The sequence below is a fragment of the Eubalaena glacialis genome, chromosome 15 (genome assembly GCF_028564815.1).
Source record: "Eubalaena glacialis isolate mEubGla1 chromosome 15, mEubGla1.1.hap2.+ XY, whole genome shotgun sequence".
In the NCBI taxonomy this organism is placed as follows: Eukaryota; Metazoa; Chordata; class Mammalia; order Artiodactyla; family Balaenidae; genus Eubalaena; species Eubalaena glacialis.
Window position 1 is genome coordinate 93961772 of NC_083730.1, and position 112347 is coordinate 94074118.

The following is a 112347-nucleotide window of genomic DNA, read 5'->3' on the forward strand; positions in this document are numbered from 1 at the left end:
GGTGGAGTAGTTCTGAAAGGACTTTGTGAGAAGATAATTTGAGTGGAGACCCTACAGAGTGCTGTAGGCAGAGGAAAGAGTAATCGGTGAGAATTTTTAGTATGTTTGTGAAAGAGAAGGAAAAACAGCAAAAAAATATATAGTATCACATCTAAATAGGTGTGTGTACTGTTTTTGTACATAAACATACGTTGGGACTTTTAACATTTTTTGTTCCCCGTTTCTCATACCTCTTTTCCATTTTCTTGCTTTTCTGTGGGTTACTTGAACATTTTTTAGAATTCTTTTTTTTTTTTAATTATTTATTTATTTTTGGCTGAGTTGGGTCTTTGTTGCTGCGTGCGGGCTTTCTCCAGTTGCAGCGAGGGGGGGCCACTCCTCATTGCGGTGCGCAGGCTTCTCACTGCGGCGGACTCTCCCGCTGCGGAGCGTGGGCTCCAGGCGTGTGGGCTTCAGCAGTTGTGGCTCACAGGCTCCAGAGTGCAGGCTCAGCAGTTGTGGCACACAGGCCCAGCCGCCCCGCAGCATGTGGGATCCTCCCGGACCAGGGCTTGAACCCGTGTCCCCTGCATTGGCAGGCAGACTTCCAACCACTGTGCCACCAGGGAAGCCCGAATTCTATTTTTAATCGTTGAAAGTATTTTTGAGTGTGTCTCTTTATGTATTTTGTGTGTGTGTGTGTGTGTGTGTGTGTGGTTTCACTAGGTATTACAATATATACACCCTACTTAACACAGTCTACGGGTATTGACATTTTACCATTTTGACTGACGTGCAGAAACCTTACCTCCATTTAAGTCCCTTTACCCTCCCCATGCATTAATACAACTGTCTTAAGTTCCACATCAGATGGTATTATAATTTTTTGTTTCAACCGTCAAATGTGATTTTGAAGACTCATGAGGACAGTCCATTATGTTTACCCTTATTTCCACTGTTGTTTTTTCTTTTGTTACCAGTTCCTTTATAATTGTAGAACCTCTTTAGCCAGTCTTTTACAGTTAGGCCTTTTGGTGACAAATTCCTAGCTTTCCTTCATCTGAAAGTCTTCATCATCTGGAGGTCTTTATTTTCCCTTCATTTCTGAAGAGCATTTTTGCTAGATAGAGAATTAGGGGTTTACAGTTTTGTTTTTTTTTCAGCACTTGAAAAATGTTGTGCCGTCTCTTTCTGGCCACCATGGTTTCAGATGAGAAATCCACCGTCATTCAATTGTCCCCTTATAGGGAATGCATTGTTTCTGTCTTCAGATTGAATAGTCACAACTGAATTTCTAGTGAATTTGCATAGGGAATTAGGCAAGATGATTCTAAAATTTATCCAGAGAGGCAAACTCATAACACTATCCTAGAAAAATTAAAAAAGAGAAAAAGCGGGTACATGCCCTCCCAGAAAGCTATAGTAATTAAAACCGTATGATATGTACAGGAATAGAAGAACAGATCAGTGGGACAAAACAGAGGAAAGAGATGCAGATATAAGGGGATTTAGTATTAGAAGAGTATAGGGTATATTTTAAAATTTGGTATGTGGTTACCCTTTCTAAATGAGAGAAATTCAAAAGTCAGAAGGGAAAAGACTGATAGATTTGACTGCATAAAAATTTCAAAGTACAGCATGTACACACACACACACACACAACCCCAAAGGGAAAATACAAGTAATGACTTTTGAGAATATGCTGTATCTGAAACATACATATGAAAGTTATAAAATCCCACCACACTAAGAACTCCTACAAATCAATAATAAAAACACAGGGATCCTAATGGAAAAATAGGCAAAGGACATGAACAGGTATTTCACACAAGATAAATAAGACCTAGTCAATAAACACAGTTGTTTAGTCTCGCAAAAAGTACATTAAAGCAAGATATTTTCACTCACCATGCGACAATATTAAATTTTGATGCTGTCCATTTGTCGTTCATTGAGCCCTCACTCTGTGGCAAGCAATGTGCTAGTTATGGGCATATCTCATAGTGCTTATAGACTAGTGAGGAAGATAATTACTAACAAATAATCACAAATACACATACATAATTACAAATACAATTGCAAATTATTGTAAATGATAAAGAGAATAAGTATAGGATTCAAGGAGAGTTTACAATCAAAGGAACCTTATTTGGAGATCACACTGGGACCAGAGAACACTTCTCTGAGTAAGAGTTGCTTGAGGACTTCCCTGGTGGCACAGTGGTTGAGAATCTGCCTGCTAATGCAGGGGACACGGGTTCGAGCCCTGGTCTGGGAGGATCCCACATGCCGCGGAGCAACTAGGCCCGTGAGCCACAGTTACTGAGCCTGCGCGTCTGGAGCCTGTGCTCCGCAACAAGAGAGGCCACGATAGTGAGAGGCCCGCGCACCGCGATGAAGAGTGGCCCCCGCTCGCCGCAACTAGAGAAAGCCCTCGCACAGAAACGAAGACCCAACACAGCCAAAAATAAATTAATTAATTAATTTAAAAAAAAGAGTTGCTTGAGCTGAAATATGAAGGAAAAATTGAAATGTACTAATTATGTTATTGTATGAAGGGATAGATAACCTTTTCAGGGGTAGAGAAAATAAACATGCTCAAAGGTCCTGCGATGTATGGTATATAGGGAAAGAAGGTTAGCACAGTCAGAGAGGAGGGTAATACCATAAGAAGAGCTTGAAAAGACAGGGGTAAGATCATGCAGAGTATTGAGGACCATGTTAAGGACTTTTGCCTTTACTTCAGAGCAATCAAAAGCCATCAAATTATATTAAGCAGAGGAATATATTTGGAATTGCTTTTATAAACATGAGGCTGACTTCTGTATAAAGAAAAGATTTGGAGGAAATTGATGTGAAGTTATAGCAAGATTGCAGGTGAGAAATAATAGTTTGGACAAGATTAGTAGTTAAGATTAAACACGGACATGCCAATCTCAACATGTCCCAAACGAATCCATTTCTTCTATCCTAAATTTGTCTTTTCCTGTGTTTTATCGTCTTAGTGAAATATGATGATTAACCAAAATATCTGGGCAAGTTGTATAAGTGGAAGTTGAAGTCATGAGAGTGGATAACAGTGGTAGAACCGTTTTTAAAGAATGTACTTCTGGAAGCATTTCACCCAAGCAGGAAACCTAGTTCCTCCATCTATCCAGTTCATTACCAGGTCCTTTACAGTCTTCTTTTAAATTGTTTCCTGAATCAGTCTTCCTTAGCCCCAGCTCCCGGGCCACAGGATACAGAAACACTGCCTTCAGTGGCCTTCCTGGCTCAAGTCCTTCTTCCTGTTGGTTCACCCTTACCACTCTGCACCACACTGCACATGAGACGTCACAGCCTCTTTAAAACTATTCATTATCTTGTCACTTCACAGCATGCACGTTCCTTCGCAAGGATGCTTACTTTTTCAGTCTCTTCTCTTTTCAAGCCACCTCTCCTTTGACCTCTTTTCACCAGGCCAGTGAATTTCTTTCTTCCTTTTTTCTCTTGCAGTTTTTATAGTGGACTGTAACCAAGCAGGACCCCATGGGGCCTTCCCAGGACAGACTCTCCCCCAACCTCGTTCTCCACCTGCCTCTTGTGGAAAAACTTTAGCCTCCTAGGTCTTCCCCAAGTTCCAAAGAACAAATTTAATCAGAGAAGTGAGAAAATGCAGAAAGAAAGGAAAATAGTCAAACACGACAAAATAATAATAGTTTAGCCATTAAACAAAGTCAAGGACCTTTCGTTCCTCCTCAAGGGCTGTAGATACTATTCTGAGCCGTGTCCTTTGAGCTGTTTTGCAGCTCTGAAACTCCTACCAGGTGGGAGAAGTAAACTGTAGGCTGCCCACAAGCACGTAGACCCCAGACCAGCTGGAACCAGAAGGTTGATGATGCCGACTCCCGATTACCTCACCACCAACCAATCAGAAGGTCCACGAGCTGATCACTTTGTCTTTAAAAACCTTTCCCTGAAAGCCTTCGGTGAGTTCAGGCCTTTTAAGCACTAGTTCCCTGGACTCCTTCTTGGCGCCTGCAATAAACGCTGCGCTTTCCTTCATCACAACCCAGTGTCAGTAGATCGGCTTTACTGCGGGCAGGTAAGTGGACCCAAGTTTTGTTTGATAACACACCATTTTCCTTTGTTGTCTCTAATCTTTTTTCATAAACTCATAAACTGTTGGCTCCACTTAGAACAATGTTCCCTGATTCAGCGGGCCCACTCTCTCTCCTAACCCTCCCATTTCAATACAAAACTTGCACCCGGCCTCCCATCCCCTGGGCTTGGAGCTCTGTAGGTGCTTAGTCCCCAGACCTCCCCACGTGCTCGGGACCGAGCCACCAGCTCAGGGAGAAAGAAGCCCCCAGGAATCGCGGGCTCCCACGGCAGGGCTGCAGGGGGAGCCCGACTGCCTCCTCTGCTCACGCAGACAGGTCGCCAGTCCAGGCTCAGCGTGCGGGCGGTCGCCGTCCAGGCCGCCATGGCTGGGCCGCCCCGCGGGGCTCCAGCCTCTGGGAGTAGTGACCCCGCGGGGCTGCGGGTCCTACTACTGCCGTGGTCAGGGCTGGAGGTCCTGGATGGAAAGGCTGGGACCGCAGTCGGTTCTGGGAGTTGTAGTCCGAGCGTGTAGGGCTAGGCCTCAGGCTGAGGCCGCGGTGGACCCTGGGTAGTGTAGTTGTCTGAGACCCCCGTTCTCCCTGTCACGGGCGCGGGGCGTCCTGGGAGTTGTAGGGGGGTGGGACGGGCACTCTGCCCGCGACGCGCCGAGGCCGCGGTGGGTCCTGGGAAGGAGCTGTCTGAGGTCCGCGGCCTGGTCGCGGTCGGTCTCTGAGGCTCCGGAAGGCGCAGTTTGCGGGACGCTGGCGCGGGGTCCCCGTCGCAGAGCCGAGAGCGTTGCTTGCGCGGGCCGAGGTAGGGGAAGGGCCCGCCCTGCCCGAGCCTGTCTCCGCCGGGGCCCGGGGGGCCGGGGGCGGTGGCCCTGCCCCGAGCTCGGGAAGCTTTGGTTGCCCGGCCAGCAGCGCGGAGGAGACGCCCCAGCTGCGGCTCCGTTAAAGGCGGCGGCACTGGGGGCGCGGGTCGCGCCCAGGCTCGGAGCCCCCGCCGCGGCGGGGAGGGAGCTGTCGCGGGCGTCCCTGACCCTCGTGACGAGGGCGGTGGATGCGGAGCCCGGGCGCCGGCCCGCGCGTCAGCTCGTCGCTCTCCCCGCCAGCTCCGCCTTCCACGCTCGGTTCTCCGCGGGCCCTGCCGTGAGCCATGTCTCAGGTGAGCTGCTGTTTCCTTTCTTCCTCAGCGCGGCTGTGTTTTCCGGACTGGGGACACAGGCTTTCCTCCCCCTGCCGGCTTTCTGGCGCCTAAGAGAACGTGGGAGGGCTGGCGGGGCGGGCGCTGACCGGGCGGCCGGGTCTTAGAGCGGGCTGTCCTGCGCCTCCTTTCCCCGGAATTGGAACGAGGAGGGCTTCACTCTCTGCCTCTCGTCCCCGCTGCCGTTCATTCGCTGACTCATGCTTCCGTTGGGCGTCTGCTTCCACGCCTGCATCAGTGGTCTCAGTGCGTGATCCTGGATCAGCTCTGTTGGCATCATCTGGTAACTTGCTGGACTTGGGTATTCGCGAGCCCCACCCCAGCCTTGTGAACCCGAACCTGTGCGTGTGCGGGTTGGCAGTCTGCATGTTAACAGTCCCTCCACGTGATTCTCCTGCACGGCGCTTCCTACGTCCTGGGGATCAGCGGGGAGCAAAACAAAATCTCCGAACTCACGGAGCTCATCTTTCAGGCAAGACGTGAAGTTTCTCTAGCAAGGAACACTGATTATTGTTGTTTTGGTGGAGGCTAAATGCGTGGCTGGCAATTGTGCTTCACAGAGGTCGGGGATAAGAAGGCCAGCCCTTCCAAATTAGTCCGTCTGGTTTTAGTGTCACTTCTCTGTCCTACTTTGTGTCATACTTGTCTGCAAAGCCAGAGGCGCTCCAGCTTTTGCTGGAAGTCCAGTTACCTTCCGTTCTGTAGAGCCCACTGTTTACATTAGGAAACAGCTTTCTTTATTAGTCAATAATCTATAACAGATTATAGACACTTAAAAATTTTTTTTAAACTGTAAAATATAACTCTGTCATACCTCTGGGGCTGTTACTAGTTTGGGACTTTTAAAAATCCCTCTTCATGCCTAACAGCTATGTGGGTCACTCAAGTGCTGCAAAACCAGGCTGCAAAGCAGGGGCTTATTACTCCTCCTAACCCTGAGGGAAGAAGCTGCAGGTTCCATCCTGGGAGGCCCTTGTACTGTAGCCTTCATCGTCTTGTTCGGCGACATTGCTAAGTATCACAGCTATTTCTTCAGAAACGGGGTTAGCTGTGGTAAACTTGAGTGTGTGCCCCTTAATCGGGAGCTGCTGCTCTCTGCTACAGCCAGTTGTGCCTACGAAGAAATTCTTGCCAGATCATATTAAAATAGGTTGGTATTAAGGAAAATATACTTTCCCTATTAGACATAAAGGGATTGTCTTCATTATTCATAAAGTATGGTGAAATCTTAAGAATTTTTACAACCAAAGCCAGAAATCCATGTTGTTCACATGTATAGTCCTTTATCTTTCACAAAATTGTAAATTATCTCAGGACAAAGCATGTATATTTTTTCGTCTTTTCTCCAATTATATAATAAAACAAAACAGCTAGTCTCTTACTTATACTCTTAATAATTATTCAGAATCCTGAAAACTGTCATTGCGCTACTGGTATACGCTGTCCACCCTCCACAGTGGGACTCATTTCACTCCTTGATCAGGGCCTTTGGGAGCATGGGTGCTGGTTGTGCAGATGTCTGTGTGTCATTTCAGGGGTCAGTGACATTCAGAGATGTGGCCGTAGACTTCTCCCGGGAGGAGTGGGAATGGCTCCAGCCTGCTCAAAGAGATTTGTACAGACATGTAATGTTGGAGAACTATGGCCACCTGGTCTCACTGGGTAGGTATTTCTTCTCATCTCCCCTCAGTCAGAATTTGACCTTTAGGATGGCTGTTGCGAATCTTGATTACCTGGCTGAACATTCCCAAGGGAGGTAAGTTGTTTTTTTTTCTTATTAGCTTTTCTTTTTTTTGGCTGCACTGCATGGCATGGGAACTTCCCTGACCAGGGGATCGAACCTGAGCCCCCTGCAGTGGAAGTGCAGAGGCTTAACCACTGGACAGCCAGGGAAGTCCTTTATTAGCTTTTAAGAGGGGGATTAGAACTTCACCTCATCTTTAGAAATCTTTCATACTTACATCTGGCATTTCTAATAATGGCCCCTCTTTCGTAAGGATTCAGGGACTAATTGTGAATTTATTTCATTTCCGCAAGCAGGTCTTAACATTTCTAAGCCAGATGTGGTTTCCTTACTGGAGCAAGGGAAAGAGCCCTGGCTGGGGAAAGATGCGAGCAGAGGTCTGTTTTCAGGTGAGTGAGTTAGAAGCTGGTGGGGAAGTTTTTTAAAACAACAACCCACCCAGTCAATGAGAAAGCAGTACTTTGTTATATGCTGGATGGAAAGTTTTCCTTTAAAGGTACCAGAGATACAGGGACTGTGAAGTCTTGCCCACAGCAAGGGGACCACTCACACCCACTTACCTGTCTGCGTTCAGTTCTCATCCTTTCCTCACTTTCTTACAGATAGCTGTGTCCCTTCTTTTCATTATTAGCTCTGTCTGGGCTCTGAATTTTATTTCTCTTTGGTTTCTCTTCCCTTTCTTTTTAAAAATTGACATATATATTTCCATTGTCCAAGTTAAAAGGTATATATATTTTTCTTTATACTGCTGTTCTAACCTTCTTGAAAGAGTGATTCATTACACTTTGGTTAATTGATGGGCTTATTCCTTCAGTCATATGTTATTTTAACAATTTTTTAAAAAGGTTTATTTATTTATTTATTTATTTATTTATTTATTTATTTTTGGCTGTGTCGGGTCTTAGTTTCGGCACGCGGGATCTTCGTTGAGGCATGTGAGATCTTTCATTGCAGCGCATGGGATCTTCATTGTGGTGCGCGGGTTCCAGAGCGCGTGGGCTCCGTAGTTTGCGGCAGGTGGGCTCTAGTTGAGGCGCGTGAGCTCAGTAGCTGTGGCACGCAGGCTTAGTTGCCCCGCGGCATGTGGGATCTTGGTTCCCTGACCAGGGATTGAACCTCACGTCCCCTGCATTGTAAGGCGGATTCTTTACCACTGGATCACCAGGGAAGTCCCTATTTTAATGATATTTATTGAAGTTTTAATCTTGTTAAGACTTTCTCTTAGGTGGTATGCCTCAGAGAGTAGAAGGCATGGCATAGTGAGATAAATTGGGTCTGTAAATAACTTTGTTAGAGGTCCTCAAGTTGGCAGTTCAACGATGAGAAGAAAGGAATTTCCAGTTGGTGTTATAGACCTGGGTAATTTGGATAGGGATAGTAGTAACAGAAATATAAAAGACAGGAAAAGGGTCAGTTTTAAAGAAAACGTGGTGAATTAGTTTGAGATATGCATGGTGTGAGTAGAGGATGGTATTTCCAAGTGAAGAGGTGCAACAAACTATTGGAATATATCTTAGAAAAAAATTCAAGATAGGGATGTAGATGTGGGAATCTTATATTAAGAAAGAAAAACAGAAGCAATGAGGTTGATTGAGAAGGGCTCTGAAAGCCTTCTTCACCTTAGGTTGAAATAAAATTGCTGGTGAAGCTCTTTAAAAATAAATATGGCCATGCACCGCCCTTGAAGATTCTGACATAGAAGATCTTTGGAGCCTAAATTATATGTGTTTATGACAATTTCCATAAGTTCTATAGTTGATTCTGAAGCAAACCTCTAATGGAAGTATACTGGACTTTAGGGAGTGGTCCTCTTGAGATAACAGGGAGATACTTAAGTTTATGGAGAAGCAGCTAATGGAAGGACTAGTGAGGGAACAGAGGATGCCTTGAAAACCAAGCTCTGGCTGTGAGACCGAGACCTTCAGGAGGAAGGACGTGGAAAGAGCCCTGTGTGAGCTGAAGTCACGAGGTGGGACAAGTGCCCAGAGACTTCCTCGTGAAAGGATGAGTTGAAGAAAAATGTTCTTTTCTAAATGTTTTGAAAGTAATAAAACCCATGGAACTATGTTCAAGGGAAGTGAGGTAAAGGGGAAACATGGAAAAATTGCCTCTAATTCCACTACTTTAATATAGCTCTTAGAATTTTTGTGTGTTTCTTCTAGTACCTTTTTTGAAAAGGGAAATAGCTCACAGACAATGCATAAAACATAAACGTGCAGCTTAAATGATTATAAGACGCCCATGTAACCACCACTCAGGTCAGTAAACACAGCACTGCCAGGTCCCTAAGAGCTCTTTGGGTGCTCGTCCCAGTCACCCCCCCCCCCACCTCACCCCCTGCAAAGGTAATCTTCTTTAATGGTAGTAACTTCCTTGGTTTTCTTTAGAGCTTTATCAACTGTTGGTGTCTCTAATCACTAGTTTAGGTTTGTACGTTTGTGAACTTTATATAGAGGGGGTCATAATGTATATATTATATTGTAATTTGCTTCTCTCAAAATTATTTTTAATATTCATGCATTTTGCATACTCGTCTAATAGTTTGTATCCATTCTGTTATTGATGGCTTCTTGGGTTGTTTGCAGTTTAGGGCTATTGCAAGCAATGTTGCTCTTGTCCTTGGGTCCTGGTACCTCCTGGCACAGGGTTCCTGTGGTTTATATCTAGGACTGGAATTGCTGAGTCAGAGGATAATGTATCTCTTTCACACATTAGATGATGCCAAAATGTTTTCCAAAGTGCTTTTACTGACTTACACTCCCACAGACACAGTAAGTGGGTTCCTCTTGCTCCCCATGTTTACCAGATGCCCTGTACTGCCAGGCATCATACTCTTCACCCATCAGGAGAGTGTGCAGTGGTAGCTTATTCTGGTTTAAACGTGCATTTCTCCAATTACTAATGAGGTTGGCCACCTTTTCATATGTTTATTGAGTATTTAGATACCCTCATTTATGAAGTGCTTCTTGAAGGTTTTTGTTCATTTATCTATTGGATTCTCTGTCTTTTTCTTGTTTTGCAGGAGTTGTATATTTTGGATACAAATCATTGTAATTATATTCACTACAAATGTCTCCTCTTACATGTGGCTTACTTTTCCCCTTTAAAACCTTTTAATGAACAGAGATTCTTAATTCTAGTATAGTCAGATTTGTCAGTCTTTTCCTTTATGATTAGTATTCCTTTTTTGCGGCTGCACTGTGCGGCATGCGGTATCTTGGTTCCCTGATCAGGGATCAAACCCTTGCCCGCTCCAGTGGAAGTGCGGAGTCTTAACCACTGGACTGCCAGGGAAGTCCCAGTATTTTTTTTTTTTTTTTTTTTTGATGTGTTTAAGAAATCTTGCCCTACCATGAGGTCATGATGACATTTTCCTAGATTTTCTTTTTAAAAAGTCACTTTGCGGGCTTCCCTGGTGGCGCAGTGGTTGAGAGTCTGCCTGCCAATGCAGGGAACACGGGTTCGAGCCCTGGTCTGGGAAGATCCCACATGCCACGGAGCAACTAGGCCCGTGAGCCACAATTACTGAGCCTGCGCGTCTGGAGCTTGTGCTCCGCAACAAGAGAGGCCGCGATAGTGAGAGGCCGGCGCACCGCGATGAAGAGTGGCCCCCACTTGCTGTAACTAGAGAAAGCCCTCGCACAGAAACGAAGACCCAACACAGCCATAAATAAATAAATGGATCATCACATTTAAAAAAAAAAAAAAAAGTCACTTTGCACTCACATTTAGATCCATGGTCCACTTTGGATTTATTTTTGTATGTCATGTGACTTAGTGGTCAATTTTGGTCTCTTCTGCATGGACATCCAGTTCTCGAGGCACCACTTATTGACATGTCTGTCCTTTCCTTCACTGGTTTGTCATAAGTTAAGTGTCAGTTTTTGCGTATGTTTCTGGGTTCTCTATTTTTTGTTTTTCTATTTTTCTATCTTTGCATAAATCTATACAGTCTTAGTTATGGGTTTAATAGTGGATAACATTTTACTGTATTTGCCTCACCTCATCCCTTTTTTTGCTGAATAATGTAATTTACAGATATCTTGATATTTCACTACACAGTACTTCACTATCATGTATAAAGTATAGGAATATTTTCTACATCATTGACATATTTTCACATCAAAGTTTCACTTAATTTCATTTTAATGCACTGTCCATGTATAAATACTCCGTAAATGTGTTTTATAATTGGATTGTCTTTTCCCTGTGGGATGATGAAATTCCTGTTTCTCTGTATGTCCTATGGCTTTGACTTGTAACTTTTTTCTTTATTTTAAATATTAAGACTTTGGGTCTTATTTAAATCCTGTTGAGATGTTAACTTTATTTAAGCAGGCTGTCGATATGCGTAAGTTGAAGCCACAGTTCTAACCTGTCTTCTATGCATATGGTTCCAATGACAGTCCAGTTTTCAAAGCCTTCTCAGGTCTCTTATTTGTCCCCATATGCACCTCCTAGTGGTGTTAGGAACTGGGTTCCCCTTAGGCAGCGAGTTCCCCTTTGTTTCAGTTCTCACAGCTTTAGGTGTGCTATTTAGGGTCAGATCTATGCATGCACAGCTCAGGGAGGAGCCCAGGATTTCATACACAACTTTATGGGATCACCTTCTTGCGCTCCCTTTTTCACCATCTCCCCTTTCCTTTTTGGCTCCCTGGACCCCCACTTTCAGGTCTTCTGGATAGAAAGGCAGGCCTGTAGGTTCCCCTCTGCACTTCCTGCAAGTTTGTCTGCCTCTGCAGCCATGCAGCGAGGGGATGGAGAGAAAAAGAAAAAAAGGGGGATATTACCCCTCTGCTCTTGGGACCATAGATCTTTCTGCTGAGGGAGGAAGGTTACCCTGCCTTAGAGGTTTAATTGCCTGTATGGCCACAGCTGCTGCAACATGCTTTGGGTTTGGGCAGAAGAGAATGGGAAATGAACAAACAATACGATTTCTCTGACCAGTATGGACTCCCCTTTCCCATTCCTAAGACCAGAAATAGAGGCTTCTCATGGAGCTCTTTCTCCTCACACCTGCTGCCCAGTTCTTGCTTTCAGGCTGCATTTGAGTTTAGGCCTGGAGAGACTGGAGCGGGGGAAAAAAACCAAGAAACTCACCACCAGTTCAGTGTTACTTTGTGTTCTGGCTTCCTTCCTCAAGCAGCTTGCTACTGTTTACTTTTTTTTTAAATAGATTTTTTAAATTTTAAAATTTTATTTATTTATTTATTTATGGCTGCATTGGGTCTTCACTGCTGCGCGCAGGCTTTCTCTAGTTGTGGCGAGCAGGGGCTACTCTTCGATGTGGTGCGCGGGCTTCTCATTGCAGTGGCTTCTCTTGTTACAGAGCACGGGCTCTAGGCACGCAGGCTCAGTAGTTGTGGCACACGGGCCCTAGAGTGCGCTGGCTTCAGTAGTTGCAGTGCGCGGGCTCAGTAGTTGTGGCTCATGGGCTTAGTTGCTCCACGGCATGTGGGATCTTCCTGGACCAGGGCTCGAACCCATGTCCCCTGCATTGGCAGGCGGATTCTTAACCACTGCGCCACCAGGGAAGTTCCCCATTTACTTTTTAGAGTTCTCAGCTAGCTGCTTTATGCATTCTGTTCATGGTTTTCACTTGTATTCAGTGGGAGAGCCAGGTTGGAGTGTACTTACTCCATCTTTACAGGACTGGAGCCATTCATATTTTATAACAAACAAAACCCAAAGTTACAGCATGTATAAAGATCATACTAATAAAACGAGAGTATGAGGTTCAGTCTAGATTGAGCAAAAGTATAAAGTGTAAGGAGGAAAATGGTGGGAATTAAGGATGGTTAGGGAAAGCACTGGTCAGATCATGCAGGTGTTTTATAGGTCATATTAACGAACTTAGAGTTCATCCGTAGGCTAATCAGGAGTCATCCAAAGACTTTAGGCAGGCAGGCGAGCATTTTAGGAAGGTCATTCTAGCTGCAGTTTGGAAAACAGATTTATTGGAAGCAAGACTAGGAAACAGCACAGCCATTTAAGAGTTGTTGCCATAACCTAGGCTAGATGTAATCATCACCTGAACCATGGAGGTGTCCAGGGAATGGAAGAAGGTATACAGATGGTAACAAAGTAAGCAAGTGGACTCAGAAAGACGTGGTGATTGACTAGATAAAAGACATTAAAGAAGATTGAGGAATTGTGGTTGACACCACTCTTTTTGCTGGTATAATTATCTCCTTAAAAAAAAAAAAAAGGGAAGGATGAGCAAGTTTGAAGGGGAGGGAAAGATTATATCAATTTGTGACTTACTGAGTTTTGGGTCTCTGGGATAGTCGAGTATATAAATTCAGTAGGCAATTGAGTATCATATTCTGGTGCTTAAGAGAGATATCACAGTGCTTCTCAAAGTTTAGTCCTTTGGATCGTTTTAAAATACATATTCCCAGGCCCCACTCCAGAAATTCTAAGTCATTAGGTTTGGGGTGGAACTCAAGAATTTACATTTTAACAAGCTCCCAGGTGATGCTGATGCTGAGCTAAAGTAGGAGTTAGGAGTTATCTGCACAGCTTCTTAAGATTTTGAAATTTTTTTTGTAAAATCCCTGTACATCTGTTGTTGAATTTATTCTTAAGCAACTTTCTTTAGTTTCTTTTCTAAGAAGTTATATTGCTTTTCTATAGGAATGCTAGTGAATTTGTATATTTATATCTCTGTCTTTACTGTAGCAATGAAAATACTCTAAACCTTCTCTGCAAATACTGTAATGATTTTTTTAAATTAATAAACTTTATTTTCTTTCAAGCAGTTTTGGGTTCACAGCAAAATTAAGTGGAAAGTACAGAGAGTTCCTATATATCCCCCTGCCCACCTCCACCCCTGCCCAGTCTTCCCCACTGTCAACATCCCACACCACAGTGGTACATTTTTTTTTTTTTTTTTTAATTTTATTTATTTATTTATTTATTTATTTATTTTATGGCTGTGTTGGGTCTTCGTTTCTGTGCTAGGGCTTTCTCTAGTTGCGGCAAGCGGGGGCCACTCCTCATCGCGGTGCGCGGGCCTCTCACTATCGCGGCCTCTCTTGTTGCGGGGCACAGGCTCCAGACGCGCAGGCTCAGTAGTTGTGGCTCACGGGCCCAGTCGCTCCACGGCATGTGGGATCCTCCCAGACCGGGGCTAGAACCCGTGTCCCCTGCATTGGCAGGCAGATTCTCAACCACTGCGCCACCAGGGAAGCCCCACAGTGGTACATTTTTCACAATTGATGAACCTACCTTGACACATCATTATCACCCAAAGTCCAGAGTTGACCTTAAGTTTCATTCTTAGTGTCGTACATTCTATGGGTTTTGACAAATGTGCAATGACATGTATCCATATGTTAGTATGATACAGGATAGTTTTACTGCCCTAAAAGTTCTCTGTGCTCTGCCTATTCATCCCCCTCTCCCCACTAACCCCTGGTAACCACTGATCTTTTTACTGTTTCCATAGTTTTTCCTTTTCCAGAATGTCATATAGTTGAATTCATAGGGTATTTACCTTTTTCACATTGGCTTCTTTCACTTCATATTATGCATTTGAGGCTCATTCCTTTATATCTTTTCATGGCTTGATAATTCATTTTTTTTTTTAGTGCTGAGTAATAGCCCATGGTCTGGATGTACCACAGTTTACTTTTCCATTCTCCTACTGAAGGACATCTTGTTGCTTCTAAGTTTTGGCAGTTATGAATAAAGCTGCTATAAACTTCCATGTTCAGGTTTTTGTGTGGATGTAAGTTTTAATTCACTTGGGTAAATATCAAGGAATGTGATTGCTGAATTGTATGGTAAGAGGATGTTCAGTTTTATAAGAAACTGACACACTGTTTTCCAAAGTGGCTGCACTATTCTGCGTCCCCACCAGCAATGATGAGAGCTCCTGCTGCTCCACATCCTCACCAGCATGTGTTGTTGTCAGTGAACTGGATTTTGGCCATTTTGATAGGTGTGAAGTGGTGTCTCATTTTAATTTACAGTTCCCTAATGACATGATGTTGAAGGTCTTTTCATATTCTTACTTGGATCTGTATATCTTCTTTGGTGAGGTGTCTGTTCATGTCTTTTGCCTGTTTTTAAGTTGAATTGTTCATTTTCTTATTGTTGTTTTAAGAGTTCTTTGTATATTTTGGGTAATAACTCTTGTCAGATGTGTCTTTTGCAAATATTTTCTCTCAGTCTTCTCATCCTGTCTTCTCATTCTCTTGACATTGGCTTTTTTTTAAAAAAATTAATTAATTAATTAATTTTATTTATTTTTGGCTATGTTGGGTCTTTGTTGCTGCGTGCGGGCTTTCTCTAGTTGTGGCGAGCAGGGGCTACTCTTCGTTGCAGTGTGTGGGCCTCTCGCCGCGGCAGCCTCTCCTGTTGCGGAGCACGGGCTCCAGGCACTCAGGCTTCAGTAGTTGTGGCACACGGGCTTAGTTGCTCCATGGCATGTGGGATCTTCCCTGACCAGGGCTTGAACCCGTGTGCCCTGCATTGGCAGGTGGATTCTCAACTACTGTGCCACCAGGGAGGCCCTTGACATTGGCTTTTGCAGAGCAGAGATTTTTAATTTTAATGAAGTCCAGCTTATCAATTATTTCTTTCATGGATTGTGCCTTTGGTGTTATACCCAAAAAGTCATCACTCCCTAACATCATCTAGGTTCTCTCCTTTGTTATCTTCTAGGAGTTTTATAGTTTTGTGTTTTACATTTTTGTCTGTGATCCATTTTGAGTTAATTTTTGTTAAGAGTGTAAATCTGTAACTAGATTCACTTTTACGCATGTGGATGTCTAGTTGTTCCAGTACCATTTGTTGAGAAGACTGTATTTGCTCCCTGGTGTTGTCCTTGCTCCTTTGTCAAAGATGAGTTGACTATAATTATGCAGGTCTGTTCTGAGCTCTGTACTCTGTTCCATTGATCTACTTGTCTAGTCTTTCACCAGTGCTGCACTGTCTTGATTACTGTAGTGCTACAGAAGTCTTGAAGTCAAGTGTCAGTCCTCTGACTGTTCTTCTCCTTCAGTGTTGTGTTAGGTATTCTAGGTCATTTTCTGTTTTGTATAAACTTTAGAATCGGTTTGTTGAGATCTGTGAAATAACTTGCTGGAATTTTGATTGGGATTTTGTTGAATCTATATACCAAGTTGGAAATAATTTTAAACTTCCAGAAAAGTTGTAAGAATAGTGCAAAAATACCCATATGCCCTTTACTCACATTCACCCATGGCTAATATTTTGCCCTGTTTTGTCATTTGGTATATGACTTGTTTTCCTGAAACATTTGGGAATAAATTGTATATACATCATAGCCTTTAACTCCACATATTTCCTAAGAATAAAGATATGTGAGAATATATGTTTTTTAAATCTTTGTATTATTATAAAACTCTGTTCTCCCAAAATGATAAAATCCCTTACTAAAATTTAGCCTGGAGAAAATCCTGTGTTTGTCTGTCAAAAGCATCTGATGGAAAGACACTGTTATCCCTAAATTGAGCTTCACATGTCCGTTTAGAAGGTAGAGGTAGAGTGAGGATGCTAGAAGATATTCAGAGAAACCTTTTTATTCATTCATTCAGAATAAGTTACTGTAAGATGTTCCAAAGGCACTAAGTGAACACAATCTCATTTCTTTGTGGGACCTGAGGAACGCTTGTAGTCTATTAGGAGCACTATGAAATTGTCATTTTCAAGTCATTCTGGCAGCAAATAAAGTTTAAATGGAGGTGAGGAAGATTAACCACCTATCCTTTACAATTACTTATCTTTCTGATAGTTCTGTTTTTCCCTCACCTTCAGTTACTTAATTTTAATCTCCTTATTCACCTACAGCTCTCCTCTGTTTGATGTCTTCTGAATTTCTGGATCTACTGCTCAGATTTCAGAGTCATATATGATAACTGTAAAAGCAATGCAATGCTAAGATTTTTGTTTTCAATGTAATTCTCATTAAAAAATGTAGGAGTGGCTTTTATTTTACTCAACACAGAAAATAAGAAACATTTGCTTTGTTTTTTCAGCTTCAGAGTCAAATGGTGAGATCAAAGAGTTTTCTCCAAAAAATGTCATATACGAAGATGATTCATCCGAGTATTTGATAATGGAAAGATTTCTAAGCCAAGGCCTTGAGTATTCCAGTTTTAAAGAAGGCTGGAAATGTGAGGGTGATACTGAGATGCTGCAGGGAAATCAGGGATATATCAGGCAAGTGACAGTTTCCCATCAAGAAGCCCTGTCTCAACATACGAATGTTAGTACTGTGGAGAGACCCTATGGATGCCATGAATGTGGAAAAACTTTCAGTCGGCGCTTTTCCCTTGTGTTACATCAGAGAACTCATACTGGAGAGAAACCATATGTATGTAAGGAATGTGGGAAAACCTTTAGCCAGATCTCGAACCTTGTAAAACATCAGATGATACATACGGGAAAGAAACCCCATGAGTGTAAAGACTGTAATAAAACATTCAGTTACCTTTCATTCCTCATTGAACATCAGAGAACACATACTGGGGAGAAACCCTATGAATGTACCGAATGTGGAAAGGCCTTTAGCCGTGCCTCAAACCTCACTCGACATCAGAGAATTCACATAGGAAAGAAACAGTATGTATGTAGGAGATGTGGGAAGGCCTTTAGCAGTGGCTCTGAACTCATTCGCCATCAGATTACACATACTGGAGAGAAACCTTATGAATGCGTTGAGTGTGGGAAGGCATTTCGCCGTTCTTCACACCTTACCCGGCATCAGAGTGTCCATACCTCCAAAACCCCCTATGAATGTAACGAATGCAGTAAAGCCTTCCGTTGCCACTCATTCCTTATTAAACATCAGAGAATTCATGCTGGAGAAAAGCTCTATGAATGTGATGAATGTGGTAAAGTTTTCACGTGGCACGCATCCCTTGCACAACATATGAAAATTCATAGTGGAGAAAAGCCCTATGCATGTACTGAATGTGACAAAACCTTTAGTCGGAGCTTTTCCCTCATTCTACATCAGATAACTCATACTGGGGAGAAGCCCTATGTATGTAAGGTATGCAATAAATCCTTCAGCTGGAGCTCAAACCTTGCTAAACATCAGAGAACACACACTCTAGAGAACCCCTATGAATATGAAAATTCTTTTAACTACCACTCATTCCTTGCTGAACACCAGGGAATTCGCACTGTAGAGAAAACCTAAGAATGTATGGATTTAAAAAAAAAAAGCAGCTAATGCCTTACTTTGACTTCAGAGAACTCTTGGAAAGAAGCCTTATGTGAATGTGTTGATTGTGATGAAATGTGGTCTCTGCTCTATTCAGTATCCTGGAGAAAAACCCAAGGAATGTATAGGAAAGCCATTAACACCTGCTCATTCTTTTTGTAATACCAGAAGATGAAATCAAACAATACTGAGAAGACTCTTCACCTGGTAGGATTCCCTTAATCTACATTTGTAAATTCCTGCCAGGAAAGGATACATGTCCAATAAATGTGAGAAAACTTTTAGAGATTAGGTCTCATTCTGCATCTGTCAGCTCAGGACAGAACGCATGGGTAAGGGTGTACTTTTTCCTGGACACCAGAAAATTCATAATGAAGGAAAGTCATACAAACAGTGATTTGGGAATGCCTTCATGTACCATGCAATATTTATTAAATTTTTAAATACTCTTCTAAGGAGAAAAAGCAACCCTATAAATGAACTTAACGTAGGGTGACTTTCTGCAGTATTTCAAACCTACAGAATTATCCTGGGGAAAAACTACCATTGTAATGAGCGTGGCAAAAATCATAAGAGTTCTGAGAAGTTATACTGGAGAGAATCGGTGTGGGAGGATTTTTTTACAGGGGGATGTTTGTTTGGGTTTTGTTTTTTGTTGTTTTGTTTTGAAGCAAATTCAGAAAAGCTACGAATAAATCTTTTGATTCATAGTAAATTAATGTAGTACTGGCTGAATTTTTTTCCTACAGCATGTGTGATTCTGAATATGCAGCTATCACAATATTGACATCAACAATGAGGAGCATGCTCTTGTAAAAACATACAGACATTATTATAGAAACATCTTTAGATATATTATGGTTTTAATTTTGAGACAGAGTTTGGACTTAAGGTTATGCTAACTCATGTTTACCCTTGAATCTGACTAGATGTCTTAGTCTGAAATAAATGTAAATAAGGTACATCACAGGAAAATGTCAAGGTTGTTTTCCTCTTTTGTTCCATTTTCAGTAAGAACATTTCTTTTGTAAGCACATATTTGTCCAAATAAATCATTGTTTTCATCTCCACGTACACCTGCCCATCCTTTATTTTCCCATTGTAAAGGTTATCTTTAAAGCATCTGATTGCCTCCTTTCAAGAACTTCTCTTGCATTTAGTACATGAAATAATTTAGAACTTGAATGAGTGCCTCATTTAAGCATATTTTTTCACGCATATATAATTGTACTTTCACAAAGTGAGAGGCTGGCATATTTCTTTTCCATTCAATGTAACAACAAAACACACAGCTGTTGCCTAATATTTACTTTCCTAGAACCATTCAAAGCCTCAAACTGTCACAACAACTCCACTGTATAAATCCCCTTTCCTATAGTGGTGGCCAGTATTATTAATTTCCCTCACACCCTGTGGCAGTCTTTGGTGAACAAGAATGTATCTGTCATCTCAGAGGTGTGTAACATTCAGAGGTGTGGCCATAGACTTCTCCCAGGAGGAATGGGGCTGATCAGACCCTGCCCCCAATTTTTTATATGGGAATGTAATGATGGAGAACTATGGGAATCTGGCCTAAGGAGTTTACCATTCCTCCAAATTCAGAATCTGAATTTAGGTATCTGCCTTCTCCATAGGAAGTATCAGGGGGTGGGCTGTAAGTTGCCTGGCTGAATTTGTACTCCATGTTCTTGAGGGAATGTTTTAAAATTGGTACAAGTAGGAAATGGCATGCATTCTTCTGCTTTGGTTCTTCTTGTAATAGCTTCTCTTCCCTAGGGTCTAGGAAAACCATAATATTTTGAATTATCTATTTTCTTCTAGTAAGCAGGACTTTTATTTCTAAAGCAAATGTGACCTCCTTAATGGAGCAAGAGAGAGTGAAGAATGATGGAGAAAAAAGTGGGAAGAGGCCTATGATCAGGTGAGTGAGGGGCACGCAGGAAAGGGAGTGCCTTTGCAGGTAGCTCACCAAATATGTTGCTTGAATCATTTTTATCAAAAATAAGAAATTTCCCCTAAAATTCATGCAACATCATTCTGAACTACGTAACTCACCCAAAAAGTCCTCTTGTTCATTTGTGGTAAAATATTTCACAAAATAAGAACTATGCTGCTATTTTTGATTTAATTAAAATACAGATAATGTATTAAATACATTAAAATACAGTTAATTCCTAGGCTATACAGTAAAAGATATGTCAAAACACTGTTGCCACTGAAAAAACAAAGTGAATAGTTTGTGGATGTTTTCATTTATACAGTATGCTTTCTTTGTCATAGCAAGTCAGTGCTGGCAAGGTTCATAGTTGCTTTCAGTCAATTTTAGCACACAAGTCTGTGTTATCTCTTTCTGTATTTAACATTTATAAGGTGTGGCACTTTTCAAAGGCAGCAGAAGGCCAAAAGAAAAGCTTCCTGTTTTTCAAGGTGAAATTCAGTAGCAATAGCCAGCCAGACACATTAAGGTATAAAAGCAAACAGTGGGAATAAAGTATATGATGTACTTTTAATTACTTGTATAATACATTATTTCAGTTCCAATTTGTTTGACAGAGATAATGGCGATACATAGTGTGACCATCTCAATACATGTGAAGGGGTAAACGTCCAATTTGAACATTTTGACCTAGGAGTTTATAATATAATAAACTTATAAGGAGTTTGTATTACAGACACACAATTGTCTTAGGTTTGCATATTCAAGTTGTGAAAAGTTTGTGTGAAACATAGGCAGGAAACCATTATAGCTCTGAAAGTTATAATATTTTTATTACCCTGTTGTCATGATTATCTAATTATCCATACTAAAACAGAGAAGGGAGAAGGGAAAAAAGATGAGTGTAAGACATAGACATTTAGGACAAACTCAAAAGTTCTAATGTGTGTAGTTAGTCTTTTAAGAAGAGGATGACACAAGAAATATTTGAGGAGTTAGTCAAGAACCTTGCAAAGAGATGCAAGATATCAGCCCTCAGATTCAGGAAGCTCAGCAAGTTCCAAGCAGGCTAAAGAGGGACATCACTGCAACTATGCACATTTTAACAAAAGATAAAGCCTGGTTATCAGAAGCTGGTACAGAGTAGGGGAGAGACTACTTTCACAGCAGCAACAGGAAGACTGAAAGTTTCCATCTCAAGTGAAACGATGGAAGTCAGAAGATAATGAAACAACACCTTTAAAGTGTTGACAAGGAAAAAAACAACTCGACCAATCTAGATTTCTATACCAAGCTAAAAGTCCTTTAGAGATAAAGCTGAAATAAAGATGTTTCAGATAAACAAAAATGGAGGGAACTTGTGTAGCATTCCTGTGCTAAAAGAAACATTTAAGATGAGTTCTTCAGGCAGTATGAACTGGTCCTAGATGGAAACCTGGCAGTGCAGAAGGCAGTAAAGAACACAAGGGGTAAATATAAGTCAAGTATTGGGAAACTAAGGCCCATGGGCTATATCAGGGCCTGAAAGCTAAGAATGGTTTTCACATTTTAAATGGCTGTTAAAAAGATGACTCCACAAGAAATATAAATGAATATTGTCAACACAACAATTATTATAATATCAGCTGGAGTTTAAAATATACATGAAACTAAAGAAGCATGACAGTAACACCTGATAGGAGGGGATGAATGGAGTTGAGTGTAAGATTCTAGTAGCATCAGTGAAAGTACTCATTTGGTTCTCTCGATCTAGGGGCCGACTAAATAGGTGTATTCTATTTGGGGAAATTCATTAAGCTGTACACATTTCTCTGTATTATGCTTCAATAAAAAAAAGTTTTTACAAGTTTCCCGAAAGATTATTACGCTTCAACATTAAAACAAGAAGTTACTATAAATGCAGAAGGATAAGGAGATGGAGCAACAGGTACATTCAGTACTAGTGATGTAAATATTAGTTGTTGCAAGAAGAATCAGAATTCTATATTTTCTTAGAAAGCAACAACCGGTGCTTCAGGGGACTTAAAATAGGATACCCACATAGAGTTAAGGCTGGGTCAAGTTTTGTTACTGAGAAATGACCCCAAAGAATTTTCTATTGAATATTATACAATGCATCTCAGGACAGGAAACTTTGTTAAATCCTTCTGAAGAGATGGAAGAAATTTCAAAGCAGAGAGGCAGCAAACCTTGCAGATTGGGTGTGAATGACTTGGAAGAAGAGGCCAAGTTCTCAGTAACACTTTCAAAAAGTCTGCCTTTAAAGGCTGGGAGAGAGAAAAGGTAGTAAAGAAAAGGGTAAACAAATTAGTTACCTGATATTTAAAAAAATTTTTTAAGAAATGAATTTTAAGTATATTTTTTAAGTATTAAGAAATTCTGCATCACCAGTACTCTCAATATCACAGAGAACAATATTATGTAGGAAAATGGAAATTGATCAGAAAATAGAAATTTCAGATTCAATGTGAAACTTTGCTGACAGGTAAAAAATATAATTTTATCTGTTTGCTATGCCTTTCTTAAATTACAGGTGAGTTTATGTTGTGACATTTTATTAGTCTGTGAATTTCCTGTTCATGTTAAGTAAAAATTTTATTTGTTGTCTTAAAAGAACTCTGTATGCTAAGGAAATGACAGTTTTCTGTAATCCAAATTTCATACATGAATTGCTACAGTAGCCTCCTAAACTGGTCTCCGAAGATTTTTCTATACAGTAGTGTAATTTAAAAAAAAGAATAATTTTAATCTCTTATGAAAGATTCTTAAAGAGCTTCTGATGGCTCTTCAAATAAAATATAAACTCGTGCCGGAGCTGGTAAGGTGTTTTCTAAATCCGGCCTACTCTCCAGCCTGGTTTCATATATTCTTCTCTTTACCACCTTGCCTGCCCACGTTCCAGCCACTGGCCTAGGACTTTTTTTTTTTTTTTTTAAACAAACATGTCAAGATCTCAATGAGGACTTTTGTTCTTGCTGTTCTACTTATAAAGCTCTGTGTCCCTCCACCTCTCCAGTCCTCTGTGGATGACTCCTTCAGATTTCAGCTTGAATGTCACCTTCTCATGGAGGCCTTTCCTGACTGCCTTATCAAACATATGTTCCTCTAATCATAGCACCTTATTTGTTTCCCTCATATTTTGAATTTTGCCTAGAGGTCAATTTCGATGAAGTCTAAAAAGAGCTCAGGGCCTTTAGCAACCTTTTCAAAAAGTGCCTTTAAAAAGCTGTAGATAGAAAAGTTGGCTTAAAAAGTAAAAAAAAATTATCTGATTTTTAAAAATGGCTAGAATCTATATATCCAACAATAGCCTGAGCAAATCTATATATAACTTTGAAGATATTAAAATCATGCTTTTGAAAATTATTTAGTTCATGATGGAATTGTTTACTATTTAAAAAACTAGACAACTTAGATCTATTTACTATGTAAACTAGAAAATTTAGCAACAAGTCAAAAAATTACGACTCAGAAATGACCACTGATAACATTTTGGTATATAATCTTCCAAGATATTTCAATGCACACACATACACACATATTTACAATATATATTTTAATAAAAACATGGTTATACTCTGATATTTTATAATTGTATTTAAAAATCACAGTACAGTAAGTCCCCTACGTACAAATGAGTTCCATTCCGAGAGCGCGTTCCTAAGTCCAATTTGTTCGTTAAGTCCAACAAAGTTAGCCTAGGTACCCAACTAACACAGTTGTCTATATAGTACTGTACTGTAATACTTTTCACACAAATACATAAAAAACAAACACAAAAAGTAGAAGTTTTTAATATGATAGTACAGTACCTTGAAAAATACAGTAGTACAAGCTACATCACCGCTGCTTTTATGCTTGCTTCCAGACATCCTGGGCTTGAAATAAAGACACTGTTACTGTATTCTATACAGTACTGTACAGTAAAGTACACAAAAGCACAACCACTTGTAGAGGATGCATGCACGTGACAATGTACACTAGACACATGAACTAACGTGACAGGACATGCGAACATAGGTTCGCATCTTTGAAAGTTCGCAACTGGAAGGTTCGTATGTAGGGGACTTACTGTATATTAGATACATCCCCACTTGTCAATAAATACATAATAACATTTTAATGATCACATTATATTCCATTTTATGGTCATACATAATTTTTAAAAACCAATTAGCTATTATTGGGAATTTAGGAATTTTAGTTTTTCACTAGAGTATGAAACTCAGATGACTATTGTTACTTATACATGTTTGAATGAAGGGTTCTTTTATAAAAGCTAAGAAAAAATTGCTAGGTTAAAGGTTTAGAATATTCTCGCTTTGGACACATACTGCTTACCTGTCCCCCAGAAAGGTTGTGTGAATTTATGCTTCCATCAGTAGCCTAAAGAACATGGCACCCTCACCAGTACTGGGTCATTTCACTCCTTTTAATGTAATACACACGGTAGCAGCATATGAACAGTGGCCAAACAAGGTATATGAACTTGAGGGTGGTAGAGGCAGGGCAGGGTATATGAATAATTAAACCTCACTTAACAGTCTCAGTTTCTGCGTGCCTGTCAATTATTAGAATATCTTGCTATGCTGAGTGTGACTCCAGCGCTTAGAAAAAAGGAATTTTGATTTTATGCAATTTTTGCCTTATACAATCACTTAAAACCCAATTCTTATTTTAAGTTCAGCCTCCACTGAAATACTAAGCAAACAAAAGGCACAAAATTTTGGAAAAAAAACATAGATGTTTAAATAAGTACCTATTATGGGCCAAGTACTAGGAATAAAACAATGAACAATTTAGAGTTCCCACCTTACCAAAGCTTAAAGTTTAGAGGGCAAGACACATAATTAACCAGGCAATACTGTGAAGGTATGAAAAGCATGTTAAAGCAGATGTGGGATACAATACCTAAAGGATGAACAGGCCAGGTTAAGGTCCAGAGAGAGTGAAGAGATGGAGCAGCAAGGGCTGTGGCCTGAAAAGACAGGTAAGAGTTTAGCATGAAGGGTCTTGTAGAACATTTAAGGTAAAAGGAGGGAAGTCCAGTTGAGGATTTAAAAGTGAGATGTAATATAACCAGATTAGTACTTGAGACGAATCACCCTGGGAGCAGTATGGAGAACAGATGAAAGGAAAGCAAAATATATTAACAATATTGCTCATGCAGTGTTGGTTGTTATTATGAAACATCTGGAGGGGAAAATGGATTAAATGTACATTATAGTCCATCCACATAATCAAATACTAAACTATTTCAATGAAATGAATGAAAGAATGAAACAGAACGACATATACTGACATAGATATGATTAAAAAAAGATATGGAATGAAAGTTATGACTCAATTTCTGTACAAAGAAATCTATATTTGTATGTACATGGAATGTACAGAAAGTGCACTCATCCACAATATTAAATTTCTAAGGCAGGAGGATCTGTGAAGGAGGAGGACTTTCTCTTGTGTAGGGCTGATGTTGTTTACATTTTTTCTCATATGCATGTATTACTTTTATAATAAAAAACCACCGTGAGTAATAAATAATAAAAAATAATAGAAGGATACTGGGCTAGCTGCACAGGAAACATACTGGAACAAAGTAAGGTTTGAGTCAGAGAAACCCATAACGAGGCTGCTGCAGTAAAATCCAGGTGAGACGCCGGGTGAGACTGCCTGAGCCCACAGCTGCTGGTGTGCCAAGTCACTGGTGAGCCAAAACTAGTGCATAAATGCCAGCGCCCAACCAAGCAGAGCACGCCCCGTTCCTGAATGCCACTCAAGATGATCTCGTGGAAACGCCACACGCATTTGGGATCCGTCTCTAACTGCTGCCTGCTACTGCTGTACCCTGGAGGGCCGCAAACACCTAATGAACAACGGGAATATTTGGTGCCATAGCATGACTGCAGGTGTTCCTTTCCAAGCTACGTGTGAATCTTACTAGACTAAGAATCTATCATCTTAGAACCTCCTGGGATTTAATCTAGGCTCCCTCTAAATTTTGTTTTCACTGGTCACAGCCTAGTCTCAGCCCACCCTCAGCTCTGATCTTATGTTCTCTGTCAGTACTGCCATCATAACAATGTTCTGTATTCCTCATGCCCCAGCCACAAACCCCAAATTCCTACCCTTGTGGAAACTGTTTCCATGGTGCCCTCTGAGATTTCGCTGAGTGACAAACTCCTTCATGTCCTCAACAACTTCCCTAAAAATTCCCTTCATTTCTTTGCACTAACTTAAACTTGGCTACCCCTGGAAAAAACCTACTCGACAATAGTCACATCAAACAAGGGCTGTCTATTCGCATGCACTCCATATCTATAGGTTGACATGTAGGATCAATGTCCCCCTTGCTTACCAATATTGCCTCTAACCAATTGCAGCCTCTTGTAAAAACAAGCAAACAAACAAAAACCTTCTTTGAGGCTCATACCAGCTAGTTTCGACTTTCCAACTCTCTTCTTTGTTGCTATCTTCTATTCCACTGGACTCTCCTTATTCACTTAGACTATGCTATTTGCTTTGCTGTCTTCACAGGAGGCCCTACCGGTAACGTGGGGGGACTTTCACATGCATAGAGTCTTCTCCAGTAAAACCTCTGACCAGTCTTTCATCCATCTTACTCTTGGCAGATAATCTTAGCATGAAACCTATAGTCTCATGTCTATATTCTGTTGGCCAAGAACAGGGGGGATGACTAATCTTGGCCATGGAGCCTGCCTGGGATAAAGAGTTTTGTAACTGGACACACTGCTACTCTAAGCAAAACTGAGGTACTATTAGTAAAAGAGAAGGAGGGAACATGTATTAGGTTAGCAACTAGCAGTATCTGCCACACTGGGCCAGAAAGTAGCTCTTAAGAAACCAAACAGGGACTTCCCTAGTGGCTCAGCGGTTAAGAATCCGCCTGCCAATGCAGGGTACACGGGTTCGAGCCCTGGTCCAGGAAGATCCCACATGCCGTGGAGCAACTAAGCCCGTGCACCACAACTACTGAGCCTGCACTCTAGAGCCTGCGAGCCACAACTACTGAAGCCTGCGCACCTACAGCCTGTGCGCTGCAATAAGAGAAGCCACTGCAATGAGAAGCTCTTGCATCGCAACGGAGAGTGGCCCCTGCTCGCCGCAACTAGAGAAAGCCCGCGCGCAGCAACAGAAGACCCAACGCAGCCAAAAATAAATAAATAATTTATATTTTAAAAAAAAAGAAACCAAACAATCAGTACTGTATAGCTCAGATACTCCTAGCTCAAGTAACTTAGATATAAGTAAATAAAGAGGTAATTAAAACCAACCCACACAGTCCTCCTTTCCTTCTGAGAGAATCGTGGAAGCAAACATCAGTCCTTCTATTTGTGCTCCAGATACCTCCATCCCCTTCTCAGGAACTTTATGGTACTGACTGTCCCTCTTCTTATGCCTGCACATTTAATCTCTCCATACTGGATACATCACGTTAGGATTTAAACATGTTCTAGTTTCTCATTATTTAAAAAATATTTTCCCTTGACCAAATCTTTCTCCAGCTACTTCCCCATCTTTCTCCTACTATTCAAGCTTGTCTATATTCACTCTTTACTTCCTCGTCCTTTATTATGAAACTCATCCCAACCTACCACCAATCCTCAACATACCATTATCTCCACCTAAGGTCAACAATAACCTTCACGTTGCCATGTTTGCTTTTGAAGACTTCATCTAATTTGACCTCATAGTAGCATTTAAAACAACCGATTTTACCTTCCTTCTTCAAACACTAGTTTGTCTTGGTTTAGTAAAACTCCATTTTTACTTACTTTAAATATAGGAGGTCTCCATGGTCAGTGGTAGACATTCTCTTTTCACACCATCCATTTTCCCTATACAATCTTACCTCCACAAAACCCAGTACAGTCTATCTCCTGATGTTGCTAAAAATTATATCTCTGTCCTAGACACCTCTTCAGGTTCAAAACTACACATCAACCCGTTCATCTAGATATCTCACAACTCTATAAACTTGACTAAAACTGCGACTGTTGCCTCTTTCTTCCATCATAGTTTCCTCCTTCCATATTTTGTTTCTTAATAAATTAGAGCTAATCTGCTCAGTATCTGTAAAACCAAGTAGCAAAATCTCAAGGGCTTCATTCAGCATTTAAAATTGGTAACTTCCCCTCTACCTGAAGACTCTGGTTTTCTCATGCTGAAATGTTGGGATTTCCCTCCTGCTTCTCTGACACCTGCTTTCAATGACCTCAGCTCCATCCTCTCTAGCCTAAGCACAAAAGTTCTATCAATATTTCTCTTCCATTCCTCCCTTTTCTATGTTCTTATCCAAATTTGTACGTCCAACGTAAAATATTTAAGTCTACATACCTTGTGATCTTTTTCTTTTTTAAAACGAGGTTACTGTATTGACTATTTACATACTGTTTTTAAAAAATCAAGAAGCTTATTTTTCTCACGTAAAAAGATGCACAGATATAAGCAGTGCAGTGCTGGTACAGTTATTTGAAGATATCTTTGGGAAACCAGGATCTCTTTGACACCATCCTTGTCATCCTCATGGTCACAAGATGGCTCATTCAGCTCTATGAATGCAAAATCCAAAGGGAGAAGACTGGGGAAGGCAGAAAGACAAAGTGCAAAAGGCAAAGAGAAAACACTAGATAGGTCTGTTCCCAGTGATACTGTCCGTTCCCTACAGGGAGGGATGAACTGGACGTTCGATTGGCTACTAACAATACCTGTCACACCAGACCAGAAAGCAACTCTCAAGAAAATAATAAAGTAGTATCATATTGTCCAGATACTTTGAAGATAATGCAATTAACTTAGAAATCAATAAGGTAACTGAAAACGTATTTAAAATAACTCTAAACAGCTATGGATCTGAAAGTCATAAAGTCATAATAAATATTAGACAACACTTAGAGTTAAAACAAAATAAATTATCATACACCAAATGTGTTATATAACTAAAGGGGTGTTTATAGGACTATTTATAGCCTTAAATGCTTATTTTAGAGAACACAGACTGAAATAATGAGCTTGGAATCCACCTTAAGACAATGAAAAAGGCAACTCCACGTTCTTAAAATTACAAGGTTTCTCTCCCAGTATGAATTCTCTTGTGTATAGTAAGTGAAGAACTCTGACTGAAGGTTTTTCCACATTGAATACAGCCATAGGGTTTCTCTCCAGTGTGAGTTCTCACATGTCTCCTAAGGGAAGAGGAGACACTGAAGGTTTTCCTGCATTCCTTACATTCGTAGGGTTTCTCCCCGGTATGAGTTCTCACATGCATTCTAAGAGATGAGAGACCACTAAAAACCTTCCCACAGTCAGTGCATTCATAAAGGTTCTCTCCAGTGTGTGTTTTCTTGTGAACTTTAAGGTGAGAGCTTGTGTTGAAGGCTTTTCCACAGTCACTGCATTCATAGAGTTTCTCCCCACTGTGTATTCTCTTGTGCACTGTAAGGTAAGAACTTGTGCCAAAGGATTTTCCACAATGATTACACTCATAAGGTTTCTCTCCAGTGTGAGTTCTCACGTGAACCTTAAGAGATGTTTTTTGACTGAAAGCTTTTCCACATTGATTACATTCATAGGGTTTCTCACCAGTGTGAGTTCTTACATGTCTCCTTAGGGTTGAGGAATCATTGAAGACTTTCCTACATTCTTTACATTCATATTGTTTCTCACCCATGTGACTTCTCTTGTGCAAAATAAGATTAGAAATCCTTTTGAAGGCTTTTCCACGTTGATTACGTTCATGCTTCTCTTCAGTAGGAGTTTGCTCCTGTTGCTTAAGGGATGAATGATGACAAAAGGTTTTGTTTTTATTACACTCATAGGAATTCTCCCCCATATGATAATTGTTGCATATAGGAAGCATATTATTATGTTTAAAGTGTATGCCATGTTTGGAGCATGTATACTCTTTTTGTGCTGTTTGAGTTCTTTCAAGATGCCACAGAGCTCTGTCATATTCATGACTTTCACAGACCCTCTCACTTACAGAGTTTTTTTCATAATTGTTTAGGATTGAATTATGCTTCAAACACTCAATATCTAAGTAACACTTATGGCAATGTTTACTGATGGAAACTCTCTTTGAAAAAAGTTTTGATCTGAGTTTAGAGTCCTCCTCTAATTCATGATAGTCATACAATCTCTCCTGAGATGCTCCCTTCTTTTGAGTAAATGTCACTTGCCTCAAAATCCCCTCTGGGATCTTGTGCTGTTTTCTGATTTTATGGCATTCCCAGTCTGCTCTTAATGTGGGAGACCAATCATCCATTGTGAATCTTATCATTTTCTTGCCACTAGATGATTTTCCCCCAAAAATATTCTGGTTAGAAGTTGATTCTTTGGTTTTCAGTTGAATCTCCCAGTCTGGACAGGTGCCTTGGGGAATTCTCCTTTTCACAGTTCTTATGTCTTCTTGACCCGACAGGGAGATCACAGGCTTGCATAATTGATATTCCACTAAGGTGAAATTTACATAGTTTTCCAACATTACATCTCTGTACATACTTCTCTGAGCAGAGTCCAACATCATCCACTCCTCCTGGGTGAACTCCACAGCCACATCCTTAAAGGACACTGGTCCCTGTAACCAGGTTGCTGGGAATCCAGGCACTATCCTTTCCCCCTCAGTATTTCTCACATAGAAACAGGCAGAGTCCTGTGTAGGCAGAGCCCATATTGGGCACAGGTCAATGGCTGCCATCTTGAGAGCCTGAACGTGACATCCGCCTGCACAATAGGGCTGAGAGAGCTGGATACTTCTTTTCTTGTTTTTCTGATCCAATCAAGTCAGGGATGCATTTCACTGGGTGTCCTTCCTGTAGCCAAAGAGGCAGGTTCAGGTAAAAGAAGAAAGGTGAAAATAGGGTCCCTTTGGAGGCAAGGTTAAAAAAAAAATTGTAGACCCTCTCTTGTACCTTCCAGCAAGGTCTCACCTGCTTAAAATATTTATTGGGATTTTTACTGACATGCAATATAGTCATCCTTGGCCCTCTACTGTTATCTTGGTTATTTATACTGGCTTCTCCTGTAGACTACTACTCAGCCCTGGGTAGAAAAAGCATGCATTATTTTAAAAAATTAAAGTCAAAGAACCAGTTTAAAAAGGCATAGTTGTTTGAATTTCATGTGTACTTTGCTTTTTTAGTTTACTTTTTAGAATAAAAAATTTTTTTCTGGTAATTACAACTGTTTTAGGTAAATTTATTTATTGTATATGTAACTTGGTATTTACCCAAATAACCTCACATATAATTAACAGGACTGATGATTTGCCTGCTACCCTACTTAGGAATTTTATTGGAGTTGTTAAAGGTAAATATGTGACTTTGAAACAAACGTTCATTTGATTACCTCCAATTTAATCTCTATCCTCAAAGTCTGTATTTCCTTATGATGATTCATTCTATCTAAAACTTGAATGGGATCAACAAAGAGGCATGAGCTAAGTTCTAAGCTTTGAGACTGAGGCCTTTACAATTTTAGATGGTATAATACTTTCCTGAATAATTTTCATAATGGCTTTAATATAAATATCAAAACAATTGACACAGTGTGAAACAAAAGAGGAATGCTTGGAGACTTTAAGGACTACAACAAATCACGCAATAATGTATTACGCTAATATTTTTACAGATCTCAATTTTTTAAGATTAGTTGATAACCTTCAAATATAAGACTTCTATCTCAGTATTATACTTCAATAGAGTTCAGGTTTAATGGACAAAATTAGAGAATTGGCTTTTTTTTTTTTTTTAAATTTCTGGCCTATTTACACATAGCCTTTTTTTTTTTTTTTTTAATAAATTGATTGATTGATTGATTGATTGATTGCTATGTTGGGTCTTCGTTTCTGTGCTAGGGCTTTCTCTAGTTGCGGCAAGCGGGGGCCACTCTTCATCGCGGTGCGCAGGCCTCTATCGTGGCCTCTCTTGTTGCAGAGCACAGGCTCCAGACGCGCAGGCTCAGCAGTTGTGGCTCACGGGCCTAATTGCTCCGCGGCATGTGGGATCTTCCCAGACCAGGGCTTGAACCCGTGTCCCCTGCATTAGCAGGCAGATTCTCAACCACTGCGCCACCAGGGAAGCCCCGAGAATTGGCATTTTTATTTAGAGAAAGATCTTCAACAGGTAGATTTTATGCCCCTAATGCAGAAGTGTATATAAGCCTGCCACTTAGTGTAAATCAGATGGAAATATTTGTCTGATTTGTCCATTGCATGTATTCTGAATACCTAGAACACTCCCCAGCACATGGCAGACACCCAAAAAATGTTTATTGAATAAATTGAATGAATCTATGGCAATTAAGGTTTTGTGGAAGAAGTATTTTTTTCACATCTATACTCTTCTTATAGAAAACAAACCCCCACAAAATCAGAAAGTTAGGCTTCCTCTTCAAAAAAGAACATTAGTTTGCCTTCTGGTTAAAACTGTTAAGCTGAGAATTGTACTCTGGGTTCATTTCTTCATTCCTCATAGTTTTATTTCTTTCCTAGTTACAGAACTAATAAAAAAACTAAACAACTTTACCAAACAACAGGAAAAAATATCTGAATAAATGGAGAGATTCACTATTTTAATACCATTCAGTATTAAAAGATTTAAATTTTTCTCAAACTAGAATTGCACTGGGATTTTCATTAAATTCATTCCTACATGTTCAATAGGAACTTCTTGAAACATGACAATTTGTTTTATAAGTTTTATAGAAAAATTAAGACATGAGTAACAAGGCAGTTATTAAAGTAATGCTTTGCTCTACTATATTATTTCAAAATGCATTATAAATCTCTATTAACTTAAACAGAATGATAATAGGGCAAAAAGAGAAAATAAAACAGAATAACTTCAGGGACTTCCCTGGTGGCGCAGTGGTTAAGACTCCACGCTCCCAATGCAGGGGGCCTGGATTCGATCCCTGGTCAGGGAGCCAGATCCCACATGCATGCCACAACTAAGAGTTCACATGTTACAACTAAAGAGCCCGCATGCCACAACGAAGGAGTCAGCAAGCCACAACTAAGACCCACCGCAAACAAACAAAAAAAACAGAATAACTTCAGAAACAGATTCATGTGTAGCTAGACATTTAGTGCATGATAAAGGCAGCACTATTAATCAGTGGGGGAAAGGATAAACTAGTCATTAAATGGCATCAGGACAAATGGCTGTTAGGGAAAAGCATAAACCCTACTTCACATATTCACATTCCCAGATGGATGAAAGACATAAATATGTACCTGACAGGAATTCTAGAAGAGGAAGATAGAGAGAATACAAAAAAAAAAAAAAAAAAAAAAAAAAACAATATTAGAGAAAATGGTTGTTTTTATCCAAAGCTGAAAGATAGAAGTCCTTGATCTGCAAGTGTATACACCACATGCCACACTGAATAAATGTTTTAAATCCACCAGATACACGAGCAAAAGCTGCAGAATACCAGGGATAATGAGTAAATATTTAAAGTTACTGGAAAGAAAAGGCAAATTACCTACAAAGGAATACCAATTATACTGACTACAGACTTCTAAGCTGAAAAGATAGAGGCCAGAAGACCACACAGTAATATATTCAAAGTACTAAAGGAAAACAATATAAACCCAGAATTCAATAGTGTGCTAAAGAGTGAGAACAATAAAAAGACACTGACATATTTCAAAGTAACAATAGCATCCTCAAAAGATGCTCATAATAAGAGAAATGCAAACTGAAACACTGAGACATAATCTAAGGCACACTTTAAATTAAAAGAGGTCTAAACTTGCATAAGCCTTATTTGGACCATGATTCAAAGAAATTGTTTTAAAAAAAAGCTTTGTTGAAATAATAGAAAAATTTGAACACTATCTATATATTTGATATTAAGGAATTAATCCTAATTTTGTAGGTGTGATAATGATATCCTGGTTATGATTTTTAAAGGAGTACTTATCATTCAGAAATAAATTCTGAAATATTTACAAATAATGAATCATGTCCTAGATTTACTTCAACATACAGTGACAGGTACAAATGTGGTCATTATACTATTCTGATTTTCTATGTTTTGAAACTTTCATAACATAAATTTTAAAATCACCAGAGAGATATTTCATTTGTAAAACATGATGTTTTAAGATGTTACAGTTTTTTAAATCACAAAATGAGAGGTCTTAGGAAATTATAGAAAATTTAAAAAATTATTTATTTATTTTTTTTGGCTGCATTGGGTCTCCGGCTGCTGCGTGCAAGCTTTCTCTAGTTGCAGTGAGCGGGGGCTACTCTTCGTTGCGGTGCGCGGGCTTCTCATTGCGGTGGCTTTTCTTGTTGTGGAGCATGAGCTCTAGGTGCGTGGGCTCCAGTCGTTGTGACGCACGGGCTTAGTTGCTCCACGGCACGTGGGATTTTCCCGGACTAGGGATTGAACCCGTGCCCCATGCATTGGCAGGCGGATTCTTAACTACTGTGCCACCAGGGAAGTCCCAGAAATTTAAAATTTTAATAACAAAAACCAAAAAAGGTTGAAGGTTTAAGGATAAAGTTGAAGAACTTTTCCAGAAAGCCGACCTCCCCTCCCCAAAAAAAAGATAAGCAATGAGACAGAAAGGGTAAGAAAATTATACGAACAATTTCAAAGGTTCAACACCAGATTATTCAGAGCTCAAGAAAGAAAAGAGAAAATGGGAAGAAAACAGAATCAAACAAAGAGAAAATTCTTAAAAATAACACTATCCAGGGACTGATCCATCAAATGGGTAATTTCTTAAAAAGACTGGGAGTAAACATATCATCATGAAAAATTTGAATACCAAAGATAAACTGATGAATGTAAAGGTTTCAATGATGATAAACAGGTTACATACAAAAGAACAATGGAATGGGATTTCTCAACAGTAACACTACTCCATTTTCTACCTAGCTTTGCCAGCTTTCAAAGTTCTGAGGGAAAATAATTTCTTATCCAGGAAATTATACTAGTCCAAAATACCATGCAAATATGAGGACAAAGTAAAATAATTTCTAGTCATACACAACCTTAATATAGACCCCTTTTCGGGAAGGTAATAAGGTTATCATCCATTAAAAAGGGAAAAAAGAAGTTTCCAGGAAACAAGAGATCCAACACAGAGATGAGATGAGGGAATTGGCGAGGATAAAGGGAAGTCCCAGCCTGCCAGTGTGCTGTAGCCTAGAGAATAACTGATCAGTCTACACTGCAGCATGATGGAGGGTTCCTGGGGATGTGTGTTCAGGAAAAGAGAAAAATGATTAGATTGTGTGACAGGTTTGATCTTGAGGAAAACGGAATTGAGAGACATTTTACATAGGTTTAGGGAAAACAAAGCAAATAAAAAGACAATTATTCAAAACAGGAAAAGTAAAATTTATACAAGAAAGAAACTTATTATGGCTCAGCAATAAAGAATACATATAGTCATCACAATGAAAACACTGAACATGAATTTAGCCAAAATTTTTGAGAGGAACTACATTACAATACTTGCAACATAATCACATTGATTTAAGGATGTAGGAAGGAAGGTAGGTATAATAGTCAAGATTCTCATTTAATGCCTAAGGAACTAAAAAATGTCTCAAATTGACAAACTGCTTAAAAATTTTAAACTGGTTGCCACCATAAAATTAATAAACAGAAACATGAATTAAATAGAGTTGGGAGACCAGAAGGGGGAGCTCTCACGTCCTGTGATCATAGCAGAGCCCAACAGGAAGAAGACAGACTCCTCTTCTTTCCTGGTGAGGACTCAGCCAATGAAAAGCCACAGACTGATTGTTTACTATCACCCTCCCAACTTCCTTTTTCCTCTCTATAAAAGCGCTCTTCTTCCCTTGCTGTGGGGGATTTCTATGGTAGCTGACCTTGAATTGCAATTCTCCGCTGATCCCCAAAAAGCCATTTTTGCTGGAGAAATACATGGCAGTCTATTTATTTCAGGTCAACACTACTGAGAAGAAACACTCCTGTTTTTATTATGAGCCTTTTAATATATAAGACTTTTTAAAATGTATATACACATTTTCCAGAAAGTAAATAAATTACAGAGAAAGTAAAGCAATCAAATCAAGAAGTAGAAAAATAGCAAAAAGGAAAGGAAAATTTAAAAAGAGAGCAAACATTACTCTAACTGAAAACCAAAAACAAGGAACATAAGACAAAACCAAAACACAGCACAGATCACCAAAACAACCCAAATCTGCTTCTTTGAAAAGATTAATGTAGATGTATATCTTGCAGAGCCAATCAAGAAAAAAGATGGCCCTAATAAATATTAAACTCAAAAAAAAAAAAAGCTACAATTAGAGCAGTGATTTTAAAATATCACTAATAAACAGCAATTTAAAGAATCACCAAAAGGGAATTCCCTGGTGGTCCAGTGGTTAAGATTCTCCGCTTCTACTGCAGGGGGCATGGGTTCAATCCCTGGTCGGGAAACTAAGATCCCGCATGCTGCACAGTGAGGCCAAAAAAAGCAAAAACAAAAACAAAACACCAAAAAAAAATCACTAAAAAAGAATAGTATGAACAACTTTGTGTCAACAAACTTGAAAACTTAGATGAGATGAACAATTTTCTAGAAAAACATGTGCCCCAAATTGACTCAATTAAGAACTACAAACTGAAATTAATCACTACCATTTAAAATGGAATCAGAAGTCAAATATCCACCCTGAAAGATTTTGAGCCCAAAACTTTCAAGGGAAAAATTATTTTACCAGGTAGAAGAAAAAAAGTTATGCTTCTCAAATTACTCATGAGACTTGTAAAATCTTGCAAGGATAGTACAAAGAAAGATTAAGGTGCAATCTTAAGTCTGAACACTGAAAAAGTCCTAAGTAAAATATTAGTAAATTGAGTATGGCAGAGTATTAAAGTAATAATGTAATGTCACATTCAAGCAAGGTTTAACCAGGAATGCAGGATGGTTAAAAAGCAGAAAAACTATTACTATTATTATAATGTCATGGTATAATGAACACTCTTGTATCCATCACTCTATTTTGAAGCAGATCTGGGAATGATGTATTAAGGTTTGCCTTAGAGTAATGATATCTCGTTACTGTGATGCAATCCATTAACAGATTAAGGGGTGCAGACCAAGAATGTCGCCTGCCGTATCAGTAAAGGATGTTGTGGCCTTCAAGCCACCAGCCACTGCAGCCACTCCGGACTGTGCACCCTGAGGGGATTCAGGATGGAGAAAAGCAGAATATGGCCCTAGATAGTTAAGATGTGTATCAAAGGAATGATTTCAATGAGCCCAGACTCTTGCATCTTCCCACACATAGAAAAGTGCTAAACTCATTAATCTGAGATGCCTGGTTCTCTTTAATGAACAGTCATCTCTCGATGTTCTGACCACCTGGTCTTTGCTGCAAAAACTCCTGTATATCCTGGCTCCCCGCTATGGTTTCAGAGCCGTCCCTCAGAGCTATTCAGAAAGTCCACTGAATAAAACATAATTCTCAACTTTCAGGTTGTGCATTTTTTTTCAGTCGACAGTTCTGGCAAGCAATGAAGGGACCCAGAGCTGACTTTGCTCCTTCGCATGAACTCTACAATGAAAGAGCCTTGGTAGAGGCCTCCTGTGTCCGTCTGCCTCCTCAGAGAGTTCAGATGAATTTGGGTGAGTCTCTCCTGGTTCTTGGATCTCCCAACTATTGGTTAATGATCCTGTGTTTTATTTGGTGGTGTATAACAGGTGCTTGGCTCCCCATGTGACAGATTCTGGGAAAATGAACCCCCTTGCAACAGTTGAAAGACACTGAGCGGTCTGGGCTGAGTGGTTAGGTAGGAAGTTGACCTGGCATTCTTCCTCAAATGGCTATCTTAACAAGAATTTGTTGGGATAAAAGTGAAAATATTACATGAGAGCTTTCAGCACTGAAGAAGGGAATCTCATGGCCGGCAACGGCTTTTTCTCAGGCAACTGAGAAACTTGCAGGACTGGTAAAGGCAAGTCCTCATACCATGCAGACATCCCTATAAGGAAGCCCACTCAATTTAACTTAAAAAAACTTGCTCTGCTTAGGACACAGATAAGAACTGGCCACTCTGATCCAAGCATCCACGATGGTCTTATACTACCAGAGGGAGAACCTAGACACATAAGACGAGCTGAAAAGACTCTAGGGTAAAAACCTAGAGAAGTCAAGCTCACAAGCAGCACACTGGGCCACCATGCAATTTCACTAGTAAATTTTATCTCCAACGAATTCAACTTTAAAATCGGAAATAGATTCTCTCAGATAAACTAGGGGCATCAGAAAGCCAACCTCCGACTAACACCCCAGCCAGATGCATGTACGTATAGAGCTCATACTTGCAAGGATCTACTTAATTGGGAATTAAAGGAAATCTCACCCAGAAAATGACTAAGATGGGGCTCTTTTACTGCATACACAGTTAAGTTAGAGAAAGCTAGCTTGATAAAACATCTTTTCAGAATTCTGATCTCAAAGAAACAAAAGCCCTTCTAGGGGTAACTTGCCTTTCTCTTCCTGTGTCTTTGAAATGTAAATGTTCTATGTGATCTCCTTGGGTATTCTGTGTGTGTGTGTGTGTGTGTGTGTGTGTGTGTGTGTGTGTGTGTGTGTGGTTTGAGAACTTGGTCTCTGCCATCCAAAAGGTACACATATTGTGTACATTTGGAGGCAATAGAATAGACTGGGATTCTGAGCAGTCATTTGTCTGACTGTACCAATTCGCAGGGGCTTTTTGCCACCTTAACCTTCATTGTGTCAGCCTGTACAACGAAGGCCTTTACTTTCTTGAACTATTTTTGGGAGTAAACTTTCTGGGTCTTGTTTAGGTGGCATCCTTCACACTGTCTTGTGGGGAAGCCTCTTGCATCTTATTGGTTTGAGTCACTATTATGATATATCTCATTAATGGCCAGATGATGATGGATCCTTCAAATGGGAGAAACTTCTAAATTGGTAAATTTTTAGAGAGCACTCATTATAAACAGCTGTTTTGTTGGTACCTATGGGGGGGAAAAACACATTAAACAGTGGAAAAAATATATACATAATGGTTAATCTAAGAACTCCTTTAATTTAAAACAAACAAAAAACTGGCTCGGGAAGTCTTATCTGTGGTCTATGCTTCCCCTCAATGGGTCTTACAGATGCTAATAAAAACATTGGAATAATTAATGTTAATTAGGTTGATTAATAGGGAAATTTTAAAAAAAACTGAAGGGAAAGTCTAGAGATTTTTTCCCAACCAGGTGGAAATTTTAAAGTGACTCATCCCCAAAAGATAAAGAAATCTCTAGATGGTTAAGAAATGGGATAAATAAAACAGATGTTAATGGAATTAAAACAAAAGGTTTTGGTACAATACTACCTAAGGTTGGATGGGCCAAAGGGACCCGTACAAGTCCACCCTATTTACCCCAGTTAAAATATATATGTTTAAAGGGCTCAGCCATCCCTGGTGGCGCAGTGGATAAGAATCTGCCTGACAGTGCAGGAGACATGGGTTCGAACCCTGGTCCAGGAAGATCCCACATGCCGCGGAGCAACTAAGCCCATGTGCCACAACTACTGAGCCTGCACTCTAGAACCCGGAAGCCACAACTACTGAGCCCGTGTGCCACAACTACTGAAGCCCATGTGCCTAGAGCCCATGCTCCGCAACAAGAGAAGCCACCGCAGTGAGAAGCCCGCGCACCGCAACGAAGAGTAGCCCCCGCTCACCGCAACTAGAGAAAAGCCCATGCACAGCAACGAAGACCCAATGCAGCCAAAAACAAATTAATTAATTAATTTAAAAAAAACTTGTTTAAAAAAAATAAAGGGGTGGAAGAAAATTACACTGAGATAGCTGACCAACAATTACTTGGGGCAACAGTTAGGCCAGTTAATCAAGTTAAAAGATTGACAAAAGGGCCTGAGTCCCTTGGTTCAACCCCTCACTGGGGACCCCAGAGCATTTTATACAAAATAGATAAAATGGTTGAGGGATAAATGAAAGGAAAGTTTCTAGGACTCCTTATAAGACCAAAACTTGTTGATAGGGGTCCTTTAATGTTGGTGACCAATGAGTAATGCTTCCCCTGCTTGGTATTGGTATTATAAGACAAGGCATGTAGATGTGCCCCTCAGGAAATATTAATTAAACATACAAAAGGAGGGCTTCCCTGGTAGCACAGTGGTTAAGGGAGCCCTGAAAAAGTAGTTTTGTACATGGTTAGGATTGGATTAGATTAAATTTAATTAGGTAAACGGATTTTGTTATTAAAAGTAGGCTGGGGGCTTCCCTGGTGGCGCAGTGGTTGAGAGTCTGCCTGCCAATGCAGGTGACACGGGTTCGAGCCCTGGTCTGGGAAGATCCCACATGCCGTGGAGCAACTGGGCCCCTGAGCCACAATTACTGAGCCTGTGCGTCTGGAGCTTGTGCTCCGCAACAAGAGAGGCCGCGATAGTGAGAGGCCCGCGCACCGCGATGAAGAGTGGCCCCCGCTTGCCGCAACTGGAGAGGGCCCTCGCACAGAAACGAAGACCCAACACGGCCATAAATAAATAAATTTAAAAAAAAAAAAAAAAAAGTAGGCTGGTGCAAGACTTGATTTGGTTCCTCTCTGTTAAGAGAACAAAGTTTTCTTGGAATAGTGCTTTTGGTAACACATTGCGTGAATTTCTTTGCCTTTAAGTGATCTGTATTTGTTTTTGAAATCTTTTGTCACTTTGGTTAAGTGAATAAGCATTGTTTCACAGTGTCCTATGATCCTATTTGACCAAGTGCTTTGAAACCTTTTTGATATTTTTGACAAACTTCCCAAATATCAAATTATAACTAAAGTTCTTTTGACCTTCCGCCAACTCTGGGATGCTTCAAAGGAGCCCTGAGACATCTCAGAGAGGAATATTAAACTAATTAGTCTTATTTGGTATGTTAAATTACTTGAGAAGCATTGTCAAGTGTTTGGAGATAAACCTTAGGTTATATTGTATGGGTAAATGTCATTAATATAGATATTCCAAAATTTACATGGAATTCCTAAAAATGTGATATGTCCTGGTATAATGTTATCAGTCATAATTCTAGTTATTATCTTAAAATGTTGTATGTCACAGAAATATCCAAGTTTCTTGTCAACTGCCTTGGAATCAGATCTTTGACCATGTCATTTCAAGTCTTTTGTCATTTATAGACAATCATTATTTTACACTGATGCTTTTATAAAATGAAGATCTTCAAGAAGATTCATAAAAAGGATTTTTTGACAAATACAAGTATAACTTTTAAATCATACCACTGAAATGGGTAAGAAATTACAAAACTCTAATGGAAAACCTGATGACTTCATCCAGAATAACAGGAATTAATTACATGGGACTGAATGAACTGATAAATATGATTCATAATTTTATGACATTTTAATGAAATATACTGGCTTTTTTTTTTTAATTTATTTATTTATTTTTGGCTGTGTTGGGTCTTCGTTTCTGTGTGAGGGCTTTCTCTAGTTGCGGCAAGCGGGGGCCACTCTTCATCGCGGTGCTCGGGCCTCTCATTATCGCGGCCTCTCTTGTTGCGGAGCACAGGCTCCAGACGCGCAGGCTCAGTAGTTGTGGCTCACGGGCCCAGTTGCTCCGCAGCATGTGGGATTTTCCCAGACCAGGGCTCGAACCCGTGTCCCCTGCATTAGCAGGCAGATTCTCAACCACTGCGCCACCAGGGAAGCCCCTATACGGGCTTTTAATCTTCGTTTTCCAGAAAAAAACTTTCCTCTTATGCTATGACCTACAAGTTGATAAAGTATGCCTTTGTAAACAAAGATGAAACATTTTCTTTCTACCTGATCCTTCCAGATTTTGGCTTCTCCAGCTGGCTGCACTGTGGACTTGATGGCCTACTGTGACCAGATTACAACTAGTTATACTAATCATTGTTTTAATTTGCTCTCTCTCGTTTTCAAATTATTTATGCCTTGTGTCTCTCTCCGCTACACTATAACTTTATTAATGTTACCAGCTGTCTTATATTCTGTTTGTTTTCTAAGATTGTTGTCTCTTGAATTACCCAATGTGTTAGCAGGCCTCCAACAAAATTAATGATGTCTCAAGAAGTTAACCATATACTTAACTCTACATAGAATAATTGTAATAGTACAACTCTAAATACGGTTAGAAGCAACAAGGGAAAACATCTACTGGATCATATAAACTAGTAAGACAAGCAATCCAGAGAATTTTAGATTCTCAACAGGGCCTAATCCAAAAAACAAACAAAAAACAAACACAAAAAACCCAGCGCATCGAATGGCCTATCAACAGAAACTTTGCATGATCTAGGAATGAGCCTTCCTAGTGCCATGGGACAAAACTGGTCATGGGGACTTCCCTGGCGGTCCAGTGGTTAAGACTCCGTGCTTCCAATGCATAGGGCACGGGTTCAATCCCTGGTTGGGGAACTAAGATCCCGCATGCTGCAGCGCAGCCAAAAAACCCCCCCAAACCAAAAAACTGGTCATGAAATGCCTCCCAAATATTAGCCAAATTTATGACCAAGAGGAGGCACTGTGGAAGAATGTCACCTGCAACATCAGCAAACAAAGGATGTTTGCAGCCTTCAAGTCATCAGCCATTGCAGCCGTCCTGACTACACCCTGAGGGGATTCAGGGTGGAGACAGGCAGGATACTAGGCCCTGGAGAGTTAAGATCCTTATCAAAGGAATGACTTCAATGAGCCCAAGCTTTTGCATCTTCCCACACACAGAAAAGTGCTAAGGTCATTAACTTGAGGTGTTTGGTTCTCGTTAATTGACAGAAATCTTCCGATGTTCTGATTACCTGGCTTCTGTTGCAAGCCTCCTGTATACCCTGCTCCCCCTTTACCTCTGGGGAGCGGTCCCTCAGAGCTCTCGGAGAGGCTGAGCCCGGGCTACGGCCTCAGAAAGTACGCGCAACGTAACGGAATGGTCAACTTCTGGGTTGTGCTTTTTTTTTTTCAATTGACCGGAGTTAAGAGAGATGGAAGAACAGGTCCTGGATAAAGTAAGACGTACAAGCAGTACATCCCTGCTCCTCTCACTCACGGGGTAGAGTCAGATTCCCTACCTGCGCCTGGCCTGCTCACCCCCCGGCGCCCGCTCCGCCCCCTCAGGGAACCCAGGGCCCCAGGAACGCAGCCTCCCGCCTCCGCCCGCTAGCCCGACGCTCCCGGCAGCCCCCGCCCCCCAGCTGGGGAGAACTCCGAGGAGGGCCCACCGCTCGGGTGCACGCTCCCCGCACGCTCCCCTCACCCTCCCGCCTCCCGCGTCTCCTCAACGTCCGCGCGCCTGCGCGGTCACCTGTCCTCGGGTTGCCTGCCTCTCGCGTGGGAACGACCGGGCTGCAGTGGGAAGGGAGGCGAGAGCGCGCGGAGCAGGCGGCGGCGCCGAGGGCCCTCAGCTGGGAGGCGAGGAGCAGAGCCGCGCGCTCCCCAGGCCCGCGGAGCCAGGGCCGGGACTCCACTTCCCAGGAGCCCCCGCGCCGCCCCGCGGAGCGATTCTGGGCTTTGCGTCCGGCTGCGCTTCTCGGCGGGTCGTGAGTGGACGTGGAGCGCGTGCGCGTGCGCGAGGGCTCGGGGCGCGGCGTGGGCTGTGGGGGCCGGGCGGGCGTAGGAGGCCGGGCGGGGACCGAGCTGCCGCCGCCCGCCCTGCGGACCCGCGCGGGACGCGGAGGCCCGGATGTGGGCGCGCTCGCCGAGCCGCTGCCTTTGTGACGGTGCAGCCCCGCCGGCGACGCTCCCGGTGCTGCGCCTGCAGGTGCCGATCGCAGGTACACGCGAGAGGGCTGGATGTGGTTTCTTCCTAGCGGGAGGCGGCGCCGCCGTTTCCTCGTCTCCTCGCCGAGGCGGACGGTTTTCACCAACAAATGGTTTTTCTTCCCTGTGGTCTCCCGGCCTGAGTGACCCCCGCTGCCACTTGGATTAGCGCGCCTTCGCGTTGGTGGGACAGGACCCTGACGCCCGGACGCGCCGGGCGGTGGTGGGGCGTTTGAACCACATATTCTCAGCGATGCAAAATAAGATTTCTTCTGTTCCTGTTTCTTTTTTTTTTTTCCTTCCCAACTGGGGCTAGATGTTTAAAACTTTGCATATGGCCTTTCCAGCATCTGTTAAACGTGATCATGCTCTTTTTTGTTAGAGTAGGAAATGTCTTTACAGTAAATGTCCTAACGTTCCTGAAAGACATCCAACGTGGTTATACTGGTTTTAAAAAATATATACTTCTGGATTCTATTCGTGGATATTATAGAAGTTATATGCTGCAAACATTGATGAAGGAGGTCTACTTTTAAGAAGTTTGGTGGGAAAAAGGGCTGGATCGATTTCTATTTCTTGCTCCAGTCTGAAAATATTCATTAAAAAAACTTTTTACTTATTGAGACTTATTTTGGCAGTTATTTTCCTCGGAATTGCCTGTCTTATCAGTATTTTCAGTGTTTAAGATCCAGCAGGTTCGGCATCTCCAGCTCCTGGCTTCCTGATCTTCAGTTGTTGGGTTTTCTTTTTTAATCAAATAGATTAATTGAGGGTGTGTATGTGTTTGACCTAGTTTTACTTTTCAGAAATAGCTCATAATTATTATATTTTTATTTTCTCTTGACAGTTAAACGAATCAAATTTGTACATAAACTAACACCTGGTATGAATGTGAAAGATGAGGTTGACATCAAAATTACATAGATCCCACCCAAAGTATATGGAGAAGGTGAAGAATTTAAGTTCTATCTTTACTTCATATACAGAATATACTGTTAAAGAAAAAAATAAGTAAAAGGGAAGACAGATTGTCATCCACAGTGCTAGCTAAAAAATATTAGTCACCTTAGCGGTGTTGACTAAAGTTAACCTGGGACATAAATAGCACAACCCCTCCCTGCCCCTTTTTAAACTACCTCAACGCTGCAGTAATTTTCTTCGGTGACCTAACTAATCGCCTCTTCTCTTGTTTCATTAAAATTGTCCCTCTGTCTTACAAAGCCTCCTGGACAGTGGATGGCACACATTCCTGCCCTTCTTGAAAATTGTTCATTTGTTCTTTCATTCCCTCTCTCAACACATATTTCTTGAGCTCTTAGCATGTGCCAGTCACAGGGCCAGTATTTGAGATATATATCATAAGTTAAATGATGAAGTCTGCTTATCAGTATTTTATATAAACATCTCAAACTTTTGTTTAGGACAAGATATTAATAGTATTTACATAGCTACAAGGTGTACCTTCTGGAAAAGAGATGACAAAGTATCTTATTAATTAACTACATCCCCAGCATGTACAAGAGATTTAGTTAATATCAATGAGTTTAGTAAAGGGACTGGAAAGAGCATATAAACAGATTGCTTAACTGTCCTCAGTAACAAATTTGCAAATACCTTTGTAAAAGAAAGTCTGTTCACAACAGGAAGAAGATACCTAGTAATTTTAACTAGAAATGTATCTGAATAATAAGAGAAAACTTTAAAATAATCCTAGGAGTCATAAATAAGAATAAAGGATGAGTAGGAATGAGAACAGTTCTGTTCATGGCTTAAATGCACTTGCCAAGAAACTATTACTGGGATTGTTTTTTTAAAGAACCCCATGCAATTTTTTCTTTCTTTTATATCTCCATCTTCTTAAAAATGTTATGAAAGTGACTCATTCCTTTTTCTTTTAATTAGATGAGAAAATGTTTCTGTTAAAGGAAAAATACTCCTAGAAATGATGAGTTCCCTTGGTTTTCATCACATAATTCAAGCACTGAAGGCTTAGTAGCATATAGTTTAAAAAACATTTTAGTTTTTTAAAATTTTTGTTTTAAGGAAATAGAAGTTTCATTGTGTGATATCTCCGTTTTGCTTACAATAGACTTTCACCTGTACTTTTCCTTATAGCATGGCTCAGATCAGCCAGGGTCTTAAATCTTCTGGCTCTGAAGCAAGGTCAGGACTGGTGTGTCACCGGCTGTATATGCATCTCTGGCTTAGAACCAACACCAGGAGGATAATTTTTGCCTCTTTCCACACAATACCTTTCTGCTGTCTCATCCTTACCTTTTCTGGTCAATATTTTATTATGAAAAATTTTGAACATACAGCTAAACTGAAAGAAGTTTACAGTGAATACTTGTAACCTCCCCTCCTAGACTCTGCCATTAACATTTTACTATACTAATTTGAACATGTATCTGTCTGTCCCTTTCTTCATCAGTCCCTCTTTTTTGGGATGCATTTCAAAGTAAATTGCAGCCATCAGTATGCTTTCCTGAAATACTTCTGAATGCATGTGCATTGTTAACCAGAATTTAATGTTTGTTTCGATTCTGCTTTTGATGTGAAATTTACATAAAATGAAATGCACAACCTGAGAGTGTCCATTTGTTGAGTTTTCACAGATGCACAATCTTTGCCTTTTGTATCTTTGAGTATGTCTTTGCTGTCTCTGCTGCTGGGTCCTTTTGCTGATGATCCCTTGTCCTTCACAGATGCCAAATACCAGTGAACTTATTCAGAACCTTAAGAGATCTGTTCTCTTTTATTAAGAATTACATACTCCATATGCCCAAGCGAAACGCTGTCCCCGAGAAGGTCTCGCCGGTCCATGGGCGCTGGTCCTCAAGCACTGGGTCTTCCAGTCTCCATTGCCTGCCCTGAGGGCAGACATCTGTACAAACCACAAGTTATCGCCAAGTGTTTGACAAATGCCGGAGTGAACAAATACGAAGCACAAAGCACTGTGCTGGCCTCTCTCCAGGTTTTAGAGTGAGGTTATCCCAGTTCTCAAGTGGTTCTTCATCTTACAGGGAGGTGGACAAATGAGCCAAGTGTTCAAGTGCTAGGAGCGTGGGCAAAAGGCTCCAGGGATTTTCTCTGGGACAATGGGAAGGCTTTTGGAAAAGTTGGCATGTGAATGAGGCTTAGAGAACATGGGGCAAGTGCAGTAGGATTGAAGGTTGAAAGGTTGTCAGGGCCCAGAATGTGGATGGTTGTGATCAGAGCTGTGCATGGAACCTCTGTGCCTCAGATCGTAACTTCCATAGCCTTCTTGCTGGTGCTGGAAGCTTCTTTCAGGCCATCTCCGCCCTGATGGTGGGCAGAATAGCAGCTCTCAAAAGACATCTGCGTCCTAACTACCAGAAGCTGTGGCTATATCAGCTTATTGGCAACAGGAACCATGTAGATGTGATTCAGCTGAGGACCTTGGAACGGGGAGCCTGCCCTGGGTTATGTGGGTGGGACGGGGGCAGAGGGTGAGGGTCGGAGGACTTGTGACAGCGGAGGCGGCAGGGCACAGAGGGCAGTGACCTTGCTGCTGCGGGCTTCCTGCCTGCAAGCCTGGTCCCTCCCTCCCAGCTGTTGAGCCCACCCCTGCCCTGCTTCACGCCCACAGACACGCCCAGGTCCCCATTTGATCCTACCACCTCTTCTAGCTCCGCCCTTTCGTTGCTGTTCTCGCCTCCAAACTTTTCAGCCCTATTGTGGAATTTGTCTGCTGTTCCCGCTTTAGTGAACCCTCATCTAGCCAGTCAGGGCACTAGAATCCCTAATTCATCTGAACTCTGTTAATCCTCCCTTCCTTGAAATTCTCTCTTCTGGCTTCTGATATATATCTCTACAGCTCTTCTATAGATCTGTCTGTAGATCTTCTCATTCTCTGGTGGATGTTTCTCTGCTTCCTTTTTGGGCTTCCTTTTCTCCTCTGTTTTCTTCCTAGATACTAATTTATCCTACAATTTTTTTTCCTTTTAGATCCCCATGATTTTTTAAAATTAATTAATTAATTAATTAATTTTTGGCTGCGTTGGGTCTTTGTTGCTGCGTGCGGGCTTTCTCTAGTTGCGGCGAGCGGGGGCTGCTCTTCGTTGTGGTGCGCGGGCTTCTCATTGTGGTGGCTTCTCTTGTTGCGGAGCACGGGCTCTAGGCGCGCGGGCTTCAGTAGTTGTGGCACGCGGGCTTCAGTAGTTGTGGCTCGCGGGCTCTAGAGCACAGGCTCAGTAGTTGTGGTGCACGGGCTTAGATGCTCCACGGCATGTGGGATCTTCCTGGACCAGGGCTCGAACCCATGTCCCCTGCATTGGCAGGCGGATTCTTAACCACTGCGCCACCAGGGAAGTCCCTATCCCACAATTTTCTGGTCCTACAGTTTATTTTACTCTCCATGGTATCTTTGGTTGGTTTTATACACTGCCATGGTGTCATCTGATAATGCCGTTACCCAGCTTTACCAGATATTCTGTCTCCTGGTGGGCTTTATAGGAATCATGTCGCAGGGATGTATAATCTCCCTTCGACCCCATCTGTTTCCTTCACCCGCATCAGAGTAGATGAATACATCACCCCCAAATCTGTGACTAAAGATCCACCCCCCACTCCCCCTCAAGAAGTTGTCCTGTTTGAGAATATAGCTGTGCAGCTTGAGTAGATCCAGGTAGAACAGAAATGTGGATGGCGGGTGATACAGCTGGATAACCCTCACATCTAAACGTGTCCTTCTCCCTCTCCCTTCTCTGGCTCATGCACCGTGTGCACAGCCAGTCCTACCCCCAGACATTATTGTCTATTCTGTCACCCAGAAACCTGGGGTCACCTTGAACCCTTAACCTGTATTCCCATCCACATCTAATCAATTCCATTGCTGCCCTCCTTTGTGCTCCTGTCTTCTGCATCACAGTTGCCCTCCTGCCTGGTTTCTTTGCAGGTGTTTCATCCCCCTCTAGTCCATCACACAACTATCTCAAAGGCAGACACATCTGTTGTCATTGCCTAGCTGACAGCATGTAGGCAAGAGTCTGTGTTTCTGAGGATGGCACTTTGGGCCTCTGTGACCTCGACCTGGCCTGTTTCTGGCTGCTCCCTGCCCTGCACCACATTCGACGGCCACACTGAGCTTCTCCCCCCACGTCACTGTCGAAGGCCCTGCCTTTGTTCATGGTTCCCCACCCTCACTTATCTGCCTGAACTCAGACGCGCTCTGGACTCAGCCTTAGACCCCCAGCTCGTGCTAGACTAAGCCTTGAGACTCCCAGCTCGTGCTCTGGACTCAGCCTTGAGACCCCCAGCTCGTGCTAGACTAAGCCTTGAGACTCCCAGCTCGTGCTCTGGACTCAGCCTTGAGACCCCCAGCTCGTGCTGGACTCAGCCTTGAGACCCCCAGCTCGTGCTGGCTGCTGTCTGTGCTCCATGGAGGTCGGTTTCTTCAGCTCGACTTAGCTGCTGAGGGCAGGGATAAATGCTTCGCTCACGTTTTATCCCCTGGGCCTGGGACACAGCCGGGATCATAGTAAAGCGTTCAGGAATGATTTAGAAAAATGACAGAAGATCACAATAGTTATCAGCTTACCTGCTGTTTCCCTAAATACAAATGAAAACTCATCCCGGTGTCCCTCCCCTGGCAATATCTGTTGTTACGTTAGAGAAGTCAGTTTTGGTCAGTTGCATAAGAAGATCCTTTGTAAATCTGGTGTCTGATGAAAAGATCTGATTACCCCCAAGAAATGGTAGAAAGTGAGAATTAAATAGACTCCATGACAGCTTGGATCAGTGGCTCTCAACCGTGGTGCACGTCAGAACCACCTGGAGTGCTCCCTCCCCAGAAAATTAAATGAGAATCTCTTGGTGGGGAAGGGTGGCATGGGACCCAGGTATGAATAATTTATTAATATAGGGGGAAAGTCCAGTGTGCAGTCAGGGCTATAAACCGCCAGTTTAGATAAAGTTTTAAGTAGATTATCTAGAAGTGGGCGTTAAGGGAAATTAGGGTGACATAAGACTATTTGCTTTAAATCATAAAACAGGAGAGTCACTGGAATGAACCTTAGATGTCCATGTAAACTGGAGGCTGTATATAGTTTTTTTTTTTTCTTTTTAAGTAAGATCCTATTGAAAGTTTATCGGTGACTAGAAATTTCCTGCCTCTTTCCGTGACCTGATCTGTTACCAGGTGTCGTTTGATTAATGGTGTCTTATTATATTGACTTGTAATTGACTTCTTTGTGACTCCACACGTTTCTCCTAATTCTGCCCTCTGGAACAACTCAGAATAAATATTATCCCTGTGGACTTCCCTGGTGGTGCAGTGGTTAGGAATCTGCCTGCCAATGCAGGGAACACAGGTTCCATCCCTGGTCTGGGAATATCCCACATGCCGCAGAGCAACTAAGCCCATCCACCACAACTACTGAGCCTGAGCTCTAGAGCCCGTGAGCCACAACTACTGAGCCTGTGCTCTAGAGCCCACGAGCCACAACTACTGAGCCCGTGTGCCACAACTACTGAAGCCCGCACGCCTAGAGCCCGTGCTCCGCAACAAGAGAAGCCACCACAATGAGAAGCCTGTGCACCGCAACGAAGAGTAGCCCCTGCTCGCCACAACTAGAGAAAGCCCACACACAGCAACGAAGACCCAACGTACCCAAAAAAATAAAACACAAAATGTTTAAAAATATATATATTATCCCTGTTCCACAGGATCTGTAAATGTGTGAAGACCATTCTCTTGCTTCACCCAAGTAATTTCTTATGCAGGCTGGACGTCCCTGGTTATTTCAGCCTTTACTCACCTGAGCTCAATGAGGGAGGGGCCTGTCTGAACAGCTGCTGCTCTGGGCTCAGCCCCTGGAATAGTACTTGGCATGTGGTTCGTGAGCCCTTGGTTAACATCTGGATCAAGAAGGTGTGAACAAGGAACACATGCGTTCATCCCACCTTTCCATCCTGCTGACTGGATTCTGACTCCTGGAAATGAGCCTGTGCTTCTCTGATGATACCTCACAGAGAACACGTGTCCGCTTCTGTGTCTTAACTCCCACAGCTGGTGTGTTCAGCTAAAATTACTCAAGTTTCTGGGGAAGGGTTAAAAGCAGTAAGGACAGACCTGTGCCTGGCATCAGAGACCTCACCCCAAGCAGACATGACCTTGGGCAGGTAGCTGTGCTCCCTGGCTGTACTTTTGTTCAGTTCATGTTGCTTCCTGTCCTAGGGACTGTGGGAGCACAGAGGCGAAAGAACACTAAACCTTCCTGGAGAAATTAGGGAATGACATAGGAAAGGGTGATGTTTGATCTTGCAGGATGGGTAGGATTTTACCAAGCGGCACGAAAGGGCAGAGCCTTCCTGGCCTAGGACTAGGGTGTGTGAAGAGGTTGGGCAGTTCAGGTGGTGCAGCATGGATGGGGTGGGTGGGTGGTAGTTTGATGGGACATTTAGGGCTAGTGAGGGAGAAAAGGGCCCACCACAAAGAACCCTAAATCCATGCTGAGGACTTGGTTCATTTTCCTGTGAGTACTGGGAGATCAGCAGAGAATTCTAATCAAGAAGCGCAACTTACATGTTTTACAGAGATGATGCTGATGTGGACACTCATCAGAGTGAGAAAGACCGGAGGCGGAGAAGCCAAGCCTGAGCCAAGGCCGTGGGATCTGGAGGGGTGGGCTAGAGAAACGTCTAGGAGGTGATTTACAGGTTGTAGTAACTGATTGGATGTTAAGAGGACAGAGTCCAGAAAGATACTTGCGTTACTTGTCCCTAGATGTCGTGTATGTTTTTAATTAACAAGCAGATAATCCTTACCGTGTGTGAGGCACTGTTTTCTGTGTTTTACAAATATGGACTCATTTAATTCTCATAATAACCCTATGGTAGGCACTATTTAGTCCCCACTGTACAGATGAAGAGACCGAGATACTGAAAGGTTAAGAAGCCACCTGTGAGCAATGGAGTGGGGTCTGAACCCAGGCAGTCTGGCTGCAGAAGCCATGCTGTTAACCACAGTTGGGAATATGCACTTGAGGTTGGGGAAAATGTAGGGGCAGAGGACAGAGTGATCTGTTCATTCTAGCCCAACACTGACCCTGTCGTGAGCCAACAATGGGATGGACCATGGGGTAAAACGAGTAAGTGTGCTCCGTGCCCTGGAAGTGCCCAGGGGGCCATTGAAACGGCAGAGACTGGGAAAGACGGAGAAGCAACAAAGGGTGACCTACATTTAAGCTAATCACAATTTTTAATTTTTATTAGTATTTTTAATTTTTAAAAATGGATGTATAGTTGATTTACAATGTTGTGTTAATTACTGCTGTACAGGGAATTCCCTGCTGGTCCAGTGGTTAGGACTCTGTGCTTTCATTGCTGAGGATGTGGGTTCAATCCCTGGTCGGGGAACTAAGATCCCGCAAGCCGTGCGACGTGGCTAAAAGAAAAAAAAAAAGTTACTGCTGTACAGCAAAGTGATTCAGTTATATGTGTGTGTGTGTGTGTGTGTGTGTGTGTGTGTGTGTGTGTGTGTGTACATTCTCTTTTTTCATATTCTTTTCCTTTATGGTTTATCATAGGCTATTGAGTATAATTCCCTGTGCTATACAGTAGGACCTTGTTGTCTGTCCATTCTATATATAATAGTTTGCATCTGCTAACCCCAAACTCCCAATCCTCCCCTCCCCCTCGGCCACTACAAGTCTGTTTTCTATGTCTGTGGGTCTTTTTCTGTTTCATAGATAAGTTCATTTGTGTCATATTTTAGATTCCACACATAAGTGATATCGTATGGTATTTGTCTTTTTCTGACTTACTTAGTATGATAATCTCTAGTTGCATCTAATCATAATTTTTTAAGTCATTAGAGAAGACTAAGAAGTACCAAGATATATAGAGGAAAACTAGGTGAGGGGCTAGCAAAGTCAATAAAGAGGTTCAAGAACAATTGAGAGGCCAGCAGTGCCTCTATAACAGGTGTCATTGGTGAAAACCAGTTTAGCACTGGTGAGGGGTCAGAAACCGTAGGTAGTGCTTTTATTCATATACAATAAGTATGGGTAGAATTGAAATGGAAATCCTTAAGATCTCCAGAAGACAAAGGGGGCAAACAATGTAAAAGAAAGCAAATACAAAAGAGCCATAAACATAAACATATGGAAAATATTCAAACCTAGTATTCAAAAGGTGGAAATTAAAGATACAATCTAAATTTAAAACAAGTTAAAAGTGCAGTGTTTATAGACTTCTACTTCTGTCCAAGATGGAGTAACAGGGAGGGGATTTACCTATCCTCTTGCCCAAACAAACAGCAACAACAACAAAAAGACAAAATACATGAAACAATCGTTTAAAGACATTCAATATCAGACCACAAAGGACAGTTATCCCTGAGAGATGGAAAACCAAGCAGGTTAGCCCTCTGACTGCCCCGGTTTATTGCCTTGAGAGGGTTTCCAGGTTACAGCAGAGGAAGGGGAAGCTGAGAGCGGCTGAGCAGACCCTGAGTCCAGAATGCAGAGCTGAGGCTGGGAAGGGCAGGGCAGCAGCCTTCATAGAGTGCAGAGGGTGCCCCTGAGTGATCACACAAAGCACACACGGGGAAGGAAGCTGCAGGGAACAGCATGTGGTGTTCACATGGGGGTTATGGCCATTACTGCTGGCCAGGCTGGAAAGCTCCTCTGATTCCTGGAGCATTGGGAGTGGAGCTATATGAAGCACTGAAAGGAAAAATACCTGTCTGCTTAGGATTCTATATTTGGCAAAAGTATATTTCAACAACAAAGGCAAGACAACCTCCAGAATGGGAGAAAATATTTGGAAGTTATATTATCTGATAAGGGTTTACTATCCAGAATAGATAAAGAACTACAATTCAACAACTAAAAGACAAATGACCCAATTTAAAAATAGGTAAAGGACTTGAACATACATTTCTCCAAAGAAGATATACAAATGGCCAGTAAGCACACGAAAATAATGCAAATCAAAAGCACAGTGAGATACCACTTCACCCCTACTAAGATGGCTATATAATTTAAAAGATGGCACAACAAGTGTTGGCAAGCGTGTGGGGAAGTTGGAACCCTTGTACATTACTTGTGTGAAAGTAAAATGATGCAGCCACTATGGAAAACAGTTTGGTGGGTCCTCAAAAAGCTAAACATAAAGTTACCGGATGAGCCAGCAATTCCACTCCCAGGTATACCCGTCAGCAGACGAGTGGATAAACAAAATGTGGTGGGTCCATACAACGGAGTATTATTCAGCCATTAGAGTGAACTACTGATACAGGCTACAACATGCATGAACCTTGAAAACATGATGCTGAGTGAAATAAGCCTGACATGAAAGGGCAAATATCGTATGATTCCCTTTTAACCTATAAGGGAAAAGAATTTGAAAAAGAATATATATATATGTAAAACTGAGTCACTTTGCTGTACACCTGGAACTACCACAACATTGTAAATCAGCTATACTTCAGTAATAAAAAGGATTTTTTAAAAATAAGAGGATTTGATGTATTAGAACCATTCAGTTCCAAATGAAATTTAGCATGGAACTGTAGAGATTGCAGGGTGCGGGAGAGGCAGTCTTCGGAGCTCTTTTCTTCCTACTCCTGGGGATTTCGGGCAATATAGGTGTATTTCTGGAACAGTCAGATGTCGTCTGGATGTGTGGATGTATAGGTACAGCAGTTGGTCTGAGGGAATCTAGGCTCGCGATTAATGAGCCCCAGGTCACAGCACCTTTCCTCAAGTTTCTGCCTTTTCCACAGCTTCACCTGCTCGGGATCTCCTGTTACTCAGGAAGCGTCAGGAACGAGGAGGGCATGGAGGCCGAGTTGCTAACTGCCCGGTCTCACGTAAGTAGGGCTGCCTTCATTCTTGTTTGTTTTCCGACTGAGAATCCCTTTTTAGTTAAGGGTTCTTAAGGGGTCCGTATCTCAGACACTTCCTCCAATAGACTAGCACTGTTTATTTGCTTTATTTATAGCTGTAGTTTTATTTCCTTTCATATCAAAGAAACACAACTGGAACAGAAATGTGTGAAATATTGAGGACTCTGATGAGATGCTCTTTCGTCCACAGTGAGGAATGACTGAGCACACAGCAAGCTTTCTCCCTTCAAGATGATGACAGAACTGGGATTTTGGTGCCTTTCTGAGGGATTCCCTGGTCCCTGGTGGTCTTGGGTGTGGGGCTGGTGTGTTAATTCCTCCCTGGGGACTGCCTGTGGAGGAGCTTGGGGACAAGTTAAGTAATTATCCAGGAGTAACTGCAACCAAGACAGGAAGAGCCCTGGGGGAGGGTGGGTCTTCTGGGGACAGAGAGATGGGTGGGGGACCCTCCTTCAGCCTCACTCAGCTTCGCCCCTAGATTATCCCTCATACTTTACTTCTACGTGTATTCAAAACCCCACCAGAAAGCATAGTCTTTGCTTTTGGCTGTCCTACATATTTTGAAGGATTTAAGAGAAGAAAAGTAGTCTATTGTATTTACCCAGATATTTACTCTTTTTCTTTCTCATTCATCATTCCTGAGATTTAAAGTTTCTCTCTTGTATCATTTCCCTTCTGCCTGAAGAATTACCTTTAGCATTCTTTTTAGAGCAGGTCTGCTGGTAACAAATCCTGTTTCTTTAACTTTTTTGAGAATGTATTTTTCATCATTCCTGAAAGATATTTTCACCTAATAATTGAAATTCTAGCATGACAGTTCTTTTCTTTCAGCATTAAAAAATCCCCACTATTCCACTGTCGTTTTACCTTCACAGTCTTTGATGAGAAATGCTCAGTTATTCAAATGGGTTTTCTTCTGTGTCATCTATAGATCCTTTTGATGTGTCTAAAAAAGGCCTTGCTTCTGTATCTATTGTTTTGTTACTATTAAAATATAATCTCTTCTCCATTTTTAAAATGCCTACCAATATTTAGGAAAAATGTTTTGGAAATTTATTTTAGGTCATAAAACATGGCTAGGTTGGTCTCTTAAGTGTAAAGTTGCACTTGAACTCAAGACTGTTTTTCCCTTCTTCTCCTGCCTTGTATTAGGTTCTAATTATTTCACATAAGGGTAGATTAACTGATTCTCCTTGCTTTAGCTGTTTACAACATACTTGATTTAAATGAAAGTGTTTCTGACAGTTTCTAAACTGAAAGCATAACATGGAACTGGTTTCTAGACAGTACGTACTTAATACCATTCCTTTTAGGACTTGTCCAGAATTCAATGTAAATACTACTCACTCCTAGAATGAATTCTGTTCTATCCTGTTTCCCTACCCAAGTGCTATCTGCCTAATCTCTCTTTCTGTCAATATTCGGGATAGGGAGAGCAGAGATATACCTCAGGCTCAAATTTGCTTTGTGTTGTAGACACTGGTGACCTTCAAGGACATACTTGTGAACTTCACGAGGGAGGAGTGGAAGCTGCTGGACCCTGCTCAGCAGCTCATGTACAAAGATGTGATGTTGGAGAACTACAGAAACCTGATGTCCTTGGGTGAGATGGACCTCTGTTTGGGGGGTTTGGGTTCCTCATTGATCAAAAGGTATGGAGAGCCTGAAGCATACATTGGAGTGTGAGCTTGGGGCCAGAGACCTAATTTCTTTGGGGCATGGAACAGGGTTTTCGTGCTCCTTCTGCTTTTATGAAAAAAAAATTGGTTTGTTGAATTTTAAGAAATGTGTATTTTGCTGCCTCTGTAGCCCTACCTTGTCTACTCTTCAGAGCCTCCCAGGACTATTGAAGGGGCCGGGGGTTGGGGCTGAACTGGGATGCTTCTTTGTGTCCAGCCCAGAGCGCCCAACCCTCGCCCAGTTCTTTATCTTTCACTGGGAACAGGGCATCAGCTTCCCAAGCCAGAGGTGATCCTGCAGTTGGAGAAGGGGGAGGAGCCGTGGCTGGTGGTGAGAGGAATTCACCAAGAGACCCATCCAGGTGAGGACCAGACCACCCGTTCTGGGCAGGAGTCCCTGGCGAGAGTGGTCACTAGTTCTCCGCATTTCGAAGGTGAGGACTGGGTTCATTTAGCTTCAGTTTCCCCATTGCTAGTCTGCTTTCTACAGTCTTGTCACACTTCCATTTGCATTCATTAAAATTATCTTTCTGTTTCAGTGCTTGGTTCCAGCCCTGTTCATATTGCTTTCCTAATTATTACTACTAACTCAAGCATCTGCGTTCTCTTATCTTTCATAGAATTATTCTGTTATCTTTGCCTGTCTTTTCCCTGTCCTGTGTCCCTTCCCACAGCCTTTGATCTCTGCTCTGTGTAAGCTCTGCCATGGGACCCCATCGCCTGCCCCTGCTCTGAGTTTGTTTTTTGCCGGTTAGCAAATTGCAGCAGAGGCCTCACCAATCCCTGTTGACTTAACCCTCCTTCCTTTCCAGAATTGCTGCTCTCAAAAACACCTGTTTTCTCATTATAATCTAGCTCTTTATTTAATTTTTTTTCATTTTAATATTAATATCTGTAAAATGCAGACCACTGTGTGCATTCCTAGCATCAGTCCTTTCCCCAGCTTCCCTGTGTAGAGAAGATCATCCTTCTGGGTTAAGAAATGAAGGCAGTGCTTCATCTTCCTCCTGCTCTGTTCTCTGTGAGCGATGCTCTCTCTGACCCCTGTCTCTAAACTCAGTGCTCTGATGTCTTTCTCCTTAGCCCAGCCATCTGGGGGGTTGCTGTCTGGATCTTGCTGCCGATGGCCGACTCCATGTGCTAGTGACCCACGTGGGCTCCTGGGGACACATGGCCTCCCAGGCCCAGTGCAGTCTAGGCACCTCGTAATCCTCTGGCACTCACGTCCACTCATGTCAGGCATTTCCCTGCACCTCAGGCTGTGAGTGTGATGTGAATGAAGTCGCCAGTGTCTCAGTCGTCCTCTGTGTTTCGCCTCCATTCCTTTTTTGTGAAACCTTTTGGCTTATTAAGTACAGGTTCCTTCTTTTTCTGAGCTTCCACTTTGTTTCTACTTTTAAATGTCATAAATTTTGTTTTTGACTTTTTTTACATTGGGCCTCGTAGGTGACTGTAGCCAGTACCTGTCTCAGGGCAGGTCCCTCAGACACTGGGAAGTAGTTGATCAGTCAGCTGCTTTGGGGCCATGGCAGGAAAGACTGTTCTCTGTTTCCTTTCATTTCCCTATTTCTTCCTGTCCTTATTTTTTCCATTCATGTGTTCAGTTTAGCAGGCTTTCCTGGATGTCTGTTGACAAGTATCCAAAAATAACTGACTATAACCAGCAGTTTACATTTTTAATGGGAAATTTGTTGTCAAAAGAAATACTGAAATTCCATGTATGTGCTTAATCGACTGGAATTTAAGGGAATCTACAAGCTATGGGAACTTCATTATCAAAATGAAAAGTATAACGGGTGATGGCCTTAAAAACTCAGATGATGGGGGCTTCCCTGGTGGTGCAGTGGTTGAGAGTCCGCCTGCCAATGCAGGGGACACGGGTTCGAGCCCTGGTCTGGGAAGATCCCACATGCCGCGGAGCGGCTGGGCCCGTGAGCCACAACTGCTGAGCCTGTGCGTCTGGAGCCTGTGCTCCGCAACAGGAGGGGCCGCGATAGTGAGAGGCCCGCGTACCGCGATGAAGAGTGGCCCCCGCTCGCCGCAACTAGGGGGAGCCCTCACACAGAAACGAAGACCCAACACAACCATAAATAAATAAATAAATAAATAAATTAATTAAAAAAAAAAAAAAACTCAGATGATGAATTGATTAATGGATGCTGCAGATTTTGAAGATAACGCACCTGAGTTATCTTCCACATTACAGAACACATGGAAGATTTTTAGGACTTTAACGCATCCGTGTTTTCTGTCGCTTTCTCCAGACTTGTCTTTCCATACCCAGCCCTACCCCTCATCACACATGTTCATTCTAGAATTTTCCAGTTGGCATTAGTAGTTTGAAAAACTTCTCCATGGGATTCTGATACACTGGGTGGAGGAGAGGGAAAAGATGGTATACGTCCTGTCAAAACTCATCAAGGTAGAGGTGTGTGTATATGTAATGGAGTATTATTTATCCTTAAAAAGGAAGGAAATACTGCAGTTTGCTACAACGTAGATGAACTTTGAGGACATTATGCTGGGTGAAATAAGCCAGTCTCAGAAGGACAAATAGTGTATGATTCCACGTATGTAAGGTACTTGGAGTAGCCAAAATTATAAAGACACAAAGTATAATGGTGATTGCTGGGAGCTGGGTTGAGGGGAGATTGGGTCCTTATTGTTTAATAGGTATGGAGTTTCAGTTTTACAAGATGAAAATGGATGGTGGTGATGGCTGTACGACAATGTGAATATACTTAATACTTGAATTGTGCACTTAAAAATGGTTAAGATGGTGCATTTTATGTTATATGTATTGTTTTAATCACAATTTTTTAAAAAAGAAATCAGGATGGGGAAGAAACTAGCAACTAACAGAGCTGGGAATGAAAATGAGGACTGGGAAAGGGGTTTGGGTTGTACAAAGGAGGCAGTTAGGAGCCTGGCACAGGGATTGTTTACCAGGGATTGTTTCCTGTGGCAGCCAAAACAAAGTTCCACAAACTGGGTGGCTTAAATCAACACATTTATTGTCTCACAGTTCTAGAGGTCAGAAGTCTCTAGAACTGTGTGGGCAGGCCGTGTGCCCTCTGGGGCTCCAGGGGAGGGTCCTTCCTGCCTCTTCCAGCTCCGGTGCCCCAGGTGCCCCTTGGCTTGTAGACACATCACCTCACCCAGCCTCCATCTTCACATGGCCGCCTCCCCTGTGTGTCTGCCTCTGTATCTTTTCTCCTCTTCTTGTAAGGACACCAGTCAGACTGGATTAGGGCCCTCCTACACCAGTACTACTGCATCTTAACTAATTACATCTGCAATGATCCTATTTCCAAATAAGGTCATAACCTGTGATATTGGGGGTTAAGACTTCAGCATATCTTCTTTGGGGAACACAATTCACCCCGTACACCAAGTAAGAGTAGAATATTGCCCCACTTATGTAGAAAGAGGTGGTGTTGGGTAAATAGTGGATTTTTTTCTAGATTTCAGAACCAAACATTTTAGCTGAAAGGCATTGAGAAACAAACGCAGGCTCTGAACCAGGGAAAATAATTTGCAGTAATATGCATGCATATAAACAGAAGGGCGAAAAGTCCAGGAGAATGTGAGTTAAGGTTCAGGTTCTGAGTTAGTGTCCTGCGTTAGTCCTGTCAGTTTTAATTAAGTCTTGGTGTCTCAGAACAAAGGAATCAAAGTAGAAGACGGGGATGATGATAACAGTGAGCATTACAAACCGTACTGCTTGGGTTATGAGCTCCCACCTTATACGATACTTAGGATAACCTTATAGGTCCTTAGATGACAGAGAAGCAATATGATTTTTGAAAAGTTTAGCAACTTGTCTAAATTCACCACTAGTAGTAGCAAAGCGTAGGTTAGAACCTGTATCTGGGTCCCTTCTGTGCAGTCGCCCTGCCAGCCGACCCCATGGCCTTTCTGAGAGGTTTGCTCTGTCAGTCACATGTAATCATTCTGTACTGCTTTGGTGACATAGGTAGAAGCCATTTCCTGCCACATGGCTGCTTTCATGGTTTAGGAATGTAAAGAATTCATGTCGGGGAAGGGCCTGGCAGCAAGGAGACACGTCAGGTTCTTGTATCATTAATAGTTGGGTTACATCGTGGCAGTGCAGCGCTTTCTGGGTTTCCTTAATTGCCACCCCAGCACTGAATATCCTGATCCCATGTGTCGTAGCCAGTCCTGTGGCTTCTCTTACCCTCTTTGCTCCTTTTATGTGCATATTATAGCCCGGCCCATTTCCTGTTAATGGGCCTTCCTTCCCTTTCTCACTCTCTGTCAAGCTTACAAAACCATATTTAAAAGCAATTCTGCATGACTTACATACTTTTTTCTACATACATCCTACCATTCTGACCTTAATACTTTTTTTAGTTATGCAAAGCTTTTCCATTTCTTTCAGATTTGGAGACTGCAGTTGAAGTTAAATCATCAACTTCCAGTAAGAGCATTTCTAAAGATAAACACTCCTGTGATGTTAAAATGAAAAGAATGGCAAAGAGTGATCTCTGGTATTTGTCATTGGAAGAAGTCTGGACACGTGAAGGTCAGTTGAACAGGCCCCAGGACAGCCAGGAGAGACATCTGAGGCAAGTGGCATTCACCCAAAAGAAAGCACTTCCTCAGGAGAGAGTCTGTGAAAATGGGAAATACGGGGGAAGCTGTCTTCTTCCTTCTCAGCTAGCACTGCGAGAGTATTTCCATAAACATGACTCACATCCTAAAAGTTTAAAACATGATTTGGTTTTCAGTGGTCATCAGGAAAGTTATGCAAGCAACAGTAATGACTCTGGTCAAACCTTCTGTCAAAACATTCACCTTCTTCAATTTGCAAGAACTCAAGCAGGAGATAAATCATACAGATGCCCTGATAACAACTCTCTTACTCATGGTACATCCCTTGGTATATCAAAGGGTACGCATAGAGAGAAACCCTATGAATGTAAGGAATGTGGAAAATTCTTCAGCTGGCGCTCTAATCTTACCAGGCACCGGCTTATTCATACTGGAGAAAAACCCTATGAATGTAAAGAATGTGGAAAATCTTTCAGCCGGAGTTCTCACCTCATTGGACATCAAAAGACTCATACTGGTGAGGAACCCTATGAATGTAAAGAATGTGGGAAGTCCTTCAGCTGGTTCTCTCACCTTGTTACCCATCAGAGGACTCACACAGGAGACAAACTGTACACATGTAATCAGTGTGGAAAGTCTTTTGTTCACAGCTCCAGGCTTATTCGGCACCAGAGAACTCATACTGGAGAGAAACCTTATGAGTGTGCCGAATGTGGGAAGTCTTTCAGACAGAGCACGCATCTCATTCTGCACCAGAGAACCCATGTTAGGGTGCGGCCCTACGAATGCAGTGACTGCGGGAAGTCTTACAGCCAGAGGTCTCACCTTGTTGTCCATCATAGAACTCACACTGGGCTGAAACCCTTTGAGTGCAAAGATTGCGGAAAATGCTTCAGTCGAAGCTCTCACCTTTTCTCACATCAGAGAACCCATACTGGGGAGAAACCATATGCATGCCATGACTGTGGAAAATCCTTCAGCCAGAGTTCTGCCCTCATTGTGCACCAGAGAATTCATACTGGAGAGAAACCATATGAATGCTGTCAGTGTGGGAAAGCCTTCATTCGGAAGAATGACCTTATTAAGCACCAGAGGGTTCATGTTGGAGAAGAGACCTATAAATGTAATCAGTGTGGGATCATCTTCAGCCAGAACTCTCCACGTATAGTATATCAAATAGCTCACACCGGAGAGCAGTTCCTAACATGTAATCAGTGTGGGACAGCACTTGTTAATAGCCCTAACCTTATTAGATACCAGACAAATCATATTAGAGAAAATGCATATTAATGTAATAAATATGGAATTCTTCACAAAGAGCAATAACTTTTTTTAGCGTTGGAGAACTCCTTCTGGAGAGGAGCTGCTTTCAGTCTTGTTACTACCCTTTCTTGCACTAGAGAATTGGTCCTGGAGGGGGAAAAACACACAAATTTCACCTTAGTATATCAGATTGTCTTCTTTTCCCAAATTCCCACAAAAGTAGTTGGCCTGGGAGCATTCTTCACCCAGCGTTAAATGCTAAAATCTGAGAAGGAACCATTAAGTAAGTGAGTTATTGATAGATGATCCAGCTTTGTTTCCTACAAAAAAATAAATGAGAGTGCTACCTCAAAAAGGCAAATAGGGCTTCCCTGGTGGCGCAGTGGTTGAGAATCTGCCTGCCAATGCAGGGGACACGGGTTCGAGCCCTGGTCTGGGAAGATCCCACATGCCGCAGAGCAACTAGGCCCGTGAGCCACAATTACTGAGCCTGCGCGTCTGGAGCCTGTGCTCCGCAACAAGAGAGGCCGCGATAGTGAGAGGCCCGCGCGCCGCGATGAAGAGTGGCCCCCACCTGCCGCAACTAGAGAAAGCCCTCGCACAGAAACGAAGACCCAACACAGCCATAAATAAATAAATAAATAAATATTTAAAAAAAGGCAAATAAATGAGAGTTGCTGCTGAGGGGAATAAAAAATGGGTATAGTTATTGTAACAAACAATGGAAAATGATATTCCAGTGAGTTAAGATGCCATTTTTTACTTGATTGTCCCTCTCTCCTGGGACACTTTGTAGTGTTTAGTCTGTTTTATGTGTCTGATATAAACCACATTTTGGCTAGCAGCAGGGAAAATCTTATCATGTGAGGCAGAGAAGGAAGAACACATTTACTACTATTAGTACCCAGTTTAAATATATTTGCATGTGGGTAACAATTGAAAACGTATCTATGGATAAATGAACAGAATTGACTTGTTAGATAAGGGAATTATGAGTGAGTTTTATAGTCTATTAGGTGTCACTGTAATAATTATTTGAAGACGCTTTTAAACATTAAAAAAGGATATCCAGTTTCTCCTATTCTACCATCAAGGAAGCTTGAGAACCTCCTGCTAGCAAACTTTCCCATTAATTCTAAGTTGTTTGGGGTCATAGAGTTGTGCTCCTTGGGACAGGCTGCTAAAGACTCTTGGGAGGTTAAACACAATGATCCTCTGGCTGTTGGGACCTAAAGGAGCATTGGGTACTTGAACACGCCAGGGAAAGGCTCCATTTGAGCGGGAGCAGGTACCCGGGCAATACTTGGAGCAAGTATGCTCCTAAAATAGACACGGCACTGCTGTATCTTTATGAAGAAAACAGTGGTTAAGAGTATATGTCTGAGCTGGGCTCCCCAAGTTGAACTCCCACCTCTGTCCTTCCCTTGCTGGGTGAACTTGGGCATGCTGCCTAGCTGCTCTGTGCCTAACTTACAGATGTCCTCCTCTGCAAATTAGGGATAACATTACTTACCTCACGGGATCGTGGTGAGGAGCAAACAAGTAAACATATAAAGAGCTTAGAACATGCCTCATGTGTATGAAGTGCTTTATTACATTAGGTGTGATTGTTAACATTGCATTATTGCCCCACCCTAGTGTCTGTCATTCACTTTAAACTGATCAATTGCCAGTAAGAACGGATGGAGTTCTCACTTCCCTTCCAGTCACACATGTCTTCCCTTTTACCTGCATCAGAACTTGCCAACCAAGGAAATCACTGACCCATAGTGGGTATATGGATGCATTCTGAGGATCAGTAAACAGCTTTTAATATTGCATGCAAAAGCATTCTCTTTGTATGGAGGTTTTCCCTTTAAGAGAGAGGAACCTAGTCTTCAGATTCTCTGGTAAGTCCACGACCCAAAAAAGATTTAGAAAGAGAATCTGTTTTAATTCTCTGTTTCATTCTGTAAATGGATCTTGTGTGTGTAGGGACTGACCATTATTTGCCACTTTCCAGCAAACAATGTGTATATGTTAGATGCTCACTGATTGTTGAATGATATAAAGATTGTTGAGAATGACAGGACGACGACCTTGCTGTCTCTCCCAGGACTAATCTAGAAATGCTTGTTAGACTCGAGAGACCTGAGAACTGCAGGAGCAAGAGGCCACAGCTCACTCTTCTGGCACAGTTGGGATGAAGGCCTCACGTTTTGAGAACCTCCTGGCGCCTCAGTTATGGCTGAGTAACTCCTCAGTGATTACACACCATTCACGTATGTAACGTACTCCTACCAGAAGTGGTTTTGCAAGCAGTGGTTCTCTGTGGGCGTAAAAGAGGAGCCCCGTAGCTGGGCCTCTTAGAATTTCCGATAACCTATGGCTCAGTTTTCCTGAACTGTGTAGTGGAGATACTGCTGGTACCTATGTCTGAGGATAGTGGTGTGGATTAAGTGAGATACTGTGTAAAGTACTTGAAACAGTGCCTGGCACATAGGAAGTACTGTATGTCTTAGCTATTAATAATAATAATATTACTATTATTAACACCCTAAGGAATGTATGTCTGTGGATGATCACTGAAACAGTACTTATAATACTGCAAAATTTGCAATATTAAAAATGTATAATAGAAAATTTTTTATTTATAGACATTAAGGTTACACAAACAGAAAGCTTGGTAACGTGAAAAATGTCCTTGTGGTGTACAAAAAAAGCATGATAAATAATTGTCAATACCGAGTAAGCTCAGATATGTATAAATAAATGAATTTCAAAAAACGGAAATGAATCTTGCTCAAAACTCTAAGGAGATTTGTCAAAAGATTAATAGCAATTAACCTACATATTGGGAGAATTGGTGTTTGCTTTTCTTTTCTTTTCTTTTCTTTTTTTGTACTTTTCAAAGTCTCTTCAGAGAATATGTATTACTTTTAGGATCAGGAAAACAATCTTTTCAGTGATGGAATATTTTCTCTTCAAAAGTTCTTGTCTACAAATAAGCTACTGGAACTTTAATAAGGGAATTTGGCAAGGTTGCAGGATACAAGATCAGTATACAAAAATTGATATGTACAAGCAGTGAACAATTTGTAAATGAAATCAGAAATACAATCTCACAATGATACAAAAATATGAAATACTTAGATATGTTTAATGAATTGAGCAAGATCTGTACAGTGAAAGTATAAAACATTGCTGAAAGAAATTCAAGAACACATAATAGAGAGCATGTAATAAATATTATAAGTGAAGAAATACACCATGGTCAAGGATGGACAAACTCAATATAGTAGGAGAGCAATTCTCCGCAAACTAATCTTTAAGTTCAGGGGCATTTGTGTGGAAACTGACAAGCTAATCAGGAAGTTATATGGAAATGCAAATGACCTAGAATAACTGAAGAAATTTTTTTAAAAGGATAAGGTTGTAGGGCCTACAATACCTAATTTTAAAGTTTACTATAGAACTATACTAATAAAATGCTGGCATGAGGGTGGATATAGGTCAATAAAACAGGATAGAGAGTTCAGAAATTGACCTACACGTATAATGTGAATTAAATTTTGACATGAGAGCCAAAATAACTCAATGTGGAAAAGACATTCTTTTAAATGAAGGGTGGTGTGACAACTGGATATTTGTATGGAAAAAACCCTCCCCTTATCTCACATCACATCCAGAAATAACTCAAAATGCATTGCAAACCTAAATGCAAAAGCTAGAATTTTTCAATATCTGGAAGAAAACATAGGAGAAAATGTTTATGACCCTGGGCTAAGCAAAGATAGAACAAAACGCATGAATCATAAAAGAAAAATGATAAATTGGACTTAATAAAAATTTTAAAACTTCTGCTCTTTTGAGAAGAACATGAAAAGGCAATCCATAGACTGGTATATTAACAATATGTATATCTGACAAGGGCTTGTATCCAGAATACAAAGGATGCTCATAACTAACTCATAAATTATACAGTAAGAAGGTGAACAAAAAAATGTGCAAAATGATTTGCCAGATGCTTCACAAAAGAATGTGTATAGATGGCCAGTAAACCCTTGTAAAAATGCTCGACAGCATCAGTCATTAGGGAAATGCAAGTCAAAACCAGGAGGAGATAGGACTTCACATCTAGTAGCATGACTAAGATAAAAAAGATAAGGCTAGTTATTGAAGATTGGAGAGATTGGAACCCTCACACGTTGCTGGTGGGATTACAGAATAGTACAGCCACTTTGGAGAACGGTTTGGCTTGTCTTCAAAAGGCTAAACAGACAGTTACCACGTGACCCATCAATTCCATTCCTAGGTAAATAACCAAGAGAAGTGAAAATATGTCCATGCAAAAATGTGTGCCTGAATGTTAAGCATTGTGATCGCCTAAAACCAGAACAAACACAAACACAGTAAACTGAGCAGATGTCATGTATAATAATTCACAGCATGTGAGTAGATAAACACATTGTAGTCTAGCCCTGCAAGGCTAAATGGTTAAATCTTAAAAGCATTCTAAGAATTCAGACACAAAGGAGTACATACTATATGACTCCCATGTATAAAATTCTAGAAAGCGTAATAGATAAAGGAGAGAGGTCGGGGGTCACCTGTGGCCCGGGTGGGAGAGCAATTGACTGCAAACAGGACCATAAGGGGACCACTGGGAGTGACCTGTGTCTTGGTTGTGGTAGTGGTTCCATGACTGTCTTCATTTGTTAAACTCATTGAACTGGACACTTTAGCTGGATCCAGGTTGTTGTGTGTAACCTTTAACCTCAATAAAGTTGTTTTCAAAAAATCGGAAAACCAAGGATTTCTGGGAAACAAGAAAATCTGCAGCTCCAAACGAACGCTAATAACGAATGTGTGGTGGTTTTTATTTTTGTAACGCATCTTCATCATAGACAGCTTGATATGAGATAGCCGATCTGTGAAGCCCCTTAATGCATTAAGTTATATCTGTCTGTAGTCCTATGAGGAGCATAATATTATTCCCCTACAGTTAAGGGCACTAGAGTTTGGAAATTTTAAGTAATTTGCCCCAAATCATGTAGCTAGTAAATGGTAGAGCTTCATTTGAAAAACAGCCAACAGGGACTTCCCTGGTGGCACAGTGGTTAAGAATCCACCTGCCAATGCAGGGGACACGGGTTCAAGCCCTGGTCCGGGAAGATCCCACATGCCAGGGAGCAACTAAGCCCGTGCGCCACAACTACTGAGCCTGTGCTCTAGAGCCCGCATGCCACAACTACTGAGCCCGTGTGCCACAACTACTGAAGCCCACATTCCTAGAGCCCATGCTCTGCAACAAGAGAAGCCACTGCAATGAGAAGCCCGCGCACTGCAACAAAGAGTAGCCCCCGCTCACCACAACTAGCGAAAGCCCGCGTGCAGCAACAAAGACCCAATGCAGCCAAAAAACAAAAAAAGAAAGAAAAACAACCGGCAACTGTGGCAGATCTGAAATAAGATAGTCTGACATAGCAGAGGTTTTTTATAAAATCAGCTATTCTAATGTAAAACACAAATACGCACTACCATTGTTGTCCTCTCCTGAGACAAATTCACTCAGACCCTGCTCAAACAACGACCTCTAGAGGTCTCCCTCTTTATACTGTCATTGTGTTAGTGACGTGATATCTTAAAATGACACAGCTACTAAGTGGAAACCAGGTCCTAACGGGAAGAAAGTAAACTAATTATGTTAAAGTGTCGTGTGGCACATGAGTTACAGGCACCCTCTCATTTGGTTTTCACACCAGTTCTGTTAATGCGTCTCCTTCCTTCCATCTCGTGAGTTCAGAGTGACTTGTCCCGGTGGCCCAGTAAGAAGTGGAGGCGCCTAGATCACTTGGGCTCCAGCGTCTGCTGGTTTCCTGCCACTCCTACTGCCTGCACATCTGGCTAAGGGTCCTGGCGCTCTCCTAAGGGTAATGGGAAACCACTGAGGAATCTTAAGAAAGGCCCAGCATCTCAGTCACCAATGCTATAGGCCATGGGGAATCAGAAAATATTTTCTTTATATTCATCCATGAATTAAGCACATACTGATTAAATCTGTTTTCTTGTTAATGGCAAGAAGTGAAAAAAATTGACTTAGTTACCTTTGTCCGTAAATAAGTTGCAAGGTGGCCATGTGTCTAGTGTCTCAGCAGCTGTACTGGTTGAAAAGAAAGCAATGGTGTGTATAAACAGCTAGTGGTTGAGATCGGCAAGATGTTCCAATTATGAGATAAATTTAGGTGACAGATGGAAGGGAACAGAGATTCCACAGATGTGGGCCCTCAGAGGGCTGGAAAAGCCAACTGCCTTTGGCTCCATATGTTAGGAATTAAGTTTTAGATATTTTTAGTGACAAAGTTCCCTTGTCACACAGCCCTGTGGAAGGAGATTAGATTTAGAGGGTATTGCCTTACAAATTAGTCCTACCTAGACTGCCTGTTATGGATTGAACTGTGTCCTCCCAAAATTCATGTGTTGAAGTCGTAATCCCCAGTATCAGAATGTGACCTTACTTTGAGGAAGGGTCTTTACAGAGGTAGTCAAGTTAAAGTGAGGTCGTTAGGGTGGACCCCGATCCAGTATCACTAGTGTCCTTATTTAGAAAAGGGGGAAATTTGGGCACAGAGATACAGATCGAGGGAAGGTGATGTGAAGAGACACAGGTGGCAGAAGGGTCTACAAGTCCAGGAATGAGGCCTCCAACAGGTCCTTCCCTCACAGTCCTCAGAAGGAACCGATCCCACCAACACCTTGATTTTGGACTTCTAGGGTCCAGAACTGTGAGACAATAAATTTCTGTGGTTTAAGCCCACACTCTGTGGTGCTTTGTTACAGCAGGCCTAGGAATCTAAGATGCTGCTTTATTTAAACGTGCAGCCACCCCACGGGCACTGCTAATCCCCTTTACCCTGTTCTTTTCATTTTTTCCACAGTGCTTGTAACCTTTCAATCTACCTACCTACCTACCTGTTTACTATCTGTCTTCCCCACCAGAATGAATGCTTCACTTTGATGAGTGAAGTATGGCTCATAGTGGGCATTCAGTGAATATTAGTTGAATGAATTGATGAAGAAGCCAACACCCACCCACTGAACCACAAACGTACGGCCAACCAGCACCTGAGCATATACAGTGTTCTTTCAGCAAAGAAGGCAGGAGGAGTGTTGTACAGTGAAGTGGCAGTGCCTGCCCCGTGGAGATACAGCCTGGCACGTATCACCCTTTATTATGAAGGCTTTTACATGGAACTTAGCAAGCAAAGCCTACAATGTACACGCAAGACCAAAGGAGGAAAAATAACCAAGGCCTTTTTGAAGAATGACAATAAAAAAGGGCTTTGACCCACTACTTATCAAGGCTTGCTGTGATGACATAACAAGACAATGATGGATTCCCATAGTGTGGACCAGGAGGCCAAATCTGGCCTGCTGTCCAAGTTTTACTGGAACACAGCCATGTTCATTTTATGTAATATCTATAGCTGCTTTTGTGCTACAATGGCAGAGTTCAGTACTTATGACAGACTATGGCCCAGAAAACCTAAAATATTTACTAACTGATTGTTATGGGCTGAATTATGTCCCCCAAAATTCCTTTGTTGAAGTCCTAATCCCCAGTAACTCAGAATGTCACTGTTTAGGGTCTTTAAAGTTTAAACATTTTAAGTCAAAATGAGAATATTAGGTTGGGCCCTAATCCAATATGACTACTGGTGTCCTTACAAAGAAGAGGAGATTAGGACACAGACCTGCACAGAGGGACGGCCTGTGAGGACACAGGGAGAAGATGGCCATCTACAAGCCAAGGAGAGAGGCCTCAGCAGAAACCAACTCTGCTGACACATTTATCTCAGACTTTCAGCCTCCAGAACTGTGAGAAAATTAATTCCTGTTGTTTAAGCCACCCTCTGGTACTTTATTATGGCAGCTCTAGAAAACTAATACACCGGCCTTTTACAGAGAAAGTTTGCAGACCCCCATTACAGGCAAATATCAATGGAACAAAATAAAGAGACGAGAAACAGAACAGCAGAATAATGGCTCCTGGAAGACGTCCACTTCCCAATCCTGGAACCTATGAATGTATTACCTTGGAGGGCAAAGGGCAACCAAGTTTGCTATCGGCCGACCTTAAAATAGAAAGATTATCCTGGATTGTTGTGTGGGCCTAATGTCATCACACGAGTCCTTAAAGGTGGAAGAGGGAGACAGAAAAGGAGACCAGAGCGACGCAGCGCGAGGAGGACTCAGCCCTCTGTTGCTGGTTCTGAAGGTGGAAGACGGGGGCCTGAGCCAAGAAATGCTCGTGGCCTCTAAAATCTGGAAAAGGCAAGGAGAGGGTTTTCCCCAGCAGCCTCCAGAAGGGCATGCAGCCCTGCCAACGCCTTGCTTTAGCCCAGGAAGACCTGTGTCGGACCTTCGACCTTCAGAACTGTAAGATAATAAATGTGTGTGGTTTTAAGCCACCAAGTTTGTGGTGTTTTGTTACAGCAGCACAGAAAACTAACACAACATGAGAACTTAGCAGATAACAGGGATTGGTTAACAAATCAGTGGGCAAAGGATGCTAACTCTACATTTCAACCTAAAACCTGTAGAGCCTTCCTTTCCACGTTTAATATTTAATCTACTTTTAAAAAATAAATTTATTTATTTTTATTTTTGGCTGCGTTGGGTCTTTGTTTGTGCACGCGGGCTTTCTCTAGCTGCAGGGAGCTGGGGCTATTCTTTGTTGTGGTGCGCGGGCTTCTCATGCAGTGGCTTCTCTTGTTGCGGAGCACAGGCTCTAGGTGCGCAGGCTTCAGTAGTTGTGGCACACGGTCTCAGTAGTTGTGGCGCATGGGCTTAGTTGCTCCACCGTGTGTGGGATCTTCCTGGACCAGGGCTCGAACTGATGTCCCCTGCATTGGCAGGAGGATTCTTAACCACTGCGCCACCAGGGAAGTCCCATATTTAATCTATTTAGAATTTATTTTAAATATATTGTGAGACAGCAGTTTTTCTTCTATTCTTGTATATCTATCTCATTGTTCCTGCACAATTTTTATTTATTTATTTATTTGTTTGTTTGTTTGTTTTTGGCTTGCACAATTTATTGAAAAGTTTGTCTTTTCCACAATATTTTCCTCCAATATTTTATTATGAAAATTTTCAAACATACAGAAAAGTTGATAGAATTTTACAGCGAGTACTGATATTCCAAACTCAAGATGTTGCCTACTGTGTTGAACTTGCTCTGATGGTGCAAAAGCCATAGGGGTACCACTATGGGCACTCCCCATGCATCTAGGAAGTGGCACCAAAGACATTTATTAGTCGCCATTATGTTCTTCATCATCACATTCACAGTTAAAAAAAGAAGAGAAAAGGACCAATTTCGCTTCTGGATGTCCTTGATGGAGCAATGAAAACTAATTTTATTAAATCTCAACTCTTGAGTCCGTATCTTTTTAGTATCTATGCAACAAATATTCTGTGCTGCGTCCTGAAGTTCCATAACTGTCTCCAGAAAATGCACTTGTGTGATTATGTGAGTTGGGAGCTGAACTTTGCATGAAAGTAGGACTGAAAGGTGAGGCAAATGTGGGTGAGGCAGACACATTCTCAACTGCCAACCAAGTGAGCTGTCACACAAGGGGAACAAGTGCCAGCATTGTCTGTCAATACAAAGCTAGAGTTTTCCAGTGCAAACAGAATTTTGGAAATCTTGTATCTGCCACTGTGAACTTCACAGATTCCCAATACTTAAGATCAATGATGATATTGATGAAAACGAGCTTTCATGTTGTATAAGGAGAGGTGTCAGTGTTTGGAAGATCTGCATTAGTCAGTGAACCAATATTTTCCAAATGACCAATGCATGTTGTTACAAAATCATGCCTGATAAAACTATGCATTCAAAGCGCAAGACAGACCAATGGGTTTTAATATAATAGAGTAGAAAAAGCTCACCTCTCTGGTTTCAGATCGTACACTGAAACTGACCTATTCCTTGTTCAGCTTTTACTACAGAGAATATGCAGTTATCTAAGTATATTAAAATACCCTGTCCTTTTCCAACTATTGACACATACCTATGTGAGGCCAGATTTTTTTATATATTGATACTTCCACATAAGCAACACATGCAACAGAGTAAACGCAGAAGCACATATGAGACTCCAGCTGTTTTATTTTAAGCCAGACATTTAAAGGATTCCCCCACCCCCATCCCCAAAGGAAGACAATGCCACTCCTAATTTTCCTGGAAAATAAATGTCACTTATACAACGGAACGAATCTTTGCGTTATTAAAGTATAAATTAGGACTTTTACCATTTGGAAAAGCAGGAACCTTAGAACACTTTTAACTGAACTTATACGCCTCCCGCCTTTGCGCTATTGCTGTCAATTATTTTAATCCTCTGTACCACTGAAAGTCTGCGCGCCCGCGCCCAGGGGTGGGGCGGGAAGGGCTTGCGCTTCGCGGCCGCAGCGCCCCGTCCCGGCGGCCCTCGGCTGGAGCCGCCCCGCGCAGGAGGAACGCCCGCAGAGGCTTCCGGGAGTTGTAGTTCGTCCTGCCCTCGGGTCGTCCTGACGCATTTCCTGTGCGTCCGTAGCGGCCGCTGTCGGCTCGGCCCCAGCCGGGAGAGCACTGGTGGGCGGTTTGCGTCCCCTGCCCGTCGTGGGGACCTGAGCTGGAGCGCGCCGACCTCGTCTGCCCGAGGGCCGTCGCCGAAGCACCCGGAGCGGGCGCCGCACAGTCGAGAGCGAGGACCGAGTGGCTCTGGCTGCAGATCCGGGAGGTCGGCTGCGGAGCCGGTCTCCCCCGCATCCCCCGCTGGCGGTTCAGGGCTTGGGGGAGCCGCGCGCGCCGAGTCCCTCCCGTGTCAGGGCGGCGGGACCGTGCAGACTAGTCTGGCCTCCCCCGCGCCTTCCCTGAGCCGATCGCGTGTGTGTAGGTGGGGGCGGAGCTGGGGAACCCCGCCGCTGCGTGAGGGAAGGAGGCCCGGCCGTGGGAAGGGAGGGGCGGGTCCTCGGGGGGGCAGGAGGGTCCCGCGTGGGCGTGGGAGCGGCGGGGAGACCGGTTCCCTCACGGTTCTCTTCTCCCGCAGCCGTCGGGTCCTGCCATCCCCCGCAGGGCGCACAAAACTGGCCGTGAGGATGGCCACCAGGGTCCGGACGGCTGCCGTCTGGGTGAGTCGGGGTTTTTTCTCTCGTTTCTGAAAAGCGCCCTGAACACCGACGTGTGCTCATCCATCTTTTCCAGGGTCGGAGCTTGCGTGGGGCTTCCAAGCCACTGCACCTCCTTTAGATGACCTTGGGCCGTCCAGAAGTGCTTCTTGTCGTCAGACTGTTACTTTACTCTTTCTTTCAGTCTCTTTTCTGCCAATTCTGTACCTTGAACCTTGAGTTAAACGAGGGGTCATCATCCATTTTCCAGTTTCTTCGACAAATATTTTCTTAGTTTTTTCTTTCCGTGTCTAAGATTTTGGGGCCTCATTTGGGAAGTTATGCATTTGTCCCTTCGGTTATTCAACAGTTTTGTTTATTGTCTTTTGTTTGCTGGACCCTGGGGCAGGTGCTAAAGGTGCGAAGATAGGTCGTTCCTGCTTTGGAAGAGCCATGGTCTGGTGGGAATTGTGGGCAAGAAAATGTATGAGCACAGTGACACGTTAGGGGTCCTCCGAGAGCCGGCCGTGGAAATGTATGGAGACACACAGCACAGGGCCAGTTTTGGAAGTAAGGACACCCCAAGAAATGCTTCAGGGATTAATAAGGGAGTCTTAAACTGAGATTTGAAAGGTGAATGAGGTGAACAAGGGACTGAAGGTCAGCCTCGGGAAAGGAAGCAACGTGCAAATTTGAGAGGCTTGAAGTGGTGTAGTATGTTGGTGACCTTGTAACACTTTACAGTTGCTGAAATGTAGAGTTTATGGTTTTGTAGGTGATGGTGGTGGTGGAGTGTGTATTAAGAAGTGAGGCCAGAGCCATAGGCAGAGATTGGATCGTAGAGGGCTTTGAGGATCACATTAAAAACTTGGATTTGGGGACTTCCCTGGTGGTCCAGTGGTTAGGACTCGGTGCTTTCACTGCCATGGCCCCGGCTTCAATCCCTGGTCGGGGAACTAAAATCCTGCAAGCTGCACGGCACGGCCAAAAAAAAGAAAAGAAAAAAAAAAAACACTTGGATTTTATCCTCTAGGGAGAAAGACGGTAGGGTCAGAAGCAACTGGACTTGGTAACTAGTTGGGTGCTGGTGGTGAGCAAGCCAGAAGAGCCAGGCATAACTGCTGGAGGTCTGCTTTGTGGGCCTGGGTTGGGAGTGGTACCATTCCCTGAGTCAGGGAAGGCCATCAGAGTTGTTACGGAGGGCTGGTGGACATTTCCTTTAGATATGGTGAGACCCTGCGGGTGCTGGTGGGCAGGTGGGTAGGCGTCTGTCTCGAGAGAAAGGTCTGGACAGGCATCACTGAGTAGGTATAGCCAGATTAGCTCAAGGAGCACATGTTTCCTGGGAAGAGCACTGAGGGCAGTGGTCAGGGGATGGACAAGGGAAGGTGGTGGAGGAGGGGCTGAAGGTTGAGCAGCCCCATAGAAATGAGAGAAATGGAGAGACTTGTGTTTCAGAGTCAAAGAAAAAGAAACCTCAAAAATGGTTGCCATGTGAGATGCCCCAGGGAGGTCAAGTACTGTTATGTCACAGAAGTTCAAATCGGACTTGGTGGTGATGGTAGTGGTGGGTTTCGCTGTGATATTTCCAGAGCAGAGTGTGAGTGTGGGTGTTTGTTGGGCAGGAGAGGAAGGAGTGGGGTAGAGGGAGCAGCGGTTGGTTGCAGAAATGGGAATGAGGCAGGAAGACAGCCATGTGGACTGAATCAGTGTGCCCTGTGGTTGTGGGAAGAGAGTGGTAGCTTGAGGAGAATCCAGTAAGATTCCTTGGTACAAAATCAGTCTAAAAGTCAGTACGTTTCCTGTTTATAAATTGTATCTGTTTAGAAGTTATAATGGGGGAAATTAGCCTATTTACAATGGCAGTAAAACAGGTGAAAGTACTATAAACCTGAGCAATGCAGAGAACTTTGTATAAAGAAAACTTTACAGCTTCAGTAATACTAGTTAACATTTCTACAGTGTCGACTCTCCCTAGCCATGGGTCTCAGCACTTTACAGATACAAACTGATCCTCACAGCAGCCTCATAGGAAGGTAGGACTCTTAGCCCCATTTAAAGACAAGGAAAGGTGACAAAGAGAAGCAGGCGGTCTGCCAGGATCACTCAGCAGAAGACAGAATTCAAACCCAGGGGCTCACGCTCCCTGCTCTGCGTTCTTTTATTTATTTATTTATTTATTTATTTATAATTTATTTTTGGCTGCGTTGGGTCTTTGTTGCTGCACACGGGCTTTCTCTAGTTGTGGTGAGGGGGGGCTACTCTTTGTTGAGGTGCATGGGCTCTAGGCGCGTGGGCTTCAATAGTTGTGGCACATGGGCTCAGTAGTTGTGGCTCACGGGCTCTAGAGCTCAGGCTCAGTACTTGCGGCACACGGGCTTAGTTGCTCCGCGGCATGTGGGATCTTCCCGGCCCAGGGCTGGAACCCGTGTCCCCTGCATTGGCAGGCAGATTCTTAACCACTGCGTCACCAGGGAAGCCCTCCCTGCTCTGAGTTCTTAACGGGACAGCATACACCCTCTCGGGCGGAAGCGTGAACTGATAGATGCAAATCCCAGGCTTTGGTCTTTGAAGTGTTCATCATGTTTTCAGTCTCCAGGTATTTATTGAGCACCCACTATGTGCCAGGCCCCCTTCCAGGTCCAGGCATGTGGTGGTGAATGAGACTGACAGGATCCATGCTTTGGGGAGTTTGCACTCTGGTGGAGGAAGGCAGATGCCATGTAAATGATGGAGAAACTACTTACAAGTGAACGGGAAACGTCGTTGTCGTGTTGTACATGGAATTAACATTGGTTGATGTGAAAGATTGGGTGTTTGGGGAAGGTCCCATGGAGGAGGTGATGTTTGCAGGTCTGAGTTACCAGAGTAGCCGGCCTTGGGAAGAGCAGGTGCATGAACATGCAGGGTGGGAACAGCCATCGCCAAGGCCCCGAGGTGGGGGAGGGTCCGTGCCTTTGTAGCAGGGAAGGAAGGCCTGTGTGGCCCGGGTTGGCAGGGAGGGGAGGGGAGCAGACAGACACGGAGGGGGCCAGAGGCCCGATCAGGCTGGGAAGCTGTTGTGTTAGGAAAGGGAGTTGGGCTTTTCAGAGACCCTCTGGCTGCTCAGTGGAGAATGGGCGACTGCAGGGGTGCAGACGAGAGGCGGAGGAGGTGTTGTCTGGAGCAGTGGAAACGGAGAGACTAGACAGAATTGGGGGTGTTTGAAAGGTGAGTCCTCTTTTCTGACAGCCAGCTTATGCTTTTCACCTAGTCCGTGGTCACTGTTTAGAGTGGTTTATTTTGTGTAAGTAGTCCTGTACTTGTTACCATTCCAGCCCAGCGTGAATGCTCAGTGCTCACTGTGCCTGGGGTTCTGAGCTGCGTCTGGTGCAGGTATTCATCAGTGCCTCTTCTTGGGACCAGGTTACACTGCTGGTTTGTGCAGAGCCAGGATTTGAACCTGGGTGGGATGGCCCTACACCTGCTTCCCTGGCCAGTGTACTCTACTGCCTCAGGGTGTAGCCTGAGAATTTCTCAAGAGACAGGTTCTAGACTCCTGGGCTCTAATAGTAGTTATTGTTTACCCACAATAGGTCATGTATCAGCTGCTCCTTGGACTCAGGAGCAGTTAAGTCCTTTGCCGTGCCCTGGACGCAGTGGGTGTATGTGGCCCAGTCCCTGGGGAATGATAGAGAGGACGTGGATGACCCCACTCAGGGATGCGCTGAAAGCGGAAAAGATATCATATGCAAGACATTTTAAAACTGCAACACAGGGGTCCCTTTCCCGTGGCCGGTGACATCCTCGACCCATATTCTGGGTGTCCCCTCCTGGGTATCCAGGGTGATACCTAGTAATTAGAAGGCTGTAGATGAGTGTGAATTCAGAACAGAGGGAGGTGGTCCTCGGCGGTGACGTTGCACTGAGGCCTGTGAGCCCCTAAGTCTCTGTTTCTTTCCTCGGAGGATGCTGGACACTTACTGGCAGGTTTTGTTTTTTCAGTTTGGCTACTTTCTGCTGTTGACACTTCCCTCCCTTAAATGTGTCATTACAAATTCACTTCAGGGAGTCTGCATTCCTAGGGGCTTGGAAAGATTTTCCGTGTCCTCCTCTCATGTAGGAGTTGACTTATTTTAAACCAGGGAACCTTGTTTCCCTTTTTCTCCGGCGTTGGGCAGGGCCTCTGCTCCCATGGACCACCAGCAAACACCGTCACCACGGTCACCACCACGACATGCTAATAGCATAGTTTGCAGTGCAGTGAGTTGGGGCTTCAAGACTGACGCAAGGGGGTGTGGGAGAGAGAAGGGAATTCTGCCTGACGGGGCCTTTCAGAGGAAGGTTGGCCAGCGCTCCCGTGCATACCAGGCTGAATGTCTTCAGCTGTGCCCAGACTGACCCTCTTGGTGAATTAAAGGTTAAAATGATAATTCCCTGGGGTTTTTTTTTATATATAAATTTTTATTTATTTATTTTTGGCTGCGTTGGGTCTTCGTTGCTGTGCACGGGCTTTCTCTAGTTGTGGCGAGCGGGGGCTACTCTTTGTTGCTGTGCGCGGGCTTCTCACTGCGGTGGCTTCTCTTGTTGCGGAGCACGGGCTCTAGGCACGCGGGCTTCAGTAGTTGTGGCTTGCAGGCTCAGTAGTTGTGGCGCACGGGCTTAGTTGCTCCGCGGCATGTGGGATACTCCCGGACCAGGGATTGAACCCGTGTCCCCTGCACTGGCAGGCGGATTCTTAACCACGGCACCACCAAGGAAGCCCCGATAATTTCCTGTTAAAATGTGGCAGTGTTCATGAATTACTCTTTCAAAACTAACAACCCTCACGCACCCTTGTTTATATATTCCAGGTACCTGTTAGGCACCGAGGATACACGGGTCAAAGGCAGCCCTGGGAGTTGAGAGAGGGGACAGAGGGCAGGCCAGGTGGCCACGGGATTCGCGCTGGGGCAGAGGGAAGCCCAGGAAGTGACCTTGGCAGCTGCTCTCAAAGGACCAGTGGAATTAGCCGTGCGAAGGCGAGGGAGAAGGAGGCTGCAGGCAGAGGGAGCCCCTGTGCGCTGCCAGCAGTGGGCCGGGAGTGGCCGGCCACCATCAGGCCTCTGGAGCCGGCTCAGCGCTCAGCTGTAGGGGCTAGGTGGGGGTCAGGTAATGTGGCGGCCTGTCACCCGCTTGGCTGTCTTTGAGCAGGCTGGTCACCCCTTCCAGACAAGCTGAAAACTACATTCTCCTTGTGACTCGAGGCTTCGATGATTGTGGAGTCACCTTATGTCCAGGAATCCTTTTTTTGTCTTAAAGTCTGTTTTATATTCTTATAGGTGTAGGAGCCTCCTTTTGGTTAATTGCTTGTCACATATTTTTCTTTAGCTTTTTTTTTTTGTCTTCAGCTTTTGACTTTTTTGTATCTTTATCTTTTAGATGTGTCTTTTTTAAATAGCATCATTTTTTTAAATCAGTCTGTCAATCTTTGTACTTAACTTAGACACTTTGTCCGTTATGATTAATGTAATTACTGTTATATTTGAGTTTAAATCTACCATCTTACTGTGTTTTTTCTATACTGTGTTTGCTGTACCTGATCTGTTTTTTTTTTGTTTTTTCTCCTCTCTTGGCTCTTTTTTGACTGATAATTTTTATTCTTTTTCTTTCTGTAGAGATGTTTGGGCATTATACACATTATTTATGCTGTAAAGTTTTTTTAATTTAAGTTTTTATTTTGACATAATTTTAGATCTTAAAAAAGTTGCAGGAATAATACAAAAGTTCTTCTATACCTTCATCCAGATTCCTCAAATAGTAATATTTTACTGCACTTGCTTTATTATTTTCTCTCTCACTCTCTGTTCCCAGCTCCTCTCCTCTTTCTCTCTCCTCATACATACACATTTTTTTTTCTTAACTGAAACTAATTTGCAGACATGGTGTTCCTTTACCCCTAAATACTGCAGTACATCTCACAAACAAGCACAGTTTTTTACATAACCACTGAATCAGAAAATTGACATCAATACAATGCTGTTATTTCATTTACAGGTCTTATTGCGATTTTGCCAATTGTTTCTTTGTAGAAATTTTGGAAATACTGTCCTTTATGGGGAAAGAGTAACTTGAATCATGTGTTGCGATGGGCTATGCTGGCTCTTTCGTCTAACCTGGAGCAGTTCCTCAGTCTTTTTTGTCATGACGTGTTTCTGGAGTCCAGGGCATCCTGTGGAGTATTCCTCAGTTGGGGGTTGTTTGCTCCTCCTCCTGATCCATTTCAGAAGTGATGCATTCTTCCCTGCGTCACATCAGGGGCACTCGTGACTGCTGATGTGAACTTGCCTCACTTGGTGAAGGTGGTGTCTGTGTTCCCTCCCCTGTAGTCACTCTCTCTTCCCTTTGTAAGTCAGTATCTGTTGGGAGATACTGAGATGAAATAAATACCTTTTAGTCCTCAAACTTTCACCCACTCATTTAGCCTGCATGGGTGATTCTTGTGTGCGTTTTTATTATGCTAGTTGACAAATGAGTTTTATCTAATTTCATTATTCTTTCTACGTTCATTAGATACCTGCCTGCTGTCAGAAAGCTGTGCCCCACCCCCCGTTTTTAAATTTGCTCTGTTGTTTCCTTTTAGACTCTAGTGCAGCTTATGATAGACCTTCTCAGTCTGTGTGTCACTGCTCTCCTCTCTTGCCCATCTGTCTCTCCATACTACTTTCTAGATAATTTCTTCCGGTTAGTCCTTTCGTTTACTAATTCTTCCTAACCTGCTATTAAAGAGACTTCAGTTGATGTGTTTTTATCATTCCTATAAATTCTTTCTAGTTCTTTTTCAAATGTGCTTGCTAAGTTATTTGTCCAAGTCCTTGCCAAGTCATAAGGCTTGCCTTTCTCTCCTTGAATATAATATTTGATTTATGACCAGTGTCCATCAATTGCACTGTCTGTTGGCTACAAGGTTTTCTTTCTGTTGTTTGTTGAATTTCATTGGTTCTTGTTTATGTTGTCTTGTTTTCTGAAAGCTTTATTTTCTTGTGTGGTGGTCACTGTTCTTGAAAAATTCTTCAAAGGAAAAATTTAAGGCGTAGGATAAAGGTACCTAACTCCAGAATACTCTGAAGTATTTTGAAGCAGATTCAGTTCTCATGTTATTTCATCCGTACATCACTAGGCATTAAAAGACATACATTTTCTAATATAATTATAATACCACTATTACACCTAACAGAATAATTCCTTGGTATCATGGAATTATTCCATGTTCAGATTTCATTTTCCTTTTTAACGTTGGCAAGTTCAAATCAAAATCCAAACAAGGTACACACTTCTTACTGTTACATACTTTAAGTCTCTTTTAATCCAGAGTAACCCATCCTTCTTTCTTTTTTTTCCCCCATTGACTTTTTAAAGATGCTGAGCCATTTGTCCTTTAGAATGTCCTTCATTTTAGATTTATCTCTGTTTCCTTGTGGTCACATTTAACATGTTTCCTGTCACCAGTATTTCTGGTAAACTGAAATTTATCTTTAGAGACTTTAGATTCATTTATTAATGTTTTTGGCAAGAATACTTTTTTTTTTTTTTTTTTTTTAATAAATTTATTTATTTATTTATTTATTTTTGGGTGTGTTGAGTCTTCGTTTCTGTGCGAGGGCTTTCTCTAGTTGCGGCGAGTGGGGGCCACTCTTCATCGCGGTGCGCGGGCCTCTCACTGTCACGGCCTCTCTTGTTGCGGAGCACAGGCTCCAGACGCGCAGGCTCAGTAGTTGTGGCTCACGGGCCTAGTTGCTCCGCGGCATGTGGGATCTTCCCAGACCAGGGCTTGAACCCGTGTCCCCTGCATTGGCAGGCAGATTCTCAACCACTGCGCCACCAGGGAAGCCCTTGGCAAGAATACTTGATAGTGCTTTGTCTTGTCACCTCAGGAGGTGCGTATGTCTGGTTGACTCGCTCTAGGTGATGCAAAGATCGATTGGTGGGGTCAGGGGTGACGGTGTGGTATTGTTATTGTGAAGTTTCCCATCAGCCTTTTCTAACGGTTTCATCAATTATGACCTTCCCCTCGGCCAGTTATTTCACAGCATCTACAAAGTGGTGACTTTCTAACTCTATCATTCTTTCCATTTTTGTAGCAGGAATTTTCTGAAAGAATTTACAGAATCCTTCTCTAAAAAAGAACATTTCTTCATCAACAGAACCGTTTGGTTACCCAGAGACACGATTTGTATAGGGATGGCAGATCCATGCTTAACTCTTTCCCTTTTTTTTTTTTTTTTTTTAATTTATTTATTTATGGCTGTGTTGGGTCTTCGTTTCTGTGCGAGGGCTCTCTCTAGTTGCGGCAAGCAGGGGCCACTCTTCATCGCGGTGCGCGGGCCTCTCACTATCGCGGCCTCGCTTGTTGCGGAGCACAGGCTCCAGACGCACAGGCTCAGTAACTGTGGCTCACGGGCCTAGTTGCTCCGCGGCATGTGGGATCTTCCCAGACCAGGGCTCGAACGCGTGTCCCCTGCATTGGCAGGCAGATTCTCAACCACTGCGCCACCAGGGAAGCCCAACTCTTTCCCTTTAATTGCCAGTTTTCACTAAGGAGATGATGCCCTAGTTACATCCATTGGTGACAGCAGTGAGTTTTTTATTTGATTTTTTTTTCTTTTTGTTAATTTGAGTATGATTAAGAAACTTGTAAATCTTAATACTGTTTACAGTTAGTTTCAATCAGTTGCAGTCAGTATTCTTTTAGAGGGTTTCATTGTCCCAGCCTTTTCCAAAGGGAGCCTTTCAGCTTGGCTCTGAGGCTTTTTGGAAAGACTCTGTTAGTCTTAGCAGGCTTCCTGGCTTCCTTGCTTTTGGGCCCAAGAAGGTATTCTCTGCTCATTTGCGTATTTCCCGTCCCAGATCTGGAATCAACCTTTTCTCCAGGAGCCTGTATCTTTTCGTAGGGAGTGTGCTCAGGGACCACAGTTGATACTGGAATGTCATTACTTCTGGGCTGTTTCAGTAGGCAGACCTAGGGATCTTTGGAAAGGAAAAAAATTATGATTCATTTTGATATTTCCAATTCAAATTACAGAGTTTAAAAGATTTGTTTTTTTGAAATTACTCTTTTTTGGGTGCAAGTAACCCAGTTGTTCACTAAGAGATGAATGGATAAACAAAATGGGGTGTGGGTGTGTATGTGTATATTCAATCTTAAAAAGAAATGAATTCTGACACATGCTACAACATGGGTGAACCTTGAGGACATTGTTTTCAGTGAAATAAGCCAGTCACAAAAGGACAAATACTGTAAGATTCTACTTACGTGAGGTTCTGTTACTGAACCAGGTTTGTTCGCCCAACACACAGCAAGCCAAACGCTGAGACGCTGCAGTTTGTAGCAGAGAAAGAGTTTATTCACGAGACAGCCAAGTGAGGAGGTGGGAGAACAAATGTCAGATCTGTCTCCTCGCAGGTGAGGGACTTGAGACATACACGGGATAAAGAAGTAGGGAGGTCTTAGGTGTGGGGAAGTGATTGGAAGTAGGGAAAAGGTGAGATAATCTGTGTTCTGTGCAGGCGTATCGGGGTACATGCTTCTTTGTGGGATACGTGTTCAAAAATGTAGACACTTAGCATGATCCGAGGGTGGAGGTTTTGGCCCTCTGACATCAGGCCGTCATTCATCAGACATGTGTGCCGGCCCGGTTTTTAGGGTCAGCGGTCCCAACCGGTCTTGGCTGCCTTGCACTGGACAAGAGCTGACTCTAGGTTTCTGGAAAACAGCTTAAGTGCCCATTGATATAGTGACCCATACGTCAGCGGTGTTACCTCTAGGGGACAGTGAGTAATTCAGGCAAGCTTAGTCACTGAGGGCGGGTTCAGGCGGGGGGTTTAACAAGCTGCCCCTTGGCTGCTGCTCTGTGAGATGAGCTCGAGATTTTCTGTTAGTCACCACTGTCTGCTAACCCTGTGGAGCACGGTTTCAGTTCCTAGAGTAGTCAAGAGCATAGAAAGTGTGGTCCATGCTGGTTGTCAGGGAGCCGTGGCAGGAGGAGAATGGGAAGTTACTGCTCAGAGGATACAGAGTTTCAGTTTTGCAAGATGAAGAGTTCTGGAGATGAATGTGACTGCTGGGAATGGTTACACAGCACTGTGAAGGTACTGAATTCCAATGAACTGTACACTTGGAAATGGTTAAGATGCTAAGTTTATGTTACGTATTTTATGTTTTCACAAGTAAAAATCTAAGAAGATGAGCCGTGACTCTTAGCTCACCCAATACCAGAAGATGACCTCCAGTTGGAGCGTAGACTTCAAGAGCAAAAGCTATAAAATTCCTGGGAGAAATCATAGGGGAAAATATTCATGACCTTCTCTTAGGCTAAAGTTCTTAGAAAGCTCTTTTATAGGTTGTGCTTTTCGAGATAGAAATTGGGCCACATCAAGATAAAAACTTTTGAACTTCAAAGTTACCATTCAGAAAATGAAAACACAAGTCCCAGACCGGGACTTTAAGTATTTAAAGTCCGGGAGATAGTATTTGCAAATCATGTACCTGATAACAAGGATATATCCAGAATATATGAAGAATGCTTACAACTCAGTAAGAAGACAGACAACCCAATTTAAAACATGGGCAAAGGATTTGAACAGACACTTCACCAAAGAAGATGTATAGATGGCAAGTAAGCACCGGAAAAGATGTTTAACATCATGAGTCACTAGGGAAATAAGATTAATATCATAATGAAGTCCCACTTTATACCCAATGGCTATAACCGAAAAGGCAGACAGTAAGTGTTGACAAGGATGTAGAGAAATTGGAACCACTGTAGACTGCTGGTGGGAATATAAAGTGGTACAGTCGCTTTGTAAAGGTTTTGGCAGTTTCTTTAAAAGGTTAAATATAAACTTACTGTACAGTGCAGCAGTTTTACTTCTAGGAATTTACCCACGATAAAGGAAGACATGTTCACACAAAGACTTGTATAGTAGCTCAAAACTAACAAGAATCTAAATGTGGATTAAGTGGTGAACGTATGGACAAAATGGAACACTATTCCGCAATGAAGGGGCGAACCTCTGGTGTGCGCTGTAACAAGAATAAACCTGCAAAGTATTGTGCTGAGCGGAAGAAGCCAGACGCAGTGCCGCGTGTGGTCCCAGTCGTGTGAAATGTCCGGAACAGGCAGATCTGTGCACAGGAGCAGAGCAGTGGTTGTCTGGGCGTCGGGGGTGAGCGTGGGCCTCGGCTCCGGAGGAATGTCTGAGGCAGTAGGAACGCTGTAAACCTGCGTGAGCGGACTGTTGCAAAACTTTCAATTTATTAAATATCATTGAAGTTAAAAAAAATTACTCTTTATATAGAAGCATTATTGAGGTATAATTTATATACCATAAAATTTACCCTTTTAAGGTGTGCCTTCAGTCATTTTTAGTATTCACAGAGTTGCCTAAATATCACCGTATCCAATTTCAGAACATTATCATTACTTCCAGAAGAAACCCTGTCCCCATTCACAAGCCACTCTCCATCCCCTCCTTCCCCTATCCCCTTACAGCCATTTAATCTACTTGGTGTGTTCAAGAATTTCCCTATCCTAGACATTTGTATAAACAGAATCATGTCAGAGGTGGCCCTGTGTATCTGGCTTCTTTCATTTAGCGTAGTGTTTTCAAGGTAGCTTTGTGTTGGTCTCAGCCTGGCAGGAATGATGCTGTGACGCAGAGCGCCTGGGGCGGGGCTCGCCGGGACCCATGCTGCTTGTGGCAGCCCCACAGACATTTCCCTGACTGGAGCCAGCGTCATGGCTGGACCAGCCCTTGTGGTTCTTACTGTGACTGCAAGGCGCATCTCATCAGCAACCATCGGGAACTCTGAAAACTTAAGGTTTATTACTCACAGACCCTGCGGGGTACGTGGCACACGGGGGGCCACACAGCAGAGAGAGGGAGAGGACGAGAATGTGGACCTGGGGTTCTGCCTTTACTGGGGTCAAGGGGGGGTTGAGGTTCTGCCTTTATTATTGGGGTCAAGGGGGGGTTGCAGGTTCATTATTTATTGGTGAATTTAAAATAAGGCTGAGAATTCAGGCACTGGAAGGGAAGAGCGGGGTCACTCCAGTGAGCAGTTACCTAGGTCACCCAGGGCTTTCTGGGAGGGGAACGTCAGGTGGGGCGGCCTGACTCCTTATCTAGCCGTGTGGCTGGCAGTGCGCTTATCTAGGACGGATGTCTTTGAAGTGGCGCCTCAGAAATCAGAAGCTTTCAGTACGATCAGGCACTTGCATTACAGTCAAAAAAAGCTAATTGTCAAGTACCTATAGTACAGAGGTTCATAATGTAGTAGCATTTTTTGGTGCTTCATTCCTTCTTATGGCTAAATAACGTGCCTTTGTATGTATAGATCACATATGGTTTATCCCTTCATCCGTTGACGGGTATTTGGCTATTAGGAATCAGGCTGTTAGAGCCATTTGTGTGCAAGCGTTTCTGTGATGTAGGCTTTTAATTCTGTTGAGCAGATACCTAGGAATGGGATCGCCGGGTAATACAGTAATTCTGGGTTTAACACTGAGGAACTGCCAAGCTGGGTCCAAAGTGGCTGCTCCATTTTACATTCCCACCAGCTGTGCGTGAGGGTTAAAAACTTTACTCTTGCAACTTTTTGTCATGTGTTAGATATCTTGGTTCTTAAAAAGAGTGATACAACTGTCACGTCCTATAGCATACATAAGACGGTTTTAAAATAACAATTTGTTACCATTAACAAGGGTACTAAATGAGGTTCAGTCTGTCTTTGTAGCCCATTTTATCCAAAGAATACACAGTTAAATACAGCATGTTAAGTCAGTTGGTAAAATGGTTGTCCGTTGTAGTTTTGTTTCCAATTGTATAAATAAATGTATTTGTTGACATTTATTTTCAACGTTAGGGATTGCCCTCCCTCCTCTTTTAGATCATGTGAAATATTTACATGATTCAAAGTAGAAAGTATGTAGTGTCATTCAGACAAGCCTCCATCCCTCCTGCTCTGTTCCTTCCCTCCCTCCCCCGGAGGGAACCATTTTTACAGTTTCTAGTTCATCCTCTCAGTGATTCGTTTGGAAATATAAGCAAACACACATACACACATACCTGACCTGACTCAACGCTAAGCCTTGTCAGGAAGCCTTTTTTCTGCCTCTAGCCCTGTGTTTCCTAGAGTTCAGCATGCCTTGTATCCTAACATGTTTCTCTCAGTTTTACCCCTTGTATTTTGTTGTTATAATAGCTTCTGGAATGAGCATCCTCTGGACCCTTCCCCCTGACTGCCGAGTGCCTTTCTCTCTTCCCTTTTCTCTCCTTCCCCTCTCATTCTCAGAATCTCCTTTCTCTTGTCCCTCTCTTTGCCTGAATCTTTTTTTTCTCACTTGTGCTGATAAATTTGGGCTCCATTTCCAGCAGCTTTCCCTCGCAGTGAAGACCCGTCCTTGTAGAAGGGACGGTTTGCCCATTATTTCTCAGACCTTCGTGTTCCTAGGTGGCCACAGCACTGTTAGGTCACTTAGCGACTTTGGGAACGTCTTTTTTAGTCACCTGCAACTCTGAGCCTGAGAGGCTCAGATTTCCCTCGGGAGGTGCTCTGTTGGGGGTGACTTTGGAGATCGGCAGCATGTGGCCCCCGGTCCTCCGCCCTGTTCTGCAGTTAGGTCACATCTGCCTGGATCCTAGGTTTGTGAGGAGCCCTGTCACCTGGGTCCATTTGTCTGTCTGTGGACATCTCTGGGCTTCTTCTCTTGCTATTCTGGTAGCCCTCTTTTGTTTTTATTGGGAGATTAAAAGACTACACTGTTCCCCTGATCTCATCCTACTCTCAATGTTTAACAACAAAAATAAGACTCAGTGAGAGAGATGAAGTGAATTGTTCATGGACATCCAGATATTGAGAGAAGAAGCTCTACTGAAACAGACTGTTTCGTCCACAGCCTATTTCTCGTGTACATCGCCTCCAGCAGGGTCGTTCCCTCCTTACCATCTGGCATCATGTTCTTCTTGAGTGTCTGCCCGAAGTTGTTTAAATCTCTGGGTGGTTGCCGCACTTCCGGGGTTCCTGGGGGCCTGTGCAGAGTCTTGGCGGGGGGAGGTGGCTGTGGTCGTGTGCTGGGTTCCCCATTTCCGTTTCCTCTCACTTGTGACCCCCCCCAGCCGCACTGACCACAGTCTGCAGAGCCCCCAGCCCAGCCTGGGTGAGCGCGTTCACCAGCAAAGGAGACCAAGGTCGGGGCCCAGAGGAAAAGTGCTCGCAAAAGTGAGCTTGCTCTTGGGTCTGCAGGTCCCACCTCTCCAGGAGCGAGACAGCACGCGCGATGGCATCAGAAAGCTCCAAGGGGAGGGATCCATCCTGGGTCAAGAGACCCCTGACCAGAGGCCTCTCCCTGGAGGACCCCGGCAGAGGCACAAGAGTCCCGGGACGGAGCAGGTCCTAGAGTGGCTGTTTATTTCCCAGGAGCAGCCGAAAGCGAAGAAGACCTGGGTGAGTTACTGCTTTGTTCATTTCCACTTCTTTTCTTTATTTCTTTTTCATTTTTTTGGTGGGAGAGGGATGGAGGTCCTCAGGTAGGAGGTCGTGTAAGGTCCCTGAGGTCCCTGTTTCCTGGTTTCCCCAGACTCAATTTTCAGCTCCTTTTCCACACCCCCCCCCCAAATTTTTTAATGGATATTGTTCTGTTTATATGTGTTTACAAACTGTGTATTGTTTCTGGTGTGAATGCATTTTTAATTTATGTTGGTGGCGTGTACACATGTGTATCCTGCTGTATTGCTTATATTTTTCATTAAGCACCGTCCTCTTGTACGGCCATCAGCAGTGTCTGGGTGTCCACTTGCCTCATGTTCTCTGCCAGCTCTTAATTACTGTTGTTCTTTTTATTTGAGCCATTCTGGTATGGTGGTGTTTCTGTATGGGCTTACTTTGCATTTCCTGCTAGCATGCTTTTTGGACATTTTGTTACCTTTTGTGGGTGTTTTCTGTCTGTTTCTTATTGACTGAAAGGAGTTATTTATTTTCTGGAAGCTTGTTAGAAATGCTGAGTTTCAGGCTGCACCTCAGTCCTGTTATATCAAGACTTTTCATCTTAACAAGATTCAGTGATTCATGCACATTGAAGTTTAAAGCAAACTTGATACCAAATCCATACTCAGGTTTTACCTGGGGTCCTTCTCTTACCTCCAGTATTTTGTTATGACGGTTTTCAAACGCAGGGCAAAGTCGAAAGGATTTTGCAGTGAACATCTGTATACTCATCACCTTGAATTTACCTTTAACATTTTACTGTACTTGCTTTATCACATGATCCATCTTTCCATCCCTCTGCATTCTTACCCCATCTTATTTTTGCTGTATTTCTTAATATATTTTAGACATCAGCATGCTTCCCTCTAAATACTTCAGTATGCACAGCATTAACTGTTGTTTAGTATTTGTTTACAAGCTGGGTTTTTTTTCCTGTCTTGCCTTTTCATTCTGTTAATTAATGCTGCCTTTTGATGAACGGCTATTTCTAATTTTAACTTAATTTAGTTTATAAATTTTTTCTTTTATTACTGGTGTTTTTTGTGTCCAATCTAAGAACTTTTTTGTTATCCAAAGCTCATGAAGACAGTTTTCTTTGTTCACATTTACCTTTCACATGTAGATTCACAATACATCTAGAATTAATATTTATGTTTAGTGTGAGTAGGAGTCAAGCTTTATTTTTTTCATCAAGTTGCCTAATTGCCCCAGTGCCACTGAAGTGATTGACCCTCTACCTATGGCTCTGCGGTGCCACCTTGTCATATATCAGGCATCCATAAATATAGTTTGGTTTCACAACTCTTTATTCTGTTCCATTGGCCTACTTTTCTATCCTTATGCCAGTTTCATGCTATCTTGATTTATAATAAGTCTTGATATCTGGATGCTTCCAGTTTTGGGTGATTATGAATGCTATCAACATTCACATGTGGGTTTTTGTGTGGACATGAGTTTTCAGATCAGTTGGGTAAATACCTAGGAGCATGATTGCTGGATTGTATGGCGATTCTATGTTTAGCTTTTTAAGAGACTGTCTTCCAGAGTGCCTTGCAGTTTTGCATTCCCACTTGCAGTGAATGAGCGTCCCTGTTCCTCATCCTGACCAGTTCTAGGTATTGTCAGGTTGTTAAAAATTTTGCCATTCTAATAGATGTGAAGTGATATTTTACTGTGGTTTTAAGTTGCATTTCCCTAATGACTAGCTAGTGTTATTGAGTATATTTCTATATGTGTTTTATTCTTTCTATATCTTTGGTGAAGTATCTGTTTTCTTGTCATTGATTTTTTTTTAATTTAATATTTAAAAAAATTTTTTATTGGAGTATAGTTGATTTACAATGTTGTGTTAGTTTCAGGTGTACAGCAAAGTGAATCAGTTATACATATATCTACTCTTTTTAATTTAATTTTTTTTTTAAGATTTTTTTTTTGGTGTGGACCATTTTTTTTAAAGTCTGTTGAGTTTGTTACAATATTGCTTCTGTTTTATGTTTTGGTTTTTTTTTTTTTTTGGCCCTAGGCATGTGGGATCTTAGCTCCCCAACCGGGGGTTGAACCCGCACCCCCTGCATTAGAAGGTGAAGTCTTAACCACTGGACCCCCAAGGAAGTCCCTCCATTCTTTTTTAGATTCTTTTCACATATAGGCCACTACAGAGTATTAAGTAGAGTTCCCTGTGCAGTAGGTTCTTATTGGTTATCTATTTTATATATACTAGTGTGTATATGTCAATCCCAATCTCCCAGTTTATCCTTCCTCCCATCCCCTGGTACCATAAGTTTATTTTCTACATCTGTGACTCTGTCTCTGTTTTGTAGATAAGTTCATTAGTACCATTTTTTTAGATTCCACATATAAGCAATATCATATGATATTTGTCTTTCTTGCTTCACTGAGTATGACAATCTCTGGGTCCATCCATGTTGCTGCAAATGGCATTATTTTGTTCTTTTTTATGGCTGAGTAATATTCCATTGTATATATGTACCACATCATTTAAAAAAATTTTTTTAAAATTCTTTAACTTATTTATTTTGTCTTGAGAGGGCAGAAGCCAAACTTACTGAGTTTGATGGGCATGACATTAAGATATTACATACGGCTCTTCAGGATTTGGGGCTACAAAATCATGCTTTCTTATTCTTTTTTTTTTTTAATATCTTTATTGAAGTATAATTGCTTTACAATGTTGTGTTAGTTTCTGCTGTATAACAAAGTGAATCAGCTATATGTATACATATATCCCCATATCCCCTCCCTCTTGAGCCTCCCTCCCACCCTCCCTATCCCACCCATCTAGGTCGTCACAAAACATTGAGCTGATCTCCCTGTGCTATGTAGCAGCTTCCCACTAGCCATCCATTTTACATTTGGTAGTGTATATATGTCAGTGCTACTCTCTCACTTCCTCCCAGCTTCCCCTTGCCCCCGCCGTGTCCTCAAGTCCGTTCTCTGTCTGCGTCTTTATTCCTGCCCTGCCACTAGGTTCATCGATACCATTTTTTAAGATTCCATATATGTGTGTTAGCATGCGGTATTTGTTTTTCTCTTTCTGACTTACTTAACTCTGTATAACAGTCTCTAGGTCCATCCACCTCACTGCAAATAACTCAATTTGTTCCTTTTTATGGCCAAGTAATATTCCATTGTATATATGTGCCACATCTTCTTTATCCATTCATCTGTCAGTAGACATTTAGGTTGCTTCCATGTCCTGGCTATTGTAAGTAGTGCTGTAGTGAACATTGTGGTACATATGTCTTTTTGAATTATGGTTTTCTCAGGGTATATGCCCAGTAGTGGGATTGCTGGGTCATATGGTAGTTCTGTTTTTAGTTTTTTAAGGAACCTCCATAGTGTTATCCACATAATTTATTTATGTATCAATTTACATTCCCACCAACAGTGCAGGAGGGTTCCCTTTTCTCCACACCCTCTCGAGCATTTATTGTTTGTAGATTTTTTGATGATGGCCATTCTGACCAGTGTGAGGTGATACGCCATTGTGGTCTTGATTTGCATTTCTCTAATGATTAGTGATGTTGAGCATCTTTTCATGTGTTTGATGGCAATCTGTATGTCTTCTTTGGAGAAATGTCTATTTAGGTCTTCTGCCCATTTTTGGATTGGGTTGTTTGTTTTTTTGATATTGAGCTGCATGAGCTGCTTGTATATTTTGGAGACTAATCCTTTGTCAGTTGCTTTGTTTGCAGATATTTTCTCCTATTCTGAGGGTTGTCTTTTCGTCTTGTTTACAGTTTCCTTTGCTGTGCAAAAGCTTTTAAGTTTCATTAGGTCCCATTTGTGTATTTTTGTTCTTATTTCCATTACTCTAGGAGGTGGGTCAAAAAGGATCTTGCTGTGATTTATGTCATAGAGATACCACATCTTCTTTATCCATTCCTCTGTTGATGGACACATAGGTTGCTTCCATGTCCTCGCTATTGTAAATAGTGCTGCAGTGAACATTAGGGTGCATGTATCTTTTCAAATTGTGGTTTTCTCTGGGTATATGCCTAGGAGTGGGATTGCTGGGTCATATGGTAGTTCTATTTTTAGTTTTTTAAGGAACCTCCATACTGTTCTCCATAGTGGTTGTACCAATTTCCATTCCCACCAACAGTGTAGGAGGGTTCCCTTTTCTCCACATCTTCTCCAGCATTTATTGTTTATAGATTTTTTGATGATGGCCATTCTGTGACTGGTGGGAGGTGATACCTCATTGCAGTTTTGATTTGTATTCTCTAGTAATTAGTGATGTTGAGCATCTTTTCATGTGCTTTTTGGCCATCTGTTGTCATGGATTTTTAAGAATTCTGTGTTATTCTAGATTTAAATCCTTTATAAGAAAAGTGATTTGCAGATATTTTCTCCCAGTCTCTGGTTTGTGTTTTCATTTCCATGACACCAACTTTCACAGAGCAAAATGTTTTAATTTTGATAAAGTTTATTTTCTGAATTTTAATTTTTTAAAATGGGTTTTGCTTTTGGTGTCATATCTAAAATTTCATTGCCCAAACAAAAGTGCACAAATTAAAAATTTTTTTTCTCTGGAATTTGTAAAGTTTTAGCTTTCACATTTAAGTCTGTGATCCATTTTTAGTTAATTTTTGTATGGAGTGTGGGGTATGTGTTGAGGTTCATTTTTTTTTTTTTTTTTTTTTGATTTTAATGTATCACGGTCTTTATTTACAACTTCATTGGCAAAAAAGAAAAGGAATAGTTTAAAACAGTCTAACACAGGGCACTGCAGCTGATCCTGGCAGATTAATGAAGTTTCATTTTAAATGTCCATCTAATTGTCCAAAGATATACAATACTGAATCTGCATATGCAGTTTCCTTTATGAAGTACAGGCTCATATCTCAGGCAGTCTTTTAAACATATAAATACAAAGGAAATAAAACCACTCATTAAAAACTGCATTAAATGAAGGGTAATTTAAATTTATGTTGTCCTTGTAATAACGCATGCCCAATGAAAATCAAAAGCTGGAAAAGCAGTTACACTTCCTACTTGAGTGGACAGTTACAACAATCAATCATTTTCTGCAATGACCATTATATTTTTAATTTATCATGAACTACTCTGAAGTTACTATGAGATGTAGCCAAAGTCAGAAGACAAGATGTAGGGAGAATATTCCTTTTTTGGAGAGTAAGCCCTCCAGAATCAGCATGGGAAACAAACATCCTGTTGAAGAATTCTAGGTGGAAAAAAATTAATGTAGTCAATTTCAACTCATGCTGAGCTGGCTTAATTTTTTCATTGACTTCTTTGGTGTCATTCTTCTAAATCAAGTGTGTTTAATTCTTCTTCTAGTTCATCCAAATCTTCCCCAGTAAAAAGATTTTCATCAACAGGAACAGCATCGATGACTCCATTTTCCTGTCCCTCCCCTTCGTTGTCCTCTTCCAAATCACTTCTTTCACCATTTTCAGCCCTACCTCCGGAAGCTTCACTTAATTTGTTTTCATCCTTTTCTGAAGTATATGTGCTGAATCTTTCAAGACTGGCTACAGTAATACCTGTCTCATCTACATCTCTTGGGATGTACAGGCTTAAATCTATGTCATTTACGCTCACTGAATCATCAACCTCATCACCACCCGTTCCCTGGGTATAACGGGTATCATCTGCTTCCTCATCATCATCATCAACCAGTTCAGGATGAAATTCAAACACCTCACGACCACTGATCACTAATGCTTTCCCTGCTTTGAAGTCTGCTTTCCTTCTTTCCATATCTTGCTCAAGTTTATCAATCTTTTCTTGTCTTTTTCTTTTCTTCCATGCAAGAAAAGATTCTAGAGTGATTTTGGTAACATTTGGACCTAGGGCAGAACGCTCTCTTTCAATTAGATCTTCTAATGAAATTTCATCTTCTTTCTCTTCTTTCTTTTTATCTTTTTTCAAGACGAACCCAGGAGGAAGTGCATGACGATACATGCAAATATCACCCCCTCCAGGGCATACCCAAAACCAGCCATATTTGTTGTTTTCAATAGCTTCGAGGAAATGCTTGCACACTATTTGAGTTTTTGGTTTTTTCTTTTCCGCCTCACCGTGCTTCTTGTTCACTACTTCTTCCAGTTTTTTCTCATCCCAATTACCCATAGTATCTTTTTCAAGCTCTTCATCTCTTGCATCAATGTAAACACTTCGCTTTTCACATTTTCTCTCCAGAGTCAAGTCATGAGAGAACTTACACTTATCTCCTTTAGTACACTGTCCTTGCTTGAAGAATGCACATACCACAGATTTGGGATCTGCACCTTTACTTATTTTTTGAGCAGCAACTACAGGTTTGAACAACTCATTTAGCTCTTGCAATTCTTTCTTCTTGTCATCTTTCTTCAACTTCTTTTCAGCTTCACTTTGTGCTACCTGACGTGGATTTTGTTGACCAAATTTAACTTGATGAGTGACAGCCTTGATAAACTTCTGTTGCTTTGCTCCTTTCTTATTCTTTAGACCAAAAGTTTTGTCTTCGATAATCTTCTCCTTCTTTTTCTGCTCCGCCTTTTTGCTGCCCCCGGCCTGAGCCTGTTTCTTGGGGGGCATTGTGGAGATAGGTGGCACCGGCCAGACTTAAGCGTAGCTGGACTCCCTCAGGGACTCTGGCCCCGCGATAGGAGGAGGAAGACACGCGCAGCCGTCGCCGCCGCACCACACGGAAAGCTAGTCGCTCACTCCGAGGTTCATTTTTTATGTGTATGGATGTGCAAGGGTTCCAGCACCATTTGTTGAAAAGGTGATCCTTTCTCCATTGAATTGCTTTTGTGTGTTTATGAAAAAAAAATTTTTTTTTTCAAGAGACAGTGTTTATGTGGGTCTATTTCTAGGCTCTCTTTTCTGTTCCATTGATTTTTGTGTCTAATCTTTTACCAGTATCATGCTATCTTGCTTTTATAGGAAGTCTTAAAGTGGGCTAGTGGGAGTGCTGCACCTTTGTTCTTCAGAATTGTTTTGGCTGTTGTAGTTTTTTGCCTTTCCGTATTAATTATAGAAGAGCTTGTGGATAGCTACAAAAAAACTTGTTAGGACTTTGATTGGAATTACAGTGAATCTATGAGTCAAATTAGGGAAAATTTACATCTTAACAATACTGAGTTTTCCAATCCATGAACACCCTATATCGTTCCATGTTTTAGATCTTTGATTTTTTAAACCACTGTTTGTATTTTGGAGCATACGTATTTCTGCACACATTTTTTCTTTTATCATCTTAACCATTTTAAGTGACAATTCAGTGGTATTAAATACATTCATAACATTGGCAATCATAACCACCATATCCGTCTCCACAACGCTCTTCCTCTTGAAAAACTGAAGCTCTATACTATTAAACAATAACTCCCCCCCTCCCTATAACCCCTGGCAAGCACCATTCTACTTTCTGTCTCTATGATTTTGACTACGCTAGTTACCTCATATAAGCGGAGTCTTTTTGTGTCTTTTTGTGACTGGCTTATCTCCCTTGACATAATGTTCACAAGGTTCATCCTTGTTATAGCATACTGCAGAACTTTCTTCCTTTTTAAAGCTGAATAATAATTTGTTGTGCGTATATACCTCATTTTGCTTATCCATTCATCCATCCATGGACACTTGGATTGCTTTCACGTTTTAGCTACTGTGAATATTAATGCTGCTATGAACATGGATGTAGAAATATCTCTTTAAGACCCTGCTTTCACTTCCTTTGGGGATATATCCAGAGATGAAATTGCTGGACCGTATGGTAATAATAATTTTTAATTTTTTGAGGAGCCACCAAACTGTTTTCCACAGCAGCTACGCCATGTTGTATCCCCACCAGCAGTGTACAGGCATTCCAGTTATTCCACATCCTCGCCAACCCTTGTTATTTTCATGGTTTTTGATAGCCATCCTAATGAGTGTGAGCAGACTCTCATAGGTTTTTTTTTTTTTAATTAATTAATTTGGCTGTGTTGGGTCTTCGCTGCTGTGTGGGCTTTCTCTAGTTGTGACGAGCTGGGGCCACTCCTCGTTGCAGTGCATGGGCTTCTCACTATGGTGGCCTCTCTCGTTGCAGAGCATGGGCTCTAGGCGTGCGGGCTTCAGTAACTGTGGCACACAGGCTCAGTAGTTGTGGTTCCTGGGCTCTAGAGCACAGGCTCAGTAGTTGTGGTGCACAGGCTTAGTTGCTCCGTGGCATGTGGGATCTTCCCAATGCAGGGCTCGAACCTGTGTCCCCTGCATTGGCAGGCGGATTCTTAACCACTGCGCCACCAGGGAAGTCCCTCATTATAGTTTTGATTTGCATTTTTGTTATGATGAGTGATGTTCAGCATTTTCATGTGCTTATTGGCCATTTGTATATCTTCTTTGGGGAAATGTCTATTCAAATCCTTTGATTACTTTTGAATAGGTTGTTTTTTGTTGTTGAGTTTTAGTTCTTTATATATTGTAGATATTAATCCCTTATAAGATATATGACTTGCAGATATTTTCTCCCATTTTGGGAGTTGCCTTTTTACTATGTTGATGTTGTGTTTTGACACAAAAAATTTTTTAATTTTCATGAAGTCCAATTGGTTGGTTTTTTCTTTTGTTGCTTGTACCTTTTGTGTCATTTTCAAGAAATCATTGCCAAATCTAACATTGTGAAGCTTTTGCCCTATGTTTTCTTCTAAGGGTTTATATAGTTTTAGGTCTTACATTTAGGTCTTTGATCCATTCTGAGTTAATTTTTATATAATGTTAGATGAGGGTCCAACTTCATTTTTTTCATGTGGATATCCAGTTTTCCCAGTAGTATTTGTTGGAAAGACTTTCCCCATAAATGGTCTTGGAACCATTGTCAAAAATCATTTGACCATATATGCAGGGGTTTATTTCTGGACTCTGTTCTATTCCATTGTCACCTTTATGCCAATACCACATTGTTTTGATTAATGTAGCTTTGTAGTAAGTTTTTTTTTTTTAATATTTATTTATTTATTTGGCTGCATTGGATCTTAGTTGCGGCATGCAGGATCTTCGTTGCGACATACAGGATCTTTTTGTTGTGGCATGCAGTCTTCTCCAGTTGCGGTGTACAGGCTTCTCTCTAGTTGTGGTGCGCGGGCTCCAGAGTGTGCAGGCTCAGTAGTTGTGGTGTGCTGGCCTTGTTGCCTTGCAGCATGTGGGATCTTAGTTCCCTGACCAGGGATCGAACCCGCATCCCCTGCATTGGAAGGAGGATTCTTAACCACTGCACCGCCAGGGAAGTCCCGTGTAGTAAGTTTTGAAATCAGGAAGTATGAGTCCTCCAGCTTTGTTCTTTTTCAAGATTGTTTTGGCTATTCAGGGTCCCTTGAGCTTCCATATGCATTTTAGGGTGGGTTTTTCTATTTTTGCAAAAAACATCATCGGAATTTTATTAGGGATTGCATTGAATATGTAGATCACTTTGGGTAGTGTTAACATTTTAATATTAAGGAACATAGGGTATGTTTCTATTTATTTATGTGCTCTTTAATTTCTTTCAGCAAGGTTTTCAGTTTTCATTCTACAAGTCATTTACCTCCTAGGTTCAGTTATTACTTTTTGATGATGCTATAAATGGAATCATTTTCATAATTTGCTTTTCAGATTGATCATTGTTAGTGTATAGAAATGCACCTGAATTTGGTGTGTGACTTTGTATCCTGTTATTTGCTGAATTCATTTGTTCTAACTAGGTTTTGTGTGTGTGTATGTGTGTGGAATCTTTAAGATTTTCTATATATAGGAAGATATTGTCCATGAACAGAGATAATTTTACTCCTTTTCTAATTTAGATGCCTTTTATTTCTTTTTCTTGCCCAATGGCTTTGGCAAGAACTTGAAGCACTATGTTGAATAGAAGTGGAGAAAGAAGGCATTCCTTTTTTAAAAAAAAAAAATTATTTATTTATTTGGCTGCATTGGGTCTTAGTTGCAGCACGCGGGATCTTTGTTGCAGCACGCGGGATCTTTCATTGTGGCGCGCAGCCTTCTCTCTAGTTGTGGTGCGTGGACTCCAGAGTGCGTGGGCTTAGTTGCCCTGCGGCATGCGGGATCTTAGTTCCCTGAACAGGGATTGAACCCATGTCTCCTGCATTGGAAGGCAGATTCTTAACCACTGGACCACCAGGGAAGTCTAGAAAGCAGGCATTCTTGCCTCATTCCTGATCTTAGAAGAAAAGCTTTTCGTCTTTCATCATTGAGTATGATGTTCACTGTGGGTTTTTAAGATGTGGGTTTTATTATGTTGAGGTACTTTCCTTCTATTTCTACTTTGTTGAGTGTTTTTATCATGAAAGAGTGTTGAATTTTGTCACATGCTTCAACTGAGATAATCTGCATCGAGATAATCATTTTTTAAACTTCATTCTGATAGTGTGATGTATTGCATTGGGCAATTTTCAAATGTTGAACCATCCTTTCATTCCAAGAATAAATCCCATTGGTCATGGTGTATGATCTTTTTAATAAGCTGCTGAATTTGATTTGCTATTATTTTGAAGATTTTTGCATCTATGTTCATGAGGAATATTAGTTTGTAGTTTTCTTACAGTGGCTTTGTCTGGATTTGGTATCAGAGCCTTAGGAAGTGTTCCCTCCTCTTTAGGTTTTTGGAAAAGCTTGAGAAAGATTGATGTTATTACTTCTTTAAATATTTGTTAAAATTCACCAGTGAAGCCTGGGCTTTTCTTCTTTGGGGGGAGATTTTTGATTACAGACCCAATCTCCTTACTAGTTATAGATCTATTCAGATTTCCTATTTCTTTGTGATTTGATCTTGATAGAAACACAAATGGAATTCATTCCTTTCAACTAAGTTATCCAATTTGTTGGCATACAGTTGTTTATAGTACTTTCCAATAATCATTTTTATTTTTGTAGAATCAGTACTAATTTCCCCACTTTCATTCTTGGTTTTAGTAATTCTGGTCTTCTCTTTTTTTTTTTCTCAGTCTAGCTACCTGAAGGTTTATCAAATTTGGTTGATCTTTTCAAAGAACTAAGCTCTGGTTTCATTGATTTTTTTTTTTTTCCTATTGTTTTTCTAGTTTCTATTTTATTTGTATTCTAATCTTATTTCCTTCTTTTTGCTACCTTTGTGTTTAATTTGTTCTTTTTCTGTTTCCTTAAGTTGTAAAGTTAGATTATTGATTTGAGATGTTTCTTGTTTTAAATATGTGTTTTTAACTGTAAAATTTCCCCTTAACACTGCTTTTGCTGCATCCCAACAACTTTATGCTGTGTTTTGTTTTCATTCATGTCTAAGTATTTACTAATTTCCCTTTTGATTTGTTTGATCCATTGGTTGTTTAAGACCATGTTGTTTAATTCCCACAAATTTGTGAATTTTCCTTTTTTTCAGCTGCTTTTAGTGATTTTTAACTTCATCCTGTGTGGTCAGAGAAGATACTTTGTATGATATTTATCTTTTAAATCTATTGAGATTTAATTTGTGGCCTAACATATGGTCTGTCCTGGAAAATGTCTCATGTGTACTTGAGAAGAATGTGTATTTTGTTCTTGGGTAGAATATTCTGTATATGTATGTTAGAGGTAGTTTATTTAAATTCTGTTTCCTTACTTATTTTCTTTCTGATTGTTCTATCCATTATCGGGAGTGGGATATTGAAGTTTCCAACTATTATTATAAAACTATTTCTCCCTTCAATTATGTCAGTTTTTGTTTCATATATTTTGATGATCTGTTATTAGGTGTAACTGTTTATAATTGTCTGTCTTCTAGCTGTACTGAAACTTTAATAATATGTAATTTCCTTCTTTGTCTCTTATAACCTTTTTGATTTGTCTGATGTTAGTATAGCCACCCCTGCTCTACTTCGGTTACTACTTGCATGGAATATCTTTATCCATCTTTTCACTTTCGATCTGTTTGTGTCTTTGGATCTAAAGTGAGTTTCTTATAGACAGCATATTTGAGTCATGTTTCTTAATCCATTTTGCCAAACTCTGTCTTTTCACTGGAGAGTTTTATTGATATACACTTACAGTAATTACTCATAAGGAGGGATTTATTTCTGTCATTTTGCTATTTTCTATATATCTTATTGCTTTTTGGTCCTTCAGTTCCTGCAGTCACTGTCTTTTGTGATTAGTTGAATTTTTGTAGTGAAATGTCTAAATTCCTTTCTTATTTGCTTTTTGTGTAAGTTTTATAACTATTTTCTTTGTGGTTGCCGTGGGATTACATTTAACTTCCTAAAATTATAGCATTCTGATTTGAATTATACCAGCTTAACTTCAATAACATACAAACACTATGCTCCTTTACAGCTCTGTCCCACCCCTTTTGATTGCTGATGTCACAGAATTACATCTTTATACATTGTGTGCCCCAAAATGTAAACTAATAATTATTTCAAATGCATTTGTCTCTTATAATTATGTAGAGAATTAAATGTAGAGGCACAAATATACTACCATTATAATTGCCCAGATATTTACCTTTATTCAGATCTTTATTTCTTCAAACAGCTTCAAGATATTGTCTAGTGTTCTTTTATTTCACATGCATGACTCCCTTGAGCATCTCTTGCCAAGCAGGTCTAGTGGTAGCAAACTACCTTTTGTTCTTCTGGGAATGTCTTCATTTCTACCTCACTTTTTAATTTATTTATTTATTTATTTTTGGCTGCGTTGGGTGTTCGTTGATACATGTGGGCTTTCTCTAGTTGTGGCGAGCGGGGGCTACTCTTCATTGCAGTGCCCATGGTTCTCATTGTGGTGGCTTCTCTTGTTGCAGAGCATGGGTTCTAGAGCACAGGCTCAGTAGTTGTGGCCCATGGGCTTAGTTGCTCCACAGCATGTGGGATCTTCCCGGGCCAGGGCTCAATCCTGTGCCCCCTGCATTGGCAGGCGGATTCTTAACCACGGCGCCACCAGGGAAGCCCTCTACCTCACTTTTGAAGCACAGTTTTGTCATATATAGGATTCTTGGCTGGTAGTTTTTTTTTCTTTTAGCTCTTTGAATATATGGGTTTATTGCCCTTTGGTTTCCAAAGGTTCTGGTGAGAAATCTACTTATAATCTTACTGAGGAGCCCTTGTAGGAAACAAGTCATTGCTTTCTTGATGCTTTCAAGGTTCTCTCTTTGTCTATTGAAAATTTGAGCATGTGTGTTTCTTTGAGTTCATCGTTTTTGGAGTTTGTTCAGATTCTTGGATGTTTATATTCATGTCTTCATCAAATTTGGAATTTCATTTTCAAATTTGGTGTCCATTTTTGAAAATCTTAGCCATTCTAGATGTGTAATGGTGTCTCACTGTTTTAATTTGCAATTCCCTAATGATATATGATGTTGAGCATCTTTTCATATGCTGATTTACCATCTGTGTATCTTCATGTTCAGAACTGTCGCCCCACAACGTGGCTGCTCCTTACAGCTGTTGCCTTTTTTATTTCACGAAATTTTAACGTCTTCTCTTCAGTGGTAGCTCCTGGTGCATTCAAGCAGCATTGCTTGCTTTCCCCTTTGTGCCCATGTTCTCTGCATGTTCTTTTGTCATAGCATCTTTGACTGCCTGTTACATTTTTATGGGTTTAATCTTTGCTGTTCTCTGCAATGCTGAACACTTCTGTCTTTCATCCATTTTATATTACTTGCACCTAGTTGAATACCTGGCACATGGTGTTCTTATATGTTGCATGAGAGGTTGACTGATTTAATGCATATTGATGGGATATTTTCAGTAAACGTTTGCTTTTCTCCCAAAGTAGAATGTAAATAATGGACACCCTTAGCAGCCTTTTGTTTACTACAAACTCAGTAAAATGATTTGCAATTCAATGGGGATATGCTGTTTCAGGGACCATTGTCATTCATGGATGTGTTTGTGGACTTTACCTGGGAGGAGTGGCAGCTGCTGGACCCAGCTCAGAAGCACCTGTACAGGAGTGTGATGTTGGAGAACTATAGCAACCTGGTGTCCCTGGGTAAGTACCACTTCCCTGAAAGGAGTGTGTGTCATCTCCAGGCTTCCCCTTGTTAGTTGCTGAAAGCTGGGGCACTTTTGTAAAATGCTTGGTGATTTCGGGCTTATATTTAGAGGCCAGATTTTCTTATTCCCCCTTTGGCATCAGAATCTGCTGGTTGAATGGTGTTTACTTTGCCAAAGTGCAAAAGGGCAGCTTCATCACGCTGCCTCTAAACCGAGTCTTCCCCATTCTGCTGAATCCCTGGGTCCTAGGCAGTTTTGGGCCAGGTTGTCTGTGATTTTCTATTCACAGGGTATCAACACACCAAACCGAATATCATTTTCCAGTTGGAACAAGAAGAGCTGTGGATGATGCAAATTCCAAGTGAGGGCCATCTGGGTGAGTGGTCAGGACATTTAGAGCTTTTCCTCCTTACTCAGAATTGGTGTGAGTTCTGACATGATGTTCCCTTCGTGTTTGTACTTTTGGGTCATTTGTAACCATTGTCTCTTAGTTAATCTCCTCTGTGGCATTCTCAGCTTTCTTCTTACTTTCCCGTGGTGTTAGACTCATTTCATTATGCATTTAAGCAAGCTTTTCCTCTTTACCTCTTTTCGTGTGACTTTCACACCCCTTCTACTTTTTTTCTATTTTTAAAAAATTACTTCCATTCATATTCAACAACCACAGTTCCGATTTCCTTCTCCTTGAAACCTATGTGTTAGGAGATTCTACCCTTTCTGCTTCTCCTTCCTAATGGCTTTGTCATCACTGTTCTTTCTGAGTGTATTCCTGCATCATTTGATAATATCAGTTCTCTTGCCTGAAGCCTTTCCCCCACTCCTTACTCAAGTGAACCCCATGGAACCCACTCTCACACTGCACGACACAGTGCTTATTCTCCTCATGCTTTACTGCCCTCGCATGCTCTTTCCTCTGAGTGCAAAGGGGTCTTTCCTATATTCCCCACTTTCCTCGTATGTTATAAGTTATAAAAGACTTCCACTCTGAAGATTTAAGCTTTTTCTTTCTGTATTAGTGACTGACAGCCCCATCCCTCTTTAATCTGGCCTTTGGTACTGGGTTTGATTGGTCCACAGGGCATCTTCCCTGCATGGGCCACTCCCTTGTCTCATTTTTCAGAAACTGGAATTGGAATGTCTCTTCTGCTGCCCCGTAGCTGTATGATAACTTCTTCTCACCTTCCTGTTTGTTAGTTCTGCTATGCTCCTGGTTCTTCTTCCTGGCACTGGGGCGTGAGCCTAAATCTCCTTTTTATGCAGTTCTCTTCACTAGTCTTGCTATAATCTGTTAGTATTTGGGTCCTTCAAAAATAACTCTTTTAAGGCCTCCATCTTCTCAATTCCCACCTCCTTCTCATTGGGAATGAGCTAATTCCCAATATTATCTTTTTTTTTTTTTTTTTTTTTGGGTACACCACACGGCTTATGGAATCTTAGTTCCCTGACCAGGGATTGAACCCAGGCCCTTGGCAGTGAAAGCATGGAGTCCTAACCACTGGACCACCAGGGAATTCCATTATTTCATTTCTTGCTTGTTCTACTTATTAGCCAAATTTATACCTTTTACTCTTTTTATACTGTTAGTTCATCCTGATGTTACTGTCAGATATATTTCCCTAAGCAACTATGTATTCTGTCATAAGTGTGGCAGGATAAATCAACAGTTAATCTTTGTATTATTAGGATTGTTTCAGCTGCAATTTTTGATTAATCCTAAATCAGACTATTTAGGCAGAAGTGATTTATTACCACACATCACAAAATGTCCTGATGTGGGACTGATTGACTTACTAAATCCCCAAACGTCTATCTCTGCCTTGCCATTCTAACTATGTCAGTATTTCTCAGATTTCCTCCCCTCATGATCATCAGATGGCTCTTACAGTTTCAGCCAACACCTGCAGATATACCAGTGGGCAGTGGAATAAGAAAGACTGTTTTCTTCCCACATGGCCCTTTTAATCAGGCATTAAAATCTATTTCAGGAAGCCCCAGCAGACTTACCATGTTGAGCAGGCTAGATTCTTATCACATATCCCTGTGTAAAGAAGACTCTGGTGAGGGAAACGGGGCCATCACTGTTGGCTCAGCTATATCATGCTTCACTCTTGGCAGGGGTATGGAGGTGGGTCCCCATTTTCCTACCTGCAGCACATGGCCTTACAAGTGGAGGTAGAAAATAAAATCAGGTTTCTGCCAGCCACGAAAAGGGCAGCAGAACGGCTTGGTGGGCAGCACTGTCCACCTCCATCTACCTCTTTGGTTAGCCATCATCCAGTCACACCCTTCTTTCCATCCATTCGTCTTCAAAAATATTCTATCACCCCTCTTGTTATTCTTCTAGTATATTAATGCAAGTCTAGGATCCTTGCTTCTAATCAGACGTGGTGGTTCTTCATGGTCTGGTGATCTATAATTAAAGGTAAGTTATCCACGTACAACCAGCCAGACAGGTAGAGTGGTAGAGAGAAGTATAGGGTGGGTACCACAGGAACGTCGCTCTGGGAGTGCAGCAGCAGTGGCACCACAGAGAAGCATTGGAAGCCGGGCTGGGCAGGCTGTGCTGGGGCTTCCTGCCGTGGCATGGTGAGCCTGGGTTCTGCTGTCTTAGCATGATTTCCTCTTCCATTGTTTTCTGTGGCTAAACTCAAGATGGGCCACAGCCAGTAATCATGTTTAATACAGTCTTGAATCATGTTTAAATAATCTTTTATCTTGTGAATTCTTGTCTTCTACTCACTGGCTCTGGTATTCTGTCCTTATTTCTTGAATTCTTTGTGCTCTCCCTTGAGATACCAGCAATGATCTAATTTCCCGCAATTATTGTTGTAAAGAAAATGCTCAACAGCAAATACATTAGATTTCCTGGGAAATCAAATGAAGGAAGCCAGAGATGTGGGAACCAAGGGAAAATAAGCAGGAGTGTGGTGGCAGCAACAGAAGAATTGGAAGGGTGAAGTACAGAAATTGACAGATTCAGTATCCATGAACTTTCAGAGTCTACAGGGACAACACTGACAGCCAAACATGAGCAAATATGATTTGAGGGCAAAGGTTAATTACTCACTGGCCTGTTGTCTTCTTGATGGAAACACTTCTGACTTTAAGACCATGTATTGGGTTGGCCAAAAGGTTCATTCTTTTTTTCCGTAAGATGGCTCTAGTAGCGCTTAGTTGTCTTTAACTTCATTCGAAACAGTTTTGTTAGATTCTATTGTGACAGTTGTCGTATCAGTGTGCACTAAAAAAAAAATTATCAAAATTGGTGAATATTTGTGTAGCCATTTTAATATTGAAGATGGAAGAAAGCAACATTTTTGGCCTATTATATTGTATTATTTCAAGAAAAGTAAAAACACAACTGAAATGCAGAAAAGGATTTGGGCAGTATATGGAGAAGGGGCTGTGACTGATCTAACATGTCAAAAGTGGTTTGTGAAGTTTCATGCTGAAGATTTCTCTCTGGACGATGCTCCACGGTCAGGTAGACCAGTTGAAGTTGATAGCAATCAAATTGAGACATTAATTGAGAAAATTAACGTTATATCACAAGGGAGATAGCTGACATATGCAAAATCCAAATCCAAATCAAGCGTTGAAAATCATTTGCACCAGCTTGGTTATGTTAATTGCTTTGATGTTTGGGTTCCATATAAGTTAAGCGAAGAAAACCTTCTTGACCATATTTTCAAATGCGATTCTCTACTTAAACATAATGAAAACGTTCCGTTTTTAAGACGAATTGTGATGGGCAAATGAAAAGTGGATACTGTACAATAATGTGGAATGGAAGAGATCGTGCGGCAAGCGAAATGAACCACCACGAACCACACCAAAGGCTGGTCTTCATCCAAAGAAGGTGATGTTGTGTATATGGTGGGATTGGAAGGGAGTCCTCTATTATGAGCTTCTTCTGGAAAACCAAATGATTACTTCCAACAAGTACTGCTCCCAATTAGACCAACTCTAAGCAGCACTCGAGAATAAACATCCAGAATTACTCAATGGAAAACACATAATCTTCCATCAGGATAATGCAAGACCACATGTTTTTTTGATGACCAGGCAAAAACCATTACAGCTTGGCTGGGAAGTTCTGATTCATCTGCCATATTCACCAGACATTGCACCTTTGGATTTCCATTTATTTTGGTCTTTACGAAATTCTCTTAATGGAAAAAATTTTAATTCCCTGGAAGATGGTAAAAGGCACCTGGAACAGTTCTTTGCTCAAAAAGATAAAAAGTTTTGGGAAGATGGAATTATGAAGTTGCCTGAAAAATGGCTGAAGGTAGTGGAACAAAATGGTGAGTATGTTGTTCAGTAAAGTTCTTGGTGAAAATGAAAAATGTATCTTTTATGTTTACTTAAAAACCGAAGGAACTTTTTGGCCAACCCAGTAATAGCCAGTAATACTCCCTCCAGAGCCACTGTAATAGTTAAACATGCTCATGTTCATTTCTCACTGCATGGGGGTGGGTACTGTCCCAGTTGGGAATTGATGTTTGGGAAAATATAATTTGGAGGTTGTGTACAAAATGAATAAGAGGGTTCAGATTTAGGATGTAGGGAAACCTGAAATGAGGTATTAAGATCCTGTGATGTTGCTATCTTCAAACCTGACCTGCTTCTGTGTTCTCTTAGTACCCTTTTCTGTCCATTGCCTTGGTCAGCATATTACTTTGGGACATCTAGGTCAACTCTACCCATTCTCTCTTCTGTTCAACCTCCAAATATTTGTCATTATGACTGAGGACTTATTCCTGTGTCTAGTTCCCTATCTACTTTGTATTTTTGGAATTTGGTTGGGGGGTGGGAGTTGGGTTGGGTTTATGTTTAAACAGCATTCTGGCCACCCTGCCCCGTCTGTTTTTCATTCCCCTCAGAGAAAAACAATTTCATCTCTTTAGCTCTTTCTTATGGTGTTTACCTCCATGTTTTCTAAATAACCAGCTTATTCTCTTGCACCTTGATTTTCTCCTAATTGCTTAGTGTGAAGGGTAAAGATTTAATTCTCTTTCATCCTCTTCCCCTCATACTCCCCATGATATACACACTGTCTCTTCCCATACCTCCATCATCCTAATCAAGCTGTTTCATACTTAGATCAGTCTTCAGTTTTTATATCTTTACGACCATGTAATTTCTGTTCATAGGTAAATCATGCAAGTGTACAATGGTTAGTTTTCTTTCATAAATCATTTTTTCTCTTGAGTTGTTTTACTTCCCTGCCCAGTTTTTGGTGTTATCATTAATGTATTTATAATTAATTTAACCCCAGACTCGTCTTCACATGTCTAAATATTCTTTTGGTACATTCAGCTAAATTAGTGATTCTGTCAATTTCATCTTCCTGGTGACATCACTCCCATGTCGTTTGACTTGCTCCAGTGTAAGCTGATTTTTCTCAAGACCTGGTTGTACAGTTTTTAACCTGGAATCTCCTTTCAGATTTTCTTTTCTATTTTTTTGTGTCATCTTTTTTCTTGGTTTGTTTTCATAGTAGCTTCCTGTGAAAGGAACACCTTTCATAGTAGCTTCCTGTGAAAGGGTGCATTTGATATAAAATTTGAGACCTGTGCCTCTGAAAATGTTTATACTTTACTCCTGAATGCTCTGTTTTTTCTCTCCTAGCGATGCTAATGAGAAGTCAGATCCATTCTAAATTTTGACCCATTATATGAAACTGTTTTGGTTTCTCTGGAAGCTTTATTAGCTGCTGCTTGTCAGTGTTCTGAAACATCTCGATGATGTTTCTTGTGAGTTTATTTTCATCTATTTGGGTATTCAGTGGAACTGTATTCCCAAGAGGACTGTAAACCAATCTGCAGTGGTTCTGCTCTTTCTCCTGAGCTCAGCACACTGTTTGGCGCATCATAGATATTTAACGATTATTCGTCGAATGAAGCTAATGCTCAGAGATCCTTTCCCACCTCTTTATATATATATTTTTAAATAAATTAATTTATTTATTTTTGGCTGCATTGCATCTTCGTTGCTGCACGCGGGCTTTCTCTAGTTGTGGCGAGCGGGGGCTACTGTTCCTTATGGTGCACGGGCTTCTCATTGCAGTAGCTTCTCTTTTTGCGGAGCATGGGCTCTAGGTGCACGGGCTGCAGTAGTTGTGGCACATGGGCTTCAGTAGTTGTGGCTCGCAGGCTCTAGAGCGCAGGCTCAGTAGTTGTGGCACATGGGCTTAGTTGCTTTGCAGCATGTGGGATCTTCTTGGACTAGGGCTCGAACCCATGTCCCCTGCATTGGCAGGCGGATTCTTATCCACTGTGCTACCAGGGAAGACCCCACCTCTTCATATTTTGCTCATTTTTCTTTGTGCTTTCTAAAGAAGGCATTTTGCAAAATGTTGAAACTCAAGACTACCTTTATTTATTGTCAGTTCCCTTTGCCTATTTTCATGTTTTGATTTGCTTTGTTTTCCCCAGTGCCCAGGAGTTTGGGTACATTTACACTTGAGATTTTATTTATATTCAGAACTGATATCTGAAACTAAGAAAAACCTCATGATATGGCATTTTTAAGGCAAATTTTATGCTGTACTAGGATCATGTTACTATTTATAACATGAGTATTTTCATTTCTAGACGAAGTCTGGGAAATTGATGGTCGTATGGAATGGCATAAGGAAAATCAAGGCAAGCTAAGAAGTATGTCAAAAGGCTATCAGTGTACTGCATTTGGAAAACTATGTCTTCTTAGTACAGATTATGTTTCTTCAAAACAAAAACTTCATAAATGTGTCACAAATGGAAAGAGTTTGAAATATAATACAGATTTCGGTAATAATTATGCTGGAAAGAATCCTAATGGGTTTCATGCACATAGGGAATCGTCCTTCCATTCTAAACATGAGCAAGCTGTTATTGGGATAAAATACTGTGAAAGTAATGAATCTGGAAAAACTGCCAACAGAAAGTCACAGCTCATATGCCAACAAATACGTATGGGAGGAAAACCCTTTGAATGCAGTTACTGTGGGAGGGCCTTCAGCAGCAAGTCATACCTTGTGGTGCATCAGCGAACTCATGCAAAAGAAAAACCCTACAAATGTAATGGATGTGGGAAAGACTTCAGCAGCAAGTCCTACCTCATTGTTCATCAGAGAACTCACACAGGAGAGAAACTGCATGAATGCAGTGTTTGTCAGAAAACTTTCAGTTTCAATTCACAACTTGTTATACATAAGAGAATTCACACACGGGAGAATCCCTATGAATGCTGTGAATGTGGGAAAGTCTTCAGTAGGAAAGACCAGCTTGTTTCACACCAGAGAACTCATTCAGGACAGAAACCCTATGGGTGTCATGACTGTGGGAAAGCTTTTGGTTTGAAATCACAACTCATTATACATCAAAGAATTCATACAGGAGAGAAACCCTATGAATGCAGTGATTGTCGGAAAGCCTTTAATACAAAGTCTAACCTCATGGTACATCAGAGAACCCACACGGGGGAGAAACCCTATGGTTGTAGTGAATGTGGGAAAGCCTTTACTTTCAAGTCACAGCTCATTGTACATCAGGGAGCACACACTGGGGTAAAACCCTATGGGTGTAATCAGTGTGGAAAAGCGTTCAGTTTGAAGTCACAACTCATTGTACATCAGAGAAGTCACACAGGAGTGAAACCCTATGGATGCATTGAATGTGGGAAAGCTTTTAGGAGCAAGTCCTACCTCATCATACATATGAGGACTCACACAGGAGAGAAACCACATGAATGCAGTGAATGCGGGAAATCCTTCAGTTTCAATTCACAACTTATTGTACATCAGAGAATTCACACAGGGGAGAATCCCTATGAATGCAGTGAATGTGGGAAAGCCTTCAGTCGGAAATACCAGCTCATTTCACACCAGAGAACTCATGCAGGGGAGAAGCCCTATGAATGCAGTGACTGTGGGAAAACTTTTGGTTTGAAGTCACAGCTCGTGATACACCAGAGAACTCATACAGGAGAGAAACCCTTTGAATGCAGTGAATGTCAGAAAGCCTTTAATACAAAGTCGAATCTTATTGTACATCAGAGAACCCACACAGGAGAGAAACCCTATGGTTGTAGTGAATGTGGGAAATCCTTTACTTTCAAGTCACAGCTTATTGTACATCAGGGAGCACACACTGGGGTGAAACCCTATGGGTGTAATCAGTGTGGAAAAGCCTTCAGTTTGAAGTCACAGCTCATTGTGCATCAGAGAAGTCACACAGGATTGAAACCCTATGGATGCATTGAATGTGGGAAAGCTTTTAGGAGCAAGTCCTACCTCATTATACATATGAGGACTCACACAGGAGAGAAACCACATGAATGCAGTGAATGCGGGAAATCCTTCAGTTTCAATTCACAACTTATTGTACATCAGAGAATTCACACAGGGGAGAATCCCTATGAATGCAGTGAATGTGGGAAAGCCTTTAATAGAAAAGATCAGCTCATCTCACATCAGCGAACTCATGCTGGGGAAAAACCTTATGGGTGCAGTGAGTGTGGGAAAGCCTTTAGTAGCAAGTCATACCTCATTATACACATGAGAACTCATTCTGGAGAGAAACCATATGAATGCCACAAATGCGGGAAAGCCTTCATTTGGAAGTCGCTACTCATTGTACACGAGCGCACTCATGCAGGGGAAAACCCTTATAAATGCAGTCAATGTGAGAAGTCCTTCAGTGGAAAATTACGGCTCATTGTACATCAGAGAATGCACACAAGAGAGAAGCCCTATGAATGCAATGAGTGTGAAAAAGCCTTCATTAGGAAGTCTCAGCTCATTGTACATCAGAGGACTCATTCAGGGGAGAAACCCTATGGATGCAGTGAATGTGGAAAAACCTTCTCTCAGAAATCAATTCTCAGTGCACATCAGAGGACTCATACAGGAGAGAAACCCTGTAAGTGCAATGAATGTGGGAAGGCCTTTTGTTGGAAGTCACAGCTCATTATGCATCAGAGAACTCACGCAGATGAGAAACATATTGGTGAAGTAAATGTAAGAAACTTTCTCTCAAAAGTCAATTCACAGGAATTCCCAGAATTGTACAAGAGAGAAACTCTGTAAATGGAATCATCTCATTGTACACCATGTATATGTGGCATGTGGAGGGGCATCCACAGAACACTGTTTTTTTATACACACAAAAAATATCAGTACATGTGCACAAGGGACTCTATGAATTCAGTGAACCCTATGAAAGTTCTTAGCAGAAAGTCTTGTAAGTTTGTGCAGGTGAGGAACATTATGAATGAAATGAATGTCAGAAAGTCATTTTTTAATATGCTAACATCCACAAAGAGGAAATTCCATAATGCAAATGAATATAGAATACAGGCCTTTTAAATTCATAATTTATTAAGAATTAGGATTTTAATGAGAGAAAACATAAATGAATGAATTGCAGGTATCATAAGCTCATACCTTGGAGAAACCATGCTATAAGTTAGGGAAATTCTTCATCTAGGAATGACAAACTTCTAGTAGAAAAAAGAAAAAAGAAAAAATATATTTGAATGAATGAAGATCTATGAATATTTCAGATAGGGTAAAGCCTCAGCAGGAAGGTTTATTTACTATTATTTTGATTCATTTGGAAAAAAATAATTTCCTTTACAAATTAAGGGAAATTATGTTCCAAATGGTCCAAACTTTTAGGAAACGATTGGAGAAAGTATTCAACTATCAATGATAGGCATGTTCATAGTAGAACATAAAGATTTTTTAACCTGTGTAAATAAACATAATAATCAGGATAACAATAAGGATTACATCATAAGACCTGCAGGGATGTTTAGGTGTTATCTTCCTTTCTGTACTATAAAATGTCTTTTGTAGTTTTGCATATTCTTGTGAATGCCACAGTTGACAGATAAATTAGCTAGATAACAATACCATTTTCCAGGGGTTTCTACTCTGCATAGCAACATTCTTATTTAAAAATACAACTTCTTACTAGAATAATATGGCATTAAAAATGCATTTCAGTACTTTAAACCTTTTCTATTATTTTGTACCTTTTGTAAATGGTACTGAAAGCTACCTCTTTAGTTATATAATCAATATAGTGCACGTTTCATGTGATTGTGTATCTGCAATCTGTTCTGCCCTCTCTGGTTAGAACACCTTGATTTCCTTTAAGAGAATTCACAGTGTATGCAGTCATGATGGGATCATCATTCAAGGTGCCCTGCCAGGAGTTGGCTGAGATAGTCCAGAATATAAATTTTTAATGGACTCCTTAGTACAGAAAATCAAACTTAGCTTTTGTTCTCAGGTAGCATCTTACTGTTAGTATTAATTAGTTCCTTCTACATAGATTACCCAGAATAGCCTTAGGTGTTGTCCCTTTTTAATCCTAGTTCACTTCTCTGTTAATTTGAACTATCTTGTATCCTCTCAGTACATTTAAGTGATACCTTTATGTGATGCTGCTGAAGTG

At 41.7% G+C, this 112347-nt stretch overlaps 4 protein-coding genes across 9 annotated transcripts; 2 read left to right on the forward strand and 2 right to left on the reverse strand.

Annotated features, from left to right (window-relative positions):
• The first annotated feature begins 4681 nt into the window (after positions 1-4681).
• On the forward strand, positions 4682-18893 carry ZNF140 (zinc finger protein 140). Of its 3 annotated transcripts, XM_061169163.1 has the most exons (5): positions 4682-4875; positions 5174-5226; positions 6801-6927; positions 7303-7398; positions 17017-18893. In XM_061169163.1, the coding sequence occupies exons 2-5, from the start codon at positions 5218-5220 to the stop codon at positions 18183-18185; spliced, it is 1401 nt and encodes a 466-aa protein (XP_061025146.1). In that variant the 5' UTR covers positions 4682-4875; positions 5174-5217; the 3' UTR covers positions 18186-18893. The 3 variants fall into 3 exon arrangements, with proteins under 3 accessions (XP_061025146.1, XP_061025144.1, XP_061025145.1); XM_061169161.1 differs by lacking the exons at positions 4682-4875; positions 5174-5226 and having other exon boundaries at positions 6574-6927; XM_061169162.1 differs by lacking the exons at positions 4682-4875; positions 5174-5226 and having other exon boundaries at positions 6574-6927; positions 7306-7398.
• A 10334-nt stretch (positions 18894-29227) lies between these two features.
• Positions 29228-30862, reverse strand: ZNF891 (zinc finger protein 891). Its single transcript, XM_061169159.1, has one exon. The coding sequence runs from the start codon at positions 30860-30862 to the stop codon at positions 29228-29230; it is 1635 nt and encodes a 544-aa protein (XP_061025142.1).
• A 13018-nt stretch (positions 30863-43880) lies between these two features.
• Positions 43881-111282, forward strand: LOC133074957 (zinc finger protein 268-like). Of its 4 annotated transcripts, XM_061168954.1 has the most exons (11): positions 43881-43932; positions 54669-54755; positions 56268-56394; positions 56737-56832; positions 60873-61059; positions 65524-65526; positions 73387-73468; positions 87708-87908; positions 101768-101894; positions 102189-102275; positions 108499-111282. In XM_061168954.1, exons 2-11 carry the CDS (start codon positions 54723-54725, stop codon positions 110970-110972), a joined length of 3417 nt encoding a protein of 1138 aa, XP_061024937.1. In that variant the 5' UTR covers positions 43881-43932; positions 54669-54722; the 3' UTR covers positions 110973-111282. The 4 variants fall into 4 exon arrangements, with proteins under 4 accessions (XP_061024937.1, XP_061024935.1, XP_061024936.1 ...); XM_061168952.1 differs by lacking the exons at positions 43881-43932; positions 54669-54755; positions 56268-56394; ... (1 more) ...; positions 60873-61059; positions 65524-65526 and adding an exon at positions 72898-73077; XM_061168953.1 differs by lacking the exons at positions 43881-43932; positions 54669-54755; positions 56268-56394; ... (1 more) ...; positions 60873-61059; positions 65524-65526 and adding an exon at positions 73125-73233.
• On the reverse strand, positions 93063-94567 carry LOC133074959 (zinc finger CCCH domain-containing protein 15-like). Its single transcript, XM_061168955.1, has one exon. It carries the CDS (start codon positions 94512-94514, stop codon positions 93234-93236), a length of 1281 nt encoding a protein of 426 aa, XP_061024938.1. The 5' UTR covers positions 94515-94567; the 3' UTR covers positions 93063-93233.
• Positions 111283-112347: the final 1065 nt, after the last annotated feature.

What these genes read in the sequence shown, in the direction of transcription:
- ZNF140 (XM_061169161.1), top strand. Translation starts at nt 6,762, where the DNA reads ATGGGTGCTGGTTGTGCAGATGTCTGTGTGTCATTTCAGGGGTCAGTG. An exon ending in TGGCCACCTGGTCTCACTGG is followed by an intron (nt 6,928 to 7,302) that starts GTAGGTATTTCT and finishes CATTTCCGCAAG; the next exon opens with CAGGTCTTAACATTTCTAAG. An exon ending in GAGCAGAGGTCTGTTTTCAG is followed by an intron (nt 7,399 to 17,016) that starts GTGAGTGAGTTA and finishes TTGTTTTTTCAG; the next exon opens with CTTCAGAGTCAAATGGTGAG.
- ZNF891 (XM_061169159.1), bottom strand. Translation starts at nt 30,862, where the DNA reads ATGGCAGCCATTGACCTGTGCCCAATATGGGCTCTGCCTACACAGGAC.
- LOC133074957 (XM_061168954.1), top strand. Translation starts at nt 54,723, where the DNA reads ATGGAGGCCGAGTTGCTAACTGCCCGGTCTCAC. An exon ending in TCCGGACGGCTGCCGTCTGG is followed by an intron (nt 73,469 to 87,707) that starts GTGAGTCGGGGT and finishes TTGGGTCTGCAG; the next exon opens with GTCCCACCTCTCCAGGAGCG. An exon ending in TCCAAGTGAGGGCCATCTGG is followed by an intron (nt 102,276 to 108,498) that starts GTGAGTGGTCAG and finishes TTTCATTTCTAG; the next exon opens with ACGAAGTCTGGGAAATTGAT.
- LOC133074959 (XM_061168955.1), bottom strand. Translation starts at nt 94,514, where the DNA reads ATGCCCCCCAAGAAACAGGCTCAGGCCGGGGGCAGCAAAAAGGCGGAG.